This window comes from Lygodium microphyllum, chromosome 30 (genome assembly GCF_053477565.2).
Source record: "Lygodium microphyllum isolate KBCC chromosome 30, Lygodium_microphyllum_v1.1.10, whole genome shotgun sequence".
NCBI lineage: Eukaryota > Viridiplantae > Streptophyta > Polypodiopsida > Schizaeales > Lygodiaceae > Lygodium > Lygodium microphyllum.
In genome coordinates, this window is record NC_141164.1 from 69,889,549 (window position 1) to 70,033,727 (window position 144,179).

At 40.2% G+C, this 144,179-nt stretch overlaps 1 protein-coding gene across 3 annotated transcripts; it reads right to left on the reverse strand.

Annotated features, from left to right (window-relative positions):
* Positions 1-44,024: 44,024 nt before the first annotated feature.
* Positions 44,025-89,964, reverse strand: LOC148009972 (2-oxoglutarate (2OG) and Fe(II)-dependent oxygenase superfamily protein). 3 transcript variants are annotated; one of them, XM_087672743.1, is made up of 3 exons: positions 89,550-89,687; positions 87,612-87,784; positions 44,025-46,995 (listed from the first exon to the last, which is right to left on the reverse strand). In XM_087672743.1, the coding sequence occupies exons 2-3, from the start codon at positions 87,684-87,686 to the stop codon at positions 45,862-45,864; spliced, it is 1,209 nt and encodes a 402-aa protein (XP_087528869.1). In that variant the 5' UTR covers positions 87,687-87,784; positions 89,550-89,687; the 3' UTR covers positions 44,025-45,861. The 3 variants fall into 3 exon arrangements, with proteins under 3 accessions (XP_087528869.1, XP_087528868.1, XP_087528870.1); XM_087672744.1 differs by lacking the exon at positions 87,612-87,784 and having other exon boundaries at positions 46,266-46,405; positions 46,485-46,995; positions 89,550-89,964; XM_087672742.1 differs by lacking the exon at positions 87,612-87,784 and having other exon boundaries at positions 44,029-46,995; positions 89,550-89,962.
* Between the last annotated feature and the right edge of the window lie 54,215 nt (positions 89,965-144,179).

Sequence of the window (144,179 nt, forward strand, 5' to 3'; positions counted from 1 at the left end):
GTTGACCCTTTATTTGGTTTTAAAAATGAAAATTTGTGGTAGTAGTTGCTAGTAGGAATCGAATCACAATGGAATGCTTCAAGTACCAAAAAGAAAGAGGAAGGAAAGAAGAATTGGATAAAGAAGGAATGGAAAAACCTTGCAGACGTTAGGACCCCAACAATCAATCCTTTGTTGGATCAATTGGAACTCTTCAAGAAAAAACTAATGATGATGCCTGAGAGCTTCTCTATCTTCCAAGATCGTGTTTGAAAATCCCATATATCAGTCCATGATCTTACACCTTTCCTACTGATTCTTAATGCTGACTGAAGCTGTGCATTGGGAACAAGTCCATAAAATATAATGAGACAAATGGAATCTAATGAGCTCCAAGACAAGGTGAAATTATGGTTGGGTAAGAGGCAAACAAATTCTTTATAAGTCATCAATGTACTCTCTTCACCCTCTTGAATACTTCAAAGAAGTAGCGGAATCGATTGGTTCCTACTGACTCCAATTTGATACAAATAAATATTCAATGTTTGTTTCTAATCAAATGTTTGTAGTGCAATTTGTCTGATTGAATGCCACTAATAGAGTTGGGAGGCCCTTCCATCTTGGCAAGCTAGCTATTGTAAAGGAGCATCGGTTGTGAAGGATTAGAATAGCCCAAGCTTCATTTTCATGTTGGAATGCATGAATCACCCATTTAGTTGTTTATTTGCTAAGTCTAACAGATTGGGAAGTACAAATGCTCCCTTCTTTTTGAGGTTTAGTGTAGTCTACCCATGCTAAACTTTTCAAACCTAAGCTTTATGGCTTCTAGCAGGGAAAAAGTAAATAGTTGAAGGAATTAGGATATGTTTCAAGACTACTATCCTTCCCACAAAGAAGCATTGTAGTTTCCTTAGGTATTCCAGCTTTTTCTTTACTTTATTGAGTACCCAGTTCCATCTATGTTTTAGTGCCACTCCGAACACCATGGGGATCCCTGAAGTCTAAAGATTTTCTTCTTCAATTTCCTTGTATCCATTGTGGGAGAGGTTTAATCAAAGTTTTTATCCCTATTTTGGCAAGGTTGACCACTAATCCCAAGGGTTAGACAGAAGGTCCAGATGCAATCCTAGAATGCTCTAATTGATCCAAGGTCATTGTTCACTCTGCCATTTGTATAATCAACAAACAGATTAAGGACCATATCCTTATTGTTGAGAATCTGCCAATCACACCCTATGTATGCCCCTTTGTATGGAACAACTAGGCTAGGAAGATATAGTTCATTCTAGGAAGAGAGACAGATCCCATAGGCACAGTGATGAAATGTGCTACCAAGCAATCCTATATAATGATGTACTTGACTATCACTTTCATATGATGATAATGCAATAGTACTTGTCTCTTTGTGTCAAGTCTCTGTGTCATTGTCAGTCCTACACAAGATTGTGTTTATGAGTTCAAGTCTCAATCTTGAAACCTAATTCACTTGTGTAACAGTTGTCTTCTTTGTCAATGTCAACATGAGTAGTATCTTCATCTTCCATCCACCATAGCTTCCGTCTTTGCCATGCTCTAGATCCCGCATTTCTAACATGGTATCAAAGCGCAGCTGAGCATGGCTTAGCATGTTTCAGGTCCTCTCTCTGCTCTCTCAGTCTCTCATAATCTCTATCCAGCTCAGCTCAAGTGTTTGACTTCATCTCCAACTCCATTTTCACTCTCTACCCCTTGGCAGCCATAGCCAACCTGCAACCTACCTCTGTTGGAGGAGCTGGATCTCCACTTATAGGGCATATCTTCACTTGCTTCCTTCTGGGAAAGTGTTCCCCTGCTTCCAGAGCTTCTTCTTGACACATCAATCACTAACTTTGGGCAAGCATAGCTTCAGCATTGACAATTTTCTCAATCTCTGCCCTGTGTCTGCCATAGCCAAACTGGACCTGCAGTACTTGGAGCCTCCATATCTTCCTCTACAGACCTTATCTCCTCACGCTTTCTTCTGAGAATATCTTCTACATTTCTAGGCGCAACTTGCCAGCATGAAAAACGTCAACATTGTGCGCCGTACGGCTTGCCATTGCTGATCTCCCCAATCTGGCGCAGTTTTTCGCAGCTGCCTAAACGACCTGCTGTAGCTCAGCATAGGGGCAGCCATTGAAGGGGCTTTTATGGGGCTTTAGTAGGCCATATAGTGGGCCAACTCCAGCTAAGAGGGCTCTTAAAAATTTTACTCCTACGTGCTGCTACAATGAAAAGAACAGTCGGATCTAGGAACCCTAAACTCAGGCAGCCATAGCTTTGAGCTTCAAGCTCAGAAATTCATCAGTTTCTCTCTCCTCAGGACTCAAACAAAGCTCTTGCCACTCAGATCTGACTAAACACTGAAGATTCTAACAAGGATTACTCATCAAATCACATCAAGGAGGGGAGATTTGTGCTTGGAAGATTTGAAAGAGTTGAAGAAATCAAGCAGCTCAAGCAACAACCACATCAAGCTCCTCTTCCAACTCATACTTCTCACTCTTCTCACTCAACTGAAGGTTTTGCTACGCTGATCTACTCCAAAACTCAGTCTTCAGCAAGAAATCAAAACATCAAAATCAACAAGAAGAAGGTTCAAGAAGATCCAGCATCAACATCAGGCTCATCAAGAACAGTATCTATTGATACTTATCAAGTGTTATTTGACACTATTCTTCTTGTATCCTTTGATACACTTGAGTACAACACTCTTACTGATTTATCTCAGATTTGAAGCTGATTCTTGGTCATATCAATGAAAATCAGGAAGATTTCTATGTGGATACACTTCATGAAGAGTAACATGACTTGTGTTGCTTATTTACATGACATAGAAGATGTTCTTACTCTACCTGCAGAAGGAAATGGAGCTACCTACACCAAAGAGAAATCAATGAATCCATTTGAAGATTCTGAAGACATATCTACCACTTTGCTTGAGGGGGACAACTGGAAGAGCAAACTCAAAAATGCTACAAGCAAAGAATAAAGGAGCAGACCAAGAAGATCATGAAGAAGAGAAGAAAGATAAGAAGATTTTCCATGATGCTGACAAAGAAATAGCATATGCTGAAAAAGACCACAAGGGCCTATCGGTCCTTGTCTCTCATTTTCTGTTTTAAAAGCATTGTACCTGCCTTAATGTTCCTTTCATAAGCTTTGTAAACTCCTCATGTAGCCTTGTACTACAGCCTCTGTACACTTTGTGAGGCCCCTGTTACAGCCTCTGGATGTCCACCATGTTTATGGTACCCACACTTAGCCTTTTTCTGCGACAGCCTCTGGTGTTTTGCCATGTTTGTGGTATGCCCACACTTTGCAGGTGCTGCTCTCACTAAAGCCTCTACACACTTTGTACTTTCAGGTTGTGATTGAGGAGGGGTGTTGAGAATCTGCCAATCACACCCTATGTATGCCCCTTTGTATGGAACAACTAGGCTAGGAAGATATAGTTCATTCTAGGAAGAGAGACAGATCCCATAGGCACAGTGATGAAATGTGCTACCAAGCAATCCTATATAATGATGTACTTGACTATCACTTTCATATGATGATAATGCAATAGTACTTGTCTCTTTGTGTCAAGTCTCTGTGTCATTGTCAGTCCTACACAAGATTGTGTTTATGAGTTCAAGTCTCAATCTTGAAACCTAATTCACTTGTGTAACAGTTGTCTTCTTTGTCAATGTCAACATGAGTAGTATCTTCATCTTCCATCCACCATAGCTTCCGTCTTTGCCATGCTCTAGATCCCGCATTTCTAACACTTATTGCTAGGGAGCACAATAACTTTCAGTCTACCATCTCTTATCTCTTTCTCTATAAGCCAACCTAGGGCATCAGAGCCTATATCAAAAAGTAGGGGGGCAAGGGGGCATTCCTACCTTATGGATCTGAATAGAGGGAAGGAGGCTAAGACTTGCCTAGCAATGGCCACCTTAGCGCTAGGATTACCAAAGAGAGTGCAGACAAACTTAATGTATCTCTTCCCTAATCCCATATCCTAGAGGGACTATAGGATGAAGCACCAGTCAAGCATATCATAGGCTTTGTCAAAGTCAACCTTGAAAAATAGGAAATCATGATTCTTCTTCCTAGCAAATTCAAAGCCCTCCCATAGCCCAATAATGGAGTCCAAAATGAACCTTCCCTTGACAAAGCCTTTTTGTTCTTTTCTCAACCACCCATCCAAGTGGGGGCTAAGCCTTCTTAACAGAGTTTTGGCAAAAATCTTATAAGCTAAGGAGAGACATATAATAGGTCTCCAATTGGAAATGTTACTCTTGTCATTTGATCTCATGTATTAGTTTTATAACCCTTGTTAAATGTTATTTGGAAGGGCTCCAGATCTGATAGCTTCTTTCCAAACTTTAATAAGGGGAGAAATGAGGTTTTCCTTGAATTCCTTTATAAAATTCATTGGGCAATCCCAGACTTTTACCATTGGCCAAACTATCTATGATATCTCCTATCTCAAAATCTAAGAAGTCAATGTCTAGAATTCTAAAGAGTAAATTAATCTTTAATTTCTTTGAAACATACATACCTATAGTATGTATAGGTATTCTTTTGCATAAGGGAATGTGTGTGTGTGTGTGTGTGTTAAAATCTCCAATGTATGGGTGCATTGAAATATTGTTATTTTCTTATTTAGTTGGCCATTCTACATTCTATATTTGTACAAGTGTGTCAAAAACCAATGAACACTAGAGAGTGATTGAAACAATGGACCTGAAATGAAGGAAGCTTGTATTACACAATAGGAGCACAATAGCTTGAATACAACACACAATCAATTTAACATGAAAGATATTTGAATAAATCCTTGATACTAAACTACTAAGGCACACTAGCTCACTCTCATTGTCTCTCTTCATTATTTAAATACAAGGATTTATATAGAGGTTGGTTGTAGTTCAAATTCCAACATCATGCAATAGGGCTAATTACAAATACAATATCTTCTCGATGAGGAATCATGTAGTGTTGAGATTTTTAAGGGATCCCAACCACATCATGAGCACCGACTTTATAGTTGAACTCAAATTCACATTTTGCATTATTTGAGAGATAGTGGTCTCCCAAGAGTAACTATCATTGTTATTCACTACTTACCCTAAATCTAGGAGAGAATTTAGGATTTTCCTTAATCTATCCATTGATTAGTTTAATTGATGCTTCCAAACAATAGGTATAACATACTTTACGAAATAAACCTAATCTACTATCCTAGGATATATGAAATCGGATATAGATAATTCTAGTGCTTCAATAATATGGAGGTACATGCATATGAGGGATAGTGCCATGTAAGCATGATCTACTACCACTCCAGAGTCTACAAAACATATAGTCACGTTTGAAGGCAAGAAGAATCTTGATCTTTGGTTAGATTCCAGACTATATCCCAAAGATCCTAGCAGAAATAGCACTCCATCTTTCTATAATAGCTCTTCATTGTTGAGGTTCATTGGTGATTTTTATAATGGGTTTCTAGGTTATACACTTAACTTGGTTGCAAAAAAGGATGTTCTCAGATTGGAGAACTATCTTTTATCAAAACATAACAATGAGTTGTTGTAGAAGCTAGAGGGTTGTCAACAGAGAATTCATTCATTAGAGAAATGCATCAAATCTTATTAACAAAAGAAAACTATTTTAGGCCTTCGAAATCAACAAAAGGCTCTTAAAAATATTGAGAGTCTCAAACGAGGAGGAGGTGGTTATATTAATAGAATCGAAGTAGCAAGGTACATTTTTTTTCACTTTAAAAATATTAAATATGACTCTGTTTATAATTAATTGTATTGATTTGTGATGTTGATTTTGTTTAGGTCTCTTCTTCAAACGAATGCAAGTGAAAGAGATTCTTTAAAAGCATCTCAATTTTATTATCATCTTCTTCCTTCAGTAGTTTCAAAATATATTTTGGAGAAGAAGAAATTTAAAAAGGCAAAGAAACAATGCTTGGAGTCATTTATAAAGGATCATTCTTTGGATACTGAGTTAGTGTAGAAGACACTAGATAATATTGGTATCAGTTGAGATTCTTATATACAAATTTTCCAGCTTTTACAATCAAATATGAAGCAAGGACAAGTACATAATTGCATACTTCCAAGGCCATCTATAGTTAGAACTATCAGACAGAGAGAGTGAATAACAAAGTGATGGAGATTCTGGTTGAGCCTTTTCATATCAAGGCTAGCTTCAAGGGCAAGAAAAAGAAATTTGTATTCAATGAATTTAATAATATTTTCCTTGACTTGCCCACCCTACAATGTTTGATGATTAGATTCTATGACTTGTCACTAGAAAAGGAGTAACCACTTATACTTGCTCCATGTTCAAATGGATAGCAAGATCATCCTATAAACAATGGCTATTGTGCCATGCCATCAAAGATGGCAAGGCTAGGTGCTCCTCCTAGACCTAGGATATGTCTCCCATATGGTGTAATGTCAATTGTATCATGTGAGTTCTTGGTCAGACCTACCTCATCTAGATCCATCTCCTCATATATGGGCTCTAACATGTTGAACAAATGGGTTTGCTAGCTGGAAATGCAAGCATTAGTCCCTAGCAAATAATATTCCCTCTCCTTAGGGGCACTAAAAAATGTCACTCTATCATATGCAATCAATAGAGGGGTTATTTTATTTGATAAAATTAGATAAACTTACAAGATCACATTTACAAAAGGGGACTTTTCTATTGCAATTGAACAAGGAAAACCATAACTTTCTTAAGATAAAGGGGTTTCTATAAGTGCACCCTTAAGGTCCTCTCCACATTGTCTACATAGAGTTGGATGTATGATGACTCATCTCCTATGTTAGCATATTTAGAGGTGCCTCGAGCAAAGTAGATCCTGCAATATATATCCTCAAGCCTTTCAATCCTAACTCTAATCCACATTTATGTGGCCTCCTTATCTCATCTAAGAACTTGTATCACCTTTTGCACCTCCTCCATGCATAGTATGGCTACTCCTGTGTAGCTGTGGTTCCTCTAACTATCTCTACCTATGGTTGGTATCCATATACTACTAGTAGGTCCTCTCCTAGCTCTTGTGGGTCTTCGCGTATAGCACAAGGTCATGTGACCATTGAATGTCTTCTACTCCACGCAAGATTTTCTCTATGTAGTACATGTATCCTAGTAAGATCATATGTTAAATATATATTCTTCTCTTTTAAATCTTATCTTTTGTCAAAGAAATCTTCTCAGCTAGTTTGGTCAAGAAAGTTCATTGACAATGTTCTCTCTCTACTATGATGTCGGTCCATGCCCCCAATGCCTTTATGAAGGGCTTATCCATCACTCTAAGCATGGATTAAGGGATGTGGTGTCATTAAGTGGTTATTCCCACTCCAAACTTGTCACTTCAATGTGTATTGCCCCAGTTTACTCCATTTTCCATTGTCCCTTGTACAATGAACTTTTTAAGTTCCTACTTTGTCTTTTCTACCCCCTCCATCTCTTTTACCACCACAACCCATTTTGCCTATGTCATCCCTTTAAGCTTGAGCCTAAGGACCTTAACTCATGTTAGGGATCAATTTTTGGCCATTATTCTTTCTTTTTTAATGGTTAAACATTTTTTATCATATTTTTCACCAAAATCGCATTTATTTTTTTGTCTATAGTCATTTGAATTATCATTGTCTCCTATTCTCTTTGTTTCTTAGTTCTTAGAGAAAATTATAATTTGTTGTAATTTTCCTCACTAAAAATATTTTTTTTATTACCAATCTACTTTGGTCTCCAATTGTCTCTTTTCACAAACCTTGAGAAGGTGATCAACAATCAAAAGAGTCTTTTCCCAAAGGACTAGCGCTATTTACTTGTCAACTTAGTTACAGAGATATGGACCTTCATGGACCTGAAACGAGATCAGCTCTCATCAACCCAAATTGATTGGGACATCCAAGCCATATATTTCCTTTGTTTTCCAAGTCATCAATTTGGTGAGATTCTCTTTCGATAGATTCTAATCTTTTTCTTCCATATCTTCAATTTGATTCATAAGAAAACGGTTAAAAGAGACTCATGGTGTTGACACAAACTGGTAGGGATATATATACTGAGAAAGTTAAAAGATTCACCTTAATCTTGGCACTTGAAAATAAAAGATCTTCATTATATTGTGTTGTAATGTCAACTTTTTAGTAACCACGGATGGATAAGTCAAGGGTAATATATTATGATTAAAAGAGAGGAAGTACTTTGATTTCTGGTAGACATAAATATCCATTCGAACAATCTTGCTACTATCAGTAAACCTTCTCTAATTTTACTATACTTTGTTCTATTTTTAGTCTATTAAAATATAAAAAAATTGACCTAACCATATATAAAAGTATTAGCAACATTGTGCATCATATCCATTTCAAGACTAAGAGGATCTCAAGTATGTAAGGTGCTTCCAAGAGTATGAAGGATACAAATTTTTACTTGATATTAGCTCATGGGTGTCCTTTTCTCATCATACCATTAACTGTGATTCTTAGTAGCACTATCAGATTTCAATATCCTCAATTGTGATTCTTAGTAGCACTATTAGATTTCAATACCTAAATGGTGGTTTGATATCACAAAAAAACTAACGTCTGAAAACATGAAAGAGACATGACTTACTGGATCACCATGTGTATACAATCTATCAATGAGTGCAGTGAGATAGTGTCTCTCTGCATACCGAGTCTCCAAACCTATAGGTTTATGGTTTGTGATGGAGTGTTGCAAGGAAAACAAAGTAGCATTGTTAGAAATAAGGTTATTAGTACAAGTGGTATTCCAAATAAAAAAAGTGAGAACAACCAAAAGAAAACTTACAAAATCCTCCAAATAAGTTCTACGGCCTCCACTCCCTAAATGAGGCACAACCCTTGCCTCCAATCATGCTCTCATTGCCTCCTCCCACTATTGCTGCCATCATCTTGGAGAGTTTGTGGCCTCCTCCTTGAGTCTTTACCAATCCTCTGCGTCCAACCACTCAGGCTTTGAAGTGCCACTCTTGATTGCCTTACGTATATCTAATCATCTATGAAATACATGTATGCACACATACAATCCATCACCCATCCTGTGGAAAACCTCTCTACCATCGTAGGTGTTGGAAACTCCTCGTGCAAGGACACTACCACACAATCCCCTTCGGTATATTTCTCCAATAGTCTAAAATATTGTGCCTAAATACTTGTTAGCACAACTCTCTCATGCGAGCCATCACCCTCCTCCCCTCATCATTCATGATCATGGCATCTATTTTCTCATCCACTAGGTATCAGCACCTTGCTGGGAACATCTAAGGTGTGCCCTCTTCCACCTATGACCATGCTTATGGGCATAACCAGGAGACCCTTGTCCATCTGGCATACTTGTGAGGTGGTATCTCTCAGATTAGTACCAATAGGGATGCCACATGTGGTGGCGCAGACGGAAAATTGAGTGAAATCTGGAGTCACAATAGTAGGCATCCCTACAAGTGTTACAAACCCTGAAGGTGATAAGTGTCAATTAATCGATGAGATGGGGACACTACATCGATGCCTCCATGATATCCACATGAACCACCCTCTCTAGAATTGATACAAGAGTGAGGAGTAGCAACTGCCCGTGGGGTCACAACATCTATATCTTTGTAACACCCCCTAGAACCACCATAACCATCCCCTTTACTGGTCGAGCGAGGTTTCCCTGAGCCTCCCTTTGGGACTAGTCTAGAGCATCAACTTTGTTATTGGAGATCAAAGTATTAGAGCGTATTGAGGTAGATCGAATAGAATGGCTAGATGATTGACTGAGATAACTCTTGGTCTACCATATCTTTGAAGCAGGCCATCTGATCTAGAGATATATGTGTGAAGATCTCTTGCAGCTCTCATCTATCATCCCTTAGCTCATCTTGTTCTTTGGGTTTTTTCAAAGAAAACCTACACAATCAAAAAATGATATTAGTGTAATCAATATAAGGATTTAGGTAAGCACAATAATATAACTCTGCAAAAAGGATATTAGTTAAAATGCATATACTAAAGTACCAATAAAAGTGAATTATCAATGAATTCAGCAAGCAGACACAAATACGACTGGCCCTATGGCTCCATGTCAAGCTCTTGCCATAGCTCAGCATATCTATACATACGTCTCCATAAAAAGAGGAGTCCACTTCATTCTCGAAAAATTATTGGCTTCTTGTCTCTTCGTCTAGATTACCCTTGTCTCCTTTGCATGGTTCAAGCCTTCCTCGCCCTCCACCCCCTGCAATATCGACTCCTTTACCTACATACTCTTCTCATCCATGTTGGGGACATTGCTTTCATCATACACTTGAGTACTTTGAGGTGTTAATGGCACAACATACCACTAACAAGGTTACTAGGGATTTGGATAAAAGATTACTTGCTCAATATCACCTATAAGTGTGTCACAAAGAATGAATCTATTTGTGACTATTTCTTCTCATGGGAAAATTAACAAAAAAGATCATGCACATGTTCACAATGACCTGGTAAGACAAACATGTCACGCATATTGTTTAATCTTTTCTCAAAATTTTACCGAGTCCACAAATCTAGATGGACCTTGTCGAACGGTTGCCCATGCTCCTTCCAATACCACTTTAAATCACTGTACATAGAATATGATCATGGAAAAGCTACATTAATCTACTAAGACAATACTTTGCAAGTTGCCAAAATACTCCATCTCATTTACTACAGTATTTGGATCCGAGCGACTCTCTTGCTTGAACTTTGCCGACACCAGAGTTTGTTATGTGGAGCACATTTTGCTAATGTGCTCAACTTGAAAATATCACCCATATGACCATGCCATGTTGTAGATTTTGTACTGTACATCAAAATGGCTAGATTAATTGTTGCATATGAAATCTAGATACGACAATAGAGAAATCATGCGGTCACCTTTGGACTACATCTCCTTGAGAATTCTCACTCCTTCTTCCTAGAGATCTCTATCCCTTCACATGAAGCCACAATCAAGGCATCATGCAAATACCTTGTAGGCATGAACCATGTCATCTTCTCTATGCCCTCAAGATATCACACTGATTGATGGCGTGTGATGTGCACTCCCTTCCATTCTCTTTAGGCTTGCTTGTACCTACTGAGCTACTTCTCATGTGCAACATACAAAAACAATTCACTTTCTCCTCCATGCCACCATCTATCCTATTTTCTATCCCATTTCCAACCACCACATCTTCTATGAGTCTACCATCCTCCTTTAGTGTCCATAGCATACTATTATCTGAATCCACAATTGACAGCCCCTTCGAAATATGTACTAATGCCCCCGACACTAGCCACAAGCCATACTGCCTTGTGGATGAACTCATTGTTGCACAAGGCCCTTTAGAATTTTCATGAAATGCTCCAAGAAGAACATCCATTGAGCATAGACGGGTCTTGCAATCTCCACTTCATCCGTGAGATGTACTAGGAGGTGAGTTTGAATTGTGAGCATGCTCGTATGGTAGGTACTTCTCAAAGACATAGACCGTCTCCATCACTTCTTGCCTTGTGGATTCAATAGAAGATGTCTTGATCTCCTTCTATGAGATCCATTGTAATAAATTCAACAACTTATAAATCACTGAAAGTATCTCTAGAGTGAGACACCCCACAATCACAATCAATTGTAGTACAAACTGCCAAAAATTCAAAGCATTACGAATATTAAATCAATACAAAATAATGAAATATTAATTGAACTTGCTATTAGGGACGAGATAAATCTGGCATATCTTGTGAGCCAATCATGGGATTTTAGTCATGTTAGTCGGTAATCTTTAGAAAAAGTAGACCTAAGAGAACACATCATACCCATCGAGGTGCGGAGAGACCTGATAATTTGATTCACCATACTCTCTTCTTTAGTGGACATGACCCAAGGAGCACGAGGTAGCCGCATACGACCATCAAAGCTCGATTGTGACCAAAGCACCTCCATCTTGACTATCTCCTTCAAATCCATCAGTGCCCCTATAGTATCTCTCTTTTCGATGATATGTTTCCACAATAAGCTACCCACATTCTTGAAAATGTGCATGGGTCCAATATGGCAACTCAGAAAACTAAGAACCGTTGCATTCCGCTTGGAAGCGACTCTTCGTGGACCATTTTCCACTCATACTAGCTTTGGGCATTCATTTGTGTCAGAGATCATCTAAGAAGACATGCCCTCAATTCATAGCTCTCCAGCAAGAAAGCAGTGTGCCCCTGATATACTATCTTCTTCATGGTCTGTGACCTTCAAAACTATGGTCCACCATACAATGGACATGCATTATAACGTGAGGTAGCTAGACTTGTCACAATATCCTAATTCAATCAACACAAACATAAACGAATCTTGTTAAATATCAATAATGAGAATGGAAGCTCATCTACTTGAGCACTCCTCAAATCTTGAAAAGTTATGTATGGTCCATATAATAACGACTCGTATATTAATGGACCACCGATCAACATGCTTGCTCATGTCTTCCACAACAATGTCCTCCTCCCACAAAAACTTAGGCCTATCAACTAATGGATGAAGATAGAAGTCCATGTTCTTGACTTTATAGCGCCCAAAAGAACAAGCAAGCTAAGGATCCGGTGTCCCTTCTTTGTAGTAGAAAGCCATAGTAAGGTGTTGTAGTTTACAAGGGGACTACAGTCCACACACAGTAAGAAGTTGAGCAAAAATTGAATGGATTCATGCCATCCATAGCAAGATCGAGGTGAAGATTCCTTGGCTCTCATGCAAAGCTTGGAAAGGTGGAGTCAATGTGACTCCTACACACAAATCTACTAGTATTCATTGGACTCCATATGTGGATCTATTTCGCACATGTCACTTGTCAAGCTATGCCTGATGTGCAAAACATGTGACGTATATACGGTATAAGTGAAAAGTGTCTAAGAATCTTCTAAGGGATGATTTGCCCTTGCAAGTCCTATCGATACCTATGAGCACCACACTTCAAGCATGTCTCCATAGTCTTGTAGTCTCCTCGAAATAGCACGCAATGGTTGACACATGCATGAATGCTATTGTAGTTTATGCCAAGCTTTCGTAACACTAGTCATGCATCATCACAAGACTCAAGCATCGTGTTTCCAGGTGGTGGTATGTAATATTTTAGCAACTTGAAAAAAAAACCAAAGCATCTTTGAAGAGTGTAAAAATCATTTCTATAATGGAGTCAAAGACAAAGAAGTATAGTATATACTTGAACAACTTGGTCACACTTGCATCGCTCCATCCGTACTTTGCTTGTACACTTGGGAGTGCAAGTAGCATCTTTAAGCAAGATACTTAACACCCATCATATAATGATATTGATGGCTCCTCTCTCAATGAATCAGATGACCCAACATCCATGGGCAATATTTGCCTCCTTCTCAGCCTCCAAGATTGAAGGTCCAAAAGGCCCACCATCTCTTTTGGTGTCAAGGGCATAGTTAGCAGTGTGCCCTCCAATGGGTTTATCGGCTCAAGGAATCCATCCATTGCACGGCCACGAACTCTTCTTGTGAACCATGATAGGTGCATTCCTTGGCACCTCTGTGTAGACATTTCTAGGGTACATCTAATATTATTATATATGATATCTAATTGCACTTTGAATGTAAAACATAATTGGTACATACTTTTCTTACAATTAGCTCAAAGTCTAAGATTGCTTGGTCAATGATATTCGATTGAAACTTGATGAAGTGTCACACGTGGTCTATAAAAAAACGACGCTTTGATCAATTTGCCAGCTTGCACTGAGTGCAAGGGCATTGGAGCTACTGATTGAGATACGCCTCACGATCTTAAATGTCACGCTTATCATCATTGTCCATATCGTCTATGTTACAATAGACAATATGTTTTTGTTTTTCTCATAGTTTCTCTTCCCCCATCTCTCTTTACTTCTTTCTCTCCCCCCTCCCTCTCATTCTCCTTTTGTTTGTCTATTTCTCTCTCCCTCTCTCTCACTCTCTATTTTTATCTTTTCCTCTATCTCTCTATTTGTGTCCCCCTCCCTCTCTATTTATTTCTCATCCATCTCTCCACAAACAAACATAAAGAGAGAAAATAAGAAACTTAAAAAACAAAGAAATGGGAAGCAATGTTCCCCCCCTCTCTCTCTTTATTTCTCTCTTTCCCTTTCTCTCTCCTCTCTCTCATTCTCTTTTTGTTTTCCTATTTCTCTCTCCCTCTCTATTTCTATCTTTTTCTCCATCTCTCTAGTTATGTCCCTCTTCTATTTCTTTCTCATCCCTCAGGCTCTTTCCCTCTCCCTCCCTCCCTCTCTTGCTATTTTTCTTTTCCCCTCCATCTCTCTTTTTCTATCTCCTTTCATCTCTCTATAACTCCCCCCTCTCTCTATATTTTTCTTTCCCTCTATCTCTCTATCTGTCTCTCCCTTGCTCTCTCTTTCTTTCTCTCCCCCTCTCTATTTTTATCTCTCTTCCCCCTCTACTCTGTCTCTCCATCTCTCTCTCTCTCTCTCTCTCTCTCTCTCTCTCTCTCTCTCTCTCTCTCTCTCTCTCTCTCTCTCTCTCTCTCTCTCTCTCTCTCTCTCTCTCACACACACACACACACACACACACACACACACATTTTCATGAAGCCCCCTCTCTCTCCCTTACTTTTCTCTTCCCATCTCTATTTATCTCCCCATCCCTCTTTCCCTCTCTCTTTTCCTTTCTTTGTTTTTCTCCCTTTCTCTCCCTTTGTTTCTCTCTCCCCTCCTTCCATCTCTCTATTTCTCTCTTTCCCTCCTTCTCTCTCTTTCTCTTTCCATCTCTCTAGTTTTTGTGATGCCCTCGTCTCTCCTTTTTCTTTTTCCCATTCTTTCTCTCTCTCTCTCTCTCTCTCTCTCTCTCTCTCTCTCTCTCTCTCTCTCTCTCTCTCTCTCTCTCTCTCTTTGTCTCTCTCTATAAACAAAAGGAAAGAGAAAATAATAAATTTAAAAATAAAGAAATGGGAAGCAATGTCTCCCTCCCTCTCTTTACCTCTCTCTTATCCCCTCTACTTTTTTCTCTTTCCCCTCTGTCTCATTCTCTCATTGTTTCTTTATTTCTCTCTCCCTCTCTCTTGCTCTCTATTTTTATATTTTCCTCCATCTTTCTTTTTCTCTCTCTTTCCATGTCTTTGTATCTCTCTACTTTTTTTCTTTCCCTCCATGTCTTTATTTGTCTCTCTCCCTCTCTCTTCTTTTCACTCTCCTCACTCTCTTTCCCTCGCCCTTATTTTCTCTCTCCTCCCTCTCTATTTCTCTCCCCACTCCTCTTTCCCTTTGTTTGCTTCCCTTCCTCTCTCTTTGTTTCTCCCTCCCCCCTCTCTCCTCCTCATTGTTTCTCCCCCTCACTCTCCTCTCTCTTCCTTCTTCCATCTCTCTATTTCTCTATTTCCCTCCTTCCCTCCCTCTCTCTCTCTCTCTCTCTCTCTCTCTCTCTCTCTCTCTCTCTCTCTCTCTCTCTCTCTCTCTCTCTCTCTCTCTCTCTCTTTGTTTCCCTTCTCTTTCTCTCTTCCTCTCCCTCCATTCTTCCCCTCCCTATTTCTCTCTATTTCTCTTCCTCTCTCTCAATACATCTCTCTACAAACAAAAATAAAGAAAGAAAAAAGGAAAACACAAAAACAAAGCAAGAAGAGACAATGTACCTACCTCAAAGGCATGAAGATGAAACCATTCGCACCTTCCCTCCCTTCTCCTTTGCATTTCTCTCCTTCTTCTTTGCATATGGTGGAGGCAATGATGAGCTCTCTCTCTCTCTCTCTCTCAAATCTTTGAGCTCTCTCACTCTCTTTTTTGTTCTCTTTCGTAAAATTATTTTGAGATATGCGGTGCTTGAGTTTTTGGTACTTTTTTTTTTCAGAGCGACGTCATTATTTGCATCACTCTATCATTGTCACTATCGATGTCACTATTTGCATTGCTATCACTGTCACTACTATTGAAATTTGCTCCGCGATTTGCATTGCTATTAGTGTTACTACTTTCAACTCACCAAAGTGCACAACCCATGCACATACACAGAGGCACAATGACACACAAAGTGCTCAGAAAGAGTGAAGACTCATAGAATGATGCACATATACATGAACTCAGAGAGTATATTAGAGGATTGCTTGGATACAAGGCTTGAGAGGATAAAGAGGTTGTGTTCAACTTTGTGTTAATGAGCAAATGTGCTCAGTATTTATAGAGTGTGCAAGGAGTAGTCAATTTACCAGTAAGTGGGAGGAGAATAAAGTTACATCACTTTGTGTGAGTGGGCATCTTTGTACATGAGAGAGATAGTGGGCCAAGCTGGCACGTCGTGCGCATCTTTAAAGGGTTAAGGTGGCTAATGTGACAACAACTCTGCCAATATATTCTCTTTGTCGAGAGCACATGTTTAAAAGTGATATCTCGAGAATTAAAAAAGAGAGAATTGCCAGAAACCAGACTTTAGATCAAACGTGCTAAAGATTTTATCCTTTTTTATTTTTTGATCAACACATCTTTGAGAGGGATTGGATGCCCATGACCAGTAATATGTTTATTTAATGTCTTGTAATTGATGACTAATCTTTTCTTACCATGCTTCTGCTCGGAATGCTTGTTGATGTAGAAAGCTTGGCATGCCCAAGGAGAGGTGATAGGTTCAATAAGGCCTTTATCTAGTAAAGATTGAATCTCTTGTTTGTATAATTCCATGTCGTCCTCTCTCATTCCTGTGTGTACTGCCTTGGTCGGGACTGCATCCTCCTTTAAAGGTAGAGGAAAACTTAGTGCTCTTCTCTTTGAACATGAGGGAATCCTCATGCATAAATGTTTGAAGTTTGGCTTTGACTTGGGCAATAGCATCAGCATGCTTTGTCATCTCTTGTTTGAGCAAGTTGTTTGTTTCTTGAATCTTTTGGTATGGGGTCATTTCCATAACATAAAAGATACTTTTGCCAATTTGAGTTAGCAAAGGTATATTAGCCTTGATTTCTAAATAGGATGCTGTAAAATGATCTTGCCAGAAAGTATAGGGTATAACATGTTGGAGAATATCCATCCCTAGCAAAAGAGCATAACACGTTTGTTTCATCGACTGAATTTCAATGGGAATCTTGATTTGACAAAAAATAAATATGCTTGCACTAAATGTGTTAAAGTCACTCTTTTGTTGTTGGAGAGCTCCACCACAATTGAACTGGTAGCCTGCATACAATCTAGGGCAAATAATTCATAAGGTGCAATTGTGAGGCTTGAACCAATATCAATCAATGCATCAAGATACATACTAAAGTGACTTGCGTTTTTATCTTGATATATATAGTAGGAATGGGTTCACTAGAAGTCAAAGCATTGACTTTTTGCTTGCTTGGAGTCAACCTAATTTGATTGATAGGTTTCAGAAGACTTTCTTTAGGTGATGTTGGTAGTGTAGAAGATAGCTCAGCTAAGATGGTTGTTGTAGTAGTTGTTGTCTGCTTTTGAGCATAGAGGGTCCTTTTGAGAGTTTTACATAATGCGTGTAACTCATGTTGCATTATATGGAAAGCATATGTCATAGTATCACTTTTAGAAGTCTTATGTAGTCCTTATAAGAATTGATCGGCTATCCTGGGATGATGACTTTGTTCCAATTATGGGGAACAAATAAATATGCTTTTTTCATGTTTTCAGAACTGAGCATACCTTGTTTTGTCAAGTCATGTGGATTTTTGAAGAATTCTTCACAAATCTTATCCTTGCCTTTCTTCTTATCAAAATATGTATATGTATTGGAACTTGATTTTTTCTCAGACTTTTGTTCTACATCTTCATACGAAGAATATTTATTTTTTCTCTTATATTTTCCTTTTGAATAAGAAGAAGTGGAAGGCATATATTTCTCCTTTCCTTTATGAGAGAAATATGGTGGAATGGAATGAGCATTCACACACGACTGGATATCGTTGGTGTTTTTGATTCTTCATAGGTGGTTTCATAATCAAAATATGCAAGTGTTGAAGAACTATGAAAACTTTCTTCATCAAAATCACAGAAGGCATTCCAATCAGACATTGAACTTGAAGTAGCAGTAGATTCTTCTGAACTAGAATAGTCAAGAAGAACCCAAACTAATGTTTGAGTTAGTCTCTGTAGAATATGAACTTTGACTATCAGACTCGAAGAATGAGTCATTAGACAGTAAATAATGAACATTGGCTTTAGCTTTTTCCTTTCCAGCATTGTTGGTTGTCTAGTCTTTGCCCTTTTCGGACATTTACTGGCTAGATGTCCCGAGATTCCACAAATATGACATTTTAAGACACTTTTATTGCCGTTGTCAAAGCAAGAAGACTCACCACAATTCTTGGACTATTGATGATCATGTCTTGAGTGCATGAACTCCTTGTAATCTCTGTGATGAGACGGTGGTGGTTTCTATGGGATTTGTGATATGAAGATTTGTAGAAAGAATATCTCCATTTGGGCATAGTCCGACTGCATTGGTATTTCTCACATCCAAAATCTTCTTCATATTTGGTAGCAGCTTTGCAGAAAATAGTGGGAAATTTGTGTTGTAAGACACTAAGTTTGGCAAACTTATTTCACAGTGTATTAAACAATTTGCATAATTTGCCCTACATTGTCAATAAAATCCATTTTTTCTTGCTTCATTTTCTATTTGCGATAGAAGGGAATCAGCTTAGGGAAAGGACAAACTAAGTTTTCTTTCATGCTATTATCATGTGCTCCTAGACCTTCATACAAGAGGTCATGCATGTAAATTAAGCATTCTTTTTACTTCCTGGGATCACATAATTTGGACTTGAAAAAGGCTTCTCTGGCTTCAACCACATCATCCAGCTAATTACCCACTAGTTCTCTTAGTAACAATTCAAAGAAAATTTCTCTCATATTCAAATTCTTGTATGGCATTCACTAATGGCACACTAGTATTTTCAATGAGCTTTTTACATTGTAAACAAATACCTTCTAGGATATGTGGATGGGAACATGCTTGAGTCATGAACTTCAATGTGTTGGCCCTTTGAGATGGAGAGATCTTCAATTGCGGCTATGCAAACTCTTTCTCTTTCCCTTCTCCTTCTTGGAAGATTGCTATTCCAAGACTTGGAGGACTTGCCTTTCATGGAGAGATCTTCAATTGCGGTTATGCAAACTCTTTCTCTTTCCCTTCTCCTTCTTGGAGGATTGCTATTCCAAAACTTGGAGGACTTGCCTTTGATGGAGAGATCTTCAATTGCGGTTATGCAAACTCTTTCTCTTTCCCTTCTCCTTCTTGGAGGACTTGCCTTAAATATTCTTGATAGAGATCATCTTGGGAGGAACTTCTTCTTTTGCAAAGAAGATATATCCAAATGCCATTCTTGCGGTAGCCCTATCTCGAATGACCAATTGTCACATTCGAGAAGGAAGCATTGAGTGCTCTCATTTAACTTCATGATAGCAATTTGATCGAGATCCTTGGAAGAATTTGTACCTTCTAATACTCTAGGGATAGCTAAGGACATAAAACGAAACACCATTCTATATTGAATAACAAGATGGGGAAAAGAGGCTTTCATGTTGAGTCATGAGGTACGAATATAAAGCATCAACAATTGAGGGAGGTAGGGATCTGCTATGGCTATAACATAGTGAGGGCATAATTCAAACAAAATGGGACCATTAGAAAGCATGGACACTATTGCTCCTATTGCCGCTCCTACAATCATATCCATCAGTTCCATAATCCTCGTGTCTAGTACAACAACCATGCATGAAACATTCAGATCATGATGGAACAAAGGAATGACTCCTATGGCTATATAATCCTAAACAATTGATTTTCACCATAGATTTGAGTAGCCCCTATCTCAGGAAGAATCCATTTAGCACTAGGATTAGCCTCATCTATGATAATGGTAGAATTCCCTAAGGATTTATGATGCCTAGAGAGAGTCTTAAAAGTAGCACTGAAAGTGTTATGTGTAGCTCCTTGAGATACCATGAGGAATTATGGAACTAAACAAGGAATTAAAGCTCTTTCAAATGGCTTAAATGGCTCACACCCTTCACACGGTAACATGCCTTAACAACCTACTTGAGTAGACCTCAAAATGTCATTGATAACATTTGGATAACGCAAAACCAAAACAGGGAGTATAGGACCTCTTTGAGGAAGATATAAGGTCTTGCCTCTTCAAGATCATGTACTCAAGAAAATTATGAAATTTCAGTAATAACGACACTAATAGCAACGCAAATAGTGATGCTATTTGCAATGTCGATATTTTTCATCAGAATCGACAGTCAATAACTGCCCTTTCCTTGTAGTGTGATAGAATATATTATTTGGTAAAGATATACTATACTCAATCTCTTCAAAAAGATAGTCTCTCTTAAGTAAAAATTATTTAGTAAATAGATAGAAAAATTAGCAAAGAAATTGAAATATATATATATCATTTCAAAAATATATAACTATTTAATACCTCTTGTATGTTTCTAAAGCATCTAAAGAAGATATAATTTATGTATAGCAAAGATATACTAACACGATATTGCTTCAAAAAGATAGTCTCTTTTGGATCCAAATTGTATAATGATAGGTAGAAAAAATAGCAAAGAACTAGCCAAAAAATTTCCAAACCTTATTCTACTTAAGATACTCTAAACTACCTATAATGGTCTTTCCATTAAGTGACACTCCAAACTAGCAAACAATCTTTGTATTAAACCATATTAATCAACATTATCTAAGAAAACCATGAAGAAGAGCAAATGTTTGATATGACATAAATAGGGGGTTGGTTGAACTCTCTATTCACACAATATTAGATGTTTTTTATTTTTCATAATTTTCTCATTTTTTCTTCAACTATAATTAGATCTGGACATAATCCTAACTTCAAAAGCTTTGGTAACTTTGACTAATGCAATGTTGAATGCATAAAAATGCAATATATGGGATTGTTGCACTCATTGATATATAGGGAGTGGAAGAGAGGTGGAAGTCACACATTAACAAGATCAACAACATTAACATGATCAAGCCTAAACTATATCTCCAAAGAACCATTATGACTATGTCTCAAAGTTTGTTAGAGACAATTATATTCAACGATGGTTTTTGTTAATATTGAGTCTATCATGCTATGCATATTATCCTCACACATTGAGCTTATCATTTATTACACAAATTTGATCATCCATAAACTATATTGAGAATTATTATTTCTTCTTCTTCTTCTTCTCTCTCTCTCTCTCTCTCTCTCTCTCATAATTAATAATTAATAATATATATGTATACTATATTAATTAAAATACAATTATATATATATATATATATATATAATTAATAGATACATTAATAATTATTGGTAATACTAAATCATATATATATATATATATATGAGTGAATGCACAATTGTAACATATATATCATCATCATTATCATTAATATTAATATCATAGCATATAATAGTTATAATACTTATACTATAATTAATAAAATAATAAATTAATGGTACTTATATATAATAATTAAATATTAATATATAATATAAGTATTAATAATAAACATGCATATTAATTACATGTTAAGTATAGTTTACATAATAATTGATTGTAATAATAATATGGTATCTTGAGGGATATTAATTATAAGTTGAGTATAACTTACGTAATAATAATATTCAATATAATAATGGTACGATATCAAGAGAGAGAGAGAGAGAGAGAGAGAGAGAGAGAGAGAGAGAGAGAGAGAGAGAGAGAGAGAGAGAGAGAGAGAGAGAGAGAGAGAGAGAGAGGCCTCCTCCTTACTTATTGAGGAGAGAGGGAAAAAGTGAAAAAAGATATTAAAAAAGAAGAAAAAAAGGGGAGGTTTAAGGGGGTGATAACATATTGCCACGTGGCACTCCCAAAACCTTCTAAGAATTAAGTATAGAAGAATAGAAGATATATACGTATGTATGCATGTATGAATAATATGCACACATTTATATATGTGTATGTATGAATGAATGACACACATATACACATTTTCTTCTTTTTTATATTCTTATTTTTTCTATGTCATGTGTATGTATGTGTGTACATATATGTGTGTGTGTCTCTCACTCATCATTTTTATTTTCTCTCCTTTCTTTTTCTTCCTCCAATCTCTTATTTTTCATCTCATATGTGTGCATGTTGTGTATGCATGTGTATATACATGTATGCACATATATGTTTGCATTGCATGTGTATGTACATGTATATATTTGTGTGTGGATGTGTGTGTCTATATATGTGGGTGTGCATATATTTGTAAATGCATACTTTATATGCATGTATCCATTATCTCTTGTCTATTCTTTCTCTCTGCATTTTTTCTCACTCATATATATGTTTAGATGTGTATAAGTGTATATGTGTTTTAATATATATGTTTAGATGTGTACAATTGTATATGTGTTTTATACATGTGCATGGATTTGCATGGTCTCATAAGTATGCATACCCTCCTTTCTTTTTTTTCTCTCATTTGTCTATCCTGTCTTTTCCCATCTTCTATCTATCTTATTTTTCTTCACACACACATTTTCTTTTTATATCTTTGTTTTTCCTATGTTCTCTGTGTGTATGTGTGTATGTGTGCATGTATACATATATGTGTATACGCATGTGTATCTATCTATGTATATATATGTTTGTCTAATACATGCATGTCTATTTGTGTAGTCTCATAAATGTGTGTTCTCTCTCTCTCTCTCTCATCATTATTATTTTTTCTCCTTTCTTTTTGCTCTAATCTCTCATCTTTCTTCACCTCATATGTATGCGTGTGTATGTACACATCTATGCATCGCTCGCATGTATCTGTACATTTTTGTATTTGTGTATGGATGTGTGTGTTTGCATATGTGCATGTATGCATGTTTGTAACTGAGTGTTTCATAAGTGTGTATCCATTCTCTCACTCACTCTCACTCGCTCTCTCACCCCCCCCCCCCCCCCCCCACACACACTCACTCACTCTCACTCACTCACTCACTCTCACACACACACACACACACACACACTCTCTCTCTCTCTCTCTCTCTCTCTCTCTCTCTCTCTCTCTCTCTCTCTCTCTCTCTCTCTCTCTCTCTCTCTCTCTCTCTCTCTCTCTCTATTTTTTTCTCTTATATGTGTTTACATGTGTATGAGTCTGTATGCATATATGCATACATGTGCATATATATGCATGTATGTACATAAGTGTTTGCACATATATGTACTCACATACATGTGTGTGTATGCATGTATTGATCATGTGTTTTTAAAATCAATGCATTTGTTTGTGGTTTTAGAGTATGTATACATTGCATGAATATATTCAACTATTAACATTATCATCTCATCTCACATATTCAATTAAAAAAGAAACTCAAATGCTCTCTCTTTTAATTGTCCAAAAGAAAAATAGGTTGGCCTACTGATCTTCTAGGCAAGCTAAGGAATGTCAAGATGTTGGATGAATTGTGAGGTCACAACATGGCGGATCCTGCCATATTTTGGGATCCTTCTATGATTGTCATGTAGCAAGCATCTCAAAACCTCTTAATATATTATCAAAGATTTAAAGAAGTAATGTTAATATAAATTGTAATTAGTTTTTTTTGTAAAATAGGTGATATTGAATACAATTTACACACGAGATAATAGTGCAAGTAAGAATACACTATAATATTGGTGAAATTTAGTGCGTAAATGATAGAATAGTATATTGAGTGCATTCAAAGTATAACATCTTACTTTTGAATACGCTCTTAGTGACAACTCAATTAACACATGATGATAAATTATTGTATTATGAATGGCAAATATCCTCTTAAAAAGATAGCAAACATGAAATCATAGTTTCATCGAGCTCCATAATAAATTCAAGTCTTAATATATAAACAAGATGGCTAATAACACACACACACACACACACAAATAGGTCAATCTAGCTTTATAATAATTCCAATTTTCTTTTATGAAAAAATGGGCAATGCATTAAACCAACAACCCACCCCACTCACTATGTAATGTGCAATCCCCCTTGTTTTCAGTCTATGCTATATGCCGCCGCCACAACAAGCTATCGAATTGTATCAGTAATCTTAGAGGATAATAATACACATGGACTCCAATAAGGTAAAGGGCTAGTATAAGATGACAAGATTGTTGAGATTCAAGCTCGTAGTATTTGGTCAGTGCTCTACCTTAGTTGAATAAGGTTAAGTCATACTGACTTAACCATGGTCAGTAGAACTAGGTTACTTGCTTTGTGTATGTGTGTTGTACTAGAGTTGATTTACTGTGTGTTGAAGATAATGGACTGAGAAGGGAGCATGGCTACTACCCTTTCTGCCTGAGCCTTTGTCCATTTCTCTCTTTTTTCTAATATGGTATCAGAGCCTCGTATGCTCTATGACAGTGGTCAAGTAAAAACGTTGTAGAAGTATTGCTAAGGAAGCGTGTGAAGAGGAAAAAGGGCCTGCAATGGAGTTCAACAATTGGTGAGAACTGAGTGACCAAGTGTGGACTCACTTCTATCAGTAGAAGTATGAAAAATCACTAGCATTGGAGGACAACAAGAACGTGGACTTTCTTCCTAGCATAGACATCGTGATCTTAGATTTGCGTAGACATTACAGGGCGTATTAGATTTGCATCGATAGTAGAGGGTGCATTTCTAGCTAACTATGTGGAGACTCTGATTAATGTCACTCATTAGCTACTATAGAGTAGTGTTTTTGCAACACCCTGAACATTCATGTCTGAGTACTTTGGAGAATAACCATCAGTATTCAATATGGACAGCAAGAAAGAAATGCACCAGTTTTTTTTTTGTGGACTATGAAAACAATTCAGCAAGTCATGTTTGCCTTTGTACAGCAAGACCTGAGCATTAACTTCAAGGATACAATTGGCATCAGGGAACACCATTTGAAGCTTGTATTTGTCTTAGTTTCGTAGTAGTAGTGAATGCATTAAGCAAGCTTGAAGCTCACTGAGTCTAGCTTGAAATGTACTTGATTCTCTCTTATGCACTGGTAGTGAGATTAATGGAAGCCCATTGTTGCTGATGAATGGCATACTTGTGGAGAGTATGATAACTGAGTAAAGCTCTCATGGATAGGTCAGAAATGCTATGACAAATTGAATGTGTCTGAGCAGTCAGTTGAAGAAATACTGAGTATCTATTTCCTACATGTATTGGATCTTATGCAATCATATAAGCTAAAATTTGTGCAATTTCGGAATTGAATGTCTTTGTGGAGTTCAGAGGTGTTGATTACAAATGTCGGTAGTATGGCACTAAATGGTCAGTGATAGACATGTGCATATTCAAGAGCATTGTGTGCTCAAGCTTGACTTTTATGAGGCTGATTTAACAGACTACTGACTATTTATAGTCTTACTGCAGTGGAGGTTGGAAAATGTATGAGCAATGATACTTATACACATATGTATTGAGGCTCAATGAAGGTCATATATGTCCATGATATCATTAAGCTGATTTGGCTATGTCACAGATTGGTTGTGTTGGACAGCTTGGTTGCAAAATGACTATGCACAAGATAATGTCTACAAGGGTATGATATCATTCATGGGTGTTATGCTAGATGTTTACTGATGCATAGTAGGGCATTAAGCTGGCATACTACTAGTACAGCAGAGATACTAGTGCAGTTACTCGGAACCACAACTATCTTAGTTGAGAGAAAGCATACTTATGTTATGCAATTGGGATTCTGAAATGTCCTTCATGTACTGATAGTTGCTAGATGTATGAAATGAGCTGAACTAGAATAGGTTCGGAATGTATGAGTATTGCTTGAATATATGTAAGCTGTGAATGTTGGACGTCTTATGCCCTCAACAAGAAATTCACTGTAGATGACTCTCAAAACAACATACTTAGATATTACACTGTAAATGACACTTTTCTGCACCGCTACATACTGGCACACCCGAGGGAACAGCTGCAAAGCAATTGAGAACCCACTTATACCCTTGAGAGAGGTCAAATGCCTTATCCCAGGATTTACATTTAACATGAATCAACAAATGAAAATCTCTCTTTGGCATTGATTCACCAAAAGATCTTCCATAAGCTCGCCCAAAATCATGCTTTTTGCAGGCTTTTGCATTGTGAGGTGGTACATCCGGTCTTTTCCCTGGCATGTCTCCTTCGGATCACTCCATCCTTGCAAAAAGTCATTCTTATTGCATTTTGATAAAGCCAATGTACATGAGAATTCTTATTGCGGCAGCCCTTCTTATTGACAGCCTGCATCCATGCTCTAATCATGACGCCTTTTGCAACCCCTTTGCATCTTCAATTCTGAAACTCCTCTATGGGTGCAGCATTAAATCCCTCTGCTTCCAATTCAATCCATCTTTTATAAGCAAGCGCAGTTGTTCTACCTGAACGGCTCACGGCCGACCATCCATTTGTTGAACTTTCAACTTGCCGTCGCTTCTTATCAACACCATTTGCAGCCCCTGCTTGGCTTCCTCCACAGAGATTGCGCACAACAAATGATACACTTCTCAATCTTTGCATAGCAGCCTTGTTCTGCACTTTGCCCTTCATCGCCTTCTTCATCACGTTGCACTTCAGTACTCATGTCTTCCACAACTCCACCAGCAAGAGATGGGATACCCGCCGTTGATTGCCAAGTGTTGGAGGGCTTATGCCCTCAACAAGAAATTCACTGTAGACAACTTTCAAAACAACACACTCAAATATTACACACACATTGAGAGAGAGAGAGAGAGAGAGAGAGACATAACTGCTTTCTTGATTTCACTTTGATTGCTCACACATGCACACGATTACAACTGATCCCCTTTTATAGTCTTAACTCTTCAAATCTGAACCTTATGACACTTCTAAGGACAACTAAAATGACATCATTGACGACACTTTTGATGACAACTCTCATGACAGTTTTATGACATTGTAAATGACACTTTTCTGCACCTCTATACAATGACTCATTAAAAATACTATTGGTTGTGTGCAAGGAGTCGGGCATTAACACCTAGAAGATTGAACTGAGTTATTTCAATTGCCAAAATGGCAAACAAAGGAGAGAAGGACACTATCACTCAAATAGTTGGTGAGCAGCTAGACTACAACAATTTTGTTCTATGGAAATTTAGGATGTCTAATTTCTTAGTGGGAAGAGGCTATTGGGACCTAGTCGCAGGTCTTGAAGATGAGCCCAAGCTACCGGAGGATAGACCTCCAACACAGGATCGATTAAAGGCATATAGGACATGGTTGGAAAATGCGAGCAAGGTCTTGCATTGGTTGTCATTATGTGTGTCAGAATTATGGGCATGTCACTCATGCGAGAAAGACACAACTGAAGCAAAAATTCAGTCACATTTCCAAGAATGAAAGGTCTATTGAAGACTATGTCAGTGAGATAAGAACCATTGCAGAACAACTAGGCTCAATTGGAGTTGAAGTTGAGGATGATGATTTGGTGGCCACTGCCCTCCATGGTCTTGGAGAGGAGTATAAGCAGTTTGATACTTCCATATCAGTATGTGAGGAGCAGCCTGACTTTGATAAACTTGTGGCACTTCTATTGCATGAAGAAGTGAAACTTGGACTCAATATAAGTTCTAGTGGGTCTAAAAACAGCAAGGACAGTGTCTTCTACTCAAATCAAAGGGAAAGAGGTAGAAGAGGAAGATCAAACTTTAGAGAAAGAGGTGCTAGAAATGCATATGCAGCCCATGGACAACAAGCTACTAGATGGCAAAATAGGCAGCCTCAAGCAAATAAAGGTTCCTCAAATGCTCATGGGAGAGGAGGTTATTCAGGTAGAGGAAGAGGCACTTGGCAATAGCCTCAAATGACTCATGGATAGCAATCAAATGCAAATAAGGATTGTCATTACCGTGGCAAATATGGGCATGTAGCTAAGGATTGTTACAAGAAGCAGAATTATCAAAGAGCAAGAGGGAGGCAACATGGTAACTATGTTTCTTCTAGTGGTATGCAAGAGGATGACAGGTTGTTTGCTATGCAACATGTGACGAAAGGGTTGCCTACACAAGGCAAAGCAGATGATGCATGGTATATAGACTCAGGGGTATCTAACCACATGACTCCTCATGGAGAGTAGTTTGACACATTGGTAGAAGATGCTCATGGATATGTTTGCACAGGGGATTATCGAGATCCATGACAAGAGAGATCTGGGCATTGTTTGTGAAGTTGGTTTCTTAAACTTCCCGAATGTCCGCTACATTTGTCACCAATCTGGCCATTTTGCCAAGGCCTACCCCTAGAAGATAGGCAAGGGAGATAACCCAAAGGATCATGCATATGACAAGGATCAACAAAACTTACCCACCAACCCCAGGAGGGAGCCACCAAAGTGGAGAGTAAAGAAGGTATCATCACCAAATCTGTTGCGAAGGCTACTAGTAGCACTGTCAATAAAGGCTTGTCAGCTCCTCTTGGTGTGGGTGACAGAAGTAACAACAATACTACCCTTGGTAGCATAGTAATGTAGCCCATTGAATCTAACAAAGAGAAGCTCCTCAAGTTCGACAAAGATCTTGGAAGGAAAACTAGTTTGCTTTTGGCAAAATGCATGAGGCAAAATATAAATCTACTAATGGAAGGATATTTATCAAGAAACTTACAAGAGGGGGGCAAACCTTTACCAATATGTATGCTCCTCTTGCTAATGTTGATTCCTCTCAATGACCCCCCCATGGATCGCGTGTCATGTAGGATCTTTGTTCTTGTTGCCAGGTGGCACCTACATGAGAGGATGAGTACCTTCGATGGTTCTCCCTCTTGTGTGCACATTAACGGGATGAGTGCCTTGAATGGTTCTCCGTTAGCATGGGGTGCATTCCTAAGAGCGCATTACTTTTCGTCTTGGGTAGAAGGTCGATGGGGATGTTGATTCTTTCTAGGTGTGAGACTTGTAAGTGTGAATGGGGGTGAAGCTGTACGTGGGTGATGCCATAATATTCATATCTCAAGTGCTAATGTTTACATGATTTGATTATTTAATGGAATTAAAATGATTATTTGATTTATTATGGCTATTTGCATTTATTCAGTTAATTATTTTTCTAACATGATTTTTTGAATTTTTGGCAATTGATATGTAGAGCAAGATGAATTGAATACATATGGCAACCGCAATTTATGCAATAGACTTTTTCATTGAATTATTTAAATAGATGCACCGCCGTTTACTCTAAGACATGCATACACCCACTTTGTAAATATTTTGATATTTGAGATTTTAGGAGATATATTGAAGATATTCTGGATATGTTTTATAGTTCTCAGCAGTTGTGAGTTGTGCAATTGATTACAACCATTTATTCAGTGAACTCAAACTCTTTTACGAAAAGAGTAATTGTAAAGGGCCTATCTTTGGGCAAAGTAAGATTCATTTGCTTTAGTCTTCTTTAAGTCTATTTTGAGTTTAATGAGTCGTACTTTTATTTTTATGAGTAATAGAGAGTGAGAGCGAGCTTTTTCTACTCGCTATGCATGAGCCTCGCTTCTGATTTGTGTAATAGTGGTATCAAAGCCCAACCTAAATGTGGGCTTCCAATTGCCTACCCTCTTGCATGAAGGCAAGCTCTCTAGAGTAAACAAGCTCTACAATAGTCCAACCAATCTCATGGCTAGATTCCCATGGCTTCAAAATCCCAAACCCCCCTATCTTTGCCGCCCATAAATTTCTCAACCAGTCCAACATTGAAAAATCACATCCCCTTACCATGGCCCCATCATTCTAGAGTTTTTGTGGCCAAAGAAGATTTAGAAGAGTTTAATTAAACTTTATGTTTAGGCTTAGTTTAAGCTTTAAGAAGCTTAAAGCTTCTTTATATATTTCGTGGGGGGGAGGCGCATTTTTTGGCGTCGTTGAGTAGGCCGACAACATGCTTTGGCCTAAAAAGTCAAAATTTTTAAACTAAGGCATACAAGCCTTAGTTGATTATTTTCTACTTCATAAACTCCATCCTCTCCTACACCTAGTCATTTGCAGACTTCACTGATCTACCTAAATCATAGTTGATGTCCCCAAGAGGGGATTCCTGCGTAGTCACTCCAAGACTGTGAAACTTCATCAAAATACCATAAAAATTTATAATCTTTCTTGCTTATTCCATCTCCTAATTTTATCAAGAAGCCACTCTTTATTTTCGTACCTACACACCAATATTTTGTTTTCAACATGGGCGAAGTGTCTCTTTAACTACAAGGTGTCTTTATTATCGGGTCTTTTCACCAAGCCGTAAGCAATCACCATGTCTCATGAAGGACCGTCCATCACTGCAAATTTTCATTCCACATCACCACTTCCTAAATCAACCATGGAGCAACGCATGGATTTATTGACCATGCGACTAGAAGAAGAGTGCCAACATCAACCCCAACTAGAGTAAGAGGTGTGATCTCTCAAGCATCTTGCATCCCAAATTTCCTTGTTCGACGACGCTATGGTCCACACCATCAATGCCACCCTTGAAGCACAATCCATTTGTAAAGAGGTAAAGATAAGCAAACACACCTTTAAATTTAATCGATATGATGATATTAAATATGGCCGTAAGGTTCTCTCCTAGCTAAGTCGCTTCGACTCATATTTTGATACTAAAAGTTATGTTGAAAATGATAAAATCAAGTGTGCTTCACATTATTTTATTAACAAAGCTTCTTTATGGTGGGATGTCACATACAAGAGCATTGGCTGTCCTCTTACGTGGAAGGCATTCCGTAAGATTCTCATTTATTTTCTTTCTGCCCAATTCAAGCTTCGCATGTAACAACAATGGGATGCCTTTATGTAGCGAGAGCAAGAGACCATTCCTCAGTATATCGAAAGATTCAATGTATATTTAACATGAAGGTAACATTATTTTTCTTTAAGGACTAACGAATACTAGGCTATACCCATTAATTAGTCACACTCAAGTAAAGCATGCCATTCGAAAACAATCTAAAACTTTCTCATATTAATTAATGAATTTGAAGTTGCCAAGTATAAGTTAACCATAAAATTTTTTGCTTGTTTTTCTTCTGACTTGTCTCTTCAACTTCCTCCATCACGACCCAAGGATCATCAAATCGACCTTCTACTACTGGGCAATCAACCACCCTGTAAAGCTCCCTAGAGGCTCCCTATCACCATAATCAGGTAGAATAAAAAATTCTAAAAACAAGTTAAAGAACTATTAAATAGAAAATTAATCCGGCCTAGCAATTCACCTTTTGGAGCCCCCATTCTTTTAGTAAAGAAAAAGAATCAAACATATCATATGTACATAGACTACATAGCTCTAAATAAATTTACTGTTAAGAATCAATATCCAATTCCTCATGTGGATGACATCTTAAACAAATTGCAATATGCTACTGTGCATGGCTACACTTGACATTTATAAAAGTTCATTTAGGATCCAATTTGGCCACTACCAATTTTTCATAATGCCCTTTGACCTTACTAATGCATATGTCACCTTCAGCATGATGATCAATTAAATATTTCTAAATTTTCAACATTGAAGTCTGCTCATTTTTAGGATTGGCCAATTTTTATCATAAATTTGTTAGAAACTTTTCATCACTTACTTTGCTGTCAACTTTGTTATTAAAGAAAATTTTTGTATTTCGTTGGGGCGACAACCAACAACGATCCTTTGATTTACTATTTAGGTATGCATTAATCCACGTACCCCTTTCATAACTCCGTGATTTCAATATATCATTCTTTCTAGTTGTTATTATGGATGCTAGTGGTTCTTGCATTGGTGCCATATTGATGCAAGATGACCATCCAATTACGTACTTTAGTTGTAAATTGAAACCCTCTGAACTTAAGCATAGTACATATGACAAAGAACTTTTAGTTGTAGTACATACATTACAAATATGAAAACATTACTTAATGGGCTCAGAATTTATGATTAAGACATATCAACACAAAGTATCAAACACCTTCATTCTCAACTACAAATTTCTAATAGGCATATTCAATGGGTATCTTTCATTCAATATTTCCATCCTTTAATCTAGTATCAGCTAGATAAAGAAATTATTGTAGTTAATGCATTAAGTCATAGACTGTTTGTAAATAATATTTCTGTGTTTTTTACATCTTCATTAGATACTATGAAAAATGCTTATTTGCATGACTTTGATTTTCATCATGCTTGGTTGCATTTGTCTCAAAATCAATGGATTTCTATTAATAATTTTTTTGTCTCTCATGATGGATTCCTCTTTTATGAGAAACAATTGTGTGTTACTCACCCTTTTTGTCATTTTTTTCTCCAAGAAGTTCACGATCCACCTTATATGAGTCATCGTGGTACTATTTCTACTATTCGTAATTTGTAAGAAGATTTTTATTGACCTCCCATGAATCAAGATGCTTTTATCTTGGTTTATGAACGTCTTGTTTGCCAGAAAATCAAAAGGCATCATGGTAAGCAATATGGATTGTTAATGCCTTTACCTCTTCTTAACCCTCCTTAGGCCCTAATCTCAATGGATTTTATTACTAGTTTGTAAATGACTTCTTCACCAAATAATATTGTTTGGACTATTATAGATAGATTTAGTAAGCAAACATAAGTTATTTTACACAAAAAAAACTCTAACTGCTTCACAAGAGATTGTTAATCTTTTTCTTAAGTATATCTTTGTACATAATGGTCACTCACACATATTGTATTTGATCACAATCCCTATTTTTACAACAATTTTTTGATAACTCTCTTCCCTAACATTGGTACTAAAATTGATTTTAGTTCAATCTTTCATCCTAAAACTAAGGCAAAAAGTGAAGCTACTAGTAACACCATTCTTTATTTAATTCATGCCTATACTATCTCCTCAGCCGGCACATGGGATCAACATTTACATCTTTTACAATTTGCCTACAATAATACACCTCACTTTGTCATACACGAAGCACCTTTTGAAATTATCTATGGTCACAAAATACCATCACCAACCTTTCATTCAAGTCGAAAAGTGGCTTCCACTGATGATTGGGTACATACTCATTCCACTATTTTTGAACAAGTTAAACAATTGGTTGCTAAGGCACAACAATCCTATGTTAAGAAAGCTAATAAGAAGTGACAAACTATGCTTTTTAAAAAAGTTGATTATGATTGGTTGTGAATTGAGAAATGTAGATTGCATAGTGGTCAGATGAATCCTAATGTTCAACTTGCACCTAGATTTTATGGCCCATTTAAACTTTTTCATTGTATTAATGCTAATGCTTTTAGATTAGAATCACCTATACATCAAAAAATTCATAATACCTTTCATATTAGACTTCTCTATCCATTTAAAGGATTATTATCTTCACATCTCGTGTATGATTCTCCATCTTTGCTTGAAGATGATCATGAGCTTTTAATTCTTGAATCTATTATTGATATTGATTATATGACCACCTAAACTAGCAATACTTATCCTCGTTATCTTGTCACATTTCAAAACCATCATGTTGAGGAAGCTCAATGGCTAACTGCATCTGCTTTGCGTGGCTCTCTATATTTATTTACCCCACATCCAACCAATAGCACTTGAGGACAATTTCTATCCCACACCGAGGGTATGTTACACAAGGGGATGAGCTCCTTCAATGGTTCTCCCTTGTGTGCACATTGATGGGATGAATGCCTTCAATGGTTCTTTGTTAGCGTGAGGCATGTTCCTAAGAGCGAATTACTTTTCGTATTGGGAAAAGGGTCGATGGGGATGCCTATCCTTGTCTGGGCATGAGACTTGTAGGTGTGAACGTGAGTAAAGTTGTACGTGGGTGATGCCACAATATTCATATCTCAAGTACTAACATCTATGTGATTTAATTATTTAGTAGAATTCCAATTATTACTCATTTATTATGGCTAGCTACATTTATTTAGTTAAATATTTTTCTAACATTATTTTTTGAATTTTTGATAGCTAATGTGTAGGGCAAGATGAATTGGATACATGTGGCAAGCACAATTTATGCCATAGACTTTTTCATTGAATTATTTAAATAGATGCACCGTTGTTTACTCTAAGATGTGCGCACACCCTCTTTGTAAATATTTTGATATTTGAGATTTTAGGTGATATATTGAAGATATTCTAGAAATATTTTATGGCTCTCAACAATTGTGAGTTGTGCAACTAATTACAACCATTTATTCAGTGAACTCAAACTCTTTTATAAAAAGAGTGATTGTAGAGGGCCTATCTTTGGGCAAAGCAAGATTCATTTTAATATTATAAAAATGTAGCACTGAGGAGATGTCCACTCCATGTATGAGGGGACATTGCACCCAATAGTGTGTCGTTCATTTTGCTTTACTCTTATTTAAGTGTATTTTGAGTTTAATGAGTCGTGCTTTCATTTTTATGAGTAAAAGAGAGTAAGCGTGAGCTTCTTCTGCTCACTGTATGCGAGCCTCGCATCTGATTTGTGTAACAGTTCTTACTTGGAATATGCGTGTTCTCTGCTCTAGAGAGCAATAGCACACCCTACTTTCTCTTTCTCCGTAGATGTAAGCTTGACATCTTTGGTATGCAGGAGGTCAAGCTAAACACTACAGTGCCGACATGATCTCTATTCCCGAATATCTCTACTTTCACAACATCATCGATCAGGGCAAAGGTGGTTTATTGATTTTTGTCAAATATGAGTTTAGAGCCTAGTCAATTGCATGTCATGTAATTGGGCATGCATTAGGTATCCAACTTACCATTTCAGGAAACACCCTCAACTACTTCTTTGTGTACACCCCCAATGTATCATGCATGTGTGCAAACACGTGGGAGTGGCTTAAGTCATATGTGTGTGGTGATAGCACCATCCCCTTTGGGGACTAGAATATGATAGCAACAATCAATAGAGATCGCTCCCATAGTGTGGCCAACATGATTGAGGAAGAAAGAAGATATTGGCAAGACTTGCAATCTTCTCTAGGCTTGGTGGACATCGCATCGCTTATTGCTTGTGAAGAGGCTCGTTGTGTCACCTGGCACAACAAACACATTGATGATTCACGGAGAGTCGCTCACCTTGATAGATTATATGTCAATCGTGATGCTAAGTGGGTCTCCCTTAACATCAGGTATCAAATCTTTGCGGATTGCCTTGAATCAAACCATCTTCCTATCATCATTACCTTTAGGATGAGATGCTCCTACGACACTAACAAAGCCCCCTCCCCCCTCTAAATTTAATACTAGTTTACTAGCCAACAAAAACATTGCTTAGCATGCAAAGCAAGTTTGGGCTAATTGCCTTGTCATGTCTCTCTCTTCTACTTCTCATTGGGAGCAATGCATGCATGCACTCACTCTTAATTGCAAAAGATATTGAAAGCGTCAAGGTCAATTAGGGAGACAACTCAATTTGACAGAGCAATGTCGAAACTATATTCTTGTTGCTTTGCTCTACACTCTTGATAATCACACATTACTTTATCTCTTGCAAAGTGTTGAAGGCTTCATTGGGAATAGGGAATGCCATTGCATTGGAGGCCTCAAGATACAACTGAAATCTACTACTCTTCTAATGCAACAAGTAGACTGCAACCTAGTTGTAGGGCTTGAAGAGAGCAAAAGAAAGAAACGTTGGTTATGATCGAAGATGAAGAAGGTAGAAGTATTACAATGATGTTGGCATTTTGGAAGTATTCAGGAAGCATCTGTCCTCCATTGTTCACTCTCCTTTCAATACCTCTTAGGATTGGTATCACAAACTTGAGGCCTCTCTCAGTCACATGGGATGGCTCTATTGATTCTACTGTTGCCCTGTCCTTGCCATGCCCCTTCACCACTAAAGAGCTACACTTTGTCATGAACTTTATGAAGAAGGGCCGTTCCCCCGCCCCTGATGGATTTCTTGTTGAATTCTTTATCTTAATTTGGGATGCTTGCTCGAGATATCTTTATGACATGCTCAATCAATTCCCCTCCATTGGTGCCTTGACTAACTTCACCAATCAAGACATGGTCAAGTTGATTCCTAAGGTTGTGGAATGAAGGAAGGCGGTCATTGACCATGCTAGATGCGCCCTGTAAGGTGATGGCAAAGGCTCTTTCCCTTCTTATCATACATGTGAAAATGCATGGATCTAGAGCATGGCTATGGCGGATGGAACACAAAGATAATGTTCATGATGACATAGATTAGATAGACTAACTGTTACTCAAGTGAATTAGGTTCCAAGATGGAAGCTTGGACTCATAAACACAATCTGGAGTATGACACTAACTATGACTGAAAGGACAAAGTACAAATGTATTCAATCATTGAATGATAAGAAGGTACATCAATTTATAGGCTCACAAATGGTTCCCTTTTTCTCCACTTTGCATATGGGATTCAGGATATCTCTTCTCGGAGTATACATCATTTGTCATTTCTCAACACCCCCCCTCAAATGATGAGTCCCTATACTTGTTGGCTTTTGCCCCCCTACATGGTGACATGGCCTAGGAGACTAGCTCATAGGTAACCTAGTCAAGTTAAAGCTTGAAACTTTACATCTTTGGCAAGGGTTTTTACAAAGCAAATCCACTAAGGGAAAAATAGAGATCCACTATGGGAAAAAGATATGAAAGATACAATGAAAATTCTTTAGAGCAATTTGTCAAAGTTGTTGATGGTAGCGAAAGCATATTCTTCTTCTTCATTCATGAATTGGTTCTAGTAGTGATCATTCCGCATTTGCTGTGCTCTTTTCTTGTGGAAACAATCACTAGTTGTATGGCCAATCTTGCCACAATAATAATGACATATAATCCGATCCTTGTTGTTGTTGGTGTTGAGTCCTCGACCATGGTCAACCACGGCCTTTTGCTCCATAAGTGCCCTTGGTGTACAAGAGATTGTCTTTGGTTGTGTGTTCCTTTGCATCCTTACTTTTAACTTTACTTTCTCCATCAAGTAGTGAGTACTCAATATCTTTAAGTGACAGACTTAGAACATTACTTAGGGTGGACACAAGATTCTTATATGGATCCTTATTTACACTTGTAAGTAGTACAGCTATTGCTTCATCTTCATCAATATTCTGCTTAAGAGTTGCAAGTTGGGTTTTTAGGCTCTTAAACTTGTTAATGTGTATGGTCATAGAAGCACTATCTTTTATATCCAGTTTATAAAACTGCATGAGTAATTTTACCTTTGAATTCTTCGCTTGGGTGACTAAAGATCATATCAAGTTCCTCCCAAGCAGTTCTAGCATCTCTAATGCCAGAGATATGATGTAGCACATCATCACTTAGTCCCCAAGCAATGATGCCTAGCACATTGTTATTCATCTTTCTCCATTCTTTGGTTTTTGGTGGAGCTACTGCAAGGATCCCGCTTTCTAAATCTACTTTCCCGCCATCTACATCACCTTCATCATCTTCAAAGAGGTCCCAGAGGTCTTTTCTCATGAGGTGGTATATGGTCTTTTCCTTCCAGGCATGGAAGCCTTCTCCATTGAACTTTGCTATTTGTTTAAGTTTTGCACTTTTTAATCAACTTCAAATAGCTAAGATAATACCAGAAAGTGAGTTGCCCAAGAACACAAGTAGATTAGTGCCAAATAACACTAGTTTAGTATCAATGGATACTATGCTGCTTGAGCTTAATGTTGAATGTCAGTGATTTCTCATGAACTTTGTGGATGACTTCTAAGCTTATTCGGGCACTTCCATATCTATAGTGAGCTCCTGCTTGTTAATTTACAAGCCTCTTATCATATTATCAACCTACCACTTGCTAAGAAAATGCTCCAAATTAGATAGTGATCTCAAGCCTATCTCCAAGCTCTTCAAAACCTTGACATAAGGGTGGATTTTACCACTGTGTGATGTTGTGCATATTCAACTATCTTTGATATATTTTGCACCTTTAAAAAAAACATTCGCTTTTCTCCTATTACAATGTACTTTGTTGGAACACATGGATTGTCTATTGCTCAATATTTTAATACGGAATACTCTTCTCTTTTCTCTATGGTTCATGATGTGCTGTAATTTGGTTATTTTGGTGTGTAATTTAAAACTTCAAATTTGGAACTTTAATGATTCCTTGGAAAACTAAAATTTTTTATAATTTCTTTTTCAAGGATAGGGTTGTCTACCTTTTTTCAAAGTACAACTAATCAAATGTAGGAATATGATCAATGTGTTCTACATTCATTTTAACTAACCTTTTGGTAATACATACACTTGGGATGGTGCTATCTATAGCTAATCCATGTAATACATTACCTACTAGCTTCCATGCTATTCTCTATAGTCTCTCTCTTGGTGGTCATACCTTACCTCCATCAAGTATTGAGATCCTTTCCTGGCACCTTCCACCTTGATCCAATGGATTCTCTATTACATCATTTTTTTTAAATCTCCATTGCACCATCATGATCTTGATAGTGTTGTTATTCACAAGATAATCCTCATTCTAAAAAATTGTTGCTTCTCTGGTTGAACACTTCTAATTGGCTCAATGTATATCGTATTGCTCTCTCCAATCCCAATAATGCCATGTCTAAATTAAAGGCTTTCTCAAACAACATTGACCATCTGATCAAGGAGGATGAACACAACATTAACCAATTAGTTGACTCATCAAAGGGGATAATAAAAAATCTCTTTTCACATACTAACATTATGTTTCAACAAAGCCAAGAACATTAGAGGTGGCTACTCCCTCCCCTTATGATCGAATCAAGAGAAATCCTTGCTACCTTCAAATTATTTTGAAGTTTAAGTTGAATTTCTAAACATGTCATGGGAAACCCCTTAAGTAAAAAGAGTATAATCAACGCCCGCTCATACATTGATGTGTTCATTTTTCCATGCCTTTTAGAGATTTATCTTTAGACCTACAAGTACTAACCATGGTTGTATGGTGTCTTTACTCTCGTCAGTCCATACCTAATGAAATGTGGCTACTATAATTAGAGGAAGATTTTTCATGAAAAATGAAATTTCTTCAAATTTATACATGTAATAAAATTAGTAGAAAAAAATTTCAATTTTGTAGCTAATAAATCCCCTAATAATCCTTCATTTTCTTGCAAACAATTAATCATCTCTATTTTAAATCCCCTAATAATCATTTATTTTCTTGCAAATAATTAATAGTCTCTATTTTTGGATCACTAAACCCAACCAAGAGGTATAAATCAATCTTCCTAATAGAATTTTTAGTGATAAATCAATAGCCATCACCAAATGCTATGAGAACATCTCACATAATGGGGCAAATGGTCTCATCCCTATTACTAGAACCATCATAAAATGGGCATACCAATTCAAAGGGACAAAATTGGATTAATGAGAAATGAACTCATTTCCCAATGCTCACACTACACGATTGCGTACATTTTAATGAATGGATCATTAGCAGCACATTTGATAACACTTGTTGGAAAAGTCAAAAGGCAAACACGAGGAATCCCCATGGGCTTTTTTTGTTCACCTATATGGTGCAACCTACACCTTGCCTAATGCGAATTTAATTTCTACAAGTCACTAGCACAAGGCTTTTCTCATACATAAGGCACTACAAAGACATCTTGTTAGTTAATGTGAGTAACCCCACACTATTCCTAAGAGAGGACCCAAACTCCACATTCACAATCTAGAAAGGTGTATCGCTAAAATTTAACATTTTAAAAAACTCCTACTCCTTTGAAATAGGGCACTTTTGTCTCCCACTCCACACAATTCCTTAATATGGAGATATCATATGGGCATGGGCATACTACCATAAGAACCTATGATAAAAGGAAAACACTACCCTTCTCTTGAAATAGGTATATTCAATGAGCAAGTAATTACCCAGCACGATGGGTACACAGAGTTACCATTTTGCAGATTTTCACAATACTTTATTCCAACAGCCAAGCAAACACAACATGCGCTCGTATTTGCACCCTAGTAAAGAGATTCATGAGAAGAATGGATTCAAGAAAGCTCACATTTGGGAATTAGTTCTAAAAACATTGGCTAATGAATACCTATTGCTAAAATTTGACAAGGACCACATCCATGACATGTGGATGGTCCCAAGGTACAACCCACCCTATCTTGGTCTCTAATGATACATGATGAAAGGGCGGTTTCACACTAGTTGATGGATGGCATTTTCTCGTATATTTCAAAAAATAAGGATCATAGATCACATGTATCAAGGACAAGCAACAATCTCATTATACTTGGAACCTCTAGAAAATCTCCTTGTGTTGTCCAACATGTGTATGCAACAATCTAGGAAAAGGTCTTCTCAATGTGCCTTCATGTTGCATCGATAATAATTAATTGTGCCATGTTGAATATAAAAATCTATTGCTTTCAATTATCCCAACATTTAGAGTTCACCAAGTGACACACTATAATAGACTAACAACTCATTGGTAACCTTGATCCACACACTTTTATTCATAGATACACAAACACACCCACAATCTACAATATGCTATATCTTGTTAACACTATGGCAATATCACTATAACAATTTTGCTATGATAAACTACTAGGAAATTTTATGCTACCAATCTTAATACGTACCTAGCCCTATTATGACAAAATTACCGCAAACATAACACACAAGTAGACAATAAGCTAAATAGCATAACTTCAATACCAAGTTATCAAAACACATTTACACAATTACCAAGTTTTCTACAATCAAACTCATTATTACTGGGAGGAAAATCCTACATTTAATATCCTAATATTAGGCTTACATTATCATAACATTACTTGAGCACTAAGCTTTTGATAGTATATACCTACCATTCTAAGACTAGAGATGTATTATTACAACAAAATAGCTAATAACCATACATACAAGTGCACATACACATGCAAACACGTGCGCACATGCACAATGTAATGTTTTTTTCTAAGTCACTTTCACTTGTGTCTTCCTCACCACCCTTCTCCATCACCTTCAATGACTTCTCACTGTTATTCTACATTGTGTTAACCTATCTCCTTCCCCCCTTGCATCACCTCCTTACACCCCATCCTGCTATTGATCTCCCAATGGGAACCTTGATGCTACTATAGAGGGTCTATTAATGATGCCCGACTCACAACATCACCCTAAGCTAAACCAAACTTGCCATGCATAACTTATATGGCCCATTTTGGTGCCATGTATAGGCCAATGATGCATAGTGCAAAGGCTTAGGCATGTAGCCCATCATATTGATCGACAATTCGATATACACACAACCATTATAGTATATCATATATAGCATTAGCCTACCCACCATGTGATTATTGGTCTGTTTCATGATTTAATAGAAATACTATGTGCTTGCTTGCTTAAAGGTCGCTATAACTTGTATGATCCATAGTAGTGCCAATGATGCATCAGAGGCACGATGACCTTTCAAATTTGAACTAACTCATCCCTTTCATAAAACATCCAAACACACTAATACATAACATATATGTGCATTTTGTTTTTTCTCTAACATACATATGATTACCCTCACTCTACACATTCTAATGTATGTATCCAAATCTTATACAAGATTCGCTACATCAAGGCTAAATTTCCTTCACAACAAATGATAATTCGACTTGTTGCACTAAACAATGCATAGGCCACACCAAAATTTTACCCCTCATGTTGCATTATAATGTAGCTTTACGATAGTTAAAAATTTTCTTTTTTGAAAAAATGGGCATGGCACCTAACCAACAACCCATCCCACTCACTATATAGCTGACATATGCAACCCCTTTTTTTCAATCTATTCTATCTGCCACCACAATTAGCTATCAAACAACACCAACACTTGTAGAGTATAAGAATACACATGGACTCCAATCAAGGTAAACTGCTAATATGAGATGACAGGATAGGAACTAGGGTAAGTTGTCAACATCTACAACACATTCATTTTTGTATCGGTTTTCATTAATATGGCACATATTAGCTTCCCTTTTTCTCCTATTACGGCATACTTTGTTGGAACACACAGATTGTAAATTATTCAATATTTTAATACAAAATACTCTTCTATTCTCTTTATGGTTCATGATCTGCTACAATCTCGTAACTCTATTGTGTAATCTATAACTCTAAATTCAAAAGGTAAGTACATGTGTAACTCGTGTCTAATTGAATGTACAAATATGATCACTGCATTCTACATTTGTTTGAATTTTCTTTTTGGTAGCACATATATAAATATATACACATGCATATATATGTTCACATAGATCCAATACTATCACTCAAGAAACTCACTTCCCTTCTCTCAAATTTTGCATATATTATATCCATAATAAATTTTCATCTCACAAAGGGAAGATTGACACCACCGCAAGATTGGGCTACAAAATAGTTCATACAATTAAGGAGTGATGGCATATATCATATCCATAATAAATTTTCATCTCACAAAGGGAAGATTAACACCACTGCAAGACTGCACTACAAAATAGTTCATACAATGAAGGAGTGATGACATGACTACAAACATGAATCTAGAGTGGTGACAATTAGGTAGTTTCCATAGAAGTCACACCATATCTTTCAATGTATCACTATGGAAAGAAGTAGGTCCACTTTGCCAAGATAGAAAAAAAGTTCTAAGCGTTGTTTCTAGGTTGAGATTATAAGGACCAGAGGAGATTCCACAAGTATTAGCATGTGAACCTAAGTCTACCATCTCATCCTTTTTCCAAACTAGCTTCGTGAGGGGACTACTAATTGGCTACAAAATGAGACAACCTAGGATCATGATATGGTTCGTGGCCAAGCATTTCTTAAATAGAGGAGACCTATTGACTCCCTTGCTAGCACATATGTTCAATAGAACCCTAGATAAAGGGTACGGGTATAGTATCATTCATATGGCAACTATAGGACAATCATGATTGGTCATACATCGACTAAGATTTTGGTTCTACTATTAAGCATGAGATGAAAGATCATTTGAGAGCCCAAAGCAAGATAGCTTTAAACAACGATCCTCTACCTTTGATCATATTTTCACCTTAGAAAGCATCATTGGCCATCATTGAGGGTTGGGCATACACAAAGAATATATTGCTCATTTGTGGATTTATGTAAGGCATTCAACAAAGTATCAACTAAGCTACTCCATTGACTTCACATATGAGTACCACTAGAGACCTTTAATGGAGGGTCATGCACACAAGCTAAGAATATTGAACCATATGTTGATGAGATTATTGACTTCATAAATACACACGCACACATATTGAACCATATGTTGATGAGATTATTGCCTTCATAAATAAGATCATGCCTAGGAGCAACCCTTGCAAGGGCCTTGATGCCAATCTTATCTACATTGGGAACATTGTGTTGATTTTAGATTCCTGTAAGGGATTACAATGCCATCTTCATGCCTCATATACTTTCCACACGAAGAGAGATCTCACGATGAGCTTGGGCAAAGTTATGATCTTTTGATATCTCAACTAGCCCATTTACACATCAACACCACAATCGACCTACCGAGGTGATATAACACCACAATCAACCATAATTGATGTCCCAACATTATATAATGGAGCAAGTGTCCTATATTTGCCACCATTAACATATCAAGCTAATCTAGTGGAGTAAGTATCCTCCTATGTTTACCTTGGGGCTACTTTTTGAGAACTAAGGACATAGCTATGGCTTTTTGACACTTGTTACCCTAGTCTTAATGTATACAATTACTTTCTAAGGACCTCACATTCATTGTGGATAACAAAGGGGAGAGAGCATTACTAACCGCAATTGTAAGAATGATGCATTACCACCCATGATGGTTAAGGCTCTCTTCCAAAGTGCTCACATATATCCACACACTACAAAAATTGAATCCAAATTGGTGTACCCTCATTTGGCACTATGTAATTCACATTAGCTTGTCATAAGAGGCAACACAAATATCAATTTGCACGTGTCATTACACAATTGAGAAACAACTCCAAATGGATGGACTATTGCCATTAAAATACATCCTAGATGTACCTACAATGTAGCTCAACCATGCTGAACTAAGCCAAGTCACCGTAAGCTCCCCACTTGGCATGCACACAACTTTCTACAAACACCATCATCTCCATCTTTTTCATAATGGCTTCATTATCAAATTATGCTACATGGGTATATGTCCTTTTGAATGAGTTGTGCCATAGGCCATTTTGTGAGCCGCCTTACACCACTAGCAAGTCAAGACAAATTCTAGAGAGGCACCAAAGGATAGATAATATCAATGATGCCAAATGTAAGTGGTGAAGACATTATTACATATGCACATGCCTTGCTCATATGAGATACAACACTATCACCAACTCTTCTAAGGGGGACAATCTGGCAGATCTCATTGCAACATCCATGGCTAAGACTACTTTGTGGAGATTCATAAACATGGAGATGCATTGATTGGACCTTGGACAATAATAGTGAGTATACAAGGCATGAGACAATAGATGCTTATGGACTTCAAGGTCATGGCACAAGCTTAACCAAGTACATAATTCTTCAAGGTTATAGTATGCAAAGCTAGCAAGCCATGTTGCCTAGTGAGGTTGTAGTAGATGAAGCTATGGAGATCGAAAATTCGCCAAGTACCCTCATCCATAAGACCCTTCATTGTGATTGAGATAGCGATGCATGTTTCATGCCACCATGCTGCTTTCACCAAATACCTTATTCTTTGTGTTACAACATCCAATGAGACATTATTGGATGATATTCATTTGATATCAAGAGTCAAGGACTATCCAAAGGTTATTATAGATAGAGTTATGCTATATAGAGCTAGAAGACACTATTCCCAAGCCAAGTGACATCCACAAGATTATCTATGAATCCAAACTATCATCTTACATCAAAGCCTAACATTGCCAATGAGATTAACTTTGTCAAACTCCATCAAGGAGGTGATATCCTCCAACATAACCCTATGATGAATCTTGCATATGGTAAGAGGAGCTAAGAGTTCTTGTACACATAGCATCATCTTTGTTGTTGTTAGCCTTCTTGTTTCTCTTTGTGTATTGATGACAAGATATACCTTGAATAACTTGTATTCACCATTTTGATAATGGATCATTATGGTCTCAACTGATGGAATTATGCAATGAGGCTCTCTTTTTTTCAATAAATGCAATGAAGTTCTCTTAATCTCACACACTCGGGTGACTTGAACCAGGGCACCTTCCTTAAACTTCAAGAGCAAAGCAGGCCATAATATCTACAACTTTCTTCCACACAAGGACCATCTAGGCAAACCCTTCAAATAGCAACAAAAATGGGCTAACTGTATGATGCATTCCCATATGATAACGGCTATCAATATGGTCCATAAGGCCCAAAATCTCAGCCACTCCAAACAGCACAAGCTTGCCCTGACCCATATGGCCGAAATGTTATGAATGAAGGTGCCCAGGCACATATACAGTCCGAGGATAGAGCAAAAAGGCAAGTCTTGTTTATTACTGATCTGACTGGTATCTAGTCTCCAAGAATATGAAACTGACTGGTATCTACAGTCTCCAAGAATATGAAACATGATTAGAATCTCTACCTCTCTGTATGGCTGCGGGATGGGATTTTCCAGTAAATTATGACCTTCCCAAGCAAGAGAACACCTGCCCTCGAAGTAGTACCTCTGCTTTGAAGATAGCATGCATGCATATGAGACTCACTAGTAGTGTATTCAACTTTTGGATGGATGGTTCAGCACCTGTTGCAAAATGAGTTCTAGCATCCCATCAGAGACTTCAGATAAGTAAGCTGTCATTATATGAACTGCAAAAGTTCAGCCGGCATTAAAGAGGTATTCCCAGCCCAAAATCAGTGTTGCAGGTCATGCTTGTGTGATTGATAGCCATTGGTGCCATAATATTGTTTGGTTGTCTCTCGTGAAAAATCAGCAAAAGTACACCCATCTCTCCAACGTGATTTTAGAGTAGGAATTTTGTTTTGAATTTCTTCAATCTCCTGTCTTAATCTTAACATCCCATATTCAAGGCTATCATCGGCACAACTACAGCATGAAACTGTAGCATCCTGGTCTGGGGAAGTGAGGACTTGTTGCCAAGAGGGCTGTAGAAACACAACGTAAGTTTCCCTGCTGATATCATCCCTTTCTGAGGGTCTGCATACACAATGTGCAGTTGCTCGGAGCTTCCCACCTGTCATAATCTGAGCAGCCTCCCCTACCTGTATGATTAAACAATCAGCAGGGACATTCACAAACTCCACTTTCCCACTGCCAGGATCTAGTATCTTCAATCCTATGTGTTCAAAGCAAACCTCAAATTCTTCACTGTACATGCATACAGATGAACTAAGATCACTGGTCTGCAAACACTGGTCTGCATAAGGAGGCTTTAACCTGTTGCTCAGAAACATAGGAACAGTCAGAACAGTTATGATTCCATAGTCATAATGCCATTGTTGCCACAATTCCTTACCCCTGTTATCAATAGCAGCATCCCCAGTCTTTTTCAGGTCTTTTGCTTTCATTTTATTCCTCGCAGTCTCCCCTGTCCTTGATAATATCAAGCTATCTTGCAAAGCATGGTAATGAATCAAACGGCCTTTTGCTGTAGAAGCCGCAAGAATTGCCTGCTCTAGTCCTGAATTCTGGATGCTTAAATCACAAACCCTAGCCACTAAAAGTCCTACCTTCACCATATACTCACCAAGGAGTCTAAACAATTCACCAAGCTGATGTATCTTGTTGTCATTTTGTAAAGAGGGGATTGAGTAATCAACAACTGTATCTCCTGCCAAAGAGTGCAGTATTTCTGCACCTTGAGCAGGCTTTTGCACTCTGCATGCAATTACATGGTCTGTGTCACTACTTGATGCTGACAGTGGGCACTTAAAAAGTTTACCTTGTTCAAACTTTATTTGAGCTGCAAATGACGATACTGCACGGTTTGGATCTTTCAGTGGCACATCTGTCCCCAATCTATGGACCTGAGAGAAGAATGAAAACCAAACCCAAAATTGCTATCTCCATGCTTTAAAAACTCAAAATATATTTAAGAGATTTTATAATTGAGGCATTTGAATTCCAAGTTCAACTGCATTAAAAGCCTCTGTGCTTGAAATTGATATCCATTTATTGGTGGTCACTCTACTAGTAGCTGCTCAGAATTACCTACTGCTGTAAAAATTGATAAACACAACCTTTGGGCAAAGAGATTCTAAAAAACACAGCCTTTAATAGAAGAGGTCCTAAGTGGATATTCTATTGTGCCAGAGTCTCCACAAAGGCAATCGTTCCATGTGTCTATCAGGTGCTAGCAGTGCTTCACAAAGAGTCTTTCAACCATAAACCTCCTCCATCATCGACAATGTAGTTTCTTTTTGCAATATGATAGTATATTCCTAGGCAATTACCACCTTACTTGTCACAGCCCTAAGAATTTCGACAGTATCATGCATTTTTGAGACTGAAACCCTACCCCTGTTGTGCAGAGCGTGCAAATGTGCATCATGTCAAGCTTCATGAAGAGTAGTGCATGTGTGAGCAATGAGAACTGCATTAGTGAAAGTACTCCATGCTTCAGAGAATGTATCAGGAATTTAAAATTCTGGTGCAGAATATTTTAAATTCAGAGTTTTCAAAACGTGTAAATTACACATCAATTCAAGGCAGTGTGAATGCACAGTGGATTTCGAAAGCCAGCATGCATCAATTTAGGTCCTGTAGAGTAAAGAAAGAAAGAAAGAAAGATCTATTAACGTCTCTAAGCATCAATTTAGGTCCTGTAGAGTAAAGAAAGAAAGAAAGAAAGAAAGATCTATTAACGTCTCTAAAAGGCCAGAGTGGCCTATGAGACCATAACCAATACAACTGGTATCATCATCTCTCATCAAATAAGAAGAGATAAAATTTATGTGTAAGTTTACATGGTATATTGGAATGAGATGTATGGAAACTGAAATTTTTGAAAAAGTTGGAAAAAGACCTAAGTTTAAAAAGATCAAGAATGTAGGGTATCTCTCCCTCAGTCTATGGAATCCACACCGACTCTGCAAGCTACCTCCGACTGAGTCATCACACCAATCTGCCTGTGTACCGAGCAATCGTGATGCGAATGTGGCACATATGGGCACCCCTATGTTGCCATGTAGGTACTCTAGGGCGTCGTGCTCTGCATAGCATTGTAGCTCTATCAACTATGATGCCTCCTAATGTTGTATCTTAACGCCTATCAGTAGGAGATGTAGTGTCTCGAGTGGTTGCGGCTGGGGGTTCAGCTACGCTGAAGTAGTCTGTAACTACTCTCTGGAGGGGTTGATGATGCTGGGGTGGCCTCCTATCCTGTAACAATAATGCTCTACGTGGTTGGAGCTCCAGCAAGAAAAGGCCCAGACATCTTTGGTCCTCATAGTCCATCACCCGTCTCAGTGGTCCAAAGCCCTCCTTAAAGAGGCAATGATAGCGGCCTCGGATATCATAGTATATAGTACATCTACAAATGTAGTGCTCCTACATCTCTAGCTCCCATCCACAAAGCTGGCATATCCTCTCATCGGCTGCAATATGGCTCCATCGACCTATCTCAATCATCAGCTGATGCGATGAGGTGCGAATCTAACCAATAGCAACTCGGAGTCCGTGAGACAGTTGAGCATCCATGTATCTAGGCCTCACTATGAAACCGTCATGAGAAAGCTGCAAGAAGTGACTTTGGTATTGTGCCGTTTTCGTGCCTAATGGGAAAGGGGGCTTGGACCAAATCCTTTATATCTCCACTTTAGTGATGCCTGCCCTGATCACACTATTCAGCTCTGCACGACTAAGGCTCAAAGTAGGGCAATCGAGGCTATAATCAAACGGTGGTAGTCTATATGTACTCATGCCATGCAAATTCAGCCACGTGCTCATGTGTGCATACCAACACTGTCTATCTCCCTCTACTGCAAGCTGTCTTGAAGACTCCAGCACTAGTCTAGGATATCGGTTTTTAGGGAGCTGCCATATCCTTTGAAGGAAAGTAATTGCTTGGAATAATGCCTCAACTACCATGGGTACAGCACCTAATTCTGCCCGAATGATCTCCTGTGATATTGAGGCTTTTGCCCTTATCATACGTGCTATCATCATGACTAGCGGTCTTTCCATTTGTTCCCAACCATCATAATGTTGTGCTTTCGGTCCATCACAGTCCATAAGTGGCATCCGTCTAGTATGATAAAGGCTTGGGCCCGAAATGGCTGCCCCATAGAGCAGTGTGGGCTTAACTAAAGTATCAAAAAGCCACAATTTGGTACAAGGTTCTTGAAACTGTATGTATGCACACTGCCGCTCTAGAGTACCCAAAGTTGCATATGCCCATGCAAGCCTAGCCTCCGAAGTCTCCTTCCATGAAAACTGTGGCCCCTTGAAAGTGACCCCGAGGTATACATATTGTCTAACCATTTCCACAGGCTGGCCGTCATACAATAAAGTAATGCTCTGAGCGTGTCACCCAAGTTGCTAAGGTGTTAAAGACCATGATTTTAGTCTTTCCGAGATTAACCTTTAGACCTTTCTCTTCACAGAACACATGCAATGCATCCAGATGTTGTTGTAGTCCCTCTAGTGAATTGAAGATAAGCACCATATCATCAACATATAACAAAATTGGTATCATTAGCCCAGCCAAGCTGGCTCCCCTACCACCCCATCTCTACATATAATCGGAAATCTCGTCAATGTACAGTCAAAACATCAAAGAAGAGAGGGAATAGCCTTGCTTTACGCCCACTGTACTAGAGACCGAGTCTGTTGTGCCTCCAGGCACTCGTACTCTCCCTGTCACAGTTTCATACATTGCATAAATACACCACTGTATATCCTCTCGGACCCCAATGGCTCGCAACCTTTGCGTGACCCTTGCATATGGCACAGTATCAAAGGCTTTGCGGAGATCCACAAAACAACAGTAGATTCTTTGCCTCCATGATCGTCCCTCCTCAATCAAGGTCCTTAGCGTGAATATATGGTCTAGCGTATTGTACCCCTAGTGGAAACTTGCTTGTCCTATAGACCGTATTCTCTTTGTTTCAGCCCACCAACTCAACTCATATTCCACAATAGAGGCGTATATCTTTGCTAGCATATGGCCAATCATAATAGTGCGGTAGTTGTTAGCGACCAATGGATCTCCACTCTTAAAAATCGGCACTATTGTGCAACCGGTCTATGACTCACATAAAGCGGTAATTCCTTCAATCAACACCTGGACTTTACATACACACACATAAACAGAGACCTCTCTCCCTCGCTCAACACCAGATTGGCCCCGAAGACCAGCGCCCCTCTCAGTATTTATTTATCAATTAAAAGATAGAAAATTACAAAATGGTAATGTTTCAAAATACATAGCATGTGAACAGTTGGTTTTCATCTCTTCTAAGTAAATCCCAGCCGTATAGGAACAGTATAGCATGTCCAGATCAAAATCCCTTACTGTCCAGCATGTGCAGAATTCACTGCTCTTACTGTCCAGCATGTGCAAAATTCACTGTTCTTATTGTCCAGCACACTGTTCTTATTGTTCAGCATGTGCAGAGTTCACTGTTCTTACTCAGCATGAGCAAAGTTCACTGTTCTTACGATTCAGCATGAACAGAGTTCACTGTTCTGATTCGGCATGTACAGAGAAAAACACAAAATTGTACCTTCGATGGAATCAATCCATCATGCAAAGCGTTTCTTCTGAGAATAGAGAGAGAGGTGATCAGAGGGAGCAAGCTCTACCTCCGTGCTTGAGTCAGAGACATAGAAGTACTCTCCATGGCTGGTTTTCTTGCAGCAATCTGCCCTCAGCTCCTCCAAACTTCATTCTCCCATCTGTCCCTTATGCCTATTACGTTTTTTTTAATACTCTCTCTCTCTTTTGGGAATTTGTGCCACATGGCATACATGTAACAATTTTCCCGTTTAAACCTTCCGGTCTAAAATTCTCCATGATCGGTGCAAAATTTGACCTCAACACAGACCATAGAATTAATCCTCGTGTAAAAACGAAGACAATGACGCGAACAGATTCTCGAGTCCAAAAATAGTAACTCCCTAAATTTTAGGGATGGTAACCCCTGCATTCCTCAAGTTGTTCTATGCAACTTTTATCATTGCGACCACATCAAAAGTGTAATGTGGCTCAGTTACAATGACTTTTATTCCGTGAGCATTCTCACATGTGCATCTTCTATCTTAGCCAAGCTCATTGTCCTACACCATCTCGAGTGGCTAAGCACACAGTCCCAAACCACTGGCATTTTATTCTTCAGTGCCCATTCAATATGGAACTGGTCCTAAGGCTCAGACAAACCATTAGTCCAATTTGTCCCAATGGCTGCATCTTCTGGCCATACAAAGATCCCGCTTATTCCAAGAGAACTCTGGGGGTAAAAAGCAACAGCAACAAAAGAAAAGAAAAATAAAATATTTATATAAGTAAATAAGAAAAGCAACTGTAAAAAGTATCACCACCTAGTGACAATTGTGTGGTCACACCAACTTACTAGAAACCCCTCACATACAGCTCTATTGAAGAGATTCGCCAAGATAGAAGCCAGTGCATAACATGAATGTGCAAAATGCTCTGCCACAAGGCCATCTTGATCATGTGCTCTCCCATTCTTCAACCTCCAAATGGCATATCTCACCATCTTTTCGGTAAAGAAACCACACTGCATTGGCCTAGAGTTTGATGGACAGGGTATTTGCTCTTGTGATGAAACATCGTATAGTACCTTAGCATGTTCATGCCAAACCATAGGTGATGTCAACTGGATTGAGGGTTGTCTCTTGTGAAATTTCCTCTATGCCCTCTTGCTGTCCTTGCTCAAAAAGAGTTGATACATCTCTGACTCTAGTTTGGCTAAATAATCTCTCTTCTTTTTTCACACAAGACGTTCCATGCTTGCTTATGTGTGCATGCCCCTAGTGTAATATCCCTCTGTAGGCGGGTCCTAGTCTGTCTACACTCATCATCATACCAAGCATTTTGAGGGGTAGTACCATTGCATATTGCAGTGGGGCCCATCTTATATGGGAATGCCTCTGAAGCTACAGCATGTAAAACCTTCAGTAGAGATCTAGTGGCATCTTCCAATGGTTCATGTTGGTCCAGCTGACTTAAGCCATCTTGTATTGCATCACTATAGATGTGAGACGTTTGCTCTAGAACTTCATAATGCGGGAGCGCGTGTGACTGTGTGCATGTTTCTTGTCTCTGACTACATGCTAGAGCAAATTTTAAGATGGCATGGTTAGCTACTATACTGATCGGCTTATCAGATATCTTGAAATCCTCGATTTTCGGAATTAAGGCTGGCGAGCCCATTACATAGTCCACCACACTAGCCCCTTTTTGCTATTCCAACAAGTGAAAGTATCCACTCCCGGCCATCTTAATAGGCCATTGAATATAGCCAATTCATGAGCACTTCCCAAAGCTAGCAGATGGGATCCATACGCTGTCAACGCCTTATCTTGAGATGTCCTAGCAAGCCCTAGTTCATCCAAAGCCAATTTCTTAAACATTTCATGTTCAGTATCATAAAAGGCAGATTGCTCATTTCATGTTTGAGCATTAAAGTCTCCTATTAGTAGTATGTCCCCAATACTTGCATATCTCGTAATATCTTCATGTAGTACTTCAAATGGTGATCCCTCCCCAATAGCAAATGTTGAAGAGGCAGGTGGGAAGTAGCGTACCGCAACATATAGATCCCTTGGGTGCCCTAACCTTAGCCTTATCCACATGTATCTAGCATGCACATCTTATGACACCACGTGAATCATGTCTTGAAGGCTCTCACGATAAAGAATAGCCACCCCTCCTGACCCCCTGGTTCCTCCTGGTCTATGGGGTTGAGATCTGTATACGCTCTCCCATTTGTATCCCACAACATCCGGTAATCTAGAATTTGTACATTGATGTGTCTCTGTATACATAGCCATATCTATCCCACGAAAGGTGTCCTCAAAATAACCTGCATCGAGTCTCATTGAACCGTTACAATTCCAAAGGGACATCTTCAACATCTCATCGGCCTTGTACCGTCATTGTGACCTCCATTCTGCTATGATTACTCTGCCATCTCTATACACAGCATACTTGCCTTCTTTACGTGCCTCCAGCACTTTTGGCATGCAACCCCTTCTATGCTCTAGCTGTGCAGGTGTGAGATCCTCATCGAGGTAAATCTTTTCACCCTTCAAAGCCTTTCTTTTTGATAAGAAGGCCCTTTTGCTATCCATGTCTCCAAATTTCAGCATGAGGATCTAACCTCCTTGGCCATTTGGATCACCTATCCTCCAAGCATCCATAATGCATGTCTCTTCTGCACCCATCTTAGCACAAAGTGTTTTAGCGTCCTCTTAGGGGTTTCCTTTTTAAGTCCACCACACCACACGTACACGCAATGCACGGAGTTTCCTCTTTGCTTCCTCCTCTAGTGTTGCATTCATCATTTCTACTTTGTTCTGAGGCACCCCTTTGTTTCTTCTGACTACCTCAATCCATTGTGCATTTTCATTCACTGTTTGCTGAACATTTTCTACTTTCTTTTGAGCTCCCTCTACCATATTCACCCATGTGTGCATTTCTTTTTTTAAACTTTCCACCTCTTTCTTTAATTCTGGTGCATCTGGCATTGTTATTTGTGCATCCATCATTGACTTGTATGTCACTAATTCATTCTTACATGACTCTAACTGCCTTTTGAGTTCAGCAATCTCCATGTCCTTGGCTGCTATGCGTGCATTTGTATCGGATTTCAATGCATCCATATCTGCTTTCCAAGCATCCCTTACTTTGTTCAAGTTATCTATCATATCCATTTGCAAGTCAACCTTGATTTCTTTATATTTTGCATCATCCCAGCCATTAGAGCATGATTTCCTGTTTGCTTCTACAGCATCACGTAGTTCTTCCCTGAATGTCTCCTGCAATTTTCTATATACGTCTTTTTGCTTTGTATCCATATCATTCATGACTTTTTGCTCCATGTTGCCACACACCCCCTTGCACACTTTCAGGTTTGCATCAACTTTAGCATTCAATTCCTTTCCCCATGTTTCATGCATCGCATTCATGTCACTTGTCACCTTGTCAAACATTGGCATACATATTGCTGCAATCTCAGCTCTTATGAGGGCTTTGAGGTGAGCTATGAGTGAGTTCTTTTATTATGTAGCATAATGGCAAGCTTTCTCTACCTCTTCTCCTATTATCTCCCTCTCTTCTCATTCCATGTAGCATAATGGCATGCTTCCTCTATCTCTTCTCCTATTATCTTCCTCTCCTCTCATCTCTCTCTCATATCTAATATGGTGTCTAGTACATATATTCTCTCTTGTAAATTTGTGTTTTGGTTCTCTTGATTCTCTTTGAGAAAAATGATGTCCTAGCCCATCCTCCCTATGGCTAGATGGTGCCTCTCTGTAGTTCTCTTAGTGAGGATTGAAGGTTGAATGGGTAAGAGGCAACCCGTTCATCATTTCAGCCCTCATTTTTTGTGCCCCCGCTGCAGTCAACCTTTGCATCTTTGTCCATCGCTTGGCACTTGTGGGAGTGGCATTTTCATGAGCTCTCCTGTTTTGTCTATAGTAGAACTTTTGAGGAAGAAAATTTGAAACAACAGAGAAAAATAACATTTTTGTTTAAAAAGGCTGGACAATAACATTCTTGCAGTTTTTCTCACTTCTGGAGGTCAGAAACACATCATGTTGGCTGGAAGAGGCTATGAAACTACTATAGACTGTATCTTTTTGCTGTCCAATGGCAAGAAAAGCCATCTGGTGCTGTGTGCAGACCTGATACAACTGCTGCAATTGGTTTTCTCTCTAGCTCATCATTTTGTTGCTGTCACAACAGGGCAGATCTGCTTTTTCTTAGTTCTGGCTTTGTGGAGCATTGTTCTAGATAGAAAATAGACATTGCTCCTAGCAATATTTTGAGGAATTTGGCAGTATTGTACATGCTGTTTCCATCATGTCAACACAAAAACAACAAAACTAATTTGCATGCAGGACATGCAGACAGAATTTTGAGCTGAGGAATGCAACAGAGGCCAGACCTGTGGATTGCGTCAATCTAGGACTGCTGCAGGATTTGAGACCTCAAGGAAGGATATCTCATGCACGGATTCACCAGTTTCGTTTGTTTTGGTGTTGGGACATGAAGGTATTTAAATACTTCAGCCATGTCCAGCAACAGAGAAATTGAGTCCTCTGAGCATGAGCAACCAAAATCTCATGAGAGAGACGATGGTGAGCAAAAGCATGACACCTTTGATGATGGTACAGTGCATCCTGTAAATACAAACCAATGAACAAGAAGAAGATGCTATATTTTTGCCGAAGATAACATTTGCAATGACAAAGACCTGTTAACCAGTCCATTACATTGCAAAATTCAATCAGCCAGCCTAAAATCTGGATCTAGAGGAGAAACCGACTCAAAAGTCTAATAAGCTCTTGAATTTCGAACATGGCCTAAAATGCATGCCCAAGTCATAACGAGCAGATGGATCAACCAAGGCAACATATCCATCATCATATACATGAGCACATACATATGCATACATATGTATGTAAACTACATATATGTATTTGTTTATTAATGTATATACCTGCATATATATTTAGATATATGCTTACATACACGCATACAAAACCAAAGGGACTCACTTTGATACAATAGTTTGATACAGCCTTTTCTTGGTGGTAATTTCATTAAGGGTTCTTAAGTATGAAAACTAGGTTTCCTTTTTGAATAGTGATCTACAATGTTGAATTGAGGTACTGCTCCCCCTACTTGGGTTGAATTCAAGTAAGTAATTTCCTCCATATGGCTGACACATACTTTTGAGGTTAACATTATTACAACTTGGCATGGGTTGGTTTCAAATTGGCTGCCAATTCCTTCATACTTTAAACTCTCACTTTTTGAGCAAGTCCAAAACTATTGTTGTGGATTGCCAAGAGAGTTGCAAGATCAGTCCACAAAGACCAAAGTGAATAGAATGTCCCATATGATTGAGGATGCCTAGACAGGTTACGCATCACTTAATAGTCATGTGTCTGAGACGTTGGGAAAACTTGATACTACACCTTGACTCTCGTTTGGTGGCAACTAGACTAAGAAAGATGAGATGACTTCTATTCCTAGAATATTTTAAGAAGAAAGAAAACAATTTGTGGTAAAAATTCTTCTTTTGCAAAGAAATGGGACATATGGGTAGCAAATGTCCTAAATGTAAGTTGAATGGAAATCCAAGTTCCAAGGAATATCCTTAAAATAAAAAGCAGATTCGTTTTACACATTTAGGGTGTCTGATCTAGTAGATGAGTAGCAAAACGAAGAAGCAATTGAGCTATATAAAGAGCTTGGGGTAAATTCAAAAGATCAGGCAACTTTATTCTCTTTGAATCTCGAGGCTGAGCCTTTATTTCTCCTAAGATGGCAGCAAAATTGGTGATCCATACAAGGGGGATGGAACCGATGCATGAGACTATCAAGCTACTTCATATGGCTTTGGATGGTTGTGATGTATTCATTGAAGCACGAACTGGCCTGAAACACCTCTTGGAGGGGCCTGAAATGCTGAAATGTGCAAAGTCTGGCCCAAAGCGCATTTCCCCTATGAAATGGTTCCACTTTTTCAAAAAAATCGACATGTAACATTTCCTGTGTGAAGACGTGTGAAGGTTTGCAAAGAAAACATTGAGTGTACAAACACAACTAAAACATAGGGAACCCTAACAATAATGCAAAGCGTAAAAAGAGGGAGGAGAAGAATCTATTGAACAAATGTAGCAATGAAATGAATGAAGAATGTACAAATGTGGGTGCTCAAGGAGCACAATTGTCCAACAACCATTGACTCTCGTGTGAGTGGGCTAAGGGAGAGTGTCATCCTCCATGTGTAGATCCCGAAATCAACAAAACCACCAAGAATGGTATCAATGCAGTAGATTGTGAAAACAAACAACTGAGGATAAAGATGATGTTTGAGAGTGCCGAGGAGTGTTGTCCTCCATGTATAGAACAGAACCACCAAGAATGATGTCATGCAATAGATTGGAGCTGAGAGTGATAAAAATGCAACCACTGAGGATAAAGATGATGCCATGAAGTAGTTGACAAGAAAAATGGACACTTGAAGGATGTCTGGTAGTAGGTGACTGCTCAAATGACATAGAGGATATTGGACAACAGCCTAGAAACCAAAGCATAGACTCCAAAGGCAAAAGAATGCTGATAACAGCTGCAAAAAGTGATAAAGAAGGCTATTGTGGAGATGCACTAGAGTTTGCAAAAGAAAACACATGGTGTACAACCATGACTAAAGCACAGTGAACTCAAACATTAATGCAAAAATGCACAAAATGCAAAAAAACAAAAGAAGATAGCTGAATAATTAATGACTACATGAATGAAAATGTATAGAATGCTCAAGGGGAGAGTTGTCCAAAAAACAATGGCTCTCATGGAAGCGGGCTTGTTGATGTGTATTGTCCACCAAAGATAGATTCCAAGTGCAGTAACCACCAATCAAAGCAAAGACTGGTTAAGAAAAGTGTTGAAAATGCAAAAACAGTTAGGTTAAGGTTCAGCAGCACGCACACACTCATAGTGAACGAGTGAACATCAAGAGAGGAGAGCGGTGGAAGGTCACATCTACTATGTGAGAATGTTATGAAAGTACAATCCCTAAGGTACTAAGTACCACACCCATCGATGGGTATTCACATGGGAAAAAACCATTCTCTAGCTAGAAGGTAAAAAGTGTCTACGAATAAGGGAGTGTTCATACCAAAAGGGACACGATTAGTGTAACAAACCCTCCCTTGAGTCAATGATGTGAACATATAAAGGGAATAGGCGAATCAATCCCCAAATGGTATCAAGCCTACACCCTTATGAAAGGCTTCAAACTTCTCTCTAGAGAGAGCTTTCATAAACATATCTGCCAAGTTGTCCTGTGTAGGACATAAACCAAGTCAATCTCCCCTACATGGCGCCTCTCTTTAAAAATGACAACGCACCTCAATGTGCTTAGTGTGAGCATGAGAAAATGGATTCCTTGCAACTACTATGGCACTCTGACTATCAGTGTAGATAGAAATGGGTGACTGTTGTACTGCACTAAGATTGACCAAAAGGCATTTGAGCCATACACATTCAAATGTAGCTGTAAATGCTACCCTATATTCAGCTCCACACCTAGATGCAACTACTATAGACTACTTGCTCAGCCAAAAAATGCATGAATCACCAAGCAAGAGACAATCACCACTAGTGGACATCCTTGTGTCAAATCAACCAACACAATTACTATCTATGAATGCATGTAAATAAAGAGTAGTACCTTTAGGATAACAAGGCCCATTGTCTTGAGTGCCTTTGAAATAACGAAAGACGAGTTATAACTACTTGCCAATGTGTAGTACCAGGGTTGTGTATAAAACGTGCCAACTAAGAGACCCCAAAATAAATATCCGGCCGTGTATTACAAAAAGACAATAAATGACCAACAACTTGATGATAAAGAGAAGCATCAAATGGTTTTCCTACATCCTCAAGTATAAACATGTGCTATGTCTCAATGGGAGTAGAGATTGGCTTGCAGTCTTGCATCTAAAAACGCCCAAGAAGCTGCCCAATATACCTAGACTGTTGCAAAATAATGCCCCCCTCAATTGCAATGAATTGTATGCCAAGATAGTAATGCAAGTGGACAAGATCTATCACATCAAATGCATGCTGCAATTCAGTTTTTAAGGCTGAAATATGTGTCTCATGAGATCTAGTCAACAACATGTCATCGACGTAAAGAATAAGAATCAAGAGGCTATCCCCATCTCTGCAGACATAACGTGTGCTTTCAATGTGTGAATTACTAAAGCCAAGAGCAATCAAGTATGCATGTATCTTCTCATACCATGCCCTAGGTGCCTACTTTAAACCATAGAGAGCCTTATGCAAACAGCACACTTTGCTTTCTGACCCTTTCTAAACAAAGCCAAGATGTTGAGTTACATAAACCTTCTCATGAAGATCACTATTCAGAAAAGCAGTTTTTACGTCCAACTGATGCACGTGCCAATCATAATGAGCAGCCAAAGCGATGACGCTGCGAATGGTGGCCATACGTAAAGTGGTTGCAAGCGTCTCATCATAGCCAATCCCATGTTGTTGGGCATACCCTTAAGCAACAAGACGTGCCTTGTAGCGATCAATGTTGCAAATATGTGTTCTAATTTGAAAACCCACTTTATGCCTATAGCACACTTGTCAACAAGCAAGTCACATGACTTCCATGTGTCATTTTTATTAATAGAGTTTATATTTGATTGCACAACTGCCATCCAATGTTCATTTTGTAAAGTATCATGTAAAGAAACAGGTTCCTCATTCCGTGCAGTAACTACAAGTGCCTACGCAACCAAGTTACCATGTGCATGGCGAGTGGTTGCTCTAGTTCTACCAAGAAGTGGAATGGATAGTATCGTACAATGTATGGATGCAACTATGGTTGAAAATACAAATCTGCAGCCCCCAATTTGGCAAACAGAATGGTTGGTACCTCGAGCAGAGTTGTCCTTCTCAAAGATCTCCGGCTTCCACACATGGCTCTGATACCATGTGAGAGTGCACAACGAAAAGAGGAAAGTGAACATAGAGAGGAGGAGACAAAGAGAGAACATACATGAGAGAAGAGACAATGTGACTACAATGGCTGAAGATACAAGGCTGCAACAAGCAACCCCAACATGCAACTCTACCTGTTAGTGTGGGTACTAGTCAATAGCAAGGGGATGAGAGAATGAGGAGGGTTGGTTGATCACAAAGGATCAATGATGGATGATGAGAGTCACCTAGTCAGAGTTCTTTCAGCTACCCTTAAGCTCTTCGCCTATCATCTATCTAGATCACTAGCTAAGCTTCACAATGGAAGCGCACAGGTAGATAGAGCCATCTTTGTATCAGTTTGTTTGAAACAAAAGCACACTTTGTGCTTCTCATAATTGGCATGTGTTCTCTACTCCTTGCTCAGATTCTGTCCATTGTGTCGTGTAATTTCTACAATGCCCACATAAATCTTGGCCATATTTTTACCCTTTTGATTGTCCATAGCCATTCTCCTCAGCACCCTAGGTACTTTGACATGAGATTTTACTCTAAACATGTAGAATTTCAAAAAATGTCATCATTGGATACCCCATGACTCTTAGCAAAGCCATCTTTATGCTCTGCTCTATTTTCGAATTTAAAATTCTTCCTATCTTGTGACTTGACCACCTTGTGAAACAAACATCATTTAAGTTATCGGAGGTCTAAGTCCCTTGTGCAAAACTCCCCGTTCAGTGCACCCCTCTCCTCCTCCCTCCCTTCATGTTTCTCAAAAGGCGCAATCTACCGGCCTGGCATGCCTTATATGGCACCCACTGTATAGCTATCCGTACTTCCTTCTTCACCCAAAGAAGACAAGTTGGATGGTTTCAACTATTCCCTATAGTCATGCAAGGTGGAATGTATTCTCAATACTTATTTCTCTTCTTATTCCCCAGCCCGTGGAGAACTCTATCCTAGGGTCATCAATGAATCATGCAACCCTTTGGAATCGGCTCAACTCTAAACCCGATCCTTCCTCTTTACGAATTTACAAGATTCTATCTTGGTTCATGTTTACTAATTGAAGACTATAGCAAAGGTGTGAAATAAGCTTGTGTCTCTTATATCAAAAGACGTTCGCCCACAAGATCTGCTTGGAGAGGAAGCTTCGGATGCTCAGTGTTGATGACTCTTCTTTCATGAAGGATCACATCAACAAATTGGAGAATATGCGGGACGAGCTTGCATTCCTTGTGATATCTTTGCAGGATATGGCTATGATTCTATTGACGTAGCTGCCATCTCCTAAGTACGATGTCTTCTATACCAACCTTCTGACTTCAAGGACCCTAGATACTCTTCTTTAGGAGAAGCTTCCACCGCTTGTCTTGGATCATGATGAACGTCTCAGAGAGGTAGGGACTTGTGGATCTGGCACCACGAAGGCTTTTATTGCAGGTACTTGGGCGAGAAGAAGAAGGGGAGGCCACACACTAAAAAATAGGAAGACAAGAAGAATGATTCCAAGGATAAGAAAAAGAAGCAGCCCATGTGCCCACACTATGGGAAGGGCGCTCATCCTGAGAAGAAGTGTTCGCAAAAGAACCATCATTAAGGAGGGGTCCAAGGATTCGAAGGCCACACTTGCTACCACTAAGTCTGTCTTCATACACTTGTTTAAGGTGGAGGATATGGCTCTTTCTTCTTTCTCAAGGTGAAGCCTTGGCTCATGAATAGTGGAACCTCTTTCCACATAACTTACGGACAGGATTGGCTTTAGGATATGCGATCCGAAGGGGGATCCATCACCATTGGTGATAATTCCTCAATCCCCATAGGTGGAGTGGGGACCATTCCCTTGTTGCTCGATTGGCATTCCTCTTCGGCCAAAAGTCCTCTATATACCAAATTTGGGCTTTAACCTTCTCTCTATTTACGATCTTACACAACAAGGTACCCGGATCATCTTTACCCAAGACGCAATTATGGTGGAGGATGCTTCTTCAAGGGTTACCCTTTGGATAGGTACACACAAGGGTGGACTCTACACACTCACAGCACTTGCTACACAAACTATAGTAAACCCTTTGTATATCAATTATTACCAAGACATGTTGGCTCAATGATTCCAAATTAATTTGATGCTCATGTACTCTAAAAGGCGATTTGTATTATTTAAGTGTTTCAAAATATGATTAAATATTCACATTTCTATTAAACGGTGACCAATGGTCAGAACGCCCTATAACTATACTTGGCTCGTCATTGACGAGATATCCAAGAGAAATTAAAAGTTTAGTCAATCGGTCAGATTGACCAAAGAGCTTAAATGACTAAGACTTTTACACTCAGATAGTCACATTGACTAGAAGTCTATATAACGAGTGATCTCAAAAAATGAAACCACATACTCATCATCGAAAAACCGGTGAACCTATATAATGAAGCTCTCCAAAAGCCAAATTTGGCATCTCCTAAAATTTAAAAGGCTACTATTTTTGAAATGTGCTCAAATGGAAATTATATTTGTATCAAATGGCTCCAAAATTTCACAAGGAACAATTCTGTCTTCAGTAGTTATCTCAAATTCTTAACCATTTGAGAGATTTTTAGAGTAGAAGGTTTGGAATCTTCTTTCTCTAAAAAAGTGACATGTGGCATCTAAAGGAGTACATATATCATTTTGAAGAGATAAGTGTCCCAACACTTATCATTTTCAATAAACACTTGTCATTTGTAACGTCTATCTTCCACTTTTGAGCACCCAAGCCCCACACCTATATATTGGAGGTCTCTCTCTTCATTTGAGACAAGCTCTCATGCTGAATTTTCCATCCCATGCTTTGTACTCTCCTATCTATCTCGTATCCAAGAAACGCTTTCTGCATAGCTTGATCTAATCCAAGCACTAAAAAAGAGAATCAACTTGCTACCAAGACTTTTTAGAAATTAGAATTTCAAAAACCCTAGTATCTAGAATTGCAACAAATCAACCCCTTGTATATGGTTTAGGCATTTCATACCCGTGGTTTTGTTTCAACAAATTCCTTAAAAGAGGGAGGGGCCAGTTCTCCTCTCAACATGGCGTCGACTCTTTTCTCTCTATATATATCTTCTAATTTTCATGGTGATACTTGATCAAGTTGGTTAAGTTCAAAGTATTATCATTCTCAAGTTCTTTCCCGCACTTACATTTGCTATCAGAGCAAGGACTTCTTCTTTGCAAGAACTTTTCTGGGTGACAAGATCTTTGGACCCAATTTTATCACCATGTCAATCGGCAAAGAGAAAAAATTTTGGTGAACAACCGGAAGACTCCTAACACTCTGTATCTATATGCTTCTCTGATTATAGATGAATCTCCAAAGATGCCTTTAGCAAAGGAAAATGATACTAAAAGAGACTTCAAGCCTAGAGAGAAGAGCATTAAGTTTGACGTTTTCTATATTGTTCAAGAGGAAAAGGAACCCAAGTCTTGCACAGAGTTTAAGGAGATATTCAACAAGAAGTTTTTCCATTCATCCTTTGAAGCTTATGTACAACAAGAATGGAATGAGTTGAAGCAAAGCCATGGAGACAATGTTGAAACATATATCAATATGTTTGCAGCCGTTTCTCTTAAGTTTACATCTCTTAATGAAGTTCCTTTCAATATGGAGATGAGAAAGTTTATCCATGGATTACATCCGACAGTACGGCGAGCTATCAAGATGACAAAGCCTAATACTTAAAAAGTAGTCCAAGCTGTAGTCTTAGAAGCTGAAGGACTGCATATGCCATGGGTAAGCTTGGTAAAGCCTCAAAAGAAGAACCACAAAGGAAAAAGATCAAGATGTTTAACCAAAAGAAGGCAGATAAACAAGAACCAAAGCATAAGGATGGAGGTAGACCACCTTTGCCATCCAAAAATAAGCTAACATATTAGCAATTAGTAGAATATACGAGAGAAGAACAATGTTTCTCTTGTGAAAAAAAAGAATACATGGTTAGTCAACGCCCTAATAAGGCAAAGAACAAAAACCAACCCTACAAGACACCTTAAGCAAATGTTGTGCCTAAGGAATCCTTGCAACAAGATGAAACTTCGTCGGAGAAAATGAAGCTTTTTATGGCTTGAGGTAAGATTGCTGATCAAACTGTTCTCATTTATTTTGATACAGGGGCCACATATCATTAATATCTATTCTTGGATTGTTGAAGCTCTATGTCTATCAAAGGAGAGCTTTGGAACACCAAAAATATCAAGTATTGCTTTTCAAGGAATGGAATTTGAAGTTACTTCCGTTCTTGGGAAACAACGAATTAAGATAGGAGATTATGTTGATCATGAGAGTTTTGTCATGGGAGATCTTGGTCATTGTGATGTTGTATTAGGACTACGTTGGCATAGAAGAATAGATCCAGCCATTGGTTCGAATCAAAATAAGTTTGGATTTTCTTTCAAGGGTTAAAATGCATATTTTGATGTGGGGGTGGAAGAAAACTCTATTCCCATCTTATCCCGTGTACAAATTTGTAAAGCAATGAAAAAGTATATTTTCTCGTACTTGATTTTTATGAAAGATTCTAACAAAGAGTCTAGAATTGAAGAGTCTATCTCAGATATGAAGGAGGACCAAATGAGTTTCTTAAAAAAGTATGAAGATTGTTTTGCAGACACTTTACCTGATGAGTTACCATGAGAGAGGCTAAAAGACTAACACATTGATCTCATTCCTAGCAGCTCACCTCTAAATAGGCCACCCTATCGTGTGAGTCCAACACAACAAGAGGAGATCATGAAGGAAGTCAATGAGCTCTTAGAGAAGGATCTAATGACCCAGTTCCTCACCTTTTTGCTTTCCAATCCTCTTAGTGCAAAACAAATATAGATCTTAGCGGGACTACAAGGCCCTCAACAAAATTACAATTCAGAATAGGTTTCCCATTCCAAGAATTGATGATATCTTGGATAGGTTGGATGGGTCCAAAGAATTCAGCCGAATTGACTTGAAGAGTGGCTATCATCAAACAAGGATTGCTTCTCAAGATATTCATAAAACAACATTCATGACAACTTTAGGTTTGTATGAGTTTCTTAACCTACCATTTGATCTCACCACTGCTCTTGCAACCTTTATTAGAATGATGGAAACAATCTATGGTGCACATCAGAAGTTTACATGTACTTTCTTTGATGATATATTGGCTCATACACAAGATAAAGAAGAGCATAAGCAACACTTGAAAATAGTGTTTCAAGAACTCCGCAAAGACAAACTTTATGTCAATAGTAAAAAGAGTGAATTTTTTTTAGAAGAGATTCACCACGTGCACCATATTGGTTTGCAGAAAATAGGGTTTCAAAAACCCTAGTTTTCAAAATTGCAACAAATCAACCTTTTGAATATCGTTCAGCCATTTGGTACCCATGGTTTTGTTTCAATAAATTCCTAAAAAGGGGGAGGGATCAACTCCCCTCTCAACGTAGTGTCAACTCTTTTCTCTCTCTCAAAGCAAGGGCATTTTGATTGTCTACGAGTAGCTCCATAGGTCCTGTTTGTAGAAAGTCAATCTCCGCCAACAAACAACGGAGCCAAGCTGCCTCCATAGTTGTAGAACAAAGGGCATGGTACTCAGCCTTTGTAGATGAAAGAGCTGTACTAGACTACTTCTTACTACTCCAAGAGGTAGCTCCCAATCCAAGGGAGAAGGCACAACTAGTAGTGGAGTCCCATGAGTCCACATCACTTGCCAAATTAGAGTCACTTCACCCTAAAACAGTGGCCCGCTCTCTAGATGAAACCAACCTTCCTTCTTGGAACGGGTGGTGATAACCTGATTTAAGAGTTAATTACAGCAATAAATAAATGCACATAAAATGAAATACACACTTTACCATAACATTCTTGGACAGTAGACTCCCTGTTGGCCCCAAAACCGGCGCCCCTTGCAGTATTTCTTTAGCTTTCATTCAATTGGAAGGAGTACAATTTGAGATTTTTCAATCTCCTCCTACTAACCAATTGCTCTTGCTGTCATAAATGACCAGCAAGCCTTTTGGGTCATTTGCCCCTTGATTCACCCAGGACTTCTTCTTCAATTTGACCCTTGACTGGCCAAATGCTGCCCCAAATCGATTCGGGATGGGCTGGCTCCTGAAATCCCTTGATAAACCCTAATTTCTGTTGTAAATTATTACTGCAGAAATAACAGATCAGCCCACCAAAAATGGCTGAGATCTCCTCCAAATGGCTAAGAATTGCTGAGAATGATTGAGCATAGGCTGAAGGAGACGAGAGAATGCTATAAAGAGAGAAAATTCTAAGATTTGTCGCGAAGAACTGATTAAAATCAGCTGCTGCCCTACTGTACCAGCCCCAAACAGATGCACCAACAACAATAGGGGCATCAAAGACTATGATCTTCAGGAGAAAGTGCATCAGTAGCAATTGCCAGCTTCCCAAGGTCAAGAATATACAATCTCCATCACCAAAATGGTCTTCAATGGTTGGGAAATGGCCCCAAAAGCTGGCAGCAACAGTCCAACACCTCTATCCAACAACTCCAAAATGAAAAAACGAGATTTCTCTCTCCCTTCAGCCCTATTTAACCTTTCCTCCATTTGCATGGAAAAGTTTTGCCAAGTGGCAACTTTCTTAATCCATTTTCAGCAATTTCCAGCCATTTAATTAATTTTTAGAATTAATTAATTCTGAAAATTAATTCAGCCCTTAATCCATGCCCAAAAAATTGACCTTGCCCATCCAAAAATTAATTGGCTAGGCCATTTGCAACCCAAAGTGATCCCATGCATTAATTAACCCTTGGACAAGCATTAATCCATTAATTAATGCCTAGTCCCTAGTGTCACCACTGACACGTAATGGCCAATTAATGGTCCTACGGGTAAACTGACACCAAAATTCACCTAGAATCTAACAAGTGTAACTTGTTACAACTTTTTCCTTTGACACTCCTCTTTTTCACAGGGTCCTTCGGCCTTCAACTGTGAAAAAGTAGCTTGCACCTCACATGTGCAACACATGTGCATCTTTTAATTGCACATTTGATTAATCCTTTAATCAAATGTCAATTAAACATAAGCAAAGCATCAAATTTTCACGTCCTCGTGATACAAGACATGATCCCCTAGGATCAAGTCCCGTGTAGGTAGCACAGAATATGCAAGGCGGCTTGCCAATGAGCGTGAGTAGAAGTCTTCATGAAAGAAGACAACAAAGCCACCACAAAAGAGATGTTCGACCAAGTATGGATCATGCAGATCAAAGAGCCAACGAGACACCTATAACGGGCAGCATCATTAAGGGGATTGCCTGCTGCCAAAAGCTTAGACTCTGGGTCCATGGGACATGAAATAGGCTGACACTCGGCCATACCAAACTCCAAAAGAAGCTTGGTGATGTACTAGTGTTGTGAGATAAAAATGCCTTGTGCCAACTAATAGATCTCCAATTCAAAGAAGAAGTGTAGGATCCCAAGATTCATCATATCTAATACTTGCTCCAATATTTATGGCGGACAATCAACCTGTTGTGTGTGGCCCCTTGTAATGATGAGATCATCAACATACAAGATGATTAAGATGCACGTGTCCTCTGCAACCTTAAAATAAAGGTTGGGGTCATGATCCGATCCGATGGAAACCATTGTCTAAGAAAAATAGATCAATCCATTGATACCAAGCCCTAGGAGCTTACTTTAGACCATAAAGGGCCTTCGACAACTTGTAAACATTGTTCTCCTTCCTCTACACAAGAAAACTAGGAGGTTGTGAGACATAAATCTCCTCCTCTAAGAGGTTATTCAAAAAGGTTGACTTTACGTCCATCTAATGGACGGGCAAATGGTGATGGATGGCCAAAGCCAAAATAGTTTGAATAGTGAATATCCGAGTTGTCAGTGCGAAAGTCTCAAAGTTATCTAACCCTTTGAGAAATTTCCGTGGTAAAAAGTTGTGCCTTATGCTTGTACAAGGTTCCATTTGCAAGATATTTGGTCTTGAAGATCCACTTCACACCAATCACCTTTTGCTTCTTTAGATGAGGAATCAACTCCTAAGTCTGGTTCTGCTCGATGGAATCGAGCTCTACCTACATAGCACTATGTCAAACATCCTGTATAAGAGCCTCATCAATAGTTTAAAGTAGACTCATGATCTTGGAAAATTTGAGACATAAGAGCATAATTCACACAAACAAAACTATCTCACTAGGCCTATAACATGGTTGATCTATGTGGGTCAACAGGTGTCTTAGGGAATTGAGTAATACCATCAAGGAATGGTAATAGACTCATCCCGTTGCGAAGGAGACTGAGAAGCCTCTAGTGCCTGTAGAGCATCTGTCTTATGAGAGAGCACAACGGAAGAGAAACACGAACATAGAGAAAAGCACAAAGAGAGTGAGAGAGAGGAAGCTGAAGATGAGGGAAGAATACTGCACTGGCTGAAGAAGAATGTTGATACAATGATGATGAATTGATCAGTCCCTCCACGTAGCCCAAAGCATCAATGAGGACACCAAATCAGGATGGCAGTGCCAAGTATGGAGAGTTGGAGTGTAGGAGTGTGCACCTGCAAAGGAAAGACTGAAGACTGAAGAGTGTGTGTGCTTGCCAAGTGGGGAGGCTGGCTATAAATAGCCAAGACATTAAAAAACTGGCTGACTTGGTCCAGACTCCAGAGGATGCCATATTTGTTGGTTGATCAGCAATAAATGTTGGTCACTAAGGAAAACTGTCAGAAAAAAATAGGGGACACCCCGGAAAAATCCCACATAGCAATGACAATGTTTGACATGTATAGGCAGATTGTGGAAAGCAGCAATTGGCCTAGGAATGCACACAGGAAGCCGATAAATAAAGAAAATGCGCCTAAACTTCCAAAGCTCCTATAACTCTGTCAGACTCTGATAGGAGCTCACAACCAAGAGATGACAAACTGATGACTAACACAGGTAGGCTAACATGTCTGTGGAAGGGATTCCCCCTCACTAAGGGGGGATGGATCCTCCTCACCTAAGGAGAGCTTCCTCTCTGACAGCTCAAGCTCCCCAAAGGAAACTTGAGGAGACAAGAAATGGGTAGGAATACTTGATGATGAAGTATTCGATGAAGGAGCCGTTAAGGATGAAGGGAAAGAGGGTGAGGGAAAAGGAGAGGGAGGAGTTGCAAATGAAGGAGAGGGATGAGTAGAAGCCCCCCCCCTGCCACCTTGACCGGCCGTGAGGAGGAAGGAAGAGGAGGAGGAGGAGAGGGAGAGAGAGAGAAGGAGGAAAGGGAAAGAAGGAGAGAAGAGATAAAAGATAAAAGAGAGAGAAGAGGAGGAGAAGAGAAGGAAGAGAAGGGAAGAAAAGAAGGGGAAGAGAGGAAGGAAGAGGAGAGGGAGAGAGAGAGAAGGAGAGAAGGGAGGAAGAGAAAGAGGAGTGAGGAGATAGAAGAAGGAGTGAGGAGAGAAAAGAAGAGGAAGAGAAAGAGAAGGAGAAGGAGAGAAGAGAAAGGAGGGAGAGAGAGAAGAGAAGAAAGAGAGAGAAAAGGAGGAAAAGAGAGAGAGAAGAGGAAAAGAGGAAGAGAGGGAGAGAAGGAGAGAAGAGAAAGAAGGAAGAGATAGAAGAGGAGGAAGAGAGAGAGAGAAGAGGGAGAGAAGGAGAGAAGAGAAAGAAGGAAGAGAGAGAAGAGAGGAGGAGAGAAGGAGAAGGAAAGGAGAGGGAGAGAGAAGAGAGAGAAGAGGGAGAGAGAGAGAAGGAGAGAAGAAGAATAGGAAGAGAGAGTAGAAGAAGAGAAAAGAGAGAGAAGAGGGGAAGAAGAAGAGAGAGAGAGAGAGAGAAAGAAGGAGAGAAGAAAAAGATGAAGAAGAGAGTGAGAAGAGAGTAACCGCCACAAGTCACCCAAACCACTCTCTCTGCAATGAACCCCATCCAGTGGTCTTTCCCAACCGAACGTCTCAAACCAAAACCGTTAAGGTCCGGACTGCCCAATCTCCGCGAGGCGAATGGCTCCTAAGAAGAAAGTCACAGGAAGCGTAGGCGTCCAAGCCACCAGTAATGCCGAAGGGGCAAGCGGAGCGACCAACACAGCACACATGAATCAAGCCCAGGTTCTAAGCGTTAAAAAATTAATTGAGGAATTATTTCTCGTGGAAGGGATGAAAGGATTGATGTCATGCATAGGGTTTTGCTTACTCTGAGAACTAAGTTGCATGCGCGAAACGGTGGAGTTTGGAATTCGCATAAGATTTTAGGCACAAAATGATAGCTTTTACACACATAAAATGATAAGGTTATCGCCTTACTTCACATAAAATGATAGCTTTTTAACCAGTTCAGTGCATGAATAGTCATTTAGAATTCATGTTTCACAATCATGGTTATCGATCTTGCTATGGACTATCCCAAATGGATACGCTCCTAGCTTAGTTGAAGCTGGTGACCTAACCCTAAATGGATTGTTGACCCAAGTTATGCTTGGCGGTTTGAAAAGGTTGGAAATCCCTTTTTTTGATACATCTAGTTAAAATTCTGATTGTGCACGCAATGGGATTGCGATGCCTTGAAGCAAGAGGTTGTGCATTCAACTGTTTGTTAATGTGGTTTTGGATATTAACCCAAGTGGGGAGTGTTTGATGATTTCATGGCCGGGTTTGAGATGGCTGATTGCCATGGAAACGAAAGGGATATTTTCCCTAGCAATTGTTACTATGCTGGTTGCTTCAGCTATGGTTGATTTCCTAAAGGGATAATTAAGAAAGGATGGCGCTAGCTACCCCCCACGAGCCGCCAAACCCTAACCAAGGGGGTTATGAATCCGCGCCGGGAATGTGGACCGAACCCGCCGCGACAGGTCTCTCCGTGGAAATCACTTGGCGTAGGAGGACGCTTGGGTGCCAGTGGGGGCTCTGGCCGTAAATCCCAATGCCTCTGGGCCCTACACAAGTATTCTACGTGACTCGAGATGGAATCTCGAGGTCTTGATACTAGTTACAAGGCGGAATCTTAGAAGGATAAACCTTCGGGTTTTATTGCCGGAAGACGGAAGGATTTTTCTGTGGAGGCAGAAAGGAGCACTTAATTCTCCTGTATGGGCAGGAGACACGCATTAATCCGAAGATAAGTTAAGGAAGTGTTTGATCTTATTTTATCTTGTCTTCGTGTCTGTGACCTAAATTACGTAAAGGAACCTGTGACTAACGGGTTAATTAAGGAAGCTGCTTTTATGTGTCAAGCATAACGTGGTAGGTAATTAGATAACTAAACAACCCTCGAGGGAAGCGTGGTGGATGTGACCAATGGGTCTATCCTACAAAAGGGTGGTCTCGGTTAGCCGAGAGCTTTCCTCAAAGGAGATGTTAACAGGAAATGTTAGGTCTATGACCTTAGACAATGATGACTAGGAACCCGGACTTTAGGTCGATCCTAGTGGGAACGGCCGGATAAGTTCCGTTGCGGGGCTGACTCGAGAGACCCTAGTTGGCAAACCCTGTGTCATTCCTTGGGAGTACCGGGCGGTGTCTTCTAGATATATCTCTCGATGGACTGCTAAGAAGTGTCCCGCGATTTAAGGAGCGGGCACATTACAGGCTGCAATGAAAGAAGAGAATGGAAAAAGAAAATCTATGTAGAAAACTGAATGAAAGTTGAATACAAAGGTGGACTGAACAATCCTTGCACACAGCCCAAGGCATCAATGAGAGAGCTTGATCACATTGATAATGGAAGACAACAAAGTGTCCTAAATGTTGGAGTCTACTGAAGGAGTGTAAAAGAATGATAATAGCAAGTAGGGGAGCAATGTAAAAGGCTAGAAAAGAATGAAACTAGCTGATTTTGCCCATGAATACCCAAAAAACTAGCCAATTGCATTTTTGGCAATAAAATAATTTCAACTACCATCAATGGGAACTGACTCTCAAGCCACTAAAAAAGAAATGCAAAGGGGTGGACATTGGCGACTCCATCTACAACTTGCGTTTTGTATTTTCACACTAGGCAACAATTCCTACATCAGGTGATAGTATCCTCCATATCAAGCGACAACTGTCAGCCCTCCTTCACACCCGTATTGATTGCGTTTGGTGCTCCAGGCCCTCCTGACACTTGTGTTTGCTACATCCTCTTAGTCCTACACTCCGACTCATGGTCACAAACTTGGGACCTGTCTCCAATGAACGTCACTCTCCAACACACTGCTCTACCCTTGGGTACACTGTATACTCTTACATTCATTTACAACATTCATTCACTTCAAAGTTGTGTTCTTTCTTTCCTTTCTTCTGTTTGTGTTTGAGTTTTGAGTTTTGCTTTCTTTGTCTCGTTGTAATTCTATCGTGGTCGTACACTCTGTGTTTCCTCCAGTGCAAACCCTAGGAGTGCCTCCACACTCTTCTTCACAATGGAAACTCTCCACTGCCAATGTGAACACACCTAAAACTAACTAAAAAATATGCTCTAAATAGGGCTGCCTCCTCTTTCAAAACACATGATAGACTGAGTGTCAAAGCTCCTAATGTCCCCCTTTAACTCAGATTGAAGCTCACAAGCAAGAGAGTACTATCCAAGTCACACGTGACTGCTAACAACACATACCCTCCATACTTTATTCATCACCAACTTTTGTGATGTTTTGTGATGTTAGATCTAGCCGTCCCTTTACTTTTCCACCAAGTGCATAGATACCTAAAAGGACAAAACAAACAAAAAAACAAAAATAAAAAGAAAACAGAAAGGTCAAAGCAATTCCATCACTTGTGTAGGTCCTAGTAGGCCACTAGGTAGCCGACGAGTACGCTTTGTCCGATGCATTGGCTTCTTTAGGGTGACCCTTTGGGCTCCTAGGATAAGATTACCATCACCTATGTACTCTTATAGGCCATTGGGCAATGGGATGCCTTGGGGTATTATGGGATAAGCTATGCCTTGTAGTCCCGCTTAGGTACTAGTTGTGGCTTGAGAGGGGTTTTTGAGCTGAAGCATGCATATTGATTCGCTCTAAATTATAGACCCAAAACATAATTTTTACCAAACTTTCCTAGAGAGTGCATGTGTCTAATAAGCCAAACCCTAATTTGGGTTTGGCTTAAGAGTGTTAGTGTCCCATAAGCCAAACCCTAATTTGAGAGGATTCACATTTGTAAATAGTAGGTTGCCCTTCCACTCAGCCATCTCACTCATTCATTGTAGGCCCTCCATCAGCTAACACCCACTTCTCCACTTCTATCTACGCCCCTCTATGGCAGATACCTCGGTTCACAATGATGACTGGACCTTCTACAGCACCAAGCGATCAGTCTACACTAATCAAGGCCTTGCATTTGTAGTTGGGGCAGCTTCCAACCTGTCCAAACTGTCAGCCAGCCATCACCATCAGCATTTGAGCCCCCATAGACTCGCATTTGCTGCAGCCAGCACTTTCCCAGTTTGAATTTGTAGTCATCAGCTGAGGCCACCCTTCCAGGAGCAGTTTGACAACTGTATTTTGCAATCTACTACTAGTCGCCTTCATTGTCCTGATCTTCCTCAGCCTGCTGCCCATTGTTCCAAGCTGCCACTGCCATGTTCAACCTGACCCAGACACACAGATCTGCATTTGGCAGCTGCTGATCACATCCAAAGGCTACCTGCTGCATTTTCAGATCCATATAGAGTACAACATACTCCAACTCATCTCTCTACCCCAGTCCTTCAAAAACATGGGAGTTTGAGGTTTTGTATTCACTTTGCATAGTGTGTTTGCTGCAGTGACCATCATATTTATTCATTATTCATTCTTCAATGTTCATTGTCTCTAAGTTACTCTTCACCTCTATGTTCTTCTATTATACTTTGTGTTTTGTCATACACTTGTGTCTTTGTGCTCGAGTATTTCTTTACACTAGCCACGCTCTATCTGCTGTGTTTTATCAATCTGCCCCCTTCCACCCGAGCTTCACTGCTGATGTCATCATTACTTGTAGTATAGCAGCCAAGTAGACCACTATTTTAGGCTGATGTCATCAGCAGCAAGTCATCCTCACCAACAGCAGCCTCGTTTTGATGCCTCGAATATTGTTAGGTATGGTGCTCCACAAGTGAGACCAGCAGGCTACAGCAGATGGAACTCCATTGGGGGGGGGGGGGGGGGTAGGTATTAGCAGTCTAGTCAGCTCATGTGTGAGTCTGGCCTATGCCTTACATGGCTTGATTGTAGGATCTAGGTTCCTGCTGTGATTTTTCTGATGATCACAAGTCTTTCTTCCCCCTGCTGATCAGGCCTACGTTTTTCAGACCAACAACCTGCATTTTCAATCTGCGCCTGGATTTCAGGCTGCATTTGTCAGTTTGCTGCATTAAATGCTCCACAAACCTGTTTTTTGGTTTTCTGCCCCTAACCGTGGTTGGGCAATTGTTTGTGCAGGCCATTTTTGCTGTTTTTGACTGGCTTTTCTTCATTTTGCAGCAGTTGGCCTTTGTTTTTAATCAAATTTTTGGTTACACTACATGCGAACTCTCATTTCGTGAAGCCTTTGCCGTTGGTTTGGCCGTATTCCTTCTCTATATACCCTCTATCCTCTATCTTCTCTTCTTCTCCTCTCCAAATGGCCACTCCGTGCACTTCTACAGATGATGAGTTACATGGACCAGACTATCTTACATGGAGTGCTATGATGAAAGCTTGGTTTGTGCATAAGCCGCTTTGGTACATTGTATGTGGAGCTATTCCTCAGCCTCAGTGTCCTTCTCCTCTACCTCAAGATTTTGATGAGGACAACCATGAGGAAGTTGTGCTTACATGGGATTTGGATGATACCTGTGCATATTCTCCACTGCTTCAGTGTATTTCTAAAGATGTAATATTTCCGCGCGAAATATTAATGACCCCGCACACCACGCACAAAAAGCGGTTCAAAATAATCTTCTGCATCGATAAATGTTGGTGGCTAAGTGTTCCCTCTGCGCGCATTAATAAACTCCAGCCGCATTGTGCAAAAGAGGCCGAGGCTTGAAACCGCAAGCCCACACGGGAACACCCTTCACGGGAAAAGGCAAATGGATAATGGTTAAATTTTGTGCAATTTTTTTTAATCCTCTCCCCTCAGCCGATGCATGGCGGGGAGAGGGAGTATGGAGGGGACCTTGAGTTATGTGGAGAGCATGGGGGGAGGGAGGAGGCATGTGGAGCCACGTGAGTGGATATCTCCCTCCCCCTTATCCTATATGACCCCCCCCCCTAAAGCTTGAGGAGGGAGAACAGAGAGAGGGAGCCGTGCTGCTGGAGACGCCGTGCTGCCCGTCGCCGCCCTGAGGAAGCGCCGTCACCTGCTGCCGTTGCCGCCCAGGCTGCCGCCTCACCATCACCATCATCATAATTGTCATCATCGCCATCATCCTCTCCATCATCACGCTCTTTTTCCACGACTTCTGTCAAAAGCCAGAAGCTTCTTTGGAAGCTTCTAATTTTAAGCCTCCTTCAGCCCTGTTCTCCCGTGCCTTTCCCGAGGTTTTAAACCCAAGTCTCCAAGACCCGTGTCCTGCGCGAGAGAGGGAGATCGCGGACTGTGAGACTTCGGGACACGCGAGTAATCCAAGGGGGAGTTACTGTGGCGAAATTCCCTACATAATGGCTCCTAAGCCAAAGACGCGAGGCGCACACGCGGGAGCTTCCACTCTGAGTTCGCGTGTGGACAACACCTCGAACCTCAATGCCCAGGTTCTTAAAATTGATTCTCGCATGAAAAGAATGAATTTAAGCATGTCTTTAATTCACGTAGTCGAGTTAAATACATTTGGAAATTTTAATTGCTCACCCGAGTTTACAAGATTTAGTTGCATGATGTGCATTTGAAATTGCTTGCACTTCCAAGTTGCAATCCTGAACGCATATTGCATAAGTTAAAAGGTGGATTTGTCTAAATGCATCCTTGATTGCCCCGCGGAAAAGAACAGCACATAATGCACTTAGGTTATAACTTCCTAATCGTGACTCGTGCATGAGATAATCCTAGACGCCTTTGAATGTTGCCCAAAATAATCACAATGCATGGGAAGGACTTTATGATCTTGTAAATTGCATGCGATGATAGTTCATTTTGAGACGGGTTAAGTGCTAAAGGACGAGTCAAATCATTAATGGACTCATGGCAATCGCTCATGCATGGACTCCTTTTATCGAAGTTATAATTGGGAAAGGATGAAATTGTCATATTAAAGCTTGAATTCAATGCATTAAACGAAGGGTTTATGGGCATAGTTCTTGATGTAAATCAACGTAGGGTTTATACGAGTAGCCCTAAATTGTTAATCGTTATAGCTTAGGCAAGGAAAAGAAATGGTCATTGTAAATCTTATAGTTGCATAGAAGGAAAAAGTCTATGAATCGCATATTTGCATGGAATGTTTTATCTTTAATTTATTTACATCTCTTAGGAAAAGTAGTTGCATCTCTTCTAAGGAAAGATCACCTCTTGTCGCAAGACAATTAGATCAATTAGGTAAATCGCTTATAATGGTGTAACTCAAATGGTGATCACCTCAAAGCGTTAGGTAGAGTTAAGTCGCAATGAATTTCTGCCTGGTATCGCACTCCGGAAACCGACTTAATATTTCCGACCTCAAAGGTCCTACCCACATTCACAGAATGTTAGGGTTAGCTGAACGCCTATGCAAGGACAATCTAGGGTTCTTACCCTAAGGATCAATTGGCCAAATACTAGACTTCCATTTGAATTTAGAAACCCTAGGGCCAAACGTTGTCGGCCTAGTAGGGTTAGGGTTGGATTGGGTCAAGAGGACTCCCAAACCCTACATCTTGACCAAAGGTATTCTTGACAAAGAATACCGTGTGATGGGGGGAAATAATCCCACAAGTTAGGTGCGACTCTTGTCTCGTACAACAAGCTGCAACGTCGCATGATTTTGTGTTAAATCACAAAATAGTATTGCCACTCCTTAGAACGAGGTTGGCAAGTCCTAAGTACATGTCAAATTATCTTGAGGATGAGTAGTCATCCTGCTACATCACCTTCCCTTGGGGCTGATTTGCCAAGTTAGGGAAATTATGAATTACCTAGCAAGCAATTGACCAATCAAATTAGGGCAACGAGGTTGTCCAGGATTTATTGACCTTAAGGAAACCTAAGGTATTTGTTAATTTGGGTTAACAGGGTATAAACCCTAACCCAAGGAAAGAGGGTAAACAAGCAACTTAGCTTACGAAACCCTTGGGATCTCGCCAAGTCGCAATTGATCCCGGATCCAATCCTGGATGCATTCGGAGAGAAGGAATTATACCTTAGCAATTGGCCGTACAAACGACCACTGGAATGCTTGTATTTGTACAATTAGGAGCATTGTTTGTTCTTCTTTGCTCAAGGAACTAATGCTGAAAAATAACTAACGCTTCAGGTTGAAAGCTTGGAGGGAGAGGCAGCATCAATTACCCCCGACTGTCTACCTGACCCTATCCAAGGGGGTTGTTAGCCGCGCCGAGTACGTGGGCCGAACCCGCCGTGAGAGGTCTCTCCATGGGTGCTACTTGGAGCAGGAGGACGCTTGGGTGCCGGGGGGGGGGGGGCGGGGGGGGGGAAGGGGGGCCTCGGGCTGTAAATCCCTTGCCTCTGGGTCCTGCACAAGAGGCTGATGTGACTCGAGATTGGATCTCGAGGCCCCCATACTAGTCAACGGGCGGAAACTTGAAATAGCGATCCCTGGGGATTACTGGAAATGCCTTCGGGTAGATTATGGATTGCCTTCAGGCGGATTATGGAATAGCCTTTGGATTGGATTATATGATATATTCCAAAGACTGATAAATAAGATCAATTGTTGAAAAGAAACTTGCTTGACATTGTTTTTATATGTCAGTGCCTAAGTTGCGTGAAGGAACCAGTGATTAATTAGCTAATTAAGAAAGCTATTTTTACTTGTCAAACTAAATGTGGTAGGTAATTAGATAACTAAAGCAACCTGAGGAAAGTGCGGTGGATGTGACCATGGGTCCGTCCTACGGAAGGGTGGTCCCGGTTAGCCGGGAACTTTTCTCAACAGAATTGACAACAAGGTAACGATGACCTAGAATCTAAAAGCTAGAGTCCCGATTTATACTGTTTTAGGAGAACGGAATGGGACTATGCCTTATGGGCAGAGAGGTCGAGCTTCGCATCCCTCTCGTTTCCCATTCTCCTTGAACCAAGTGCAGTATAAATCCGCTTCGACCCTAATGTTTCTGCGTAAAGTAGTTCGTCTGGGACTCGACGTCGACACTAGTTAAGCTCCAAGGAACTTGACCATTAGGGAAACCTTGATTCAGGTCGATCCAAAGTGGGAACGGCCGGAATGCTTCCGCTTCATGGCAGACTCGGGAAGACTAGATCGCAAACCCCGTGACATTCCGTGGGAGTGCCGGGCGGCGCTTTCTGGACTCTCTTCCCGATGGGCTGCTAAGACGTATCCTACAAGCGGACAGGTGGACACATTACAGTTGGTATCAGAGCGAACCAACGAGATTTAAATATTTACAAGGAAACTTAATGAGGAGAAGTAGAGCAAATGTCGCTGTTAAGAACATTTCCTTACTTACTTATCGATGCTCGCCTGCAGAGTCATGAAGCATGGAACAAATTCTTGGTGTTCCAGGTTATGTTTATGGCCGCGATGCATGCTTCGGATTATCGACGGAGGCTAGGTATGATGAATATCCTAGACCGCATCTACAATCCTTCACCCCTGTACGTGGAACGGAGATGGACGGGTGATTCAGGAATTTATTACATAGCTACCCACTAACTTGCATACCTTCGGACCAACTTGAAGATAATCAAGTGGATGGAGGACTTAAAGATCGTGAAGCTATTCATCTTTGTTGAGGCTCACGCAAACGCAACCCTACATGTCGACAGTCGAAAGGTCAAGCAAAACAAGTATGTGTACGAGGAAGTGACTCGAGTAATCCTTGCCGACAGAATCAAGGTGTTGGGACGTTATGTGAAGAACGAGTATCAAAGGAAAGGATACCCTAAGCTTCCTATGGCCTATCGATTCCTGAAAATCCATGACCCCAATCCATATTATTACTCAGTTCCCGTAGCTGAATGTAACACAATCTTATTCTTCCCAAATTGATGTGCCAATCAGCTTGTACACCTTCCCAAAAATAATTGTACTCAGAAAGGGCTATGCCCATATGAATGAAATAGACTTTTTTTTAATCAATAACTATCTTGATTGTAAGTGTTGATAAAGGAGTTAAGTGATTGGATCACTTGACTAAAAGCTGAACTAGGCATGTAATGTAATGTGAGAAACGCTTAGCAAGTTTTTAATGTAAAGAATCTTATTGCCCAGGCGCAACCACAAGTGCAGATTCCTAGGTCCGACCCCTATACCAAGTACGGCTGTAATTCAGGAGAAGAATTTTCTTCTCAAACAAATCAAGCCACCAGAATTCGATGGTAAGGGAAGGACCGTCCAAACTGATGCTAAGATCTGGATCGAATCCATGGAGGATTATTTCGAAGTAGCAAAAATGCACCCGCTAACCAAGCGATGCTCGCCAAACTGAAGCTTACCGGCGAAGCAAGACTTTGGTGGAAGCAATGGTGCAGAGACCAAGGGATCTCGGAAGGGTCAGTTACGTTGGAAAAGCTTAAAAGTGCTATGCGTGGGAGATATCTACCACCTACCTACCGCACGCAGAAGATGAACGAGTTCTATGAACTGAAGCAGCTTGGTCTATCTCTTGATGCATACTATTCAAAGTTCGTCTTTCTTTTGAAGTACGCGCCACAAATGGATATGACACAACAGGTGTCAGTTTTGTGACGGATTAAACCCACCCATAAACACCCATCTCAAATCAATGCGCCCAACAGATTTACAGGATGCGCTCATTCGAGCTGCACCCATAATACAGGAGGTGCAGGCCAGGCCAAAAAATAACAGGGCTTGGTCTTACAAGGATAAAAACAAGGGAGTGTTTAGGTCTCATGCCAAGAGAGCACAGGGCCAAAATCAAGCACAAAGGAAGAAAGCTAGGACCAACACTGTCAATAATTTCGTTCCTACCCAAGGTAATGGCCGCAATCTCCGTTGCTTCCATTGCAACGAGCCCGGCCACTTTAAAAGGCAGTGTCCCAAGCTTAGCGGAGGACAACATCAAGGGCCATCCCAAGGAACCGTCCGTGGACAAGGAGCCACCGTCATGGCCAGAGGGAGAACCTCCAGTGTTGCCAACAAGGAGCCGTGTGATGAAGAAGACCCATCCATGGAAGCAGACATTGAATCCTGTGGCATACTCTTTAAGGAAACTGAAGAGCCATAAAAGGAACTATGCTACCCATGATCTGGAGCTGTTAGTTGTCATCCATGCTCTTAAGCTTTGAAGACACTGCTTGCTGGGTAACAAGTTCACCTAAGTGACGGATCATAAAAGTCTTAAATGGATTTTTACCCAGAATGAGCTCAATATGAGGCAACGTCGATGGATCGAAGTGCTGGAGGAATATGATTTTGAAATCAAATACCGGCCTGGAAAGGAGAATGTAGTTGCCGATCCACTCAGTCGCAAGGCATTTCTGAATTCTCTAATCTTGCAAATTCCATCAACAGCCAGATCTCTTGCCACAAAGGTATCCATTCCAAACAATCCAATTCTTGAGCTAGCTAAAGAAGAGACATGCCATGACCCAACCTATCAAAAATTGCTAAGGGAGATCCCTATCAAGGATCAAGACCCGAAGCTACAAACAAAGTATCTAGAATTCTCTATCAATAGTGGACTTGTCTACTATAGAACGAGATTATGTATGCCGGCAAGCCAGTCACTCAAGCAGAAGATACTTTGGGAAGCCCATGGCTCCCCTTTCTCAGGACATCCTGGCTATGCCAAGACTCTCAATGCAGTCAGAAAGAGCTATTATTAGGAAAAGCTTAAAGGTGACGTTCTCAAATATGTCACGGAATGTTTGTCTTGTCAACGCATTAAGGCTGAACATGTCAAAAATGCCAGGGAAGTTGCAACCGCTTGACATTTCCCAAATGAAATGGGAGTTCATTAGTATGGACTTTGTTGTTGACCTGCCCCAAGTTCAGGGAGGACACAACTCCATTATGGTCGTGGTTGATATGCTTACCAAGGTTGCACATCTTATTCCTGTTAAGACAAACTATAAAGCCTCAGACATCGCAAGGTTATTCATGAAGGAGATTTTCAAACTGCATGGGTTACCTAGAAGAATCATTAGTGATCGTGACTCTCTCTTCACATCACACTTCTGGAGGGCTATCTTCGAGGCCATAGAGACTCAACTCTTTTTTATTACAGCTTAGCATCCCCAAATCGATGGTCAAACGGAGTGAGTCAACCAGGTCATTGAGGATATGCTAAGGGCACATTGTTGTCGCGAACCCAAAAAGTGGATTCAATATATGCCACTGGTTGAGTTTGCCTACAATGCTTCCTACCAACAAAGCATTCAGATGACCCCTTTTCAAGCATTGTATGAGCACGACTATCGTAGTCCTTTGAGCTTTTCAAATCCAACCCTGAGGGTTGAAGCTTCAAAGCAGATGCTAGAAGACATGGATGACCAAATCAAGTCAATAAGACAGGACATCCAAACCGCCAAGGAGAGATAAAAAGCTTACGCAGACTTGAAATGGCAAGACAGATCCTTCGTTGAAGGAGATATGGTCTTCATTCGCGTACGTCCAAAGAAGAGTTCCCTATCCTTAGGGAAATGTAAAAAGCTAAGTCCAAGGTATTGTGGACCCTACAAGATCCTGAAGTGCCTAGGGCCTAATGCTTACAGACTTCAACTCCCTGAGAACCTAAAAGTTCATAATGTATTCCATATCAACCTACTGAAAAAGTATGTACCTAACCCTAATCACGTGCTTGATGATCAACAAGTTGTAATGCCTAGCCAAGGAGTCCTTGAGCTATGGCCTCACAGGATCTTAGATGTTAGGAAGAGGCATTTGAGATCCAAAACCTTGAGAGAATACCTCGTCCAGTGGAAAGATTATCCCGAAGAGGATGCTACTTGGATGGATGAAAGTACTCTCAACCAACAATACCCCCAGTTCTTCTCGAGATGAGGACATCTCGATTCCTCCAAGGGGGAGAGAATGTAATATTTTCGCACGAAATATTAATGATCCCACACACCACGCGCAAAAAGCGGTTCAAAATAATATTTCGCATCGATGAATGTTGGTGGCTAAGTGTTCCCTCCGCGCGCATTAATAAACTCCAGCCGCGTTGTGCAAAAGAGGCCGAGGCTTGAAACTGCAAGCCCACACGGAAACATCCTTCACGGGAAAAGGCAAATGGATAATGGTTAAATTTTGTGCAAATTTTTTTAATCCTCTCCCCTCAGCCGATGCATGGCAAGGAGGGGGAGTATGGAGGGGACCTTGAGTTATGTGGAGAGCATGGGGGGAGGGAGGAGGCATGTGGAGCCACGTGTGTGGCTCTCTCTCCCCCCCTTATTCTATATGACCCCCCCCCTGAAGCTTGAGGGGGGAGAAGAGAGAGAGAGGGAGCCATGCTGTTGGAGACGCCGTGCTGCCCGTTGCCGCCTTGAGGAAGCGCCGCCAACTGCTGCCGCTGCCGCTGCCGCCCAAGCTGCCGCCTCACCATCACTATCATCATAATCATCATCATCGCCATCATCCTCTCCATCATCACGTTCTTTTTCCACAACTTCTGTCAGAAGCCAGAAGCTTAGAAGCTTCTTTGGAAGCTTCTAATTTTAACCCTCCTTAAGCCCTGTTCTCCCGTGCCTTTCCCGGGGTTTTAAACCCAAGTCTCCAAGGCCCGTGTCCTGCACGGGAGAGGGAGATCGCGGACTGTGAGACTTCGGGACACGCGAGTAATCCAAGGGGGAGTTGTTGCGGCGAAATTCCCTACATAATGGCTCCTAAGCCAAAGACGCAAGGCGCACACGCGGGAGCTTCCACTCCGAGTTCGCGTGTGGACAATAGACCGAACCTCAATGCCCAGGTTCTTAAAATTGATTCTCGCATGAAAAGAATGCATTTAAGCATGTCTTTAATTCACATAGTCGAGTTAAATACATTTGGAAATTTTAATTGCTCACCCAAGTTTACAAGATTTAGTTGCATAATGTGCATTTGAAATTGCTTGCACTTTCAAGTTGCAATCCTGAACGCATATTGCATAAGTTAAAAGGTGGATTTGTCTAAATGCATCCTTGATTGCCCCACGGAAAAGAACAGCGCATAATGCACTTAGGTTATAACTTCCTAATCGTGACTCGTGCATGAGATAATCCTAGACGCCTTTGAATGTTGCCCAAAATAGTCACAATGCATGGGAAGGACTTTATGATCTTGTAAATTGCATGCGATGATAGTTCATTTTGAGACGGGTTAAGTGCTAAAGGACGAGTCAAATCATTAATGGACTCATGGCAATCGCTCATGCATGGACTCCTTTTATCAAAGTTGTAATTGGGAAAGGACAAAATTGTCATATTAAAGCTTGAATTCAATGCATTAAACGAAGGGTTTATGGGCATAGTTCTTGATGTAAATCAACGTAGGGTTTATAAGAGTAGCCCTAAATTGTCGATCATTATAGCTTAGGCAAGGAAAAGAAATGGTCATTGTAAATCTTATAGTTGCATAGAAGGAAAAAGTCTATGAATCGCATATTTGCATGGAATGTTGTATCTTAAATTTATTTACATCTCTTAGGAAAAGTAGTTGCGTCTCTTCTAAGGAAAAATCACCTCTTGTCGCAAGACAATTAGATCAATTAGGTAAATCGCTTGTAATGGTGTAACTCAACTTGTGATCACCTCAATGCGCCAGGTAGAGTTAAGTCGCAATGAATTTCTGCCTGGTATCGCACTCGGGAAACCAACTTAATATTTCCGACCTCAAAGGTCCTACCCACATTCACAGAATGTTAGGGTTAGCTGAACGCCTATACAAGGACAACCTAGGATTCTTACCCTAAGGATCAATTGGCCAAATACTAGACTTCCATTTAAATTTAGAAACCCTAGGGCCAAATGTTGTCGGCCTAGTAGGGTTAGGGTTGGATTGGGTCAAGAGGACTCCCAAACCCTACATCTTGACCAAAGGTATTCTTAACAAAGAATATCGTGTGATGGGGGGAAATAATCCCACAAGTTAGGTGCGACTCTTATCTCGTGCAACAAGTTGCAACGTCGCATGATTTTGTGTTAAATCACAAAATAGTATTGCCACTCCTTAGAACGAGGTTGGCAAGTCCTAAGTACACGTCAAATTATCTTGAGGATGAGTAGTCATCCTGCTACATCACCTTCCCTTGGGGCTGATTTGCCAAGTTAGGGAAATTATGAATTACCTAGCAAGCAATTGACCAATCAAGTTAGGGCAACGAGGTTGTCCAGGATTTATTGACCTTAAGGAAACCTAAGGTATTTGTTAATTTGGGTTAACAGGGTATAAACCCTAACCCAAGGAAAGAGGGTAAACAAGCAACTTAGCTTACGAAACCCTTGGGATCTCGCCAAGTCGCAATTGATCCCGGATCGAATGTTGGATGCATTCGGAGAGAAGGAATTATACCTTAGCAGTTGGCCGTACAAACGACCACTGGAATGCTTGTGTTTGTACAATTAGGAGCACTGTTTGTTCTTCTTTGCTCAAGGAACTAATGGTGAAGGGAGAGGCAGCATCAGTTAACCCCGACTGTCTGCCTAACCCTATCCAAGGGGGTTGTTAGCCGCGCCGGATACGTGGACCGAACCCGTCGCAAGAGGTCTCTCCGTGGGTGCTACTTGGAGCAGGAGGACGCTTGGGTGCCAAGGGGAGCTCTGGCCATAAATCCTTTGCTTCCGGGTCCTGCACAAGAGGCCGACGTGACTCGAGATTGGATCTCGAGGCCCGCATACTAGTCAACGGGCAGAAACTTCGGGCGGATTATGGATTAGCCTTCGGGCGGATTATGGAATAGCCTTCGGGCTGGATTATATGATGTATTCCAAATATTGATAAATAAGATCAATTGTTGAAAAGGAACTTACTTGACATTGTTTTTCTATGTCAGTGCCTAAGTTACGTGAAGGAACCAGTGATTAAATTGGCTAATTAAGAAAGCTGTTTTTACTTGTCAAACTAAATGTGGTAGGTAATTAGATAACTAAAGCAACCTGAGGAAAGTGCGGTGGATGTGACCATGGGTCCGTCCTACGGAAGGGTGGTCCCGGTTGGCCGAGACCTTTTCTCAACGGAATTGACAACAAGGTAACGATGACCTAGAATCTAAAAAGCTAGAGTCCCGATTTATACTGTTTTAGGGGAACGGAATGGGACTATGCCTTATGGGCAGAGAAGTCGAGCTTCGCATCCCTCTCGTTTCCCATTCTCCTTGAACCAAGTGCAGTATAAATCCGCTTCGACCCTGATGTTTCTACATAAAGTAGTTCGTCCGGGACTCAACGTCGACGCTAGTTACCTTCGAGGAACTTGACCATTAGGGAAACCCTGATTTAGGTCGATCCAAAGTGGAAACGGCTGGAATGCGTCCGCTTCGTGGCAGACTCAGGAAGACTAGATCGCAAACCCCGTGACATTCTGTGGGAGTGCCGGGCGGCGCTTTCTGGACTCTCTTCCCGATGGGCTGCTAAGACGTGTCCAACATGCGGACAGTTGGACACGTTACAAAAGAAGTTCTCCCGACGGTTACCTCCAATAGGATATCCCCAAAGATATGGTCGAAGCTTCAAATGTTGTACAAGGCATCTTCCCCTATGCATGTTGTAACCCTTTATGGATAGCTTCAGCAAATGAATTTTGAGTCCAAGGACACCATTCAATCATTTTTGCTCCATGTTACATCGGTACATAACCAGCTTCAACACATACACTCTGCCATTCTAGAGGTACATCTAGTGGGCACAATACTCTAGAAGCTCCCTCCGGAGTTTGATAGAGTGGCAAATGCTTTGAGGGCACAGCCATCCTCTACACATGTGAGCTTTACACATGTCCTCGATACTGCTTGAGCACGAGACATCTTTATGTTTATAGGGGAGGCTCTCATCTCATTATGGCGGATCCAATAAGGCCTTTACAGCTTCAGAGAGGGGTGATAGGAAGAAGAAATCGAAGGCCCACTGTTATCACTATGGTAAGAAGGGCCACTTGCGGAAGGACCGCAAGATGTTAGCAGCCTCACGGAAGAAGAAGAAGAAGCGGGATGTGGACTCCTCCGATGAGTCATCCTCTTCCTTAGACTTCGACTCCAATCCTCCAACCAAGGAGAAGTCCGCAATGTGGAAGGGATCCACTTCTTCAAACCATGGGAAGGGCTTGATTGCCCCTTCCTCTGTTGCTTTCTAGTCCAGGTGATGCGGTCATCCCTCACAACTCTCCGGTGCCAGAGAGGGGGTGTAAAACGGTGGTGAGATGGGGTAGCCAAGCCTCATCCATACTAGTATACAAGTGCACAGGTTCCAAAGAGGAACATTCTTGACGCATTGACCAAAATCTGGCAGGTTCAAATCCTAGAGTTGGGATTGACATCCAGGTTCATGGTGAGCTATTTTCTTTGACAAAGAGCAGGCTTGGCTCCTAGTCTTGAGCTCACATGAGGAAACACTTTGGCAGTCTTGGCCAAAGGCGTGGAATCCGTGGTCACATATATTCAGAGGCATTTTTGACAAGATGGTCTTGTATACTACTACAAGACATTGTTGACAGACAAAAAGATCTGTTATGACTCTTCTCTATTTACCAAAAACATCACTACAATGATCATGAATACCTTCATCATGATGACTAACTACATCACTAAATGCAATTTTAGGAATCCACCAGTTGTAGAAATATATTTTATACTCCAACTCGATAGAAGCATCCAAGTCACTTGGTTTGGTAACTAATTCACAAAGGTAAGTAATCAAATCACTAAGCAAGAAAAGTCTTGTAAAGTGACTAGCTATATCTAATTCCTCTTTAATCAAAATTTTGTCAATCAATGTTTGATTGTTCAATTGTGATGATATATCCACATTTTGAGCTAGGATGATAGAGCATTTCTCATAGTAAATCAGGTCAAATTGAAGTATACCGACTGTACATCATTGCTCAGTTGTTGTCATAAGATGATTGCCATTATGACCAAGGTTAAGTCCATGAGAAAACCACTTCTATAATAATGGACTCGAGGAATTGCAATATCACTCAAGTTAATCAAGTACTGACCGGTTGTTGATTTTGGTCACAGAAGCATAAGAGAGAATAAGTCGGCATGACTACAATTGCTTGTGAGAGAGGGTCTTACCATATTCTTTTGTGGAAGAGGTGTTCACTCTCTTTGCAAATGGGATACCATTTGGAAGCAACTTTAAATCAATCATTGTGAACAGCTTGGCATAAGTAGTGAATGCAACATCAAATTGGAGTAGGCATTTCATTGATTGAACTCACAACATGAAACATACCGAAAAAGGAAATGGGAAGGTCTTATATTGAAGCGGCAATGTCTAATCCCATACAATGATTTTAGAAAGGAGATATATGAGAGAGATACAACATGAGAATGGTCATGGCATGGTCTTCTAACAAGCTCAAGGACCTAAAGCAAGGCATGGTTCAAAGGTATGTATGCATAGCTCAATGAGGCTGATCAAAAGCCAACCACACCGGGCACATAAGCAAGACTGAATGCCCAAGTACAGCTTTCGGACTTAATTTAGAGATCGTACAAAAAGTAGTCACAATCCCCCCTGAAACAAAACTCCTTTGAGTATCAAAAGGAAAGGAAATAAAAATAAGTACAAGTCATTTTGGATTATAATTTGGGCGAAGGACGCACACAATTATTTAATATTTATGTGATAGGAAGGTTTTACCGCATGTGTAAGCATGACAAGTGTCTAATTTCAACTACATTTTTATATTTTATTTCACATTTCATTTTTATAACTATCATTTTTTCTTTTAAAAAATTTTAGCAAGATTAATATCCCACCTCAATGTCAATGTCGAGAACATTGCGATCGATGTCGAGGACATTGTGATCGATGTCGAGTGCTTGTGACAGCATTGCCAAGTATTGGACGCTTGGCAAGTCGATTTTCACCCAACATCAAAGGCAAGTGCTTGAGCAATCTTGGATGCATCACCAAAGGCCTCAATTGGATGCTGAAGGGCTCCAACACAAAAAGCCCCAAACACGTATAAAGAAATTTCAAAAAAAAAATATTAAGATCAACAAGTCCTGTTTTTTAAAGAGACTTGGGGATTTCTAAATTTCCCTTCCTCTCCCCCTATTTTTACTCTCTTTCAAATTATATATTTCCTCTCTATCTCTCTCTCTAAGGTAAAAACTATATCAAAAAATGTATAATTTAAAAAAGACTATTCTCTTTTCTTTTTCTCTCCCTCTCTTCATCTTTTTCTCTCTCAAAGTGTGCGAAAGACTATCTCCCTCTCAAAGTGTGTAAAAAACTATGTCCCAAAAATGTTTAATTTAAAAAAGTTTAAATTAAAAAGTTTAATCTGACTGTGTGTGTGAGAGAGAGAGAGAGAGAGAGAGAGAACCTAGGCCCTACACATGAGAGAGGGAGGGGGGAGGGGGGAGGGGGGAGAAAAAGGTTTAATTTAAAAAACACTATTCACTTTCCTCTTTCCTCTTTCCCCCCCTCTCCGTCTTTTTCTCTTTCTTCTTCTTTTTTTTTAATCCTCCTCCTCCTTCTTCTTCTTCTCCTCTCTCTCTCTCTCTCTCATTCTTTTAATTAAAAAAAGCTTTTAAAAATGTTTAATTAAAATAGAAGGAGAAATCTGCACTTTTCTGAATATGGAATGTACAATGTGGACTGATCAGTCCCTTCATGCAGCCCGAAGCGTCAATGAGCACACCAAATCAAGCTGATAAGGGAGGAGTATGCAAGCTGATAGAGGTTAAGTGCTGGTCTACAAAACAAGATGACTGCCAAGTGTTTGTTTTTGTTGGGGCTCCTATACATAGTGGAGCAGCCCCCAAACTGGTCAATTCTTGCAAAAAGGTGCTATAAGCATGGCCGACTGCACCTGCAGTCCCCCTGCCATCCTAATCAAAAAATTGATCATTAGCCCTAAACAAGGCAATCCAGTGTGACTGCAGCCTTTGGGCAGCATAAAACCAAAATGCACAGAGCTGGATCACTAATAGCCAGTGTGAACACACTAAAACTAAAATGCACACTAATACAAGGGCTGGAAACAGTCAAAGCTCGTCCATCTCCATCAAACTTGGATGGAACTCACAACTGCCCTCTAGTGAGCCTGCAAGGGTGTCTTCATAAAAGAAGACAAGAGTGCTACCACAAAAGAAATATCTGGCCTCATATGAATGAGCCAGATCAAAGCACCAACAAGGCACTTGTAACTGGTATCATCTAGAAGGGGATCACATGTGATACTCAAGTCTCAATTTGGGGTATGCAGATTTGAGGCTAAAAAGTGCAAGAATTTAAGCAAATAGTGTATTGTCATCATCTTGAAACTCCTCCACACCTGCCATCCACCTCTGCTATTAAGAGAAACTCAACAAGTTGCTCCAAAGAAGAGGGTGCAAAAGGGATGAGTAGTGATAAAGGAGAGGTTTGCAATGATCACGCGTGTTTGCAATGATCACATGTGTTTGCAAAAACCGGCAAGAGTTTTCCTGCTGACTTATGATCAAACCAGCAGAAAAGAAACATTGTCAACCATGGAAACCAATCCGATTCCTACCTATTCCTGCTTTCAACTGGTTGAAGAAAAGATTTGAAAATCCTGATTCAAATTTTCACTTGTCTGTAAGTTGAAATTTCCCAATCTATGATAACTAGTGCTTTGAAAACATCAAATATCAACCAAGGAAAACTGGTCCAAATCAAACTCTGCCATGATGAGCATTATTCCTGTCATCAAAAATGAAGCTAACCTTCAGAAAAGCCGAGCGAGTGGAGGGAGGTGAGAGAGCGAGGGCTTGAGCGATGGGAAGTAAATCCTGCCTCAGAGAGGGCAGACCGGGCAGGCCACGGACAGCAACCAGGCCAGGTCCTCGAGGCCCCAATGCCTTCATAAAGCGTCCAAGCAGCTGCTGATGGCGGACTTCTTGTCCCTCTCCTCTTCCTTCTTCTTCTTGTTGCTCTCGTCGCCTGTGCTGCTGGACAAGCTGCTCAAGCTCTTGTAGCTCAAAGATTTCTACATCCAAAACCTCCATAGAAGGTGCAACTGCACATGTTTTTCCCATGATACGGGTGCTAAAGGCAGGTTCTTCGGAGGAAGTTTCTTACAAACTCCCACTAGCTATAATCCTCATTACAATTACTAGTGTTTCGCATGCATTTCGTGCAAACAAATGCTAGGCCTGAAGGGCATACGGAACGTTAGGCAGCTTTGATACGCCAGAGTATCATTGGCAACTTCGCTTAACAATCCATTTTTCATCTTTCTCTCTTTATTTATTTATTTTCACCCTCTCTTTCTCTCTCTCTTCTCCCCCCAATTTCCTATATCTAATTCATTCTCTCTCTCTCTCTCTCTCTCTCTCTCTCTCCTTTATTTTAGTTTATTTTCTCTTCTCATGGTTCTCTCTCTCTCCTTTTATTCTCCCCGCTCTCTCCTCTCTTTTCCTTCTCTCTCCCTCTCCTCTTTTTTCATTTTTCTTCTTCTCTCTCTCTCTTCATTCTCTTTTTAAATTTTTTCTTCTCTCTCTCTCTCTCTCTCTCTCTCTCAAATTTTATATTTCCTCTCTATTATTCTCTCTTTGTTTGTATTCTCTCTTCTTCTTCTTCTATCACTCTTCTCTATTTTTCCTTCTCTTCTCTCTCTCTCTCTCTCTCTCTCTCTCTCTCTCTCTCTCTCTCTCTCTCTCTCTCTCTCTCTCTCTTATTATTTCACTTTCTTTCCCTCCCTCAGTCTTTCTTAAAGTATGTAAATTTTATCTTTTCCATATATATAATTCTCTCTCTTTATGTTCATATTATATCTTCCTCTCCTCTCTCTCTCTCTCTCTCTCTCTCTCTCTCTCTCTCTCTCTCTTTGTCCCCTTTTCTTCTCTTGCCCTTTCTCTTAATTTTCATTTTTTCTTCTCTCTCTCTTTTAAATTTTATATTTTCTCTCTCTTTCCCTTCCCCTCTCTCTTAAAAAATATTTAAACTTAAAAAAAAACTTTTCTCATTCCTCATTTCCCCCCATCTCTCTTCCTCTTTTCCTACATTTTTTTCTCTCTCTTCCCCCTCTCTCCTCTCTTTTTCTTCTCTCTCCCTCTCATCTTTTTTCCTTTTTTCTCTTCTTCTCTCTCTTTAATTTTCTTTTCTTTTCTCTTTCTTTTAAATTTTATCTTTCATCTCTCTATCATTCTCTCAAGGAAGCTTCGTGGGCTCACAATGCTACAAGTGTTAAATATCAGTAGAACCCTACTCAACAAGCCAACATACGCATTAGAAAGGACCAAAAATTGGGCAACTTGATGCAATCCCTATCCCCTAAAGCACCCTTAGAATGAAATCACTCAAAAATCCTTGCACCAACCTCCCCAAGTAACAAATTTCCTCTTTCAGTTCCTACTTTAGAATTAAGAAATTGCAATAACTCCTGTCAGTCTAGAGCTCTTATTGGTCTTTGCCATGGGGCCCATCCCCCTGTGGAATTTCTAAGGTCGTGGGTAAGGAATAATTGGGAGCCTTTGGGTTGTAAACCAACTATCATGCACTGCTTGCCTCATAATTATTTCTTCTTTCTTTTTGAATTTGAGCAAGTAGCAATAAATTTGCTTAGTTATGGGCAATGGATATTGAGAAACTCCCCATTATCTCTATTTAAATGGACCCCAAAATTCAATCCATCAAGCCCCAAACTGACTTGTATTCCTATTGGGGGTGGAATTTCCCATTATGTCCTTAAATTTGTACCCATTCCTCAAACTGCTTGTTGCCCTTGTAGGAAAACTTTTCGGGCAAAGGGCATACACAAACATTAATCCAAGGTGGCACCCTTAATTATTTATGGAGGTGGCTTTTAGTAAGAAATTCATTGAATCATTGCTCATCTCTAACTCAGATGGCAATTTCATTAAGGACTAAATGACCATAATATATAAAAACCTGCATAATGCTTGTTTTAAGTGCCTAAAAACTAGACACTTCATTAGGAATTGAATGGAAAACCCAAGAACCCTCGAGGACCAAATAAGAGACCACTTGACCCAAACTTGATAAACCCCAAGAAGATGGATTCAGCAAGTTGATAGGAAGGGGGATAACAAAAACAAGGGTCATGCTCCTCTAAAACAAAATAACAACACTAAGGGTAAAGGTAGCACTAGGTCTATTGCATTATCAAAGAACTTAGATAATGAAAACATAGGAAACTTAGAAAGGGGAGAAACAAGTGGAATCAAAAACCACAACACCATAGATTCTAACAATGATGAGGTCGTTGTGGATGAAACTCAACTAGGAAACTAGAAAAATGAAAATAAATCAAGAGACAATCTTAACATAGATCTAAATGAAATGAATGGAGATAAAGAATTTACCCAAGCTAAAGAAGAGGAACTCCATGCTAGAGGTGACATCCTAGACATTCCTTTTCTCTCAAACAATCCAAAAAAAAGGGGGTGGCAACTCTCAACAAACAAAAAGAAGGTTCTCCAAGGTAGGATAAAGTGATAATAACCCATTTGGGCACAATAAAGAGACTTAAAAGAAGGGCAACCCAAAAAAAAAAACTCACATGAGTAAATTGACTATAATCTCACACAATTGTAAAGGTCCAACTGATCCTAAAAGGGCAATCACTATCAAGGAATGGCTTTAAAAATATGCCAATTTCCTTGAGGGTATCTACCTACTACAGAAAGTCAAAACCACAAATGACTCTCTCTTCAAGAATCTATCATTGATCTCAAAGGACAATGCATGGCGCACAACTAATCATAATCATAGAAGAGGGGGTGCATGCACTATAGTTTCTAACAAGTTGAAAGTCATTAGCACCCGTATTACAGTCAATAAGGACAATAATTGGATAACTACACACATGAAGACCACATATGAATTCGCAGTTCTATGATTTTACTCCCTTAACAGTCCCTTGAAAAGAGAGAAAGCTTGGGACTCTCTACATGTAATAATATGTCCCATTATACTTGTTGGGGACTTTAACATAGTTGAAACCATAAAAGATAGATATTTGGAAAAAGGGTAGTGCATTTTAGGTATAGTAAAAGGTAACTGGCTGGTAACTAAATCTTATCATGGTCTTGTAGATCTAAGCAGTGATTTGGACTTTTCGTGATCAAATGATCAGATTGATCCTAACCTTAGAAAAGCTAGATTGGACAAGTTTTACATTTCAGCAGGGTTACTAGCTTCATTTTTTAATGTCAAGTGCAAAATATTCCAAACTATTGTAATGTCTAATCATTTTCCTATTCAATTAAGTCTTTCTACTTGTGATCAAGTAGTTAAAGCATGCTAGTGTCACACAGACCCTAAGCTGTTTAAATTGAAAGAGGTTAGAAACAATATTCATCATATTTGGGGTATTTCCTTCCAAACTTTGAACTCCCCAATTTAGGCCTAAAACACAAGATTACCTTAAGTAGGTCAAGGCCCGTTAGGTTTAAAAACATAAAGAAGCCAAAGCAAGGAATATACTCCCTCAGTAAGGCTCTGGAAATCAAAATTGATGCAAGGTAGGACTGCCTACAAGAAGAGCTCATAAAAGTAAAACAAGAGGGAGCTGAGGGAGTTAGAAACTAAGGAAGCCTCCAACATCCAACTCTTTACTAAACAAATTGGGCTAGCAAGACTCAAGACCAACCCCAGAAATGTTCAACATCCTCAAGAAAAAAAAGAAAAAGACACAATTTTCCTTTCTTACAAAAGAATATGGAACCAAAGCCAAGGACAATGCCGAAAACCTTGTAATAGCTAAGGACCTTAGAGTCAACAACACTGAAGCAACTAATGTAAAAGCCATTGTTGCCAAAGTAAGGAAGAAGGTAGTTCCCCTAGCTTTAGCAAACATTCTAGAAGAAGACTTCACTATTGGAAACTTTATGAAGACCATAGATGCCCTAGCTAAAGGAAAGAATCCGGCCTCGATGCCCTCCCTAATGAATTCTTTAAATAATTCAAGGAATTCACAATCACTCCACTACTCCATGTGTGGAGGGAATCCTTAAGATATGGAGCCCTGCCTTACATTATCAATGGAGTAATCAAGTCGATACACAAGAGAGAGAACAAAGATGTATTAGCTAATTGGAGACCCATAACATATTTGACATCTACCTACAAAGTCTATGCAAAAACCCTAGCAAGGAGGTTGTCTTCACATCTAGATTCATGGGTAAGAAAGGAGCAAAAGGGATTCATTAGAGGTAGATACATATTAGACTCTATCAGAGCATTGTGGGAGGGAATCAAAGTAGCTTGGAAAAACAATCAAGACGTTGTATTCTTCAAAATTGACTTTGACAAAGCCTATGATTAGTTGGAATGGGATTTCATACTACAATCACTCTATGGCATGAGATCAGGGAAGAGAGGCATCAAATTTATTAGCACCCTCTTTAGCAATGCTTCCACTAGAATTGTAATTATCAATGGGGAAATGATTGACTCTCCCCCCTAAGAAGAGAAATCAGACAAGGATGCCCTCTTGCCCCACTACTCTTTACCATTTCTGTAAACTCTCTAGGGTGACAAATCCAAGACCAGGTGGAAAAATGAAACATAATTGGAATCAAATTGCCTAACTATTAAAATATGGTTCTCAATCAATTTGCTGACAATACCAATGGAAGTGTCAACAATGACCCCCCAAACTCACTAGTTGCATTCTAAAACTATCTATAATTATTTTGTAAAGCATCAGGTTCAGTCATATATGTGGCACCTCTCGAGCATAAGCTCCTAATGATACTATAAGGAAAAACAAAGGAAAATAGCATTTTTTCCACATGAAAAAACATAAAAAACTTATTGCATTCATGTTCCTACAACACCTCAAGTGATCTTATAATTCAAGTACAAGTGCCCAAGGTGATGTAATCCATCTTGCCTACTTGCAATTTAGAAAACAAACTAATTTAATCACGAGTTCTCCAACACTCCTACCTACACTAATATTTGATTGGTGGTAAGAGCATTTTCCCACAATGGGTTTTGAAATATACAATGAAAGGAACTATGTGTTTCATAAAGATGCAACTTCTAGAGAGGTAGTTCTACCTAGTCAACCTCCCCAAAAGGAGAAAATGATTGATTTTAACATGAAATGAAGCTTGTAGTCTTGAAACTTTTACTTTTTGGCAAAAGTTCTGGAATGCATAAACTTTGCCAACAAGTGAGAGAGGTTCTCTTAAATGCACTATGAGAACTCAAGAGTGGCTGGAATAGTTGTTCTTTTCTCCCTCTAAACACCCACCATGAGAAGCCCTTCTAAGGTTATTTGGGCATGTTGTTTCCTACATCATAGACTTGCAAAGAATAGTAAGGTCATTTGGATATGTTGTTCAAATGAGGTCTACTAGCCAGTGTTAACCACACATTCTAGTCCTACAAAACTTTAGTAAATGCATTCGCTTGCTTCACAATTTTGTGAGAAAAAAGTGGATTAGCCGATTGATATGCACGTCCATGATGCAATTAATTCCCTTTTCACTCACCATGATTAAAAATAGACCAGCTATGCTTGTCACTTAGCGCGCGCGCACACACACACACACACAGATTGAGTGTGTGCATCATCCATATGTAGACAAGCAAGCGGAAGTAAGAGAGATGTGAACCATGGTGGATGGAGCAAGAGAGCAAGAGAGAGAGAGACAAGATGTGGGAATTCCAATAGTCACAATGTGTGACTAGCCTTCCCTTATTCAATAGTCACTAAAGAATAAAAAATAAAGTGACAGTGATGGGCATCTACTACCTATAGTGTACAGGTTCAGGTGTGTAGTCATGGTGTGTGTAGTAAATACAGGGCGGCATAGGCAGAGGTGCCTTTACCCCCAACAATCTTCCACTTAAAGGAGAATGTGCCTCAAGTGAGGAGAGAACAAAAAAAAAACTAACAAAGTACAAATGTATATAAAGTATAACTAGATGAGGAATAGACATCATCTCATCCTACTTCTATCATCTTTCTAAGAAATGAAAAATGTCCTATTGAGAAACGTTTAGTGACCAGATCTGCAAGATTCTTGTCAATCAAAATCTTGACAAGCTCAACAGACTTGTTCTCTACCACCCCCATAATGAAGTGATGGTGCATCTCAATGTGCTTTATCTTTGCATGGAAGATTTGATTCTTGGCCAACTTAATAGCACTCATAGAATTCAAATGCAATGTAAGAGTAAGAATAATAACACCAAGGTTTGCCATGGCCTCTAACCATAGGTCCTCCTTTGCAAGCCTCAATGGCTACAATATACTCTGTCTCAGTAATAGATAAGGTCATGTATTTTTGTACCTTGGACATCCAAGAAACCACACCTCTAGGAAAAGTGAAGACATACTCAGAGGTGGGCTTCCTTCTATTTGTATGTCCTGCATAGTTGGAGTCAATGTAGCCCACGACTGTAGTATATTGGTCACCGTTGCAAATGCACATATTGGCTGTGCCTTTCAGGTACCTCATGATACCCTTCACAACATCTTGATGTTGTTGACTAGGTATATCCATATAGCATGCAACAACTCCCACTGCAAATGCTATGTCAGGGCAAGTGGCTATTATGGCATACATCAAATTGGCCATTGCAAATGCACAAGGGATGTTGGCCATCTCAGTCTTCTGCTCATCTAACTAGGGACAATTGGCATGTTTGACTTTCACATGGGAAGATGAAGGACAACCAATAGGCTTAACATCCTATGTATGGAATTGCTCAAGGACCTTCTATATATACGCCTACAACAAGTGAAGGAGTCCCTTAGAGCAATCACACATGATGTGTGTATCAAGAATATGTGAGGTTGAGTCTTCAAAGCATCCAGTTTATCGTGAGCTCTCATAGGGGCTAGCAATCAACATATCATTGACATAAAGTACCAAGATAATAAGGCTATCATCATAGGCTTTCTTCATGTGTGTATAAATATGAATTCATATCATTGTGAGTATATCCCTGTGAATGCATGAAAGTACCAAACTTATGGTACCATTCCCTAGGCACTTGCTTAAGGCCATAAAGGCTCTTTCTCAACTTGGATATTAGGTATTCCCTGCCCTTTTCCATAAAGCCCTTAGGCTGCTGCATATATATATTTTCATGTAAGTTTCCATGCATAAAAGCTATTTTTACATCTATCTACTAAAGATCCGGATCTAACAATACAACCAAGGCCAAAACCAAGTGTAGGGTAGTCATCTTGACTGCACAAGAAAAGATTTTATCAAAGTTAGCACCGTGCTCTTACTTAAAACCCTTAGCAACCAATCTAGCCTTATATGTTGGCTTGGGCATCCAGGGGTATTCTTCCATTTGTACACCCACTTGCATAGCAATGCATATTTTCCATTGGGCAAAGGAACCAAATTCCCTAAATAGTTTTTATATAATGAATCAAACTCAGAATGGATGGCCCTCTCCCAAGAGTGACTATTACTTCTATGCATGGCCACATCATAAGTAAGAGACACTAAAATTTGTCACCATAACATGGTTCAAACCGATCAAGTTGGCATCTATCTCTAGTAAATTGTCTCAAAACATGTTGTGCGGTTTGTACATCCTATTCAACATCATGATCATGGGCCACTAGAACATTAGCTGTGTAGGTTGTCTAGTAGGCTTATGTACCTCAAAACTACTTACTTGGACTACTTACGCATCTTCTCCTCATGGAAAACAACATCATGGCATGGATGACCTTTCGAGTTTGTAGATCCCATAGGCAATAGCCTATCTCACCTGCATCCCCTAACCAAGAAAGATGCATTTCACTAAATTAGGATCTAGCTTATATATAAGGACTCTAAGATACTCATATGAGGGAGGTTTTCTAGATCATATATCCTCTATAACCTGACAACCAATAGTAGTACATGGAGATTTGTTTATCAAATGTATAGTAGTAGTAACTGTTTCAGTCCAAAAATATTGCAGTAAGCCTGCCCGACTAAGCATACTTCAGTCTTATTTCTAAATGATCCTATTCATTTACTCATAAACACCATTTTGGGGTGGGGTGTATGAGGTAATCAACTAATGCTCAGTACCCCTCTCATCACAAAATTGCTCAAATGCTTTAGAGACATACTCACCCTTATTAAACCTTAAGCATTTCAATCAATACCCAAATTGGTTCTCAACACGAGTAAGCCAATGCTAAAAGGTTGATAAGACATCCGATTTCTACTTAGTAAGATATGCCTAGACCTTATGCAAATCATCAATGAATGTAATAAAGTACTTCATGCCACCTAATGACTGATAAGACATGGGACCATATACATCAAAATGCACAAGAGCTAGAGGCTCACCCATGTATGTAATTCTAGACTTCTTGCATGTCTACCTGCCATAAAGATAATGATCACAAGAGTAAAAACATTTTTATTCCTTTTAAGGACATGTACCCAAGGCGATGATGCCATAAACATATACGTAGTATGTCAGTCCCAAAGCCAAAACATGGTCAAGAGAACCAAATACAAATAAAATATAGAGGCTACTAGCCTTGGCATCTCGAGCAAAGACAACATTCCCATGGGTAATCTTTCATGCAGAATCACCAAAAGATACATAATAGTATGCATCATCCAATTGTCCATATAGATAGAAGCCTTTTTGTTAAAGTCGGTACATGATGTACATTATGCAAAGTAAAAGAGCTAACTAAGAAATTGCAGCCTTACATCATCAACATCAATAATATCTAATACCAAGTCATTTCTCGATTACACAAAACATGTCATGCTGTGATAGGATTGAAACCAATCCCTATGTGGGGTAAACATAAAAGAAAGCCCTAGAATCATGCAACCAACATTGAGAATATGTAGACAAAGCATCGGTCAACTAAGAAGCATCAAGAGAGGAAGTTGCTAAGATATACTCATCATTTAACTCTTGTTGCATACATTTATCTTTTCAATCTTTACACTGGACTTATTAGGGACAAGATTACAATCATCAAACTTTTCATGCACTTTCCCCTAGCCTTCCCAATCCCTATGTGGGGTAACATAAAAGAAAGCCTTGAAATCATGCAACCAACATTGAGAATATGAAGCATCGGTCAACTAAGAAGCATCAAGAGAGGAAGTTGCTATGATAAACTCATCAATTGACTCTTGATGTACTACATTTATCTCTTCAATCTTTACATTGGACTTATTAGGGACAAGATTGCTATCATCAAACTTTTCCTACACTTTTGCCCTTACCTTTCTCTTTGTGCTTATTGTTGTGCATCTTATGGCACTATGATCGAGCATGACCGTACTTTCCATAGTAATGACATGTGAGAGAGGACTTACGACACTAGACTTACTGCCAGATGGAGACCCCTATAAGTCGCTTGCATCATGGCTGCCCCTAATCATTAATGCATGAGAAGTGTAGGATGTATCTACATTCTTTCTATTCATCTCCTCTATAAGTAAAGCGCCCTCAATATCCTAGATTTTCAAGCCATTCGTTGGAATATTAGTACACATAGCTGTATGAAAAGTGTCCCATGACTTGGAAAATATCACAAACAAGAACATGGGAGGTAGGTTATCCTTGAACTCAATGTCGTATGAAGTCAATTGGTTGAAAATCAAATGAGACACATTCAAATGAGTGCACATAGAAATCCCTTCCTTCATGCAAAGGTCAATAAGCTATTTCAACCAATACATTTGTGATGTAGGACTTTGCTTGTCCTAAAGATTGCATATCTTTTTCTATAAGTGCCAGGCATTATCCTCAGGTGCAGCAACATTGAAATAAACTTGCTTAGACAATGATAGTATAAGTGTGGCTTTACATAGCTCGCCCAATCATCTTGATCCATACCTTTGGGCTTTATAGCCTAACTTGCTTCTTTTGGACCAGTACACCTACCATACCTATGTCTTTCAATAGGTGAAATTTGTGCCATCAAGCTTTTCAATATTGAAAATAGCACTATCATTTGAAAGAACCAACCATAATGATAGTATACCAATGCAAAATCCAAGAGTGGACCATTGTAAACGACTGCAAACCACCCCAGAGCTCAACCAAAACAAGGGCAAAATAGGAATGGAATACCAAAGTATAGAGCTATCCACCAATTGCAAGCACTATTGTAATAAATGCAGTAGCGTGATTAAGACTATGTGAGCAAAGAATTAGGAAATACCAAGCTTCCACTGCCAGGAATATCTAGGTAATAGTTTTGATATGTAAAAGCAACTAGGAGTGAATAGACATACAACTTATATTAAAGTCTATCATAACCTCAAGGAAGTCAATAACCAATACATCACATATGCATATACTAGAGATCCACATTAAATACACAATTGATTGAGTAGAAAGTAATGAAGCTTGATACCTAACCAAGAAGCATGTATACATCATTGAATCTTACTAATAAAGGTTGCATGTGTCCAAGGCATATATACATGATTGAATCCTACTGACAGAGGTAAGTGCCCTATGTCCAAAGCATGTAAATCAAATCGTCCCACTAGTAGGTGTGATTGCAACAAAGAGTATCTAAGAGAGCATGTACATAATGCAGGAGTCCCACTACCTCAACCGAATGAGCCTTCAATCTCATAAAATGACAATCACTGAAGCAACTAAAGAAAATAGCCAAAGTTCTAAGACATCAAATGTAGCTTAAATTCGAGTGTCAAAGCATTCTATAATCATATTTGGGTCCGTGCATCAATGCTAAAGTCAATACATTCAAGTGATATACCCGAATGACATCAAACTACATTAAGCATAACCTTCACAACAATTAAAAAGCTTACTGCCAAAAAGTGTACAATACTAAATGCCTTGTCAAAATTGAGCTAATGCAAGCTCAAATGCATCCCAAAGGCACTTAAGTCATCCACAAATGATCCACATCAATACATGGGTATAGTAGAGTCAGTAGAGGCATAAATGAGCTCCAAACCCTCAAGTAGAATTGTCCGAGACTTGTATATAGCAGGTTTGTTGTATATTACAACAATGACAGAGGTTGGGGAGCTCTCAAATGATGCTTTCAAGTACAAATGCATGGAAAAGTGTGTTAGCCAAGTGCTAGGAGCTCTAGGATTTGTAGAAGAGGTGCAGACTACTACAGTCAAGTGCTGGACAACCATGTGCAAATCATGCTGAGCTAGTTGGTGTGTTTGTTGGTCTTGCTACTCACTTTAGAGCCTTGGGCAATGATCATAGAGGTTTGATGGGTCCATGGAACAAGCCTTAGCAAATGGGAGCAAGCTAGGAGGAAGCGAAAACACAATACATACCTTGGGAAGAAGAGGGTTGAACTACTATGAAATCTTCAAGTTGAAGCCTTTGTCATGGGTTGAAGGAATGCTTAGTGAAGCTCCTTGAATGGTAGGTTTTGATACTAGTTAAAGGGTGGAGCTCTAGTGGAAGCACGAGCAAGTGGAAGCAAGATAGATGGGAGCTATGGTGGATGGAGCAAGAGAGCAAGAGAGAGAGAGACATAAGATGTGGGGACTCCAACAATCAAAATGTTTGACCGACCTTCCCTCATTCAATAGTCACTAAAAGAATAAATAATAAAGTGACAGTGATGGGTGCTCACCACTTGCAATGTACAAGTGTGTGGTCACTGTATGTGTAGTAAATATAGAGCAACATAGGCACATGCGCCTTTACCCCCAACAATGCAAACCCATGACCTAAAATGGTAGCACAAAGCATAGCTTCAGTTCATCATTTTATTAATGGTCAACTATTTGCTACCTAATTATGGCTAGTTGGGGAGAATGCTCTAAAAGCGTATGTGATTGCCTTTTTCTTCTACTATTAGTGAGAATTAGCTAGCTTAGCGAGCATTACATTGGTTAGGTTTGTTAGCCATGTTTCTTGCAATATTGCATCATTGAGAAGCTTCTAAGGTTATACACCACTCGCTTTGCATATTTTGTGAGCAAAAGGGGCACATGTCTCTCAATATGATGGCATGCATCACACAAAACAAAAATAGCAAAATTCCTAGGTGATTGCATGCACAAAACATTATGCCACTTCATGGCAATTTCACAATGTCACATGGCAATTTTGCTTTTGTGATGTAATGTTTGCACGTACAAATTAAAAAGTGAGAGAGATTTTACTTTACATTGAAAAATGCACACAATCAAACCATTTTACTTTACATTTGAAGCATGTTGATAAAGCAAATCGTGCCTTTTTCTTTATTTTTAAAAAAAGCCCAATGCACACATATAATGTCATATGCTTCTTAGTTCATCATTCTACCTACATTACTTTGAAGGTGTAATACAAAGTAACACATCTTAAATTAATGTATCCATTCATAGATCTTCATATGTCTTCTATTTGGGTAAAGCAAGGTTTTAATTGAGCTAAGAATGTTGTTTCTTGAAGTTGCCTAAGCAATATATCTAAACCACCTACATTGTACTCTTGAGAAACATAAAGGTGATTGAGACATGAAACATGTTAGATTGATAAATGTAAGCATAACATTACACACACACACACACACACACACACACACACACACACACACACACACACACACACACACACACACACACACACACACACACACACACACACACACACACACACACACACACACACACACACACACACACACACACACACACACACACACACACACACACACACACACACACACACACACACACACACACACACACACACACACACACACACACACACACACACACACACACACACACACACATAGAGAGAGAGAGAGAGAGATGTAAGGTAATAATTGCTTTTGTAAAGGCAATTCAATACAACTTACAAGAGCATTCTAAAGACATATAGCTATAAATAGCACTTACATATGCTTTAATAGGGTCTCACAACAACTCAAATATTTTAAAATAAGAGTACTATTGCAGTTATCAAATCCTCTCTAAAAATAACTTGCATGTTTTTATAGCTTGAGATTGTCAAATGAGTAGAATGTAATAAATCACTTACCATAAATACCTTGTAAAAATTAAGATGGCAATAGATGCAATAATGAATGAGAAATGGAGACAACTGAAATTAGATCCTCTTAGAGTCCTAGAATTTACTATTATGCATCTACATTAGCAATGTTCATGTGGGACAGTACAAAACTTTACCATGTCGAAGGAGTTTGCTTATGTGACATGCATAACCAATAAAAAGGCCACAAAAAATAACATTTGGTGCTTACTATTCTACCATTTTAGAAAAAGGCTTGCAAGAGGTATGGAAACAAGAATATACATCAATTGTGAAACTCATTACACTTGACAACCAAAAGTTCCATTAAAATTTTGCTAAGCATAGTGTTCACATCACAACAATAAGGTCTCGAATTGTAGGATAAGTAGTTGTGGTGCAACAATGATTGAAGAGACATCTAACATATTCATGTGTAGAATAAGCAAATATGGTGCAATAGTGGCTAAAGAAACATCTAATTTAGAAATCCAATACACATAAGGAAGCTTGAGAAGTATCATGAGTGATGACATTGTACATATAAAATGTGTTGATTATTGGTAGTGTTCATTGATTTGGACATATCCTAGGTATTGAATGGGTGGTGCTATTGTGGAAGTGAGTTGTAACTTGTACCTATACAATAACACAATGTGCAATAACATTGTGGATTCACCATTGGTTGGTAAGTCATTGTTTCCCTTCCCCTTGTCCCATAGATGTACCCCTTTGAGATCCTCATAGTAGCTAACTACAAGGACAGTGAAAAAATATTTAAACAACTTGGATGACATCTTTGTATTACATTGAAACGTGCAGATCCCCATCAAAGCTTCTAATAGGTGTGATATACTTGCTTTGAAGCTATGGTTTAGCATCACTTTGTCCTTATCCCCTTACTCATAGCTTTCATGGTGGTGACAATGCCCCCCTCCTTAGCCCAAACATCATCCAACCTAGATGACACCATCTTATGCTTTCATCCTAGGACACATCCTCTAAGCTAGCTACATGTGACTAAGAAAATGTTTTCTTGTGGAGCCACATTGATTGGCCCCAAATACCTAACACTGGCATGTAGGCTATTGCTCTAGAGGGGTTTGCTCATGCAGTATTCATGGGGTGTCCTAGACCCCTCCTCAACCCTTGAGGTCTTACATTGTCAGGGTATTTACTGTGTGTGGCCTAAACCATTGAGGTTCTAGCTAGAAGAGTTTAAAGAAGGAAGATAAGAGATTATTGAAAGGAGAAGGCAAAAATCAAGGAGAAACTCAAGAAAGTGTTTAAACCTAACTATGGTATGTATTAATTGTGAATAAGGTCTAGCTCAACCATGTACAAGGCTATGGTAGAGAAAACACCCAAAATAATTTAGCCCATAAGCTTCCAAATCTATAATACAAGAGATTGAATACGAAATGGTGTATTTTCAACCCAAATTTGAGTCTCAACTTGTGTAGAATAGTTCGAATGCAAATCACCCCACATAAATGAATGTCTCTATTCTAGAGCTCCAAGAACACTCTAAATTTAGCCCAAAACCTCTAATTTTCTTAAGATAAGTCCAAATATGTCCACAATACCTCTCGAATTGGGATAATAGAGAGCCAAGGAAAGCCCCCAAATCAAGGTAAATCACTTAGGACAAATAATGAATATCAGTAGGTAGCCCTTTATCTCTACACAATGCACTCCACAATAGTCCACAAATTCTCAGATCAGTTCCCCCCCTCATGCATCCACATACATCCCTCTTTATATTAGTGTTGGCCTCACCTTTCACCATGCTTTTTAGGAAAAAACAAGCACAAAATCAAAAGCAAAATCCTTGCTTTGCAATTTCTGGAGGTGTAGGACCAGGCTATAAATTCCACCACAATTTTCAAGAGCAAAAATTTTCTACCTTTCTTCACCGTCTCTTGTCCAAATTTTAACCCTGGCCCACTAGTTGATCCATTTAATCGACTTGAAATGTCTTGTCACTTATGTAATCATAGATGAGGTATAGATTACTTATATAACATTTTTAGACAATTGCAGACATTATAATATTCAACATAAATAATGTTTAGATAGGTCCTATCATCACACAGATCATATCCTAAGATTAAAACAGATCCCATGAGTTTTTATGTTGTAGACATGGAACTGCATGACATCCACCCCATCTAAGCCATCCTCTAGCATGTGCCACATCACTTTAGTCTTCAGCAAGTTTGAGGTCTTCTTCTTCATCCAAAATGTTATCTTCTTCTATATTGTACTATGTATTCTCAATCTCAAGCTCTTCATCCTCATAAGTGTCAGACTCTCTTCTTTTGAATAGTTTGATCCTTTTACATGCAATGGGTATCTTTACTTCCATTCCATATAGCTCAATAAGAGAGTACATGGCATTATCATGCACATGCTTCACGATATATAGACCAAGCCATCTCTTGGAGACTAACCTGCTAGTACTTTGTTACATAAGTACCCAATCCTCTTCTTCTGTAGCCCTTGGTCTCAATCTATGTCTTCTATCAAACTTAGTCTTTATTGTTCATTCTGGCTTCCCTCAATCTTTTCACAACAAGCTTCATGTCTTCTTGTCTTCTTTCTAGCTATTAGTGTTGGGTATCTCACACGCCTTACTTACGCCTACGCTCATATGGGAGTGTGCGGGTGATCACTAGGACACTGGGGCACTTTTTACTCTCGGTAGGAGAGGTTTTTTCCCCCAGATTATGTGTACTATTTTGTATGTGCTTGTGTTGCACACTTACGGGCACTTACTGTGTTCGGGTGTGAACAGCCCCTTATAACTCTAAGGTATAAGGGTTATCATTTGTACTTTCAGTTTACACTCTATTCAGTACTATTGCATTGGGTGTCATGCTCAACTCTGTCTCTCACTCTCACACTGTCTACTGCACTTCAGCTGCACCTCGATCCTCTCCCATCTGACATTTGGTATCAGAGCTGGTCAGCAGCTCTGTTCGGTTCCCGAGGACTTGCGTCAGCACTGACAGCTCGTCAGTACCTGTCTGGTACAGCACGTTCAGCCTGTACCTTCGTCAGCAGCCACGTCACTTGCAGCTCAGTCCTGCCCGTCAACAGTCGTCCACGTCAACAGTTGTAGTCGTCCGTCAGCAGCTCGCGAGCAGCACCAGGTCCACGTCTGACATTCAGCTGCAGGCGCTGACGTATGCCAACGCGCTGTCCAACAGTGCAGTCCTCGTCAGCCCGCAAGTCTGACAACAGCCCGCCTGTCGCCGTTTTTAAAACTCCACGTCAGCAGCCCGTCGCCCGCCCTGTCCACGTCGCTGCCTTCTACGTTGGCCCGCCAGTCAACGTCCTGCCCACTTCGCCATCTGACGCCCTGTCCCGCCAGACGAGCTGCTCCCGTCTGCCCGCCATCTGACGCCCTGTCCCGCCACTGGTGCCCTGACGTGCCGCCTGTGTCCTGACGCGCCATCCTGCACGCCTGTACCTGTGCGTCAGCCCGACTGTACCCAGCAGTCATTACCTCGGGAATCGTGCCCGTCGTCAACACGCAGAGGTAACATTCTGCACTTTTCTGTTACACAGGAGTTCGTGCAACAGGTTCAGGTTCAGCATTGGGAAACGTGCTGAACAGCAGGTTCAGTTTTCAGCATTGGGAAACGTGCTGTGTCTGTCTGTGACACATTGAGTGCACATTTTGGGGCTTTTGTAACAGACATTTGAGACAGAAATTTTGGGCAGAAAATTTTGGGCAGAAAATTTTGGGGCTTTTGATGTTTTAGTGCTGCTGAGCACTAATTGCACCTTGGGAAGCGTGCATCAGTGACAGTTTTTTTGACAGAGTACCCTTTGCACATTAATTGCAGACTTGTGTTTGCTGCAATTTCTGGAAATTTGCAGATTTCCAGCTAGTACTGCATTGACATTGCTCTATTGCCTTTTGGGAAATAATGGCAAATCAGGGAGGAGATGTATTCACCTATGTGTCCAAGGAAGACCGATTGGATGGGAACAATTATTCCCTTTGGTCTTTTATGATGAAGAATGTATTAGTGGCAAAAAATTTGTGGGATTATGTCAGTGGAGAGGAAGCACGACCGGGAGTTGTGGCTCCCGCTACTCCTCCTCCAGGAGGACGTGCAAGAGGGCAACCTCAGCCCCCTCCACCTCACCCCGCTCAGCCACTTCCCCCAAGAACTGCAGCTCAGAAAACTTGGGATACACGGGATGCACAGGCTATGTCGCTGATTGCATTGGCAGTTCAGCGTTCTATCATTCCTCATATTCGTTCAGCAGCTTCTTCACAAGAAGCTTGGTTGATATTGGAGCAGATGTTTGCAGGAAAGAATGAGACTCGCATCTCTTTCTTGAAGAAAGAGCTAGAGACTCTAAAGATGAATGAGGGTGATTCTATGCAGGATCATCTCAACAAAATTCAGGACTTGCGGGAGCAACTCATGAATGTGGATGAGTACTACTCAGATGCGCAGCTGATTTCTACGACATTGAATTCACTGGCTCCCTCTTACTTGGCTTTTCATATTGCCTTGAACCTCACTATGAGGATTTCGAAAGAGCCCATCACTTTCATTCAGCTTGTCAGTTTGCTTCTAGAGGAAGAGCAAACTAGACGGAACAGTGGTGTGGATGGTATAGCCTCTGAGCAGGCTTTTATGTCAAGGCAGAAGGGTAAAAACAGCCAAGGGAAAAATGCTTCGCAGAGTTCTGGTAGTAGTAACACTTCACAGACAAGTCAGAAACAGGGGGGCACGCAAGCCAAGAAAGGAAAATGCCATTACTGCAAGAAGCCTGGCCACTACATCACTGAGTGCAGGAAGCGCATCACCAAAGAGAAGAAGAAGGAGTCAGGGATGTCTGTTTCTGCAGCTCCTTCCACTGCTAGTGAGTCCGCGTCCTTTGTTGCAGACAGGGACTATTGTTTTTACACTTGCAGTTATGATGTCTCTTGGGCTGATAGAGCATTTAGCTCTACAGAAGATGCTGACACTTGGTTCTTTGACAGTGGTGCTTCACGGCATATCACATCTCGTAGAGATTTGTTTGCTTCTCTTGGTGCACCTCCCGTTGGGAAGTCTGTTCAGTGTGCTAATAATGCATCATACCCTGTTCGTGGTATTGGGGAGATTCAGCTTACAGCCATTGATGGCTCTATTCTCCGCCTACAGGATGCTTTGTATGTGCCTGGCATTAAGAAGAATCTGCTTTCCATTTCTTCTATGGCACGTTGTGGTTTGTAGGTCACCTTTGATGATGACCGTTGCATGGTCCGTGACAAGGAACACATGACATTGGTCTTGACAGGTTCTCTGTGTCATGGGTTATATGAGTTGGATGCTCTTTCGGTAGATCAGTCTGCATATTTGACATCCACTCTTACTCCTGCTATGTTAGAGGCAGAGTTATGGCATGCTCGTTTGGGGCATGTAAACTATGGCAGCTTGATGCTATTACAGCGTACTCAGATGTTGGATGGATTACCTCTCTTGGAGAGACCTCCTGAGCATTTATGCGAGGGTTGCATTTTGGGGAAAATGCATCGTTTCTCTTTTCCCCGTGATGTTGCTTTTAGAGCAACAGCCAGATTGCAGCTTGTGCATTCGGATGTTTGTGGGCCCATGCAGACACAGTCATTGGGTGGTTGTTACTATTTTGTAACATTTATTGATGACTTTACACGTTTGTGCTGGGTCTACTGCTTGAAAAAGAAGTCAGAAGTGTATGATGCATTTTTGGCTTTCAGTGCACTTGTGGAAACTCAGTCTGGTTGCAAGATTAAGACTCTCCGGTCCTCTATGCTGAATTCTTATTTGCAGCAGAAGGGCATTATCCATCAGTACACTATTGCATATACTCCACAGCAGAATGGGGTAGCAGAGAGGAAAAATCGGTCACTCATGGAGATGGCCAGATGTATGCTGAAGGCAAAGAGTTTGCCTCATAGTTTTTGGATGGAAGCCGTCATGTGCGCTTGCCACATTTTGAACAGATGCCCTACCAAGGCCTTGAAAACCGTCACACCTTTTGAGGCTTGGCACAGCCGCAAACCTTCTGTTGGCCACTTCCGTACTTTTGGGTGTCTTGCATATGCCCATATTCCACAGGTACTTCGAAAGAAGTTGGACAACAAGGCTGTAAAATGCATCTTTATGGGATATAGCAGCGAAAGCAAAGGCTACAGACTCTATGATCCCGTGACCAAGAAGGTTTTTGTCAGCAGGGATGTTGTATTTGATGAAAAATCAGAATTATCCTTGGCTGGTTTTGATACATATCAGGCTGCCCGTGATGTCTTTGAAGGGCTGCTGCCCATCACATTTGGTGATTCAGCTGGTACTTCAGCAAATGAACCTAATGTTCAGCCAGCTGCTCCTATGGAACATGCAGTAAATCAGCACATTGCTGAAACTGAAATTCAGCAGGAACTTGTACACAGTCAGGAAGCAAGACAGGTGCCTAGATGGTACACGCAGACTATGAGAGATAGTCATTTGGAAACACCCTTGGCTGGTCGTACTCGAAGGCAAACTCGACTGCATGATTCAGCACATTCCATGGAGTTTGTTATGGCAGCATGTACTCATGATAATGAGGAGCCTGAATGTTTTGAGGATGCACGACATAGTGTGCATTGGATGGCAGCCATGCAAGCTGAATTGGATTCTATTCATAAGAATCATACTTGGGATTTGGTGTCTTTGCCAGTTGGCAAGCGTGCCATTGGTACGAAATGGGTCTACAAATTGAAAAGGAATGCAGATGGATCCATAGATAAGTACAAGGCACGGCTGGTAGCTCAAAACTACGCACAGAAAAAGGGCATTGACTATGAGGAGACCTTTGCTCCTACCTCCCGTATGACGACCATTCGGTCTATGATTGCCTTGGCTGCACATTTTGGTTGGAAAGTGCATCAGCTGGATATAAAGATTGCATTCTTACATGGGGAACTTCAGGAAGAAGTGTATGTACAGCAGCCCATTGGTTTTGCAGTTGAAGGCTCACAAAATTTAGTATGCAAGCTGAAAAAAGCTCTATATGGTTTGAAACAAGCTCCACGAGCTTGGTACGCAAAGATAGATGCTTTCTTGCTTAGTCAGGGGTTTGTAAACAGCCCATCTGAGTCTACCCTTTATGTACATAAAGAGGGGGGATCCATGCTGATTTTGTGTCTATATGTAGACGACCTTTTGCTCACTGGAACACGTGCTGATCAGATTTCAGCATTCAAAAATAATTTACAGCAAACTTTTGACATGTCTGACTTAGGTATTTTGCACTATTACTTGGGCATCCAGTTTGTACATGATGCTAGAGGCATTGGATTATGTCAGTCAAGGTACATTGGGCAACTTCTTGAGAAGTTTGGCTTACAGGATTGCAAGCCAGTTTGTACACCCATGGAACCTGGGCTCAAACTGTCATTACATGATGACAGTGATTTGTTTGATATCCATACTTATGCTCCAGCAGTGGGATGTCTCATCTATCTATGCCACACTCGGCCAGACATACAGTTTGCCGTTTCAGTTTTGAGCAGGTACATGCATCAGCCTCGTATGTCGCATTGGCAAGCTGTGAAGCGTGTGTTTCGTTACTTGCAGGGTACTAGAGCTCTTGGATTGCTTTATGCCAAGGGGGGACCACTGCAGTTACATGCTTACAGTGACTCTGATTGGGCTGGTGATTTTGATACTCGTCACTCCACTAGTGGCAATTGTTTCTTTCTTGGCTCGTCATGCATTTCTTGGCTTAGCAAGAAACAATCCACTGTTGCCACGTTGTCATGTGAAGCTGAGTACAAGGCAGCCTTCACTACTGCAGTTGAGTGCGTATGGCTTAGACGCTTACTTGCTGATTTGGATGTATCTGTTACGGAGCCCACTCCTTTATATACTGACAGTCAGAGTGCCATTGCAGTGGCACGGAACCCTGTGTTTCATGCTCGCACGAAACACATAGAGATTCACTACCACTTTGTCAGAGAGAGGCTACATGCAGGTGATATCAGCCTTGTCTACTGTCCTACCACCAGCAATGTGGCAGACATCTTCACCAAAGCTCTTCCACGAGACAAATTTGAAGCATTTCGCGATGCTTTGAATTTGACGCCCTTTGGTGGCGGATGATCCTTGTACACTTGATCACTCTTCACTCCAAGGGGGTTTGTTGGGTATCTCACACGCCTTACTTACGCCTACGCTCATATGGGAGTGTGCGGGTGATCACTAGGACACTGGGGCACTTTTTACTCTCGGTAGGAGAGGTTTTTTCCCCCAGATTATGTGTACTATTTTGTATGTGCTTGTGTTGCACACTTACGGGCACTTACTGTGTTCGGGTGTGAACAGCCCCTTATAACTCTAAGGTATAAGGGTTATCATTTGTACTTTCAGTTTACACTCTATTCAGTACTATTGCATTGGGTGTCGTGCTCAACTCTGTCTCTCACTCTCACACTGTCTACTGCACTTCAGCTGCACCTCGATCCTCTCCCATCTGACAATTAGATCCTTAGAGCTAACAGCTCTGCTGCTGTGCTTATCCTTCATTGCATGGCATGACATTCTGTGTACTAGCCACTTCTTCTATTGCCATGATTGGTTTTTGCCCATACATTGCTAGTAGACATCCTATCACAACATTGTAAGTAGTGCAATCATCCCGTAATGCATATGGTAGCAACCACAGCCATTCTCAATTTTTGCCCTTGCATGTCTTTGCTAAGGCCTTGACAACTGGAGGATGTCCTCTTTGACTCTTTCCATTTTCTTCTGGATTATATATAGATGTCAATGAAAGATTTATTCCCAATCTAGAGAGAAGAAGTCTCTAGCTTCATTAGCATGAAGCTCTCCTTTATCAGAAATAGGCTTGTCTACATGACTGTATCGAACATCTTCCAGTAGAAACTTGCATACAACACTTGTGACTTTTGTCCTCAAAGCTCAGCCTTCAACTTGGTTTGTAAGATTGTCACAAGCAAGTGCAATATACCTCATGTGCAACAGACCCATAGGCATGGCCATTAGATCTACAAACCAATTGTAATGCATCATGAGAGGATACGTAGGATGCAACCCTTCTTTGTATCTCACAAAAGAATATAGTTGTCATGTTTTGCAAGTCTCTACAAATTGTGAAATATCTTTATACATTCCCTTCCACTAGCATCTCTCTTTGATCTTCTCAAAAGTAGGCCATATTTCCATGTGACGATCCCATAAGCTTTCATGAAATTCATGCATAGCTTGGGGTTGAGTGTCCTTGTCACATACAACTCACAGTGGGATACCTTTGATCTACTTTGGGTGCTTCCAAGAAAGCCATCTATTTGGAAGTAGCCATATGCCCCCCAATCCTCTTGAATTCTTCATATGTCCATCCATCCTTCTTGGTCAAGGCACTTAGATATTGTCCAAATTTGCAACCATTCCCATCATAGAGCTCTTTTGCAAAAGCTTCAATTTAAGATACATGACTATCATGAACAACTGAAGTACCTTCAATTTCATCTTTATCATCATTGGCCATTAACTCTTCCTGATCTTTATATATTGCCTTAGATAAAATGTTAGCCACCACTAGATTATCTATCACTACAATGTGCCAAATTTCTAGATTCATTGACTTTATATAGGCAATCCAACTCAACATAGCTATATATAGAGTACAACAACTTGTAATCATTCCTAGGAGTGGAAGACAATTAGTCTCCACAATCACTGATGCTCCAATTAAGTATTCTTTGTCTCTCAATTAATACCTATGCTCCAAACTAGATTGCATACGTGTCTCCCTCATCATCATCTTGTTTAATAGCCCATTCAATGCCAATGGGGCTTGTATCTACAATGATGATAATAGGTCTTCCACATGCAGAGTCTACTTTCCTCAGAGTAGGTGTAGTCTTCAGTAATACCTTTGCTCCATACCTGATTCCATACTTGTTTTCCTCATCATTATTTTATCTAATAGCCCATCCAATGCCAATGGGGCTTGTATCTATAATGATGATAATGGGTCTTCCACCTATATAGTTTGCTTTCCAAAGTAGGTGCAATTTTCAATAATTTCTTCAATTTCCTCATAGCCTTTCTATGCATCCTATCTCAATGGAACTTCTATTCTTTTCTAAGCAAAACTAGTATAGAGAATTTGCAATGTGTGCAAAATGCTGTCGGGACCTAAAACGGGCCTGACACTGGCTATAGGCACTAGTCGGGGCCTCTATAACTCTCACAAGAGAACCCCACACGGCCTCGCGGCTAGGAGCGTCTAAGGGACACACTGCCCTAATCGCTATTGTAGATATTGTGTTTTTAGTAGAATGTAGTCCAACGATTGCCCTTCCTTACTCCTTAGAGGGAGATCCCACACATCTTGGTATAATATACCACGTAACACAAACATAAAGGAGGCACCCCTTCGACTAAATGTCATGGCCCCACTGCAGCTCTCCTACACCGAGAGGATTGGCTCCTCGATGCACTGCTCTGACATAAAGAACTTACAAACAATCTCCACTCTTATATATTTCGAACGATCCAGGAGATAAAATTTCCTCACTTGACAATTTTCCAAAGATTCGATCGTCGTCTAGCTTATAGCTTGGGTTTCCTCACAACTCGACGTAGGTCATGTACTTGGCAATCAATTGCTATGCATCCCAGGAGTTACCATGTGATACGCATAATGGAATTGTGAATGCGATAGTGCTCAAGAATTCTATAAATGAGCATTGTGTGGTGCAACAAACATGTATTTCCATGATTTCAGTCTACACGTCATGCTTCGTTGCTAAGGGTTAGAGCTCCGAGCCTTCTCATGTGGCTTAACCCCCTTTTAACTTAATTTATAAATGTTCTATATGATATGCACAAAAAAATGGACCAAGATTTTATATATTTTCAACAACTAATCAGCATCAAAACCCCTCTTTCCCCCCTACCGTTTAGGTTTTGCATCATTGGTAGGTATAAAGAGCAGATTTTTTTGTGTGTTTTTCTTATAAAAAGCAATAAAAATGGACTATAACATGAAGACACAGCTGAACTGAGGCTTATCCCTCATGCTACAGCCATGCCATACATTCACGGATATAAACCTTATTTTTTCCTAATTTTCTAGCACAAAAAACTAAAATTTTCTATTTTTTGCTATTTATCTTCATTTATTTCTTCATAAAAATGTGATATTTTGGAATTATGAGTTCTCACTAATCAAGGACACTCAACATCATTTTCATATCAAAATTTATCCCATATGACCCCAAAAGACTCAACAAAAAACCCCAAATTCCATTATTCTTATCAAAATTGCAACTTACGGGTTTTGCGTGTTTTGTGAAAAATTATTATATCATTTTATTTTTTGGTTTTATTTCATATTTCATAGAGAATGAAACATGGGAAATAAAAAACAAACAAAATCAAATACTTTCTCCTCATAAAATAAAAGAACATCTCACTTACGCATAGAAACCATGATTCCGAGGCTCGTATCTTGTAGACGGGAGGCTGCTGGCACTTCTTCTTTGCTACTGACACACTCTCTCAGCCTGATCTACGTCCTCCATCGCTCCAACATCATCATTTGCTTTGGATTCGTCATCACAACCCTCCCCCTTCTCTCTTGAATTGATGCATATGAAGAGGAGAGAAGAGAGCGAAAGACTAGAAAATCAAAATTTTAAATCCTCCATTAAAATCAGCAAACTCATAGTTGTCTCCTTCCTCTCTCTGTCCTGATCGAGAATCTCTCTCTCTCTCTCTCTCTCTCTCTCTCTCTCTCTCTCTCTCTCTCTCTCTCTCTCAACAGATCAAGATTGGATCGATACCGCGTAGATTTGGAAGGGGTGCAAAAAAAAGTGTGCCCCCCTCTTGTTCGTCAAATTTTATTAGTTTTAGGCTTCTTAATAAGCCTAAGGTTTAAAACATTAAAATAATTGGTTCAATTTTTTTTTGTGTTCACACTGTCCCGCAAGTGGATATTTCAATTTTAAGTGGGCAAACAGACTCGGATTCGAGATCCATTTGGACATCGACTTTCCAACATTGAAATCTATAAACCTTGCCTTTGTCACGCACTTTCGGGCTCCCAGATTTAGTAGCTGCTTTATAACGCCAAACCTTGTGGGAATTAAATGGGGGGTCAAACGACCTTTGATCGATGAATCGAGACTTGCATTGGATTCTTGACGTCAAAATACATCTACGAAAACTCCAGCTCTCAACCATCCACCACCGTTTGATTTTTCATGAAAATTTGGTCTTTAGCAATTTCTAGGCACTTTTCTGCTCCAAAAATGGCCTCAAATGCTTCAAGCACAGCTTGAAATCAACTCCTAAAATCCAACTCTCATTGGCAACCACAGGATAGGGTGGCTCAGTCCATCGAATCCCACGAATAGATCTGCACATGCATAACCACAAAGAGCATCAAGCTGACACAAAAATTATAGTTAACAAAGCACAAGAACAACTCTTACCCTACCCCTGATAGAACCAAGGCATGAAAATCCACAAGGGATAGGCCTAGCATAATTTGATAGAAAATCAGAGCAAGTCGCTAACCAACTGCTCGAACACGGGCTGGCTAAAAAGCCTATCAAAGAGGTCATCCTAGTGGTGGTTTGAACTACCTGCCGATGTTAGGACAACTAGACCAGGAACCCCTACTAGGCGAAGACTCCTATAGCTTGGTCATCATATTTTTCTTGTAACACATCTTCCATTCAGGGTTTCCATACTCATGTGTGTAAAAAGGAGAGAGCTGAGCGTAGAGTGACCCAAGGAGAACAGGGCATCAGTCTCAGGTTTTGAGTCAATACCCAATTCTCGCGAGGGGACACTTAATCCATTTTTAACACTAACTTTTATTTTCGCTCCAACCATCCTTTTCTTTTCTTTTGCGGCTAACTGCTACCCCTAGGAAGACAAGGCATTGGCCCTGGGTCTTGACTCGTCCCTAGGAACCTACCAGGCCTTCGCAAGGCGATAATCAACTGCTTGTAGAAATTTTCCTTATTTTTCCTTTCTTGTTCTTATTGAGGGGTTAGAACCCCTTTTTACATACCTTTGTACTTTTTATTTTTAGATAGAATTGGAACTTTATCTTCTTTTGATATGTTGGCAGGCTTCGCTAACTGCCTCACATTAACAGGGACTCCTAGGACAACTGCCTAGCAAGCAAATAGGATAGGGTCACAAGGATTACCCTTTAACACAGGTTTTTAATACCGGACAATGTCCTAACAGGAGATAGACAATTGCTCAAATGTCTCCCAGATATACCTAACCAAACCCTAGGACTTCATACCTTGATCGCTGGTCCTCAACAAATGATAGAAAATAACCCTAACATACACATATATCATTAGCAGCTTAAGGGAAAAAGACTCGGAAAGGGGATGAAACTACTTGGAATGGCCACAAGAAGCTCCTCCGTAGCAAAGGCTCCTTCCAATGACTTCCTCAACCTGTGTGATGCAATCACTAAACATAAAACCATTAAACGTACCTGCACTAAACAGACATATGGCCTTCTTGGCCAAAGAAAATATCACAGTTCACAACCAACAAAACTGGTCCTCTTGGCCTAAAGAAATAAATCATTTAAACGCAAGAAAAATCATCCCTCTTGGCCCAATGGAAATCAAGCATTAAAACCTTAAAAAGAATCGGCCCTCTTGGCCTAATGGAATCAAACAAAAGAGCTCATATATATCCCCCCTTGTAATATCTTATTAATATACAAGAAGATGCTCCATCCCAAGGAGGAAATAGGGCTCTTGCCCTAAACTAGATGCATCGAATTGTGACCCATACCTCTTGCATAAATAGCAAGAGGTGTACACATAACGTGTTGTCTAATCGTCCAAGATAACAAAGAAAAATGAGTCTCAACCACTCTTCACATCACCCATACTAACCAGCACCTGCCATATAGGGCATGTTTTGATAGAAGCCCCCATAATCGACCGGGCCCTATCTCATCATTAATAGAGATATCCAAAGTGGGACCATAGTTGAAGAAAAGGTCTTCTTCATAAGCAAAGTTTGCTAGCGAGTCCGCCAATTGATTCCAATAGCATGGAACCAGCTGAAGAGACACTCTATCAAACTTGTCGAGTAGGGTCATAGTAGTGTGATAATACATAGAAAGAATGGGATTTTGTACTATGTAAGTCCCATTTAGTTGGTTCAACACCAATTGGAAATCCCCCTTTACTAACAACTGATGGATACTGCCTCTCTTAGCAATATTCAGGCCCATGATTAAAGCTTTGTATTCCGCCATGTTATTGGTAAATCCAACCCCGAGATAAACAACTAATTTCATTATGACTCTACGTCGGGGATCTATAATAACTACCCCTATACTCCCTTTCTTGTTGGGACCCCTGGACGCTCCATCAAAGTACATTGTGTACGCCCACAATGGGTTCACATAGCCAACCATCGTCACCTCTACTTGTAATTATGATAGTCAAAATTCAACATATTCAGAGGATGTATTGAAGACTTCATCCCACCTTCTTCATTGAATATAATAGGGATGCTTGTCAGAACTCGTAAGCAGTGATGAAAGAAGACTTTGATTTCCCAAATGAATGATCCGTCCTCTTGCTCAATCACTTTATATCCTTTACTCCACCAGATAAGCTTCCCTTGATGATATCTTTGCTCCAAGTATGGGTGTTCCAAATAAGGAATAAGCCGCCCCATCAACCTCTTTTGTCTCTTGCAAGTTCTTGATCAGCCCAGTATTGACTTGCAAGGTATTTATTTTGTTAGTGCATTTAGAGATAATAAGGTTTAATCTTATTAAGATTAATCTTATTTTTAAATTCCACTCCATCAAGATTAGCCAGTAATGCCGTGGATTTATTTTTCCCTAATCTTATGATCTTGTAGGTACCACCCCATTTGAGCTCAAGTTTTCTTGGAAACAATTCTCTACGTGCATCATAATATAGAACTAATTGTCCCTTCTTAAAGGTATATTTCATTGCTTTTAAATCATGCAGCTGCTTCATCCGCTTCCTGGTGTACCAGACTCTGCAATTTGAGCTCATCCAAGTGGGTTAGAGTCGTAAAGCACTCGAAGAGGGCATCCTCATCACCCAAAGAATGATTGATTGCAAATCTTATTGTCGGCAACTCAATCTCTAAGGGCAAAACACACTCCTCTCCATAAACTAGCTTGAATGGGGTGTGGCCAGTTGCTCGTTTAAATGCCATGTTATATGCCCATACCACCACATATGATTTCTTGTCCCAGTCTCACTTCTTTTGGACACTATTTTCGATAGAATTCTAACAAGCTGCTTATTAGTACTTTCAACTTGCCCATTTTCCTGTGGGTTATAAGGAGTTGCCTTATTGTGCTTAATTTGCCACGCTTCAGTTAGGCTTTTAATCACCTTGTTTAGGAAACAGGTTCCACGGTCCAATACTAATTCTTTTGGCGGACTAGATCAGCATATAATCTAATCTAATAAGAAGCTAAAAGTCTCGTTTACATCGTATGTCCTCGTCGCTCGTGCTTCTGACCACTTTGTAAAATAGTCAGTCTCCACTATGATATATCTCTTGTGTGTAGAAGACGTCGAGGTAATATGACCCGCAAAATCTATGCCCCACTTCTCAAATGAAAGCATATCCATAATCGGAGTAAGTGGTCACTTCTTATTCTCGCTATTCTCATGCTATTGACAAGTATCTCATCTCTTAACATACTCGAATGCATCTTGGAAAATGGACGGTCACCAGTATCTGGCTCTCAAAGCTTTTTGCGTAGTCAGCCGTCTAGCGAAGTGCCCTCCACAAGAGGAGTCATGGCACTCTTCCAAAGTGAATGGAACCTTATTAGGCATCACACATCGGCGATAGATATCATCAACCCCCTGCCGATATAGTGTTCCCATGATTAAGGAAAATTTCAAAGCCTACTGTCTAATTTTCCTCTTTTCTGATTTTGATAAACCAGCTCCCGTCTCTCTTGTTGATAGATAATGCGTAATAGCAGCATACCAAGATGGGATTGAAGCCGTATCAATTTTAAACATTTCCTCAATATCACTTCCTTTAGCCAAAGTCTCTTTCGGCTCCTCGAAATCCACAAGGCATTCCATAATACCCTGTAGCTTCGATGGCTTACTTCTAATCTCATAGTCGAATTCATGCAAAGTGATTAATCACTTTGCTAGTGATTAATCACTTTGCTAAATGATCAAGCAGTTGTAGCTTGTTCATGAGCAATCTAAGCCCCTCCGCCTTCATATAGAAAACTAAATTTTCATAGAGAATGTAATGCATGAATTTTTTAGTCGCAAATACCATTGCAAGGCATAACTTCTCTATGTAGGTCTAGTTGATTTTTGATATGCACAACTTCCAACTATCAAAGGCTATCGGGTAGCAAGAAGAAAAATAATCAAATCCAATTTTTCGTAGACTTTAGAGAGCTTAATAAGCAGATAGTTAAGGACTACTACACATTACCCTTTATTGACCAGATTTTGGACCAGTTATTAGTGGGTAGGGAGATATATTCATTTATGGATTGTTTCGTGGGATACACCTAGATGGCAATTGCAGAAGAAGATAAGCTAAAAGCAACTTTCATTACTGTCTTTGTACCTTTGTGTACCATATAATGGCCTTTGGTTTATGCAATGCACTTGGTTCATGGCAAAGGACAGCACACATGACCTTTGGCGACATCTCCCCAAAGAAGTTGAAAGTATTCATCGATGATCTGGGGGCAGCCACCATAAGAGAAAGACAATTGATTATTTTAAGAAAGTGTTTTGAGCACTACAAACAATTTTGCATACCTCTTAACCCACGGAATTGCATCTTTGGGGTGCCTTATGGGCTATTACTAGGCCATGTGGTTAGTTTAGTAGGGATTACGACTAACCTTGAAAAGATCAAGGCCATAGTCACCATGAGTTTGCCACGCACTTCGAAAGAGGTACACAGCTTAATAGGTGAACACCATTCAATGCGCTGAATAGGGAAGATCAAACTAGCTTGTCACAATTTCTATAACTCTTTGAATAACCCATCCCTCAGTTCGAAAGGCATACACCTTACTTTTTGATGCATAGGATGGCTACCTTCCTTTAAAGGAATGGTATGAATAGCCAGGTTGGGAGGAATACCTCTCAGCTCATCATAACTCCAGGCAAAAATGTCGCGGAACTCTTGGATAAGGGATACATAGTCCTGACTTTCTTCCACACTGATCATGGACCCTAATTTAATTGGTCACGGATCATTTGGCATATCAAGGTCTAGCTCAATCACATCCGCGTCTCTTATTTGATCTTGAGCTTCTATTGGCTCATTCAGAGTTATTTGATAGATGTCCTCTACAGTGGACCCTTCTTTTGATTCATCACTCTACGAAGTCTCACTAGCAAATACATCTTCTAATGTCTCTAATTCCGTAGAGGATAGAGGAGCTCTCTAGCTTTGAGGAGACTCAAGGTAAGCGTCTACTACCACGCGATGGCACCTTTGCCAAATATCAATCGACCAGCAGGTATATCCACTTGACAGTCAGATCACAAGTTCCATGGCCTTCCTAACAATATTTGATAGCTTGGCTATCCTACAAACCTAATGACCCTAAAGTCCATAGTGCAATCCACACTCGCGATGGTCACAAGAACTTTGATAATACAACCTTCAAGTTGTCTTAAACTATCATCAGCCATTTGCAGAATTGTGGAAGCATCTTTTTGGATTGCTAAACCTAGCCTCTCCATCAATTTTGAACTCATGATATTAATAGATGATCATGTATCTATGATAGCATGATCCACTAGTATTCCATCAATGTAGGTTGCAAACCTTGGGCAATGTTTTTTAGCATGCTCCCACCAATCTTCTCCTACTCGTGCTATGCCCAGAGGTTCTACAATATACCCAATATGTAGGATATTTTTAAATTCCTTGTGCACTCTTGGAGACAGCTTAATTAGCTACAAGAGATTCACATCTGGTTTAACTTCACAAAGAGAGCTTGCCAAATCAAATTCATGATAATTTTCTAGGGCTCTCTTCTCTTGCCAGACCATTCTCTCTTTTGGTTGTTGAACTAGTTTTGGTGCTTCCTTCTTAGCTTTTTCCTTCCTCCTTGGTAATTCTTTATCATTATTGGCATTGGATTTACTCTCTACAGGTTTTAAAGGTCCCCCTTCCATGCCGGGGTTAAGGACTTGCGTCCCTTTGTTGTCTTGTTTAGGGTTTCCATCGATAGATTTTACATTATCTTTGTCGCCTTCTCTACCCTTTTTACCCCTCATAATGGGCCCCAGATTAGAAGCTTTAGTGCTAATAACTCGTACAGCCTCAATGAGGCTAACTGCAATGCCACTAGGCATCTCCTCTACAGTGGCCTTACCTCTTTGAAGGACTTTTTTCGGCTCATCATCTCGATGAAGGTTGTTCCCTTGCTCACGATGGTTAACATGATGTGGTTGTCTACTACCTTGTTGGAGAGAGCTAATGTTACTCCAATAGATGGCTGCCAAATGCCCAGACTTCCCACAAACATCACATTTAACATTTGGATAATTTCTAGGGTAATGCTGGCCACCACATCATTTACAACTAAATCTTGATGGGCCTCTTTAGGGTGTCGACTCCCTATCAGATTCTATTGTTTTTTAAGGAAATTAATATAAAAGGCTATTTTTCTATATTGTTCGAAAATCATCTCAGTGTAATGCTTCATCATATCCTTGACTTCGCCAAGGACATTCGATGCACTTGACTCATAGCCATAATCATCTATTGGTCATTCCATTGGCCTAACAATTTGATTGGGCATTGGTTGCTGACTCACAAGAACAATGTTAGGATTCGATGCTTGGCCTCCATGGTGGAGCCATCTGACTAGCCATAGGCATAGTCACGTTGGAAGGAGTTGGCAATAAAGGCATGTTTTGGACCATGCTTCCTCTCACATTCGGGTTAGTCATAGCTATCCCTTGGCTTCCATTGCCATTGGTCAATGCCAAATTATTTCTAAAAACTAGACCCATATTAAGATTGGTTTGAGAAGCATAGGCTGCTTATAGTCAGAATTCTACTTCTTGTGCTCGTCTAATGGCAGTGTCTACATCCGGCAAAGTGACACTACTTAACTGCACCTGAATGTTGAAATCTAGACCATGCAAGAAATATTGTAGTTGGGCAGTTGCTGGTGGAATAGGGATAGAGACTTGCAATTTGCGAAAGACCTCTTTTAACTTCTTGGCATATGCTCGAATATCCTCATGTGGCTCTTGACGCGTCACATTTAGCACATGTAGTCAATATTGACCACCCCTTTCAGGGGCCAACTCCTTTCGAAAAGCTTCAAAAAATAAATCAGTAGTGGTTATGGTTTTGGCCTCTAAGCCGTGATACCATATGGCAGCTCTTCCTTTGAGAGTCATGTTAAAGAACATCATTAGATATCCTTCATCCTGGATGTGACATTTGAACATCAACTTTTGGATTATGTTAATGTGCAGTTCCACATCTTCTTTCGCTAATCCATTAAAGATGAGTAGGGGGAAACCTAAATTGACAAATCTGCCATTCTAGCAGGTATAGCAATAGGTTGTGTCGCCATGGTAACAACTGGGTTCTCTACTACAGGGGTTCGAATGATTGGAACTAGAGCTCCACTTGAAGTGGAATGACTAATTAGAAGGGGGGGGAGGGAGGGGGGGAGAACTAGACCTTCCTCCCCCTAATGGAGTATGTGCCGAGTTAGGGTTATTAAAACCCTGCCCTTGCAAAGATATCGGGCCACTCCTTTGTCGAGAGTATCTTCTGTTTATCTCAGCCCGTCATGTAGCTCGTTCAACCCATTCTTGCTTTTGGAGCTCCGCTTGACGGTCTAGTGAGTTTAGCTGACTAATTTTTGGCATACACTAGAAAATAGGTCCCAATCGACCAAGGCACAAAAACTGCCACTTGTAGGCAGCTCTCAAAAAACACACCACCTGTCAGGACCTAAAACCAACCCGACACTCGCTATAGGCACTAGTTGGGCCTTTGTAACTCTCACAAGAGAATCTCACACAGCCTCAGGACCAGGAGCGTCTAAGGGATGCACTGCCCTAATCGCTACTATAGATATTGCATTTGTAGTAGAACGTAGTCCAATGATTGCCATTCCTTATTCCTCAAAGGGAGATCCCACACATCTTGGTATGATATACCATGTAACACAAACATAAAGGAGGCACCCCTTCGACTAAATGCAGTGGCCCCATTGCAGCTCTCCTACATCGAGAGGATTGGCCTCTCGATGCGTTGCTTTGACATAAAGAGCATACAAACAATCTACACTCTTATATATTTCAAACAATCCAGGAGATAAAATTTTCTCACTTGACAATTTCCCAAGGATTCGATCGTCTAGCCTATAGCTTGGGATTCCTCACAACTCAACTCATGTACTTGGCAATCAATTACTATGTATCCAGGAGTTACCATGTGATATGCATAATGCAATTGTGAATGCCATAGTGCTCAAACATTTTATAAATCAACATTGTGTAGTGCAACAAACATGTCTTTCCATGATTTTAGTCTACACGTCATGCTTCGTTGCTAAGGGTCAGAGCCCCGAGCCTTCTCGTGCAGCTTAACCCCCTTTTAACTTAATTTATAAACGTCCTATATGAGATGCACAAACAAATATACCAAGATTTCATATATTTTCAGCAACTAATCAGCATCAAAACCCCTCTTCCCCCCTACCGTTTAGGTTTTGCATCGTTGATAGGCGTAAAGAACGGTTTTTTTGGTGTGTTTTTCTTATAAAAAGCAATAAAAATGGACTTTAACATGAAGACATAGCTGAACTGAGGCTCATCCCTCATGTTACAAACATGCCATATATTCATGGACATAAACCTTATTTTTTCCTAATTTTCTAGTGCAAAAAACTAAAATTTTCCATTTTTTTGCTATTTATCTTCATTTATTTCTTCATAAAAATGTGATATTTTGGAATTATGAGTTCTCACTGACCAAGGACACTTAGCATCATTTTCATATCATTTTTTATCTCGTATGACCCCAAAACATTCCACGAGCAAGAGAAGAGAAGATAAGAGAAGAGAAGAGAAGAGAAGAAGAGAGAAGAAGATGGAGAGCTTCTCCACCCCACGGTCCCTCACCCTCACACACTCACTCCCTCACACTCTCACCCTCCCTCTCTCAAGCATAAGCTCAAGCAAGCAAGCAAGAAGAAGAAGAAGAAGAAGAAGAAGAAGAAGAAGAAGAAGAAGAAGAAGAAGAAGAGGAGAGCTACTTCTAGCCCCACACAAGAATGAGCTTCTCATTCACTTTTCAACTTTATATACAAAACCCTAAATCCCTTTTTGGGCGGTCATCCCCTTTTTCCCTTTTTTATATGGCCGACCGTAGCCTAGACCCTTTTTCCCATTGTCCTTCTATCTTCCTAGCTTCCTTTTCACCGCCCATCTACATTTACAAATTGCACGGGTGAGAGCCCAACGCTCCTTGAATTAAACCATGATGCACTTGCGCTCTTTTACACAAGTTTTGTCTTGCGCTTTTCCTTGTACACCTTTGCCTTCCATTTCTCTTGCCTTGGCCTTTGTCTTTGTCTTTTATTTTAGCTTTCCGGATTTTCCACCACCTGGTACTCTTTTACAAGATTTTAGGGTGCACTTTTGTATTTTAAAATGCACCTTTCCCCTTTTGCAGTCGCCTTGGACTTTTAAGGTTGCCCTTGCGCTTTTGGCCTTTTCCGCTCTTCTTTCTTCAGTCGAGCTACCTTTTTTTCGCCTTTGCCCTGCGTCTTTTTTATTTTATTTTGCTTTCTTCGTGTTGGGGTTGACATTATCCCCCTCCTAGACGAGTGCCAGTCCCATGGCACTCACCATCGTAGGTAGCAGGCATTAGTATGCACCAAAGACGTGGGTGGCAAGGACGTCTGTGGTTGCCATGGCGGAGTGTTGGTAGTGGTGGGGAGGAAGGTCGTTGGGGGCACGTTGGTGGGTTAAGTGGTAGGTGGTAGGGCAATGGGAGTTGGTGGTAGGGCTATTCTTTGAGGGGGTTGCACTAATGGAGTACAAGTGGTGGTTTGTTGGGGATTCTGTACATGTTGATTCTTGGCAGGCTTACAGGGTGATAAGGATAGGAATTCAGAGTTGAGTGTTGATCAAGAGCGAACGACACCTTCGTTGGAGTCTTCAATACCTGCAATTGGAAAACCTCTCATGTGGTCTCTCCTTTAGGGGGTAGTGCTAGTTTCCTTATCGTGCACAAGACATATTTTGATTAGTTTGGGAGATAGGTCGACGAACTCTAAGCAAGCCTGGAGTATTGTCCTGCACTTGAGGACCCAAACCGTGTATAGGTTATAGTGTGAATATTAAGTGAGTACACATGCGTATTTAGGTATTACTTAGTTAGAAGACTGTCGGCCTGGTTCCTTGTATAGCAATGGGTCAGTGAAGCAAGGGGCTAAGTTGATGGAAAAATTTATCGATGAAGACGGGGAGTACACTTGAAGATTGCTTAACATATCATTATGGTCTTGTCAAGGCAATGTAGCATAATTGAGCCGCTTGATGTCTTAGCTTTTGGTCACTAGTGGCTACTTGTAGTGCTTGAAAAGTATGGTGTACTTTTTCATTGTCTTTCATGCCTTGCTTACCACTGTTGATTATAATAGCATTGAGATGGAGTGCAAAAGAATTGTGCAAGTGGTTCAGGGTGATAGGTCTAACCATAGGCGAGGCAAGCTCCCTAGGTATGTCCTGCCCTTGATGTTCCCTGAACAATTGTGGGGGATGTACAAAGGGCTAGGGGATTAGGGACGGAGCTAGCCGACCAAGGTCACTAGACGTATCTAATTTGAGGACCCCTAGGTGCGGTGCTATGATCGTGTGTGTGTGTGTTTTTTTTCTTTTCTTTTCTTTTCTTTCTTTCTTTCTTTCTTTCTTTTTTTTTTGGTGGAAAAAATGAATACAATCAATGCCATACATTGAGGCTGCTAGCCTTTCATTTGGATTGAGAAATATTGGGATCCAAAGGCTATGAAGAATGGATATTACAAAGATGATTGTGTCACCAGCCTTGATGCTAGAGGAACTGTGTTGAGATGAAGAGATACACTAGAGATTTGCAAACCTCTTTGTAACATGTGAGACTTCGAACAATTGAGGTAGCACTTGGAGTGAGCTGTGCATGGACAAGGGCAGAGCATCTTACGAATTGAATCCCGGATGATGAAGAGACATTCGCCCTTGTTGAGAGCATGGCTCCTGCCTGAACATAGAGTTTGGCCAAGAAGGAGGAGGTAATCGATGATTATGCTTTGGCCATGCTCAGTTGCAATACGTGCTTTCTGCAGAGGTGTCCTTGGGTTCTCATCCAGTGGCGTTTCCGTTATGGCTTTTGTTTCTAGGTATTCCTGTCACTTCCTCCATAATGGTTCTTTGTGGGTTGGTGGTCTTGTGGTGACTTGGATATTAAACGCTTCTATACATTGACCTGTGTCATTCTGCATTCACTTGGAAAGGCGTGAGAGTACATGCAAATCACATGCTTCAACCATAATGAAAATGTCCAGCTAAACAAGACATCGCCAACCTGAATCCCTTAGTTTTGGCTTGATGCATATTGCCTGCACTTGGTCATCATTGCTCATGGGGTGTGTTGGCCTTTACTTCTTTTGGTATTATTGACACAGTCACAAAACACGTTGTTTATTTATATACATGTTCATGAAACCATGTCACTCCGTGAGGATAAAAACCAATTGTAGAACTCAGGATTGTACTCGAGTGTGGCACACATATCTAGCTTCTGTGGTAGCCTACTCAGCTATAATAAATATTTGGCAACATCGAGTAGCATGGTGCCTTGTCCAAGTCTACTGGAAATATGTAGCGCCTCCTCAGTGAGAACTTTATCAATCAAAGGGCTCTCTAGGCTAGTTCCAGCTAGGTCCATACCTCGAACTATAGCTAGAACTCGAAATGAAGTTGGTGCCACATAGGTCGGGTCTCTTTGGGACCGCCATTTGGCCAGTTGCTCCTCTGAGACTGTCATGATTTGGGCTCCAAGTTCAGCCATTGTAGTGCGGTTTTCAAACCAACATTTTCCAAATTGGCTTCTACCCTCTGATTGTCTCTTTAGTTGCTCTATCTTTAAGAGATTTGGCTGGCAAAGCATTTCATTAAATGTCACGGGTAAGCGTAGTTTGTCAGCCTCCTCATCAGAGATGAGTAGCATGCGTTCATGTAAGATCTTGTCATAATGTCCGTCAAGATATTCTTGTTCTTCCCACGATAGCGGATAAGGAAAATATTCCTCAAGCTGCTCCCTAGGGAATGTGCCCATGTCTGCATGAACATAGACACATGCGAATAATTTCAGTTAGTGTCCCACTCGGTCAAGCACTCTGCGACATCTCTATGTTCTATGAGGGCTTGCTCGGTTGCTATCTCATGCAAAGTTCTAAGGTTTTCCTTAGGCTTTAGCATAGCTGGGGGCTCAGGCCCAGATGAGCAAGATTGATCAATGCCAGGATTGCTTATGCCTTTGAGGTTTTCATGTTTCTCCTGAGGCTTTATGGTAGTTGTGTCATGGTTCTCCTCGGATGTGACCGGTGTGGTCTTAGCATCCTGTTGTGATAGTGTTGTATCCACTCTTGATTGGTCGATGCGAATTCTATTGTCGGTGGATTGAGTGTTGAAAGCAACTATTGATGGCAACGGCTGCTTTGATTTTTCAGAGCACACGGATTTGTCTGAGGTTTCACTGCTATTAGGAGAGGCATCAATGGGTTCATTGGTGGATGGACTCGATGCTTTATTCATCAGCTCTCCAGCGCTCTTCGTCTCAATGTTCTTGGGGTCCACAACCACCTGCAACTGTTGTTATTTTCGTTGTTTTCTCCTCTTTTTCTTGGTTAGTGAAGGTGCATCTCTCACTGACTCAAGACCCTGGACTAGGTCAACCATTGATGTGCTTGGTTGGGCCTCAGCATTTCCTTTCTCTAGTGTGTCCTCATGGGACATAGCCATGGCCTGCGGAATAGCCTTGTTAGGTTGTGAGGGTACAACTTTCTCCCTTTTGGGAGAGTCTAGCTCTTCAGCCAATTCCCATGTGTTTAACTTCTCCAGCCTATAATTTAGGCACTTTGGAAGTGCTGGAGTTGTCAAGGAAGTTGGTTGCGACACCTCCTTCATAGGTAAACTGCTAAGGACACGTTTCACAAGGGGCATTGTCACAGCCAAGGGCTATGACTGATGTGATCCTTTATTGGAAGTAGTAGTGGCTAGTCTAGTGGACTGGCTACTCTTGGTGGATTGCAGTGTCAGGTCCCTAGGGCGATCGGAAGTGATTGCTTCTTTTGTTGCCCTTTGAGCATTCATCTGTGTAGATTGAGCATGAGTTGATCTAGTCCCATTGGGTTGCACAAGCATATCCTTGGGCCGAGAGCTACGGCTAGTGTCATGTCCCCCCTCTTGGATATTTGGAAGCTTTGATGGAGATAGAGATTGGGAGTGAGCAGCCGCCATTGACGACCACTGTTGTGCTTCCTATGTCCGTTTGGAAAAAGAGGATGTAGGAGATCTAGGGCTCTTAGGTGGACTTGGCACTGGCTGAATGATTTGCTCGAGGCTATTAGACGATTGTGCCATTTGCTTTGTTGAGTGATTAGCCTTGCCATGAGCAATGTTGTGCCTAAGATGCATGTTATCCTCTTGGAAAATCAAAGGCTCTTTGGGCACTAATGACTTTTGTGCACGCTCAATGGTTACATATGACATCTGCTTATTAAGCATGCTAGGCTGAGGCTCTTTCTTTCGAACACTCATATCTGGTTTTTTACCTCGAGACCTAGAGTTTCTCTTAGATTTCCTCATGTGCTTCGTTTCTTTTGATGCAATCTTGCCTTCAGCTGATAGAGATGGTTTAGCAGGGGATTTAGGTACCCAAATCCATCTGTTGCCTGCGTAATACCCTTGAGCACGTAGTAACGCTTTGGATATCCATCGCAGCATTGTGCTGACACTCCATCGATGCCTTCGCCTATAAGGCTTGGGCTTCTTTTGGGGTCTTCTACGATATTTGTAAGTCCAAAGCCTGTCCTTGGCATTGTCTCTTGACCTTCTTGTTTCAAGCATGGCCTCACTCATTGGTTCTTGTTGTTCGACCTGTGCTTGTATCAACTCTTCCAACAAGTCCTTGCTCTCGTTAATAGGCTTGACTGTTACGTCAGCACCTTCCTTGCCTTTCCCTCGAGGTTCGATGAGGTCACCCTTGCTAAAGGTTGTGACTATCCTCACACCCGGTAGTGTCAGGTGTATCCTCTGTTCTACATAGTCAGCCTCACACTTGGTCGCCCTTTTGAAGGGTCTTCCTAGGAGGGTTTCTTTCCCGCAGCTAGCACTATTTGGAGGAACATGAAATAGGATAGGCAAGCTCTCCGTTTCAATTGTCGCAAGGATTTTGCACTTCCCTATGATTGCTTGTTTGTGTCCCCCATAAGGGCTAAGAGGTCAGTGTGAGCTCTGGTTGGCCTAGTAGGGTCCATGATTCATAGGTCAAGATGTTAAAATCTGCTCTTTCATCAATCAGAGCATCAATAGTATGCTCTCTTTTCGCGGTGAGTTTGACCCTAAGATAAGCGGGTGGTACTATGTCTTCATCTTCCGGGTCTTGGCTTGTAAATTTAAGCCTTTTGACAGATGCCCTTGAGTCCCCACTTCCATGACCGGATGTGGATTCTCCACCAATGTCTTGGGTTGTTTGTGCAGTGTTGCTCAAGGTACATCTCTCGTCAAGAGTGTCATGTCTAGTCATCTTGGCATTTGTAGCTTGCTGATGTTGCATTTCGCTTTGACTAGACATGGTCTGAACACAATGTCTTTGTGTTCTCGTGGTGTGGCCTTTTTGCTCTTGATGGCTAGATTGGCCCATTGATGTTCTAGGGTCTCTGTTTCTCTCTGTTCGGGTATGGGCTTTTGGTTGCTCTTTTGCAAGTGAGAATCCATGCTCTTGTAGAGCCATTACTACACTAGGGTCCAATTTGGAGGACCTGTCATGGCGCGCGTTTTCTCTCCAACCTACTTGGGGGAGGTGCAGAGGGGGTAGAGCCCCCTCTGCGGGGGTCCGGGGGGGCCGTCCCCCCAGCCCATAGGGCCGTTACGGTAAATGCCATATGTGATTTGAAGGACCATCTACTACAGGCAATTTTTGAACTACTTGCTTCTAGATTGCAGCCCAGTGATCGATCTATGAGGTGATTTCGGCTCTATATAGTCTCTCGATCAATTTCAAGGTCTACAGGTTAAAATTTGAAAAAATCTAAATTCGGCCTAATAGGTTCGAATTGCAGGGGCCGAGTGCCCGATTCGGCTCGGTTCGAGGGCCGAGTAGGAAGGGCCGAATGTATTTGGTCCGAATGTCAAATTCGGCCAGTTCGAGTCTGGTTGTCCGGGGCCGAGTGGGCCGAGGGTCAAGTCACATGGGCCAAGCCAAGTGGGCCTAGTCGGCACGGGCGAGGGCCGAATTTTAAAGTGGTCTGAGTGGTAGTGGGCCGAGGGCCGAGTCAGATGAGCCGAGTGGTAGTGGGCCGAGGGCCGATTCTGTGACTCGGCCTAGAATCGCCGTCACTCGGACGCGTCGAGCGTGGCGCAATTTTGGCAGATTTGATGAATAATGCTTCGTTTTTAATGATTTTGGTCTTGAGGGGTCACACAACCTTCCAGAATGCAAGAATAGACATGAATGAAGGATTCTATATCCCTGGAATAGCAAATAACCTCCAAAGTACAAATCAGCAAGCAAATCAAATCCTCTTTCCCTGTTTTGACAGTAGAAACCCTAATGCTGATTTTCTTTGTTTTCTCCTACTCTAATGCATCCAAATCACAAAGTAAATACCTACACTACTCCATCTCACAATATAAATCTCAAAAAAGCAAAAAACCTACTTGCCAAGGAGATTGAATACCATCTTCAACCCCCTCACTTCCTACGTATCTCAAGCATCAGTTCGGGGAAAACCCTTACTTCGATGCTCGATTCGAAGCGCGCAAGCGCTCAAGGCTTGAATCCGTTGGTCCCGGCAATGGAACCAAAATGTGGGAAAGTTCACTCAACCGCCAAGACCCACAGACCGCTTATTGGTTCAAGCGTTCCAAGCCGAGCACTAATGGCTACCTCTCACATAGCCAACATGCCATCCATATCTACGGGTGTAGTGAGCTTACCTCTATGCCGTTTGAGTTACCTCCTCTTCCATGCACTCTGGTAGCTCCACGATCCAAGTGCAAGCTTCAAGCAAGCTCCATCCTCAAGCTCCATGCTCCAAGCTCCATCACCATGAGCAAGAGAAGAGAAGAGAAGAGAAGAGAAGAAGAGAGGAGAAGATGGAGAGCTTCTCCACCCCACGGTCCCTCGCCCTCACACACTCACTCCCTCACAGTCTCACCCTCCATCTCTCAAGCACAAGCTCAAGCAAGCAAGAAAAAGAAGAAGAAGAAGAAGAGGAGGAGAGCTACTTTTGGCCAAACACAAGAATGAGCTTCTCATTCACTTTTCAACTTTATATACAAAACCCTAAATCCCTTTTTGGGCGGTCATCCCCTTTTCCCCTTTTTTACATGGCCGGCCGTAGCCTAGGCCCTTTTTCCCATTGTCCTTCTATCTTCCTAGCTTCCTTTCCACCGCTCATCTATATTTACAAATTGCATGGGTGAGAGCCCGACGCTCCTTAAATTAAACCATGATGTACTTGCGCTTTTTTACACAAGTTTTGTCTTGTGCTTTTCCTTGTGCGCCTTTGCCTTCCATTTCTCTTGCCTTGGCCTTTGTCTTTGTCTTTTATTTTAGCTTTCTAGATTTTCCATCACCTAGCACTCTTTTACAAGATTTTAGGGTGCGCCTTTGTATAACATGTCACCAAAGCATCCATCAGTGGGCATATCCCCTGGACAATAGGGCAAAGTATACATAACACTAGCAAGACCTGACACCAGTAGGTGTATGCTCACAAGAGTGCAAAGCCCAAGCTCAGGTCAAAAGCAACTCCAAGATATCAGTGCATGAACCATGCAACATTTAAGTGTAGGAGATCCCAAAGTCTCAAGTATTTGCAAAATGCTCAAAATAGCATAAACCTCCTGCTCAATGTCGGTTAAGCATACAAGATGCTCCCACTGGCACAAAGGTGGATAAATGAGCTCAACAGCTCAATCAAACCAAGTCAGAGTACCAAAGACAGGTAACCAAGACAATGTCTCAATAGCATCCCAAGAGCATGACGGCTGCAAAGCAACTGTAGGTAGCATCCATGAGCAAGACATACATCCCAATAAAAAATCTCTGACAACCAAAATGACATCCAATACAAGATTCCGAAATAGCAAATGAGAATCCAAGCCAAGTCTTTAGAGAGCACTAAAGCTCAACAAGTACATGGTACACTGTGCCAAGACAAATGCATCAAGCCGTAGGTGTCAGGTAAGCATGTACTCAAAGAGTATATAACTATCAAAGCACTGACCACTGTCAAGCATAGACCGATGTCAATAAGTGTGGGCTGAAATAAGCTCAAGCTTCCAAAAGCATTCGGATCCAATGAAAAGCTCGAAATCGTCCCTCGATGATCAATACATCATAGCATAGCCCAAGACATACACCCGAAACCAATAGGCATAGGTCAAAGCATGAAAGATAGCTTCAGCCCAAGAGTATTCAACATGCATTTACTGCTATAAATTGTGTATGTAGCTTCAATCCCCCAATCAATCGAGATGCAATAGGCATCAAACCGGTTATGTAGTCATGCCCAAACAAGCATAGGCATAAACTGTGAATGTAGCACTAGCATCAAATGTCTGTGGACTATTTATAACAATCCTAAAACACTGTTTTCAGCCACCAACAAATGCCTAATCTCAGAGGATCAATGCCAAGTATCAATACATGTGCAAGAAGCCCGAAATGGAGCCCGAGTGCTTGATACCAAGCTAGAGCTGGAGCTAAAGTGGCTGACTGTGTGGCTGTCCAGAAAATAGGCACAAATTTGTGTGGGGTTGCTACTGGTCCTGCTGGTCCACATGGCAGATCTGGAATGGTTGGAGGGCTCAAACATGAGCCAAAGGGGCTTGGGAAGAAGCCTCTAGCAGCCCACAACTGGTGGCAAAGAGATATGAAGGTTGGAAGCTTCAATGGTGGCTGCCCTATTTGCCTGGACTTATGGACTGAAATAAATTTTTGAAATAATGAAGCAATACCTCAATGTCAATGCCCTAATGGTGCCTCAATAGGCCGGGAAGAAGCTCGGGAAGCCGGGGAGTGATGGGAGCTCAAGAGAATGAGCTATGGCTGTCGGGAAGGAGACCCAATGTGAGTGGGAAGCCAATGGGAAGCTGAGAATGCCACGAGCCAAGCTCAAGAGTCGGGAAGCCATGCTCTGATACCAGTTGAAAGGTGAGAAGGATTGAAGCTTGCACTTGAGAGCTATGGTGGGAGAGCAAGAGCAAGAAAGAGAGAGACAAGAAATGGGAACTCCAACAGTCACAATGTGTGATCGGGCCTTCCTTTATTCAAATTGTCACTAAAAGAATAAAGAATAAAGTGACGGTGACGGGGACCCGCCACCTGCAGTGTGCAGTGGTGGTGACTGTCAATGTAATAATACACGGGCGGCTAGGCGGAGGCGCCTTTACCCCCATCAAGATGAATAACTTGATAATCTTCAAGTCCTCCAACCATTTTAGCCTCTTTAGATTTTTTGGAAGATAGGGAAACCAGTTGGCATCTATGTAGTAGTAACCTACACTCCAAGTCCAACACCTTTCCACATATAGCGGTGAAGGGTTGTAGAGGTGATCCAAGATCCCTATCATGTCGGTTCTTCTGCGATAACTTGAAGAATTCATAGCAATCTGGAACATGATATGAAATATGAGGAACTTGCTCCATGCCTTGTAGGTTTGGAAGCAACAACAATCCAAAAGTGAGTAAAAGAAAAATGTTTTTTAGTGAAAACATCACTTCATTCTTCTTGATTTATTCTTATCTTGATTGTGTTATTTGTTGGTTCGGCTCTGATACCAACTGTAACGTGTCCGGACCCTGATACGTTTTAGTAGCCCATCAGGAGCGACATTTAAAGAACGCCACCTGGCACTCTTGAAGAATGTCACAGGTTTAGTCAAATAGCACCTCCTAAGTCTTCCTCGCAATGGAGTGTATCGGCTAACCCTCTGAGGATCAACCTGAGTTTGAGTTTTTCTAGGTTCTAACCTAGACATCCTAAGGTTAATGTCTTTATTGACTTTTCGAGAAGCCTCTCAGCTCACTAGGACCATCCAGCCATTGGGCGTATCCATCAGGGATTTGCACACACTTACTTCCCTTGGCAATAGAAATATTTTTTAGTTTTTTAATTACGTAAGAGTACATTAATGAGAACATATACAAACAACTTCATTTGATTAGTTTTGTTAGATACACGTTCCTTCACATAATCTTATGCACTGACATGAAGACAATATCAGACAAGTTTTTTCAAAGAAAAGTAATTATTATATTGAGAATCCATTTGAAGTACAAGTTTTCATCCATTGTACAATCCCACAATCCCTAAGGATGCTGTTTCATTTTTCCTCCAAGATTCTGCCCTTGCACTAGTAACAGGGGCCTCGAGAATCCATTTTGAGTCATGTTGTAGACCATTTGAGTAGGGCCCGGAGGTTGGGGATTTACAGTACCCAAGTATACTTCTACAATCAAACTAATCCACGGAGAGACCTCTCGTAGTGGGTTCTGTCCACATTCCCATCACAGTTATTTAGAACCTCTTGGATAGGGTTGGCGGCCAGCTGGGGGTGGCTTGGCACGCCCCTCTAGGAATTTAACCTGATTCATTATACAAGATTCTTATGAGAGATTTGGTCAAACAATCCTTTCACAAATAGTGCTCCTACAATTATAAGTACAAACAATAATGTGGGTGAGTGCTCAAAACACCTGCTAAGGTGGAGTTCATTTTTGAACGCTTAGCATTCAACCTTCGGATTTTTCTTGCCTTGATTATGCAATAAGAATAAGAATTTATGCAATTGGACTTACATCCAATTGGCAACACCTGTTAGTTTTCGGATGGTAAAATTTTCCTAAGTTCTATAGCTCATGGGTTGGGTTTTTGGCAAGATCTAGATAATCCAATCTAAGATCCACAAGGACCGTTTGAGGGTGGCTCCACCCTCTTGAGAATCCGTTATGAATTTCAATTGCCCTCCAGCTTCTGTTAAGAGTTTCTCCCCTTTAGAGTTCCATGGTGGAAATCTTTCGTTCAATCCTCTTGCGAGGGTAAGGGGTAACCTAGTTCCTTGTAATTAGCTCTTGTCCAATTGCAAGCATTAGGTACATTATTTGATTAGTGGAGAGGGTCCTTCCTTTGAATTTTGATGCATCAATTTAAGTGGTATCATGCCTAGAAAGTTTTTCTAGAGAGATTCTTGAATCTAGGACCGTCGGCTATTGACAAGGGTTGATCTTTTTACTTATGTTGGTTTGACTAAAAACTAATTCGACTTTGTAACGTTTTTCGATCTAAATTGTGGTTGAATTCTTAGTTTGTTACCATTGAAAGAATGGGCTAACAAATTTTCCTCTTACAAGCTAGCTTTAGTATAAATTACGATGAAGACCACATCCTATGCGTAATAAAATCAAAATTATATTATGATATCAAGAGAATCAAGATGCAAGTTTTAACACCCTTGAGAGCAAATACTTTCTATGGAATGTGCAATCCTTCATGCCTAGTATGGAGATGCAAGCTATCTTTCCTAAACACGTCTTGAGATGCCATTCCTTACAATAACTCAATTCTAGAAAATTTTCAAAGATACATCTTACAACCAATTGGTATTGGCACATACATCTAAGAGTGCAACTTTATTAGTCAAAGAAGAAAATTTTTATCTCTTCCTATGAGTTACTTAACACGTTTATCTACTCTTCGTGTGTGGATTTACACAAGATTTGTTAGTTGTTTGATTTTATGAGTGTGAATGACCTATGAATTACAAGTTGCACTTCTGCAGAAATAACTCTAATAACGTAGGAAAGATTATCAATAGCACTTGGTCATTCAAGGATGTATTATCTACATCCGAATGCAAGTTGTTGTTTATCATACCACCTCGACACCGGTAACTCCATTGGTGTTTGTGGGATTTCCATCGACACGAGGCAATCTTTGCACCTTTCCCCCTAAAGATGAAGACTTGAACAACCTCTGATCAAGAGCTTGATCAATGGGTCAAGGTAACTTGAAACCACTCCTTGCGCATGCATCCTTGGTAGATGGCGTGCTGATTATATGGCTCACAAAAATTAGTGCGTGGGAACCCCTCTCAAGGGGGAGGGGGATATTGGAAACTTATGAAAATTTCTTCTCTCTCTCTTCTTGGCTGCACAATTCGACGGGGGGGAAGGGTATCACATTTTTTTTCCATAGGGGGAGGGGATCTGTATAGGGAGAAGGAGGGGGGGTGGCATTGCCCCTGCCCTCACCCTCCACCTGACGGCTTGCATGGCAGCAACTGGGTTTGGACTACCCAGGTGGAGGAGTTGGGGGAGGGATAGTGGGGGGAGGGGGGAGGGAGGTGGCACATGTGTGCCCCTCCTCCCTCATCTCCATCATCATCATCTTCTTGTTTGCTTCCCCTTTGTCCTCCTAGTTGGGGGCATCGATAGGGGGAGGGGGAGTAGAAATTTTTGAAATAAAATTAATGAAAATTATATTAGGGAGAGGGGGGGTTTCCTATGGAACACACAAAAGGGGGGGTTTAGATCCTTCCCCCCTTAAGGGATCGAGATGTCCTCATCTCGAAAGGAATTGGGGGTATTGTTGGTTGAGAGTACTCTCATCGATCCATGTGGCCTCTTCTTTTGGATAGTCCTTCCACTGGATGAGGTACTCTCTGAGAGTTCTACTCCTCAATCGCTTCTCCTGAATATCTAGGATCCTATTGGGCCATAGTTCAAGGACTCCTTGGCTCGACATTACAACTTGTTGATCATTGAGTACATGGCTAGGATTGGATACATATTTCTTTAGTACGCTAACATGAAATACATTGTGAACCTTTACATTCTAGGGGAGTTGGAGTTTGTAGGCATTGGGCCCTAGGTACTTGAGGATTCTGTAGGGTCCGCAATACCTTGGACTTAGCTTTTTAAACTCTCCCAATGATAAGGAGCTCTTCTTGGGTTGCACATGAATAAAAACAATCTCCTTTGAAGATCTGCTCTTGTCTATTCAGATTTGCATAGGCTTTTTGCCTATCCTTGTTGCGGCTCTAATGTCTTGTCTGATGGCCTTGACATGCTCATCCATTTCCTCTAGCATTTTTTTGGAAGCCTCTACCCTTAAGGTAGGATATGAAAAAATTCAATGGATTATAATAGTCATGCCCATACAATGCTTGGAAATGTGCCATTTGAATGCTTTCTTGTAAGAAGCATTATAGGCAAACTCTACCAATGGTAGATATTGGATCCATTTCTTGGGTTCGAAGAAGCAATATGCTCCAAGAATATCTTCAATGAGTTGGTTGACTCTGTTCATTTGGCCATCAGTTTGAGGGTGATAGGATGCACTAAAACAAAGTTGAGTCCCAATGGCTTCAAATATCCCTCTCTAGAAGTGAGATGTGAAGAGGGAGTCCAATCACTAATGATCCTTCTGGGCAACCCATGGAGTTTGAATATCTCCTTAATGAATAATCTGGCAAGAGAGAAGACTGCATGAAAGAGAGAAAAAGAGTGCAAAGGAGAGAGAAAGTCTAGACAAGAAGAGATAAAAAGTAGAAATGGAGAGAGAAATATAGAAAGAGAGAGAAGGAAACCATGAAAGCTGAGAAAGAAAGAAGATGAAGGAGACTTGTAATATGTCAAAACTGAATACAAAATGGTTGGTACCTTCACCTTTTATACTTGTCAAGGAGAGGACTGGAGAGAGACAAAGAGGTGAGAGAAGATTGCAGGAAAGAGAGAAGAAGAGTGCAGAGGAGAGAAAGTCTAGATAAGGAGAGAGAAATACTAGAAACATAGAGAGAAAGACAGAAAGAGAGAGAAGGTAGCCATGAAAGCTAAGAACAAGAGAAGATGAAGGAAACTTGTATTATGTCAAAACTAGATATAAAATGATTGGTAACTTCACCTTTCATACCTATGCCTATGTACCTTATTTTTTATATTTTCCATCTCTTACATTCCATCCCCACTCAAAAGAAGTTTTTGTCCTAAAAAACATTGGTGGATTGTTTACAATGATGAATGTAAAGGGAGTTAAGAGTACTACTCCTATTACAAGTGGCTACAAAAATAGGAAAAACACTAATATGTAAGTATTGGATGGAATCAGAAGTGAAAAAAAAAGACCATATGAACATCCATTTGAAGTGATAAAACTGAGAACTAGACCACCATAACTCCAAGAAAAGACACTTGCAAACAATAGGCAACTTGATATCTACTACAAACTCAGCCGTGTAGTAAAATTGAGATATCTTTTGATGGGCACATCCAAATCAAGTGTGCTATGAGTCAAAAGAAAGTGTATTGAACATAATTTTAGTCGATATATGTGTGACTCCACTATAATTAAATTAGAATTAAAACTAAGCCAAAACAGAGAGCTATCTACAAACTACATATAGTAGAATAAGAGGTAAAATGAATAGTCTTCAACCAAATAAACCTCTAAAAGATAAATATTTGGACTGCAATATGGATATCTACAAACTACATATAGTAGAATAAGAGGTAAAATGACTAGTCTTCAACCAAATAAACCTCTAAAAGATAAATATTTGGACCGCAATATGGATATTGGCCCAATGAAGGTGCAAAACCCTACCCATAACCTCTTAGATCAAAAGATATACCATCATAACAATGATCAAGAGGAGGAAAATTGTCTTCAAACTCATAATCTTGACCCCTCGAGTCAAATGGGTAGGAAGAAAGATCCACATAATCATATCCATCATCCATGAGACTATATCCATCATGAGACTCATGTACATCCTCATTATCAACATACCAATTATCAAAATCATTATCCAAGAAGTCTTCATAACCATAATCATATGCATACCACTCATCTTCTAGTTGGTGTAAACCGTGATTGAGTGTGAGCTTATGAATATCCTTAACTAATCCATTAAGCATGATTAAAAACTTCAAAGTCTTCATTTTTAGCATGCTCATATCCTTCTTGAAATGGTCCATAAGGCTACAATTGATCTTCATATACATTGTCTTCTACTAGAGGATCATCTTTTTGATCATTTGTCTTCTTCATATGGTTGGTCTTCATAATCTTCATCTTGTCATTAGCCTCTTCATAGTTTTCCTCTTGTCCATCATAAAAACAATTATTCATTTCAATAACTCCATTATCTTGAACCTCACTTTGGACAATTTAGATAACCAATCAATGGGAATCAACCAAATGTAGCGTTGAATTCTCTGTTTCTTAATACGTTTGCCAAGGAAGGTGCTATTATTGGAATAATTTCTTCCAAAAGAGTGCTGAAATATTGTGGAAGGCCAAAAGAGTCCAAAATTGAGAAGTGCCTTGTAGTGCATTTCCCATTGGTTCTTCTTGCCTATGTGAAGGCTCCCCACGCTCAAAACTACTATTAGAAATACCCATTTTTCCCAAGATACCTTGAGAGCTTACATTTACTGATGGGAGAGTTAATCTTTTAGCATGTACATGTGATCTATACTCTTGATCTTTTCCTTTCATCTAAAATTCCATCCACTTAGTGAATTGGCCAACAAGTGCATCCATGGTGGTTCCCATTTGGCACATTTCATTCATTATTTCTACATGGTTGATTGTGTTTACTACTATGCCCACCGTCACAGCTTCATGTTTTTCCATCATGGCTTCATGTCTTTTAGCATGCCTTGCTTCGTACACAAACATAATGATTTGGAGCACTAAGGCTTCCAATATCTTGTGAATACTCTTCATAATCAACTCCAGGTTGTTCTAGCTTCTAAGTCCTTGGCATCCCTAATTTGTTGGCATACATCCTCATTTGCCTTTGCTTTTCCCTTATTCCCTGCCATTGCAAAGTGCAATCCCGAACCTAACCCCTTGTCACAAAAATGGTGATATCTTGAGCTAGAAAACTCCGATTGCATAACTTTCTAACTTAAATCAAAGGTCTCAATCTCTTTAGCGTAATGAGCATAACCATACAATAATAGCTCTTATACATAACATTTTGTAATAAGAAATGTGCGGCTGAACTGTGCAGTCCAGCACTCTGTTTGCAACTGTAAGAGGCCAATTGGGTCTATAAATACCCTGTGGGGTCCAAATGAAGCTTCCAAATTGATCAAGAGTCTTGGTAAGACCTGTAAGCACCCTATGAGACATGCAATTTTACTCCTGGGATCAAGTATACCTCTGTAATCGTAAGCAAAAAGCTCACAGCACCTTGTGGTAGTCAAGGGGAAGTTGGAAAGTGATATATACTAAACTATATGGCTAAAACCACTGTCATAATGGCATAATACATTGCCAACATAGCCCAAATCATTGCTTTCATCAATACAACACTGCCACCCTTAAACATAAGCATCCCATTGCCAAAATGATCAAACATATAGAACATAAGTAGCCCAATCATAGGCATTCCACTACTAATGACTCTTAATGCTTGATGAAAATGGGTTGTCAAATAGTAATCATAGCCTCTAAGATTGCTCCATAATACTCCATCATGCTCCATGATTGCAATGCTCTAGCAGCTCTTTAGTGCCTTAAGGGCTTGGAGAAAGTAATAACAATAGCAATCATAGCCACAGCCACACTACAAATGCGACCAATGGTGCTACCTTGGCTAATATACATCAGAAGGGTCGCTTGGAATTATTTGAGCTTGGCCCCACCTTTCAAGAATTGGTGGGTTTGAGTGCCAAGTTGATGCTACATTGGCTAAAAGCAAAGCAAAGCCAACAACTACATTTTTGGTGTTGGAAAATCTTGTAGATAATTGTTCAAATTTCTCTCCTCAAATTATAGAATATGTTACTTTGGCTACCCAAGGAAATTGCACTTTCACCCAAAAAGCACAAGAGTGTCAAGCAACTGGAGCTATATCATTACTTGTAATCAATGATTAAGAAGAACTATATAAGATGGTCCATTCGGATGCTAACACTTACACATATATAACAATATCCTTTGTCTTATTGTCGAAATCTGTGGGGGGTAACACTTCAATTTGCCTTGATAATTGAATCATCAGTGCAAGTATCTTTGTATTCTTTGACTTATCCCCTTTATGACTTGGCGCAATTGTTTCTCTAGCTTATGGCTGTGGGTATAATTTTGTGTGCTTCATATTGATTTGCTAAGACAACCAAAGTGGACATGAATGAACACTACAAGGAGTTGGATGAGAAAGAGTTCCAAGGAGAGATGAGGCTTGATGAGGGAGTGAAGAAGATGACTCAGATTGACTCAGAATGGGCCTTGAAAGAGTTTCTTAGAACCCATGCATCCATGGATACAAGCAAAAAATTGACAAGACAAACCCTCGGGTTGACTCAGAGTGGAGATTTCAAGAATTTCTGAAAAAACCTGCCATTATTGATGCTGCAAGCTCTAAGGGTAAACCATCATCTTTTGTTGAGAGAGAGGCAAATAAAGATCAAGCAATGAAGCCCATTGCACGAAGTGAAAATGTATCTCAACTTTCAACTAATGAAATGGACAACCAGGAATCTGCTACATTTGAACAATCAAGGAAGAAGATTCATGCATATGTTGGTCATACTGAGGTGCCAGAGCAACAAGTTTCAGGAGCCCTCAATCCCATTATTCACACCGGGCTATAGAATGAATTGAAGATGAAGGTGTATTTTGTGGAATGGGGGTTGAATTGTCAGGGGTGGTATATCAAAGCCATAAGACTATGTGCCAATAAATATAGAGGCTACCTAGAAGGCCATGGAGATGTTAATTGTAGCAAGAAAAGTAAATGCTATTGGTGTGAGCAACTTCACTGTTGAGAAGCCAGAAAAGCTTTTGTCAAGTATCAAGATCATCCATACTGTCAACCAAGTTGAATGTCATCCAATATGTCAACAGAAGAACCGTAGACTTATTCAACAAAAGAGAATTTTGTATAGCCTCCACCTCCAAGAATTCTACATATGCATACCCCTTAGGCTGCCCAAATTTGTCCATTAGAATCATAACTCAATTGATTATGCCACAAGATTGAAAATGCTGCTCTACCTCCTCAAGTGTGCAAGAGTAATCAACATTTCCAACATAAACTGAATGTGAATCAACTTCTTCTTTGCTTTGTTGTTGAGCAGTAGTGATTGCTAGATCTTGGACTACTCAAGCATTTACTTGAGGCGAAGACTCAAAAATTATATCTCAATTTGTCTTCGAGGTGGTTTAACATGATTTTACAGTCTTCTTGTGCAGCAACAATCAATCGTACTCTTGAAAGGAAACTTATATGATCTCATTTGAGCTGAAATAGTATGAGGAGGATAGAGATGAAGTAGAAAAGGAGGAAAAATTATTCAAGAAACATGGTTTCCAAAGTCCTCAATGCCCATCACTCCAACGGCAAACCTGTAGAAGAGAAAAGAAGAACACAGGAAAGCCGCATGTTTTCTAGGATTTTGCATCTAGACCCTTAGGATGGAGAGAGAAACAGAAGAGAGAAGATTGTAGGAAAGAGAGAAGAAGAGTGCATAGGAGAGAGAAATTCTAGAAGAGAAGAGAGAAAGACAGAAAGAGAGAGAAGGCAACCATGAAAGTTGAGAAAAAAGAGAAGATGAAGGAGACTTGTATTATGTCAAAACTGGATACAAAATGATTGGTACCTTCACCTTTTATACCTACCCTATATGAGAGAGAGAGAGAGAGAGAGAGAGAAGATGTGGGAACTCCAACAGTCACAATGTATGATCGGCCTTCCCTTTTATTCAAATATCACTAAAAGAATAAAGAATGAAGTGACCATGATGGGCGCCTACTACCTGTAGTATACAAGTGTGCAGGTATTGTCAGTCCAGTAATACACATGCGGCTAAGCACATGTGCATTTACTCCCAATAATTGCCCTCCCCCTCTCCATATTGAAATGATCCAATATATTTCCAATGTATTCCTTTTGAGACAAATAGAATATATTTTAATCTCTATCTTAGGTAATATACATATCAACCAACATTCCCCAAGTCCTTCATATCAAAGGTTTCATGCAACATTTTCTTTAATGTATCCACATCCATGAGACTGAATTTCCACAAATCAGTCACATAGAGAATCAAAATCATAGAGCTTCCATCTATGGCCTTTCTAGTATATAGGTTGTGATTAATTTTACTTCTAATATACCCTTGAGACCACATAAATGCATCGAACTTATGATACCATTCCCTAGGAGCCTATTTCAAACCATATAAGTTCTTATGTAGCGTGTAAATCAAGTGCTCATTGGCTTCCACAACAAACCCTTTATGCTACTATATATAAACTTCCTTGCGCAAATCTTCACATTAAAAAGCTATCTTTACATCCATCTAAACAAACTCCATATCTTCCTTGGCAACCAATGTAAGTATTGTATTAAATGTGTTCATCTTGATTATTGGCGAGAATATTTTATCAAACTCAATTTTCTTCTCTTGTGTGAACCCCTTGACCACCAATCTTGCCTTATAGTTCCCACTTGCATTGTAGTATGTGCTTACCCTTAGGCATAAAGGAACCAACTCCCAAGTAGCATTTCCACTGCATAATCTATATTTGATTTTGCCTTCATCCACTTATAAATGTCATCGTATTTGTAGCATCAATATAATAAGAATGCCCATCTCAATCAATAAACCATGACCCAACCTAAATATAGTGTATATCTCTCTAGTGGTCTAAAAACCCTCATAGACTTCTACAAAACTAGCTCAATAGGTGCATCTAGCTATCCCATATATCTATCTTGTAAAACATGAGACCATTCACCTACTTATGGTATTCCTACCTCAACATTAGCTAGTTGTCTAAGCCTTGCATCATGTGAAACAAGCCATACATACTACTCGTGTGATAGTTGTCCATCCTCCCAGGACACTATCCTACAGATCTCAAGCATTTTAGTAGGCTGTGTATGCATCTTATTCTCATTAAAAATAACATTATGGCTATGTATTGCCTTCTTAGACTCAGGACCCCATAAGCAATAGCCAATTTCTTGTGACTCCCCATATCCAAGAAAGATACGCTTCTTGCACTTAAGATCAAGCTTACTCTACTTG

Excerpts from the sequence above, each read along its gene's own strand:
- LOC148009972 (XM_087672742.1), bottom strand. The coding sequence starts at position 89,861 with ATGGGAAAAACATGTGCAGTTGCACCTTCTATGGAGGTTTTGGATGTA. Across the intron at positions 46,996-89,549 it reads CTCGCTCGGCTTTTCTGAAG|GTCCATAGATTGGGGACAGA; the intron begins GTTAGCTTCATT and ends TTCTTCTCTCAG.